The sequence below is a fragment of the Leucoraja erinacea genome, chromosome 21 (assembly GCF_028641065.1).
Source record: "Leucoraja erinacea ecotype New England chromosome 21, Leri_hhj_1, whole genome shotgun sequence".
NCBI classification, from domain to species: domain Eukaryota; kingdom Metazoa; phylum Chordata; class Chondrichthyes; order Rajiformes; family Rajidae; genus Leucoraja; species Leucoraja erinaceus.
Genome location: NC_073397.1, coordinates 17,304,995 through 17,431,823, shown reverse-complemented (window position 1 = coordinate 17,431,823; position 126,829 = coordinate 17,304,995). Strand labels below are relative to the sequence as shown.

General features: G+C 44.7%; 3 protein-coding genes across 10 annotated transcripts; 2 read left to right on the top strand and 1 right to left on the bottom strand.

Annotated features, from left to right (window-relative positions):
* Window positions 1-36,974: 36,974 nt before the first annotated feature.
* Window positions 36,975-46,031, top strand: trib3 (tribbles pseudokinase 3). Its single transcript, XM_055652262.1, has 4 exons — window positions 36,975-37,896; window positions 40,982-41,281; window positions 42,836-43,128; window positions 43,725-46,031. Exons 2-4 carry the CDS (start codon window positions 40,988-40,990, stop codon window positions 44,173-44,175), a joined length of 1,038 nt encoding a protein of 345 aa, XP_055508237.1. The 5' UTR covers window positions 36,975-37,896; window positions 40,982-40,987; the 3' UTR covers window positions 44,176-46,031.
* A 7,131-nt stretch (window positions 46,032-53,162) lies between these two features.
* Window positions 53,163-80,915, top strand: rbck1 (RanBP-type and C3HC4-type zinc finger containing 1). 7 transcript variants are annotated; one of them, XM_055652253.1, is made up of 13 exons: window positions 53,163-53,999; window positions 57,690-57,777; window positions 59,221-59,362; window positions 62,947-63,040; window positions 64,131-64,338; window positions 67,369-67,469; window positions 71,002-71,175; window positions 71,885-72,045; window positions 72,705-72,816; window positions 74,027-74,206; window positions 75,519-75,617; window positions 76,622-76,765; window positions 78,699-80,915. In XM_055652253.1, exons 1-13 carry the CDS (start codon window positions 53,811-53,813, stop codon window positions 78,777-78,779), a joined length of 1,773 nt encoding a protein of 590 aa, XP_055508228.1. In that variant the 5' UTR covers window positions 53,163-53,810; the 3' UTR covers window positions 78,780-80,915. The 7 variants fall into 7 exon arrangements, with proteins under 7 accessions (XP_055508228.1, XP_055508233.1, XP_055508231.1 ...); XM_055652258.1 differs by having other exon boundaries at window positions 53,163-54,028; XM_055652256.1 differs by having other exon boundaries at window positions 53,163-54,032.
* Window positions 80,916-82,256: 1,341 nt separating this feature from the next.
* tbc1d20 (TBC1 domain family, member 20) lies at window positions 82,257-115,811 on the bottom strand. 2 transcript variants are annotated; one of them, XM_055652261.1, is made up of 8 exons: window positions 115,321-115,811; window positions 110,337-110,522; window positions 108,736-108,816; window positions 104,088-104,274; window positions 101,451-101,552; window positions 99,707-99,848; window positions 98,822-99,000; window positions 82,257-85,994 (listed from the first exon to the last, which is right to left on the bottom strand). In XM_055652261.1, the coding sequence occupies exons 1-8, from the start codon at window positions 115,370-115,372 to the stop codon at window positions 85,739-85,741; spliced, it is 1,185 nt and encodes a 394-aa protein (XP_055508236.1). In that variant the 5' UTR covers window positions 115,373-115,811; the 3' UTR covers window positions 82,257-85,738. The 2 variants fall into 2 exon arrangements, with proteins under 2 accessions (XP_055508236.1, XP_055508235.1); XM_055652260.1 differs by lacking the exons at window positions 108,736-108,816; window positions 110,337-110,522; window positions 115,321-115,811 and adding an exon at window positions 108,184-108,322.
* Window positions 115,812-126,829: the final 11,018 nt, after the last annotated feature.

The window sequence follows — 126,829 nt, the reverse complement described above, 5'->3', positions numbered from 1 at the left end:
GAATTATTCTATTCAAACTAGTTCTAAACCTATTTTTATAATTGGCCCTTGGATATCTTCACAGTTAATAAGGAGGTTTCTATTGGCTGAGATTTAGTTTAGTTTAGAGATACAGTGTGGAAACAGGCCTTTCGGCTCACCGAGTCCGCGCCAACCAGCAATCCCCATGTACTAGCGCCATCCTACACACTAGGGGCAATGTCCAACGGCAGTTAACCTACAAACCTGCACGTCTTTGGAATGTGGGAGGAAACCTGAGCACCCGGAGAAAACACACGTGGTCACAGGGAGAACGTACAAATTCCGTACAGCCAGTACCTGTAGTCAGGATCAAAGCCGGGTTTCCAGTGCTGTAAGGCAGCAAATCTGCCGCTCCTCTACTGTGCTGCCCTGCTCTGATGTATTTAATTGAAATTTAATTTAACTGGAACATTTGCCAGGATTTTCCATCCTAATGACTCCTCAATAAGACCTCTTTGAAAACATCCATTTTAAAATTGTGACTAAACTGGGTGATTAATTCTATTCAAGCTAGTTCTAAATTATTTTGGAATCGGCCATTTGATATTTTCACAGGGGGCTTCTATTAGCTAAGGATGGGCCATTACATCTAGCATGAACTAGGGAGTAGCACAGTGGTAGAGCAGCTGCCTCACGGCACTAAAGTAAGGATTCAAACCTGGCCTCAGGTGCTGTTGGTGTGGAGTTTGCGCGTTCTCCCTGTGACTGCATGGGCTTCCTCCGGGTGCTTGGGTTTCCTCCCACATCCCAAAGACGTGCAGGTTTGAAAATGAATTGGCCCTCTGCAAATTGCCCCTAGTGTGTCGGGAGGGGATGTGAAAGTGGGATTACAAAGAACTAGTGTGAACGGGTGATCGATGGTCATGGAGCGGGGGGGATGATTGAGAGACAGATGATCGGACAAAGGCCAAAGATAAATTTAAACAAAACGTGTGGGCAGAAGAGATGAGTTTATCTTGGCATCATGTTCGGCACAGACAATGTGGGTGAAGAATAGTCAGAACCTTTTAACCCCAGCATGGAAATGTCAAAGACTAGAGGACATAGGTTTAAAGTAAGAGGGGCAAAGATGTGCGGAGCAAGTTTTTTACATGAGGAGTGGTGGGTGCCTGGAACTTGTTGCCAGGGGTGGTGGTGGAGGCAGATACTCTAGTGGCGTTATAGATGTCTTTAGATAGGCACATGGATATGCAGGGAATGGAGGGGTGTGCATCACATTCTGGCAGAGGAGATTAGTTTAACTTGGCATCATATGGGCTGACGGGCCTATTCCCGTGCAGTACTGGTCTATAGATTATGTTCTATGTTATAGCACCTCTGCAAAGCATAGCACACAACTTGCTGATGATATGCCTTTTCTACAAACAAAATTGCTACTGCATTTCCTACATTACACTGGTGACTCATTGCCTGTGTTGAAATGCGTTATAAAAATGCAACTTCTTCCTTTCTTTAACACTTCTCCCCAATCTTGGAGCCATTCCCAGCACAGTTAATGCTCAGATTACCCGACGCAGGTACCGAGAGAGTGTATCTGGGTGTCACAGGTCCATGGAAGGCTAAAAGGGAATACCATTAGTAAACTAAAGATGAAGGCTAAGGAAGTTTGGCACGCCTCCAGCAACTCTTACTCATTTCTGTAGCTGCATCACAGTAAGCATGCTATCGGAATGAACCACAGCTTGGTTTGGCAACAGCTCTGCTCGAGACCGCAAGAAATTGCAGAAAATTGTGGACGTAGACCAGTCCATCACACAGACCAGACTCGCCACCATCAACTCCATCTATACTTCAAGCTGCCTCGGGAAGGCAGCCAACATAATTAAGGACCATTTACACCTTGGTCATTCTTTCCTGTCTCTGCAGAAGATACAAAAGTTTACTGGCACATACCACCTGATTCAGGAACAGCTTCTTCCCTGCTGTTATCAGACTGCTGAATGATTGATTCCTTCATTCCTTGACTCCTTGACTCTAATAAGCCAAAGTATACTCCCATTCTTCCAACCTACCTCATTTCAGACCCTGCACTCTTTAAAACAGCACTTTCTCTGTAACTGTAAAGCCAAAAGTTGTAAAACAATATTCTGCATTTTGTTTTCTTTGCACTAACTGTTGTACTTGTGAATGGCTAGATTGTAGTTATGCATAGTATAATTTGTAGGTTGCTGGTTTACACTGAAGATAGACACAAAATGCTGGAGTAACTCAGCGGGTCAAGCAGCATATCTGGAGAAAAAGAATAGGTGACATTTCGGATCATAGGAAGGGTCTCGACATGAAACATCACCTATTCCTTTTCTCCAGCGATGCTGTTTGACCCACTGAGTTACTCCAGCATTTTGTGTGTATGATTTGACTGGATAGCTCACAAACAAAAGTTTTTCACTGTATCTCGGTACATGTAATTGTAATAAACTAACACCAGTATCAATAAATATTAGTACTGTGACTTGTAATGGGCCATGCCCTAACTTCCTTCACACAAAGGGTGGTGGGTGCATGGAATGAGCTGCTGGAGGAGGTAGTTGAGGCAGGTATTATCGCAACGTTAAAGAATCATTTGGACAGGTATGTGGATAGGATGAATTTAGAGGGATATGGGCCAAACGCAGGCAGGTGGGACTTGTGTAGATAGAACATGTTGGTCGACCAAAGGGCCTGTTTCCACCGTGTATGATTCTATGACTGTAACTGACTAGATGGGTCGAAGGGCCTAAGTCCGTGCTGTATCTCTAAAGTCAAAAGTCTAAAGTCTATAAGTCCAAACATAATTTTGTTGCCTGTACAGAACATTTAGAACCAACAGGGTTCTGTGCTCGCAGTCTAACTCCTTTAGAGAGCATTGCCAGGTGCTTTGTAGCTGTGTGTGTAGATGGAAAACAGATGCTAGAAAAACGGGAACCACCTTAACCACCTTATTGTGCCTGAAAGTGCCCCGTCCAATTTCACAATCGGGGTGGATTTCCGCCAGAAACAGGCGGCAAGATTTTAAAATGAGTTTAGTTTAGTTTATTGGCACTCTCATTGTGAACATAATTCATATCTACAGTAGTAAGTACTGTGGGTAACAGATAAGGTCCTGTTCTTGCCACACAGATCCTAAGTCATGCGCAATGCTTTCAGTCTTTCTCCGGTAGTTGGGTGTAGTCCAGGAAATATTCAGTTACAATGTCACTTGTTTTACTGACCTCAGTACTAAAACAGAAACAAGCAGCACAGTAAAGTGTTTACAGCACCAGACCCGGGTCAGCAAAATGACCATACATGATTACAATTGGGCCGTGTTAAAGGAAATAATGTTTACAAGATAAAGTCCAGACCCGGGGCCTAGGTTGCCAAAAATGAAATGAAATGAAAAAATGAAATGAAATGACAATTGGGTCATTGTCCGTGTACAGGAGACAAAGCATTTTTAGCATCTCCCTTGAAAGGGAACACAGGGCGTTAGCGGTGTGCAAGCGCCTGCCGCCAAGTCCAGTAAAGTCCCCAAGACACAACGACAGTATAACTCCAAGATTTGAAGGCCTTCCGGTAAGGAACTCTTAGCCATTGTGCTATCTGAGCCTACCCAATGAGGTAGCTCAGGACCATTCATTAGTTGGTGATTGGATGGTTCAGTTTTCTGACAACAGCTAGGAAGAAACTGTCCCTGAATCTGGAGGTGTGCACTTTCACGTTTCTGTACCTCTTGCGTGTTGGGAGAGGGGTGAAGAGGGAGTGGCCAGGGTTAGACTGGTCCTTGATTAGGCTGGTTGCTTGCTGCGGCAGAGTGAAGTGTAGACTGCAAGTAAGAATTTGATTATTCCATTGTCGGTAGGGATGGAAATCCTTAGTGCAATGAAAGGCAATATGAAGAAGAGTCCTGATCCAAAACATCACCTATTCAATTCAACTTTATTGCCATTGTACAGATACAAGTATAGGTACAACGAAATGCAGTTTAGTGTCTGGTCATAGTCATAGTGCAAGATAGTAGAAGTAGAAAATAAAAATACAGAATAAGCATACAATAGAGTAAAAGAGTACTGGTTAACAATGTGTGGAATGTGGATGGATTAGAAAAAAAAATGGTACATAGGCAAATACTGTATACAAATGGGAGAGACTAAAGATATCTAGCAACGGGACTCCGAGTGCAGCAGTGTAATGGTGTTATTGAAAAAGCTGTTCCTCATCATGCTTGTGCGAGACCTGAGGCTCCTGTACCGTCTCCCTGATGGGAGGAGGGCAAACAGTCCATGGTTAGGGTGGAAGGGGTCCTTGATGATTTTCCTGGCCCGTCTCAGACACCATTTTCGGTGGAGGGCATCCATGGCAGGGAGCGGGGCACCTATGATGTGCTGAGCGGTTTTCACCACCCGTTGTAGTGCCTTCCTGTCAGCTGCGGTGCAACTGCTGTACCATACCGTGAAGCAGGTGGTCAGGATGCTTTTTGATGGTACAGCGGTAAAAGTTGGTCAGGATCTGTGGGGACTGGTGAGCTGTCGATGTTATCCAGCGATACTGCCTGACCTGCTGAGTTACTCCAGCACTTTATGCCTGTCTAACTGTCCATTGAAGTCCATAATTGTGTAGTGTTCAAGAGTCTGATGGTTGTTGGGAAGAAGCCGATGATCTTGAACCTGGAGGTCATGGCTTTCAGACCCCTGTACTTGTGTCCCAATGCTAAGGGTGAAATGAGAGAGTGGCCAGGGTGGTGTGGACCTTTGATGATGTTGGCTGTCTTTTTTTGAGGCAGAGATGATGATGATAATGATGAGCATCAAAAGTACATAATTGGCAGCAAACCATTTTGTGATCCTGCAAGGCGCAGTGGCACAGTGGTAGAGTTGTTGCCTCACAGCGTAGAGACCCTGGTTCGAACCTCTCCTTGGGTGCTGTCTGTACGGAGTATGCACGTTCTCCCTGTGACCGAGCGGGTTTCTTCCGGATTCTCCAGTTTCCCACCACATCCCAAATGTGGTATTATGCAATAATAGTGTAAGGCTGAGCAGAGGGGCACTAGGACCCTGTGTGCCAGAAGCCAGGCTCCAGTAACCGGAGGTGACTGGAACCCAGGGTGTGGGCAGTTAGGGAGTTGCCTGGGCTTGCACACGAGGTTGTTGCAGGCTGCTGTTGTACAGATTAAAGATATACTCTGTTTACGTCGTCGTACGAGCCTTATTACAAGCATAACCCGACACCAAAGATGGCAGGTTTGTAGGTTAATTGACCCTCTGTAAATTGCCCTTAGTGTGTAGGGAGTGGATTAGAAAGTGGGATAATATAGAACTAGTGTGAACGGGTGATCAGTGGTCAGCATGGACTCGTTGGGCCAAAGGACTTGTATCCACACTCTTGTCTCTAAACTAAAACATAAAATGGATGTAAAAGCAAGTCATCCCTTCCCCACCCTGGTCTTCGTACTAGTTTCACTGTCGTCAAGTTCAGTTTCACTCGTTATCACCTACCCCACAGCCAACAATGGACCATTGTGGGCTCCACCTTTCCTAGATCATCATTGCTTTTTGCATATCTTTCATTCATTTGTTCTCTGTATCTCTGTATCTCTCATTTCCCCTTCCCCAGACCCTCAGTCTGAAGAAGGGTCTCCATCAGAAACATTGCCTATTCCTTTTCTCCTGAGATGTTACCTGGCCCACTGAGTTTCTCCAGCTTTTTGTGTCCATCTTCGGTGTAAACCAACATCTGCAGTTCCTTCCCAATCATTTTTCTTGTGGTTCAATAGCCTGTGGAAAGGCATGTGATCCTATTGAAGGACACTGCACGGGCTAGTGATCTTGCAATCACTACTGTGGAATTGCAGAGCCATTTCACAACCTTGCGGCCTCCCGTGACTGCTGAGCAAACAGCTGATGAACTCACTGTCTGGTGAGGTTGGGATTGTGCAAGGAACAACCCACCGACAACAGGGAAAGGTACTGGATATCCACCGATCCCTGCATGCTGTGGGATCGTGGAAGGTCGTAGAGAAGTCAAAGTCATTCCTGAAACAATTCATTGAAACATGGATAAGAAAGGTTTAGAGGGATATGGGTCAAACATGTAGCAAATTAGGAAACGTAGAAACAAGGAACTGCAGATGCTGCTTTACAACAAAAGGCACAAAGTGCTGGAGTAAATCAATGGGTCAGGCAGCATTTAGTTTAGTTTAAGAAGGCACTGCAGATGCTGGAAAATCAGACTGACGAAGGGTTTCGGCCCGAAACGTTGCCTATTTCCTTCGCTCCATAGATGCTGCTGCACCCGCTGAGTTTCTCCAGCTTTTTTGTGTACCTTTAGTTTAGTTTAGGTTAGTTTAGAGATACAGCGCAGAAACAGGCCCTTCAGCCCACCGAGTCCACGCCGACCAGCGATTCCCATACACTAGCACTATCCTACACACACTGAGGACAATTTATAATTTTACCAAGCCAATTAACCTACAAACCTGTTTGTCTTTTGAGTGTGGGAGGAAACCGGAGCACCCTGAGAAAACCCACGTGGTCAAAGGGAGAACGTACAAACTCCATACAGACAGCACCCATAGTCAGGATTGAAACCGGGTCTCTGGCGCTGTAAGGCAACAACCCTATTAGCCATGTCCCACAGTACGAGTTCATTCCAAGAGCTCTCCCGAGTTTAAAAAAAATCAAACTCGTGGTAAGCACGGAGAATGAACGTAGCGGGTACGTCGGAGCTCGGGATCGTCTCTTAGCGGCTCGTAACGCTAACGGCAGGTACTCGGGAAGACTCGCTAATGGCAGGCAAGCACGGGAAGACTCGTGAAGATTTTTCAACCTGTTGAAAAATGTCCACGAGAGCCCCGAGTACCGACGAGTGGCCATTACCATAAATCTCCGAGTTCGAATCAGGGCAAACACGGGAGAGCTCTTGGAATGAACTCATACCGTGGGACAGGGCTTTATCACTGCGCCACCATGCCTGCCCTGGAGAATATGGATAGGTGACATATCCGGTCGAGACCCTTCTCCTTATCGATTCTGACTTTTCAGGTTGGGACCCTTTCAGTCTGAAGAAGGATCCCGACCCGAAATGTCACTTATCCGTGTTCTCCAGAGACTTTGCTTGGCCTGTTGAGTTACTACAGCACTTATGTAGCAAATGAGACTAGATTAGATGGGACACCTTGGTCAGCATGAATGATTTGGGCCAAATGGCCTGTTTCTGTGCTGTATGGCTCTATGGCCAAGCATGTAAGTCTGTACTGCTGACTCTACTGTAAGGGCCGAAGAGCCTGTTTCTGTGCTGTGTGATCAGGGCAGCACAGTGATGCAGTGGTAGAGTTGCTGCCTTACAGCGCCAGAGACCTGGGTTCGATCCTGACTACGGGTGCTGTCTGTACAGACTTTGTACATTCTTCTCGTGCCTGCGTGGGTTTTCTCCGGGCGCTCCGGTTTCCACCCGTACTCCAAAGACGTAAAGGTTTGTACGTTAATTAGCTTCTGTAAATTATAAATTGCCCCTTGTACGGGATCGCTGGCGGGCACGGACCCGGGTCTCTAGCGCTGTGAGGCAGCAACTCTACCCGCTGGGCCACTGTGCCATCCTACTCAAAGATAGAATAATTTTTACCAAGAGCTAGTAACAGGATATGAGATATTCTGTCATCAGGGTAAGAGCCAGCAAACATGGACCATGAGCACATCGCAAGGTGACGCGATCAGTCGTTCTGCTTTGTTTGTGCCTTGAAAATGACACACCGGCATTCAGGTGCTGAACTGAGCTTCTGTGGGCCACACACTCACTCCTTAGTCAGAAGTTGTGTGCCCATATTCCACTGCAGGAAGCTCCAGAATAGCCTTCACGTCCATGGTTACAGTATAAATCTTTAATTTGTTACTAGATTAAAAGACTAGACTTTGTATAAAGAAGTTACCCCTCAGGTTCCTATCAAATCTACCCCCTCCCCCTATTCCTTAAATCCTGCCCCATGAAGCCAACTTCAGTGAAGGATAAAATTACAAGGAAGGGATAGACCTAGAAACACAGGCGGGAATAGAAACATAGAAACATAGAAAATAGGTACAGGAGTAGAGGCCATTCGGCCCTTCGAGCCTGCACCGCCATTCAATATGATCATGGTTGATCATCCAACTCAATATCCTGTACCTGCATTCTCTCCATACCCCCTGATCCCTTTAGCCATGGGCCATGTCTAACTCCCTCTTAAATATAGCCAATGAACTGGCCTCAACTATATTCCGTGGCAGAGAATTCCAGAGATTCACCACTCTCTGTGTGAAAAATGTTTTTCTCATCTCAGTCCTAAAAGATTTCCCCTTTATCCTTAAACTGTGACCCCTTGTTCTGGACTTCCCCAACATCGGGAACAATCTTCCTGCATCTAGCCTGTCCAACCCCTTAAGAATTAAGATAGGTTTCTATAAGATCCCTCCTCAATCTTCTAAATTCTAGCGAGTACAAGCCGAGTCTATCCAGTCTTTCTTCATATGAAAGTCCTGACATCCCAGGAATCAGTCTGGTGAACCTTCTCCGCACTCCCTCTATGGCAAGAATGTCTTTCCTCAGATTTGGAGACCAAAACTGTACACAATACTCCAGGTGTGGTCTCACCAATACCCTGTGCAACTGCAGTAGAACATCCCTGCTCCTTTACTCAAATCCTTTTGCTATGAATGCTAACATACCATTCGCTTTCTTCACTGCCTGCTGCACCTGCATGCCTACTTTCAATGACTGGTGTACCATGACACCCAGGTCTCGTTGCATCTCCCCTTTTCCTAATTGGCCACCATTCAGATAATAGCCTACTTTCCTGTTTTTGCCACCAAAATGGATAACCTCACATTTATCCACATTATACTGCATCTGCCATGCATTTGCCCACTCACCCAGCCTATCCAAGTCATTTGCAGCCTCCTAGCATCCTCCTCACAGCTAACACTGCCCCCCAGCTTCATGTCATCCGCAAACTTGGAGATGTTGCATTCAATTCCCTCATCCAAATCATTAATATATATTGTAAATAGTAGAAACATTTCTACAGATGATTAGGTAAGAATGTATGAAACAGATACAGTGAGGTTCAACATCTTGAGCTTGTTCTTTCAGTCTGTAATCTGGCAGATTCCATAAGTTATTGCGGAAACAAGGAACTGCAGATGCTGGTTGATACACAAATGGACACAAAGTGCTGGAGTAACTCAGCTGGTCAGGCAACATCTCTGGAGAACATGAATATGTGACGTTTGCAGGTGGGCCCCTTCTTCTGAAGACCGAAATGTCACAGCCACGTTCTCCAGAGATGCCGCCTGACCCGTTCAGTTACTCCACCACTTTGTGGCTTTTTGTTTTCTCCTCCCAGCACCGCTGGTCAAAATTGCTCAGTACTTGGTCAGAAGGCTTTCCTGTGCTTGTTTGGGGATTGGCAAACTGATGTGAATCACTATTATGTAACATTATTCCTGAGGAATGACTCTTTGGACATGAAATGCCCGGATTCCACTAGTTCATGCCTGAATCTGTATCTGCAGTGCAGTTGAGAAGGTAATTCAGGGTGGGGGCGAGGCAGGAGAAAATAAGCAAAGGTACCTAAACAACTGTGGGGAGATTTAGACTTCACTTTAGACTTTAGAGATACAGCGCAGAAACAGACCCTTCAGCCCACCAAGTCCACGTTGACCAACGATCACCCCGTACACTAGCACTATCCCACACACTATCCCACACACTATACAATTTTACTGAAGCCAATTAACCTACAAACCTGCACGTCTTTGGAGTATGGGAGGAAACCAGAGCACCCGGAGAAAACCCACGCAGGTCACAGGAGGGAGAACGTACAAACTCCTTACAGACAGCACTCATGATCAGGATCGAGACCTGATCTCGGGCACTGCAAGGCAGCAACTCTACCGCTGCGTTTCTGTGCCGCACTGAAACATATTACGGAATTATGGAATTGGAACATTCCACATGCATCATAAATATATGTGTGGATATATTTGAATTCAATATTTAACTTAGCTGATTCTATCATTCTGAAGGATAGGAAAGAAGTGGTGTCTTAATTATATTAGCAACAACCCTCAGCCTCTACCTCACAATTGATTCATGATATCCGTTCTTGGTGTTGTTAAGGCAACTTTGGCTAAATACTGACATTTCCGAAATTGTGTTTGTTGGTTTCTGAGGCATTAAATGGAAAATGTTCAATCGTGAATGTCAATCCTGGTGACAAGCAGTACTGTATTCAGTGGATGTGAAGAGCATTGTTATTGCTCTTTGTACAGATACTTATAGACAGATCGCATCTAAAACTGTTCATATAAATTCACATTCACTGCATTCACATTCTTCACCACTGCCATCAGGAAGAAGGTACAGGAGCCTGAAAACTGTAACGTCCAGGTTCAGGAACAGCTTCTTCCCTTCAGCCAGCAGGCTTTTAAACACAGCAACAAATAAGCTCTGAACTACGACAGATTAATATTATTTATTTAAGAAGGAACTGCAGACGCTGGAAAATCGAAGGTAGACAAAAATGCTGGAGGAACTCAGCGAGTGAGGCAGCATCTATGGAGCGAAGGAAATAGGCAGCGTTTCGGGCCAAAACCCTTCTATATTTGGTTGTTGTTTTATGTATGTGTATATATACACACTGAACTTTTTTCTCTCGTTTATGTACTATGTTTACATATTCTGTTGTGCTGCAGCAAGTAAGAATCTCATTGTTCTATCTGGGACACATGACAATAAAACACTCTTGACTCAAGTCTCCAGCATCTGCATTTCCTTCTGTTTCCAAAATAAATTCAATCTTGCATTGTCGACCCCGTGAGACGAGTTATATTAACTAATGTAAGTGATACAAAACTTATATAATTTTCATGCTTGAGATTTCAACCGAAGAGATCTACTTTTAACATCTTACTGTGAGAAAAAGCCCTTTCCTGCTACACAGCACTGCTGCTTAAATGTCAAACACCGCATGAGTCAGTGCGGAGAACTGAGATTTCATCATCGTCTCTCTGATGAAATGCGTGTGACTCATTGAGAAACTTGCTGATTCAACGGGTAACACAAAAACGCTGCTTAGTTTCTGTATTATTGCACAGGCTGGTTGCTCACTGCCCGAGCAGATGGTTGTGAATCAGGAATGAGAGTGCCGTAGGAAATGTTTTAAGGTTTACAAAGACCTTCAGTGGAAGGCAAGAGATTTAGTGGAGGAATTGTGGTGGCCAATTTATGTGTAGCAAGCTTCCATGAACATCATGTAATTTGCACTCGTTATGTTGATTTAAGGATATATATTGCAATTTATCACAATAATACCAGAGACCCTTTCACTACTAGTTCAGTTTAGAGTTTAGAGATACAGCACAGAAACAGACCCTTCGGCCCACCGTGTCCATGCCGACCATCGATCACACTAAAACTACCCTCCACATACTAGTGACATAGAAACACAGAAACATAGAAATTAGGTGCAGGAGTAGGTCATTCGGCCCTTCGAGCCTGCACCGCCATTCAATATGATCATAGCTGATCATCCAACTCAGTATCCCGTACCTGCCTTCTCTCCATACCCCCTGATCCCCTTAGCCACAAGGGCCACATCTACAGTAACTCCCTCTTAAATATAGCCAATGAACTGGCCTCAACTACCTTCTGTGGGAGAGAATTCCAGAGATTCACCACTCTATGTGTGAATTTTTTATTTCTCATCTCAGTCCTAAAAGACTTCTCCCTTATCCTTAAACTGTGACCCCTTGTTCTGGACTTCCCCAACATCGGGAACAATCTTCCTGCATCTAGCCTGTCCAACCCCTTAAGAATTTTGTACGTTTCTATAAGATTCCCCCTCAATCTTCTAAATTCTAGCGAGTTCACCTATTACTTTTCTCCAGAGATGCTGTATGTGCCGCTGAGTTACTGCAGCATTTTATGTCTATCTTCAGTGTAAACCAGCATCTGCAGTTCCTTCAGCCCGCCAGGTCCACTCCGACCACTGATCACTCGTTCACACCAGTTCTTTGTTATCCCACTTTCTCACCCACTCCCTACACTCTTGGGGCAATTTTGCAGAGGCCAATAAACTTACAAACCTGCATGCGTTTGGGGTGTGGGAGGAAACAGGAACAGCCAGAGGAAACCCACACAGTCACGGGGAAAACGTGCAAACTCCACACAGACAGCACCCGAGGTCAGGATGGAACCTGGGTCTCTGGCGCTTTGAGGCAGCAGCTCCACCAGCTGCACAAACCCTAAGACGTTGAGTCTAACTTTATGTGTATGTGTGTGTCTCTCACTCATATGCCTTAGACATAGAAGATTCTTATGGATGGATTGAAGGTACATTTGGATTAAACTAATACTTTACACGTGTCGAAAGGAATTAAGAGACAATTACTGTAGGAAATGTGGCGGCTAATTTGTGCATAGCGGGCTCCCATGAACACCATGTTACTTGCACTCATTATATTGGTTCAGGGATGTGTGTCGCCCTGAACTAACTTGTCTGCAATTCATCACAATAGTACCATTTTTTGTACACAATAGTTTTATTACTACTTTAGTTTAGTTTAGTGATACAGTGTGGAAACAGGCCCTTCGACCCACCAAGACTGCGTCGACCAGCAATCACACTAGTTCTATCCTGCACACTAAGCACAATTTACAGAAGCTAATTAACCTACAAACCTGCACGTCTTTGTACTAAATTACACTGAACTAAAAAAGAATGTGGGAGGAAACTGAAGCACCCAGAGGAAACCCATGCGGCCACAGGGAGAACATACAAACTCCGTACAGATAGCACCCGTAGTCAGGATTGAACCCGGGTCTCTGGGATTGAAATGCAGCTCTACCACTGCGCCACTGTACCACCCTATTGGTATTGGAGTTAATAATTCATAGGTTTTTTGGTTATTATAAATTATCTATGTGTATTGTATTTACAGGCCTGTTATGCACAACTAATAAACACCCTTCTCTTGGTCTCTAGACAGAGGGTAATGGTTTTTACCATTCCTCTGAAAAAAAGCTCCTCTGACAGGGCAGCAGCCCCTCTGTCCAACATTGCTCTTGTCTGCCTCTTAAGAGTCTCTGAAATAGCTCCCAAGATCTTCTGAGCAGTGATGGGGGAGGTGCAGGAAAGAACTGCTGTTGCTGTTTTAAACCGAAGATAGACACAAAAAGCTGGAGTAACTCAGCAGGAGAGGCAGCATCTTGGGAGAGAGGAATGGGTGACGTTTCGGTTCGAGACCCTTCTTCAGACTGAAAGTCACGGGAAAGGGATACGAGAGATATAGATGATGATGAAGAGAGATATGGAACAAATATGTGTCAAATATATGGTTGCCGTGGTCTCAGTCTGATGAACGATCTTGACCCGAAGCTTCCACCCATTCCTTCTCTCCGGAGATGCTGCCAGTCCCGCTGAGTTACTCCAACATTTTGTGTTTCTTTAAGGTGCTCAATATCCTTTTCATGCGGGTCTCCTTCCACCTTCTTAAGGGTGATACCGTGACAAGCACAGAACACTGCTGTAAAATGTCATCAGCTTTGAGCTCACATCAGTTTGTGTTCAGCTGCTTGCACAACAGTCACTGTTACTCAGTCTCCATGGGGAGGCTACTGCCAACAATTGCCAGATTTCGCAATGGGCATATGATAGTTTAGCTTGGTTTAAGTTTGAAGAAACACCGTGGCAACAATCCCTTCGCCGCACCAAGTCCATGCCAACCATCGACCGATCACCCGTTCACACTAGTTCTGTTATCCCACTTTCTCATCCACTCCCTACATTTTACAGGTAATTTTACAGAGGGCCCCATTATCCTACAAAGTTGGGATGTTGGAGGAAACCGGAGCACCCGGAGGTGGACGTGCCATCTCCATACACAGACAGCGCCCGACGTCAGGATTGAACCTGTGACTCTGGCACTGTGAGGCATCAGCTTTACTTGACCGGCTGAGCTACTCATACAGGACATGGATCATGTGCATTGCAGAGATGATCTCGTTTGCACGGACATTGTGAATCTGAAGAAGGGTTTCGGCCCAAAACGTTGCCTATTTCCTTCCCTCCTAGATGCTGCTGCACCCGCTGAGTTTCTCCAGCATTTTTGTCTACCCACTCATACACTTTACTATGTTTACATATCTGTTGTGCTGTTACAAGTAAGAATTCTGTTGTTTTGTTGTTGGTACTCATGACAATGAAACTCTTGAATTGTGTAACTTTTTTAGAGTCCTGGTCGCTGCCTTGGCAGTTGAGAAGTTTGGGGGAGTGGGTAGGAAGCCGGGAGAAGAAATTAGGATGAGGCGATGAAACAACAACCAAAACAGTCGAAAATTTACCACTTCATCCAATCTGCGTCGCACCAGAGAAACATTCCTGACAGTTTCTAGAATGTTCCAGTATGTTTCCTCTGCTGTTTTTCTCTCTCCGACAACAGACGAGGATTGCTCAACACACAAGCTCAATGAATAGCATTTGAGAAAATTCAAAGAAAGCAATGTCACAATATGCAGGTTGAGTGAATAACACAACGTTAAGGGCGGATAGTTGTTGCAAAATATGTCAAAGTCTCAGAGTTTAAACTGGCACAAGGCAGAGGGAATAATCTGCATTACACATTAGTCAATACACATTGAGCATCTGAAAGCAATACCATAAGGTTTTTTGAAAGGATCATAGATCATAGAATAGTACAGCACTAGAACTGGTTTTTCTTCGTTACTTTTTGGATATCTTTCATTCATTGTTCTATATTTCCCAATGTCAGTGCAAACAAGATTATCTCTGCAATGCACATGATCCATGTCCTTCCATTCCCTGTATATCCATGTGCCTATCTTAAAGCTTCTTAAATGCCACTATTATATCTGCCTCCACCACCACCCCTGGCAATGTGTTCCAGGTACCCACCACCATCTGTGTAAAAGACTTGCCCTGCCCATTTCTTTTAAACTTTGCCTCTCTCACCTTAAAGTTGTGCCCAAGTAGGGGCATCTAGAAAAAGGGCCATCTCGAGATTCAGGGCCTTTCCACTGACTGGCTACCACGAAACACAGCTTTTCGCTGAACCTCGGTACACGTGCCAATAAACTAAACTAAACTAAACTAAGGATCATTTAATTTTTAATTCGTGTTCTGCTACTAGGGGTTGAATAGGTTTGAGAAACTGTCACATTGGGTATGTTATGCTTTGACACTGTGATGAAACATGTTTGGAAGGGAAACACAGAACACAGCACAAAGATTGACTGAAATATTGACCGATTGAAAGGTACAGCCCTTTGGCCCACCCAGTCCATGTGGACCATCGATCACTTGTTTACACTAGTTCTATGTTATCTCACTTTCGCATTCACTCCCTACACACTAGGGGCAATTTACAAGCCAGATTAACCTACAAACTGGACCACCCGGGCATCTATCATCAAGGATCCCTACCATCCGGGCCCTGCCCTCTTCACGCTGCTACCATTGGGCAGGTGGTACAGAAGCCTGAGGTCCCACACCACCAGATTCAGGCATGGCTACTTTCGTACAACCATCAGGTTCTGGAACAAATGTGCACAACCCAAATCCTACCTCGGCAACGGAACTCCACAGACCACTAACGGGCAGGTGGGACTAGTGTAGATGGGGTATTAGGGGCAGCATGAGCAAGGGCCTGTTTCAGTGCTATGTGACACTATGACTCAGTGACCTCCTACACTACCATGGACCTGTTTTCAAACTGCGTTTTGCACTAATGTCTTGCTTATTCCACAGTCTTGTTCTTTGTCACTATCTTGTGTAATGTAAGCTTTTGTATGTTGTCTTTTTTTGCGATACGGCTGCAAGCAAGATTTTAATTGTGCCTTCACCTCACTGAATTTGTGCAAATGGCAATAAAGTCAACACAAAACGCTGGAGTAACTCAGCGGGTCAGGCAGAATCCCTGGAGAACATGGATAGGTGATGTTCCGGGTCGGGATTCCCTCCTCAGACCCTCCATTAACCAGCAGCTGCAGTTCCTTGTTTCTACGTTTTATCCGCTCCACTGCAAAATCTCCTCAACTTAAGTCTACTTTGAAGAAGTTCTCCTCCTCTAACTAACATCTGAAGTTCCTTGTTGCTGCATTTTGAACAGAATGAGGCTATTTAACATCTCCAGCCTGTCATTCAGTCTTCTGACTCCATTTAATCTTGGGAGTCCCTGTCCCATAAAACCATCAATAGCAACAAATAACCTTTCAGTCTCAGTATTAACATTTTCAATTAATACCCCACCTCCACCCTTCTACTTTTGTAGAAGTTGCTGGTTCTTGGTTTCCACTGCCCTTTGTGACCAGGGGAATTTGTTACTCAACAGCCTTCTTCTCATCGTCAGGTTTTCCCCCCTGTTGGTCTCCCTCAACAGAAGGATAGTTTCTCTTGGCACAATCGAATATGGCTCATTGTGATTGCATCAGTGCTTGGTCAATTGCACTCAGGAGGTTACAGACTCAATTCCGCTTGCAATGACACTGAAGGAGATGGGGAACAATGGGAGGCTACTGCAATTCCCCACAATTATCCACCATCGGCAAAAATGCCATTGCGATGGAGCAAAGGGATGGGAACCATTACCAGGCTATCTAACAGTGAGGAAAGTCTTATTGAAATACCCGTCAAGATGTGTCACGGTAAACCACAAACTTGTGGTTTTTTGAGACAGCGAGTCAAGTACCCAATACTTGGCTAGGGCTTATCGTGAAACAGCATCAAGTGATGACAAAGCATCTTTGCTTTTCAGCGGCATGTCAATATAAGATTGATTTATAATTAGTTGCTCAATGTCTTGTATGGATATGGTGAAAATCTGGCTTCCCCTTTTAAATTACCAACTGGTGTATTTTTCTACTCAATTAGTTTAGTTTGATTTGTTTTAGTTTAGAGATACAGCATGGAAACAAGCCCATCGGCCCATCAAGTCCACACCGACCACCGATCACCCATTCACTCTAGTTCTATTTTCTCATCCTCTCCCTACACACCAGGGACAATTTACAGAGGGCAAATTAACATACAATCCCGCACGTCTTTGGGATGTGGGAGGAAACCGAAGCACCTGGAAGAACCCACACGGTCACGGGAAGAACGTGCAAACTCCACGCAGACAGCATCCGAGGTCAGGAGGGAACCTGGGCCTGGCGCTATGAGGCAGCAGCTCTACCAGCAGCACCACTGTGCTACTCCAGCCCATAGGCTAGGGCACAGTCTGACTCTCCTCTACCTCATTGTGGGCATTGGACTTAGTCTCTGGAACCATTGTGTTACAATGCTGAGAACTATTTTAGGTTTAGATTTAGGTGTGGGTTTAGTTTAGTTTAGTTTAAAGATACAGCATGAAACAGGCCATTTGGCCCATCGAGTCCGCGGTGACCAGCAATCACCCATACATTTTATCCTACACACTGGGATGGGAGATTGTAACGTGGTCCGCCCTGTTTCGACAAATGCAATCAACCTGGCGTGCACAATCAAATAAGATCAAATGGAGTTTAAGAGGGAACTGCAGATGCTGGAGAATCCAAGATCAAATGGAACAAGTTGTCCTGCAACATTAGGCTGTGCACGCCTTACACAAGAAGATCCTACACACTAGGGACAATCGACAAACCTGCACGTCTTCGCAATGTGGGAGGAAACCAGAGCACCCGGAGAAAACCCACGCAGTCATAGGGAGAACGTACAAACTCTGTGCTGACAGCACCCGAGGCCAGGATTGAACCCGGGTTTCTGGCACTGTAAGGCAGCAGCTCTACCACTGCGCCATTGTGCCGCCCTTAAGTTATGTTTAGGTTTCAGTTTATGTTTAGGTTTATTATTCAGTTCTCAAGTTTCCACCCTGTTCCTTTATCGAAGTGACCATTGGTGTACACATGCTGGAAATACCCAGTAAGTCAGGCAGCATCTGAAGAAGGGTCCCAACCCGAAACGTCATCTATTCTTTTTCTCCAGAGATGCTGCCTGACCTGTTGAGTTACTACAGCACTTTGTGTCTATTTTCTGCAGATCCTTCCTACACAGTTAATCTCTGAGTTGTGTTTGGGCACCGAGACCAACAAGAAGCAGCTCAGGCAGAAGCTGGGAAAGGGCTGACCTTGAGCGGGAGGCAGAGCGCTCCCTCAGCGAAACCTCACTCTCTGCGGTCCCGACATCACACGAAACGCGGATCGACTTGCGCAAGGGACGGCGTGACCATGCCTCTGTTTTGTAACTTTCTCCAGAAAGTGGTGAAATCCTCTGAAGCCCGAAACTAGAAGGGTTGTTGAGAAATCAAATGGAAGTCTGCATTTAGTAACCCAGTGTTTCTGTGTGATATTGTGTAACTTGGTCAATTGCACAAGAAATGCTAAATCAGACTGTGGTTTATTTTAAATTAATTTGGCTTCCTCCCAAGTACCAATATGTCTGTTGTCAGTCCTTTTATAGCTCACTGTTGTTCTTGCAAACACCCATTCTCACTCAATTAACATAATTGCCATTTCCATTATAGGTAGCCCCCAATTAGCACCACCTTTTATCAAAGACAAACACAAAGTGTTGGAGTAACTCAGCAGCTCAGGCAGCATCTCTGGAGAAAAAGGATGGGTCTGGGACCCTTCTTCAGACTGAAAGTAGAGGGGAGGGAACTGGAGCTTGGAAAAGGCCAGAATAAAACTGGACTGGCAACAGATGACCAAGGAAGGGTGGAGCCCATAATGGCCCATTGTTGGCTGGGGAAGAGGTGATAACAAAGGATGTGTCATATTGACCCATCTATATCAACTGAGAATTTATGTTCATAAGTCATAGGAGCAGAATTAGGCCATTTGGTCCATCGACTTTACTCCAGCATTCAATCATGGCTGATCTACCTTTCCCTCTCAACCCCATTCTCCAGCCTTCTCCCAATTCCCCCAAAGCAGGATGGTAGATTTGTGATATAAAAGCAGACATGGTGAAAACACTCAGCATCTTCTCTCCTCTCCCTGCAGATGCTGACTGACCAGCTAAGTATAAGTTTCTCACCTTCTGTTTCAGTTCTCCAGCACCTGTGGTTTTATCATTTTCACTGATGGATTATTTCTTTGAGCAAAGATTAGGTTTCAGTTGTATCGATGATAGTCGAACCTCCTCTGGGATCAGCATGCGAAGAGTTGCCACGATCAGGCACCATCTTAATAAACCTTTAATATAGTTGAGTTTAATGATGCAGCGTGGAAACAGGCCCTTCGGCCCACTGAGTATATTTACATTTGTGCAAGGGTTAGAGTGCGCTAAAAAAGAATATCTTACGTCACCTGCTCTGCTTGGAGATTGTAAATAGCTGTCTGGCTCCACGTGAGTTTGCCCGACCTCGCTCTTTCACCGCACGGGAATGTGTGAGTGTGATCACGATGCTGCAAATGCCCCACGGTTGAATGTTGGGTGTCTCTGCTAGACTCTGCCTGTGACGCTGTGGGCCCTTCCTCTCCTTAGCATCGCTGAGATCTCCCACTGGAAACGGGTGTCTGCTGCGGGTCTCAGTGGTGGGGAGAGGGGGGATGCTGGAGGGGGGATGCAGGGGGCAGGGTGGGTTGGGGGACCGAGGGGAGGAAGGACAACAGCAGATGGAAGGTAGTGCAAAACAGTTTTAGTATGCAAGAAAGATTATACTTTCTTGCACACTAAAGGGCCTGTCCCACTTTCACAACCTAATTCACGACCTCTGCCGGGTTTGCCCTTGACTCATACTCGCAGCATGGTCGTCACGAGGTCGTAGGTAGGTTTGTAAGCACAGTACTCAAAGATAATATAATTAACAAATGTAAAAAAGTTCACTAAATTTTAAAAAAATGTGAACTAAAAAATTAATCCAAAGCCCAGAGTGTCTAGTGCAATCAAGGCAGTTTGTAGTTCCAAGTTTAGTTGGAGTTCATCGTGTTTAATAACCTGATCGTTGTAGGGAAGAAGCTGTTCCTGAACCTGGATGTTAGAGTTAGGATGTTAGACTCCTCAACATTTTTCCCAGTGATAGGAGTGAAATGAGAGCGTGGCCAGGGTGTTGTAGGTCTCTGATGATACTGGCTGTCTTTTTGGGGGCAGCAACTCCTGTGGATCCCTTCGTTGGTGGGGAGATCAGTACCCGTGATGCACCGGGTAATGTTCACCACTTTTTGCAAACTGCTTTGTTTCTGTGTACTTGAATCTCCTATCCATGTACTGTTCCATGCACTATGCTTTCTCCCTTCGACTGCATCAGTCTGGGAAAGGTGCCTAAAACTTTGTCTGTCTACCTCCTTCCACAGATACTGCCGGACCCACTGAATCATTCCAGCACTTTGTATTTTAAAGTTCTCAGTTAATGTTCGAACAGAAAACTTCTCCAAAGGTGCAGTGCTCCCCCAGCTCTGTGACCTTGGTCTACACTGTCATCGCATCATGGAGCATGAAAACAGCCCTTGCGGCCCAACTTACTCACGCCGACCAACATGTCCCGTATATGGCTATCTGGACGACACTTCTTCCCACCCTGCCTCCTGTAAGGACTCCATCCCCCACTCCCAATTCCTCCGCCTACGCCACAACTGCTCCCAGGATGAGGCGTTCCACACCAGGGCATCTGAAATGTCCTCATTCTTCACGGAACGGGGACTCCCCTCCTCCACCATAGATGAGGCTCGCACCAGGGTCTCTTCCATACCCCGCAACACTGCTCTCTCTCCCCATCCCCGCACTCGCAACAAGGGCAGAGTCCCCTTAGTCCTCACCTTTCACCCCACCAGCCGTCACATACAACAAATAATCCTACGTCAGTTTCGCCACCTCCAACGTGACCCCACCACTCGCCACATCTTCCCATCTCCCCCAATGTCTGTCTTCCACAAAGACCGCTCCCTCCGCAACTTCCTTGTCAATTCTTCCCTTCCCTCCCGTACCACCCCCTCCCCGGGCACTTTCCGTTGCAACCGCAAGAAATGCAACACCTGTCTCTTTACCTCCTCCCTCGACTCCATTCAAGGACCCAAGCAGTCGTTCCAGGTGCAACAGAGGTTCACCTGTATCTCCTCCAACCTCATCTATTGCATCCGCTGCTCTAGATGTCAGCTGATCTACATCGGTGAGACTAAGCGGAGGTTGAGCAATCGTTTCGCCGAACACCTCCGCTCGGTCCGCAAGAACCTACCTGACCTCCCGGTGGCTCAGCACTTCAACTCCCCCTCCCATTCCCAATCCGACCTCTCTGTCCTGGGTCTCCTCCATTGCCAGAGTGAGCAACACCAGAAACATAGAAACATAGAAACATAGAAATTAGGTGCAGGAGTAGGCCATTCGGCCCTTCGAGCCTGCACCGCCATTCAATATGATCATGGCTGATCATCCAACTCAGTATCCCGTACCTGCCTTCTCTCCATACCCCCTGATCCCCTTAGCCACAAGGGCCACATCTAACTCCCTCTTAAATATAGCCAATGAACTGGCCTCAACTACCCTCTGTGGCAGAGAGTTCCAGAGATTCACCACTCTCTGTGTGAAAAAAAAGTTCTTGTCATCTCGGTTTTAAAGGATTTCCCCCTTATCCTTAAGCTGTGACCCGTTGTCCTGGAAATTGGAGGAACAGCACCTCATATTCCGCTTGGGGAGCCTGCATCCGGCAGGCATGAACATTGAATTCTCCCAATTTTATTAGCCCCCTTGCTGTCTCCTCCTCTTCCTTAGCCCTCGGGCTGTCTCCTCCCATCCCCCAGCCCTAGGGCTCCTCCTCCTCCCTTCTCCCCGCCACCCCCTATCAGTCTGAAGAAGGGTTTTGGTCTGAAACGTTACCTATTTCCTTCGCTCCATAGATGCTGCTGCACCCGCTGAGTTTCTCCAGGATTTTTGTGTCCCGTACATAGTAGTCCCACCTGCCTGAATTTGGCCCATATCCCTCTAAACCTATCCTATTCATGTAGCTGTCTAAATGTTCTAGATTCCCCTACTCTGTGTAAAAGACTGGGTCTACCTGATCTATTCCTCTCATGATCTTGAGCGCCTCTCTATAAGGTCACCCCTCATCCTCCTGCACTCCAAATAATAAAGTCCTAGCCTGCTCAACCTCTCCCTGTAGCCCAGGCCTATAGTCTAGACCAGGGCTTGAACCCTTCATCTCATGACTCAGGGCTGTCTTTGAGCCAGAACCTCATTAAATTGAGATTAGCCAATTAACCACAGCCAGGATTCCCCTGGGAATGATCAGATCTGTCTATAGCTCAGTACTATCAGCAGCATGATCAGGAAACTTCCCTTTATGAGCTGTATTTAATAGGCAAAAGAGCAGATACACAAAAGGAGGAAGGACAGTCACACAGGAGGGAACAACTCTCTCTCTGTCATTATCACTCACACCCTCCTTCCCAAGTCTCGGTCACTTGTAATCTCCCCTCTCATGTTACCAAGTAGACTGGAGCACTGACACATAGTGGGGCAAGACACAAAGCATTGGAGAAACTCAGCGGCTCAGGCAGCTTCGGTGGGGAGAGGTAAACAGATAATATTTCAGGTAAGGACCCCTCTTCAGACTGTAGACCACAAAAAATGGAGTAACTCAGTTGAACAGGCAACATCTCTGGAGAGTAGGAATGCATGACGTTTTGGGTTGAGACCCTTCTTCAGACAAATCCTCAATCCACAGAAAGGGGTGGCACAAGGGCGCAGCAGTAGAATAGCTGCCTTACGGCGCCAGAGACCCGGGTTCGATCCTGACTACAGGAGCTGTCTGTATGGAGTTTGTATGTTCTCCCTGTGACTGTGTGGGCTTCCTCCCACATTCCAACGATGTGCGGGTTTGAGGGTTAATTGGCTTCTGTAAGTTGTCCCTAGTGTAGGATAGTGCTAGTATCTGGGGTGATCGCTGGATGGTGCGAACTCAGTGGGCCAAAGGGCCTGTTTCTGCGCTGTATCTCTAAAGTCTAGTGTACGGGCGGTCGCTGATGGATTGAAGGGCCTGTTTCCAGGCTGTATCTCTGAACTAAATTCAATTGTTCACTTTCTTAAATCAATATTCAATTAATGGCCTATACTGCCAATTAAGAAGATTCAATCCTAAAGAAAGATCAAAACACAAATCGAAGGATCGAGATGAGTCGTATGTGCTGTTAAGGTGGATGAGCCTGTTCGGGAAGGATTTGAACAGAGGGATGACTGAGCCTGATATACAGTGCAGAGGTGTTTCTGTGGTTGCATCAGCTTTGGTTCCTGATGATGTAGGAGTCACCCTGTTTATATTGTGGGAAGCTGCCTTACAATGCTGTGAGCTAGGATATTAAAGCCAATTAGTTCTGCCTGAGCTTCTTGATCCTTTAATATGGCTTGACGTTAATTAATGTTCAGAACAACAATGGGACAGTCATTACAGGTTTGTAGAGGGCAGCAATGCCTTATAAATTCACCAGTTCATAAGTTATAGGAGCGGAATTAGACTATTCAGCCCATCGAGTCTACTCCACCATTCAATCATGGCGAATTTAGCTTTCCCTCCCAACCCCATTCTCCTGCCTTCTCCCCATAACCCCTGTCACCTTTACTAGTCAAGAAGCTGTCAATCTCCCATCACCCATTACTGGCAATTAAATACACAGATTCATCACCCTCTGACTAAAGAAATTCCCCCTCGTCTCCTTTCTATTTATTCTGAGGCTAGGATTTGTTTTATTATTACCACATGTACCGAGATAGAGTGAAAAGCTTTTATTTTGCGTGCTATCCAACATAGTACTACGACAATACTACACCTAAATACAATCAAGCCAAAATCAAGGCCAATAGGTAGAGGGACAGGGAAGATATAGACTGCAGAATATGGAGCTGATGCACTGCAATGCTGAGCATTATATTCTACACTCTGTATCTTACCCTTTGCTCTACCTATTACACTTGTTTGACGATTGTATTTATGTATAGAATTACCTGAATTTGAGTAGATAGTATGCAAAACAAAGCTTTTCACCCTACCTCGGTGCACGTGACAATAATAAACTAAAAGCTAAACCTGATATGGTTTTCAGCATTGTAACGTAACAGTTCCAGAGACAAAGTCCAATGTCCACAATGAGGTAGAGGAGAATCAAACTGTACCCTAGCTTATGGACTGGAGTAGCCCAGTGGTGCAGCTGGTAGAGCAGTTGCTTCACAGCGCCAGAGACCTATCTTTGAACCTGACCTCGGGTGCAGTCTGCGCAGAGTTTGCACGCTCACCCCGTGACCACCCAGGTTTCCTTCGGGTGCTCCAGTTCTCTCCCACACCCAAAGATGTGCAGGTTTGAAGGTCAATTGGCCTCTGTAAATCACATCCATTCCCTACTGTGTTGGGAGTGGATGCCACAGTCGGATAACGTAGAACTAGCATGAACGTGTGATCGATTGTCGGTGTGGACTCGGTGGGCCAAAGGGCTTGTTTCTATGCTGTATCTTTAAGCTTATAGAAGGACCATTCAGAAGTCTGATTACAGAGGAGAAGAAGCTGTTCTTGAGTCTGGTGGTGTGCACTTCCAGCGCTATAGTGGGACTCGCTGTACGTGTCATGACGGGAAAATTGCAGGTATTCTTCATCGGGAAGGAATCTGATGAAGTTCTACGCAGATTTATTGAGGTGTTCAGTCTAAAACTCAGCATGAATGGTGAAGTTATATGGCTTAGACCACAGGTGGAATAACATGAGGTATCCCGAAAAACTGCTGGTAAGAACATCTGTGGAAAGTACTGGCAATGAGGATACATTTCTGAATGGATTTTAACATTAGGACTTTTATTTTATTGGCGCAGAAAAGGTTTAATGGGGGCGGTGGGTTGCAATCTCATACGTTTGGAATTGAGTGGGTTAAGGTAAAAGATTATTTCCTCTGTTTAGTTTAATTAAGTTTAGAGATACAGGGTGGAAATAGGCCCTTTGGCCCACCGAGTCCGTGCCGACCAGCGACCCCCGTACTCTAACGCTGTCCTACGCATTAGGGACAATTTACAATCTTTACCAAAGCCAATTAACCTACAAACTTGTATCTATTTGGGGTGTGGGAGGAAACCGGAGATCCCGGAGAAAACGACAGGGTTGAACGTACAAACTCCGTACGGACTGCAACCGCAGTCAAGATCAAACCCGGGTCTCTGGCGCTATAAGGTTGCAACTCTACTGCTGCTCCAGTGTTTTCTCTGGGTGCTCCGGTTTCATCCCACATTCCAAAGACGTGCGGGTTTGTAGGTGATAAAAAGGAACTGCAGATGCTGGTTTCTCATTCTGAAGAAGGGTCCTCAGCGTGGTGTCGGTGGGCCAAAGGGCCTGTTTCTGTGCTGTAGCTCCAAACTAAACTGAACTAAATCGCAAAACCTTTCTGTTCCTATTTAACAAATAGACCTTACTTCATCGAAAATATTTCCATAGACAAATGCGTACAGTTTGCACTGACAGAGACAACATTTAATATATTTGCAGTCAACAGTTTGAACATTAGTCATATGTTGTGCAATCTCATCTGCATTAGGAAACCACCATTATGTGTAGAGGGCGGTTTGGTGTAGGAGGCATTACACTGGGGTCTTTCCCACAGATCCTTCCAACTTTCCATATGACATACAAGGTGGCCATTTGACCCATTAAGTCCATGCTGCCGCACGGTGCAATCCCTCTCCCCCTCCTCCTCAACTCCCCTACAGACAGGGGGAGTTTGAGTAATTTCGTTCAGTTATGTTTAGAGATACAACATGGAAACCTGCCCTTCAGCCCACCGAGTCCATGCCGACCAACGATCACCTATACACTAGTTCTATCCTACACACTAGGGACAATTCACAGAAGCCAATTAACCTACATACCTGCACGTCTTTAGGATGTGGGAGGAAACAAGGGCACCAGTTTGATGGAAAGTGTAGAACAGGTTTCATCCTGACCACTGGTGCTGTCTGTACAGAGTTTGCATGTTCTTCCTATGATCCCGTGAGTTTTCAGATTCAGATCAGATTCAGATTCAACTTTAATTGTCATTGTGCAGTGTATAGTACAGAGACAGCGAAATGCAGTTTCTCTGGGTGCTCTGGTTTCCTCCCGGTTTGTTTGTTTATTGGCTTGGTAAAATTGACCCCAGTGTGTAGGCTAGTGCTAGTGATTGCTGGTTGGCGCAGACGCAATGGCCCGAAGGTCCTGTTTCCATATTGCATCTCGAAAATAAAAAAATCCAAAGTCACCCAGAGAAAACCCACGCGGTCATAGGATGAACATGCAAACTCCACACAGTGAGCACCCGAGGTCAGGATCAAACCCAGGCTCTGTGAGGCAGCAGCTTTACTGCTGCGCTTCTGTGCTGGCCTCGGTAGGATTGGTGATTTCCTGGCAGTAGTTGATATCGGCCTCAGTGCGTGTCCTTGAGAAAGCTCTTTGTGTTACTGGCACCAGCACATCTCCCTCCATTACCTACTGTACAAAGTGACACTCTGGCACCAATGGTCTCTCCCTCCAATGCAGCCTCTGACTGAGATTCAAACACGTTAACCATAACCATATAACCATATAACAATTACAGCACGGAAACAGGCCATCTCGACCCTACAAGTCCGTGCCGAACAAATTTTTTTTTTTCCCCTTAGTCCCACCTGCCTGCACTCATACCATAACCCTCCATTCCCTTCTCATCCATATGCCTATCCAATTTATTTTTAAATGATACCAATGAACCTGCCTCCACCACTTCCACTGGAAGCTCATTCCACACCGCTACCACTCTCTGAGTAAAGAAGTTCCCCCTCATATTACCCCTAAACTTCTGTCCCTTAATTCTGAAGTCATGTCCTCTTGTTTGGACATTGTAAGGACTACACAGAGAGGGTCTTCCTCACACCCGACCTACAGCCCCTCCAAACCTCCCCACGTCAGCAGTTTCGCGGCCTACCTCTGGATTTTAGATGTTCCACCTGTCTCAGCTCACTAAAGCCTCTACTTCGTCAGAAGCCTGTTGCTGAATACTCCATCCAACCTCCACAGCAAAGAACAGTTGCAAGAGCCACCAATATCTGATCTCTCAACACCTGGTCTGTCAACCCTGCCTTCCATTCAATATGCCCCAGCTTTCATCTCCTCAATTATGTCAGTTCCCCATGGACATCCATTTCCTAGACTTACCCATGTTCTCCAGAGATGCTGCCTGATTCCCTGAGTTACTCCAGCACTATGTGTCCTTCCTTGGTCGAGACCCTTTCTTCAGACCCCAAACGTCGCCTATCCATGTTCTCCAGAGATGCTACCTGACCCGCCGACTTACTCCAGCACTTTGTGTCCTTTTTACAGCAAAGGGTGTCTCAGTTTAAGGTTTCATCCAAGAAACATTGGTGCAGCACAGGGTGGGTTTGTTCACTGCAGTATGCCTTGTGGTTTAGCACCACTAGACCACACACAGCTCCTTCACCATGGAGGGGTTTTTACCGCCCCGCACCAACTTCCCGGCAGCAATCTCCAGCTGCTCCACATCAGGCTGCCTGCCCGTGAAATCCCCCCTGCACAGGAGGGGATGGTGGGAGAGTGGGAAAACCTTCAGGAAGGAAGAGCTGGAATGACAAAGAGAGTTGCTGCAGGCAACAGGAAGGATAACAAGGGGGTTTGGGGAATTTTGCAGGGAATTCAAATTTCCGAAGGTGAACATGGACATTGCATTAGAACAGACAGCATTCACCAATAGACAGCTGAGATTTAATAGAGATAGATTCAATTGAATTGATTGATTGCAAAATGCAGCATCGCAACAGCCCTTCGGCCCATCGAGTCCATGCCAACCATCGATCACCCGTTCACGCTAGTTCCATGTTATCCCACTTTTGCATACACAATGCACCAGGGGCAATTTTACAGAGGGACAATTAACCTGTAAACCCGCTCAACTATGGGATGTGGGAAGCAACTGGTGCAAACCCAGGTGGTCACAGGGAGAATGTGCAAACTCCGCACAGACAGCACCTGAGATCAGGATCGAACACTGGCCTCTGGCACTGTGAAGCGGCAACTCTATCGCTGCGTCAGTGTGGATTATTCTTCATTGGTTGGTAAAGAGAATGAATAGAAGTTCAGCAAGAGCGAGGCATAAATAACCGGTGTATTGACATGTGTTCACAGTAATACGTCTGTGGAATTCTCTGCCTCAGAGGGCGGTGGAGGCAGGCTCTCTGGATGCTTTCAAGAGAGAGCTAGATAGGGCTCTTAAAAATAGCGGAGTCAGGGGATATGGGAAAAAGGCAGGAACGGGATACTGATTGGGGATGATCAGCCATGATCACATTGATTGGCGGCAGTGGCGGACTGGCCAGGGTGTCAGCTTGTCCGATGGCAAGTGGGCCCCTGATGAAGTGGGCCCCCTTTGTCTCCTGGCAACCAATATTTTTAGACCCAGACCACCACTGAATGGCGGTGGTGGCTCGAAGGGCCGAATGGCCTACTCCTGCACCTATTGTCTATTGTAATAGAATATCCCAAGCTAATTTATAAGCGGTTATCAGACAATATCATAGTTGATATTGAACATAGAACATAGAACAGTGCAACACAGGAACAGGCTCTTCAGCCCACAATGGCCATTGCAAGGAGATAAGAGTTGATGCCAAGATCAACTCTTATCTCGTTGCACACAAACCATAGCCCTCCATTCCCTGCCTAACCATGTCCCTGTCCAAACATCTCTTCAATGCCACTATTGTATCGGTCTCCACCACCATCCCCAGCAACGCATTCCAGGCATTCACCACCCTCTGTGTAAAAAAATGTGCCTCGCACATCTCCTTTAAACTCTGCCCCACTCACCTTAAAGCCCATGGCTTCTAGTATTTGAAAAGTTCATAAGCCGTAGGGGCAGAGGTAGGCCATTCGACCCATCGATTCTACTCTGCCATTCAATCATAATTTATCTTTCCCTCTCAAACCCATTCTTCTGCCTTCTCCCCATAACCCCTGACACCCGTACTAAACAAGTATCTGTTAATCTCCACTGTAAAAATACCCAATGACACACAAAATACCCAAGCCTCCACAGCCGGCTTTCCATCCTGGGAAAAAGTTCTGATTGTCTACCCTCTCTATGCCATGAACAGAGGATGAGAACTAAGGTTTGGTTAAAGACGTGGTCTTTAAGAAGCCTCTAGGGAGACAAGGGTTGGAGAGTTTTAAAGAAGAAATTAGATATTCAGCTGTTTCACAACAGGGTCACTAATGGCAAAGCTATTTAGTTCATTGGTTAGAGTTTTGTTTATTGTCATGTACCGATGCTTTTGTTGCGTGCTGACCAGTTAGTGGAATTACTGTATATGATTATTAGTGAGCCACCCACAGTGTACAGATACATGATAAAGGGAATAACGTTCAGTGCAAGATAAAGTCCAATTAGACATAGTCCATGGGTCTCCACTGAGGTAGATAGTAGCTCAGGGCCGTTCTCTACTTGTTGATAGGATGGTTTAGATGCCTCATAACAGCTGGGAAGAAACAGGTTCTGAATCTGGAGGTGTGCGTTTTCACACTTCTGTACCTCTTGCCTGGTGGGAGAGGAGAGAAGAGAAGAGAGAGTGTCCGGGGTGAAACTGAGCCTCGATTATGCTGGTGGCCTTACCGAGGCAGCGTGACGTATGGATGGAGTCAATGGAAGGGAGGTTGCCTTGTGAGATGGCCAGTGTCAAGCAGGATTGCATTAGGGGAAGGCAAAGATTGTCAATGTTGCAAAGATGGGTAAAAACCGCCCTGGGAACAGACAGGAAGAAAAATTCAGCTGAAAGTTGACAACTTGCCAAGAAGTCACAAGGGAACCATAAAGTGCTGCTTGACTTTGCTTCGGCAGAAGGAAATGTTTGACGTAGGTTCTCCGCAATTCATTCAGACCGCAATTTTCCCTGGAAAAATACCCCAGCATTTTTCTCACAGACCTTTGACAATAAATAGCAGGTCTTTGAGAAGGCTCTCTACCATCTGAAGAGTTCCGGGTAGTCTGGCATTTCCTGCCCGATGTCCTTACTCCCCAAATCCTGAAATCCAGTAAGTTCAGCCTTAAATGTATTGCATTGATGTTAAAATTCTAGCTGAGAATAGCCAGGGGTTTTGAGCTCCTTATCGAAGGATACTCAAGGACCACTACCTCCTTTGAAGGCTTAAGGGCCTGTCCCACTTTCACAACCTAATACACAACCTTTTTTACTCGTGGACATTGTCCATCATGTTGAAAAAACGCCCCGACCTACTTGATGCCACGAGTACCTACAACTAGCATCACGACCTGCTACGACCTACCTACGACCTTGTGACGGCCATGCTGTGAGTATGAGTCAAGGGCAAACTCTGCAGAGGTCGTGAATTATGTCGTGAAAGTGGGACAGGCCCTTTAGGAAGTTCGGCATGTCACAACAACTCTCACTAACTTCTACATATGCACAGTAGAAAGCATTTTATCAGGAGGCATCACAGGATGGTTTGGGAAAAGCTCCATCCAAGACGGCAAGAAATTGCAGAGGGTAGTGAACTTAGCCCAGACCATCGCACAAACCAACCTCCCTTCCACTGACTCCATCTGCACTTCACCCTGCAAGACCATTAAAATGATCAAGGACCAGTCTCACCCTAGTCACTCCCTCTTCTCCCCACTTTCTTCAGGCAACAGGTACAGAAGTGTGAAAACGAACACCTCTAGATTCAGGGACAATTTCTTCCCAGGCAACTGAACCATTCTATTACCAACTAGAGAGCGGGCCTGAACTACCATCCACCTCATTGGAGACCCTCAGACTATCTTTTGAACTTTATTGGACTTTATTTAGTGGGAGTGGCGGCGCCTAACGGCAGCGGCTCGACTACAGTCGTCTGTCCTTTTTTATTTTTGTCTTGTTAAATGTATGTCTTTGAGTTAGTTTTTATTATTTTTTTAGCTGTGTATATGTGGGGGGCTGGGGGGGCTGTGGGGGAAACCGTTTAAATCTCTTCCCTGTGCGGGGACCCGACTATTCCCTGTCGGGTCTCGGATGTCGTTGGGCCTAACATCGTGGAGCCGGCGGTGACCTCCGGCCGGGACTAATCTGGGGGCTCCAGTTACAGAGCCTGCGGAACTGACATCGCGGAGCTGGCCAACTTCGGAGCGGGAAGAGCTGTGGTGGCGCGCGGCTGCGACCCGACTTTGGAGTTCGGAGGCACCGGCCGCAGACCCGGTGGACGGGAACATCGGGAGCTCGCAGGTCCCTGGTGGGAGACCGCTTTTCCGAGCTCCGCAACGGCAACTTCTCCCGCTGGAACCGCAGGTTTAAGGACATGGAGCCGGGGCCTAACATCGCCCGGCGCGGCTTAAACGGCCTCAGGACTTACCATCGCCCGCCGGGGGCTTTAACATCGGAGCCCCAGTTCGCCTCGACACTGCAGTTGGACTGCTGGACCACGGGAGAAGGAACAAAGGGAAGAGATAAAGACTTTGCCTTCCATCACAGTGAGGAGATGTTGGAGACTCACTGTGATGGATGTTTATGTAAACTGTGTTAAGTGTGGGTCTTGGATTGTTTTGTAATGTAAAAAACTGTAGAAATGACATTTCGTTCAAACCTAGGTTTGAATGACAATAAATAGCATTCTATTCTATTCTATTCTATTGTATCTTGCACTAAACCTTATAATCTTTATCATGACTATAAACTAAACTAAACTAAATAAACCAAACTAAACTAAGGTTTACCATTAATAGACACAAAATGCTGATGTAACTCAGCGGATCAGGCAGCATTTTTGTAGAAAAGAAATAAGTGACGTTTCTGGTTGAGACCCTTCAGCAGATTGAGAGTTTGGGGAGAGGGAAACTAGAGATATGAAAAGGTGCAAATGAATGATAGGCATGAAAAGACCAAATTGATGCCAGCAATGATGAGCAAGGAAAGGTGAAGCCCACAATGGTCCATTGTTGGCTGTGGAGATGGTGACAGCGAGTGAATGCCAACAGTGAAACTAAGCAGGACAACAGTGAAACTAGTGGGCTGACTAGGGTGGGCGAGGGTCAGTGGGGAAGGGAATGCAAGGGTTACTTGAAGTTAGAGAAATCAATATTCATACCATTGGGTTTTGATTTGCAGGCCCTTTGGCCTACCGAGTCCGCGCTGACCAACGATCCCCATACACTAACTCTCTCCTACACACACACACGCGTTAGGGACAATTTACAATTTTATCGAAACCAGTTAACCTACAAACCTGTACGGCTTTGGAGTGCGGGAGGAAATCGGAGCACCCGGAGAAAACCCACACGGTCCCAGGGAGAGCGTAGAAACTCTGTACAGACAACACCCATAGTCTCTGGCGCTGTAGGCAGCAACTCTACTCTACAGTGCCTATAGAACCTGCAAATTCGAACTCACAGCCAATTAAATGTAATTACTTCTCTAGCCGTTCCTTCTTGTTTCTTCTTCATTTGACCTAAATCTATTTAATCACTGTTTATCTTCATTCCTTTATTTCATCACCTCTATCTGATAAACCTGAGGGAATGAGGAAGCCTCAGCAGTGTGCAATTTTACTGAGACCCCTCTGCACTTTACACAAACATATTGCGTCTTTCCTTCACGAACTGTGTCCGGAATTGACCTTAAGACTCCCTCCGGGGCCAGATTGAGTTTTATTTAGGCTTGGCAGAACTTCCCAGCATTTATGTTTCTATTTATATACCTTTATCAATGTTGTAGATCATTTTCCATTGAGGCATGTTTTCTTCCCATTGTACAACCCCATGGTCCTGACCTGAAACATCGCTCATGCTGCCTGACCCATTGAGTTCCTCCAGCACTTGGTGTTTCATTCCAGATTCCAGCATCTGCAATTCCTTGTGTCATTGCTATCTGATCTTACGGGCACTAACTGACGTCAGGATTCGTGTCATTATGGAATTGTAAACCAGAACTGTAGACTTTAGAGATGCAGCTTGGAAACAGGCCCTTTGGCCCATCGAGTCTGCATCGACCAGCGATCACCCCTTACACTAACACTATCCTATACATGAGGGACAATCTTACAATTTAACCAAAGCTAATTAACCTACAAACCTATTCATCTTTAGAGTGTGGGGAAAAAAACAGAGCATTCAGAGGAAACCCATGCAGTCACGGGGAGAATGTACAAACTCCGTACAGACAGCACCCGTAGTCAGAATCAAACCGGGGTCTCTGATGCTGCGAGCCAGCAACTCTACCACTGTGCCGCCCCAGATGTTTGGAATTCCAATACACTGGCTGACTGAATTCTATTCCAAGGGGCAACCGTGGCTGTCAAGGGAAGTCAAGGACAGTATAAAACTAAAAGAGAAGAGAACATAACTAAGATGAGTGGGAAGCCAGAGGATCGGGAAACTTTTAAAGAACACAAGGTAACTAAAAAGGCAAGATGAAGTACGAAGGTAAGCTAGCCAAGAATATTAAGGAAGATAGTAAAAGCTTCTTTGGGTATGTGAAAAGGAAAAGATTAATTAAGACAAATGTGGGTCCCTTGAAGACAGAAACTGGTGAGTTTATTATGGGGAACAAGGAAATGGCAGATGAGTTGAACAGGTAATTTGGTTCTGTCTTCACGAAGGAAGATACAATCTCCCAAATGTACTAGGGGACAGAAGATCTAGCATGACAGAGGAACTGAAGGAAATACATATTAGTCAGGAAATGGTGTTTGGTAGACTGATGGGACTGAAAGCTGATAAATCCCCAGGGCCTGATGGTCTGCATCCCAGGGTACTCGCGATGGAAGCTCAAGAAATTGTGGAAGCATTGGTGATCATTTTCCACTGCTCTATAGATACTGGATCAGTTCCTGTGCATTGGTGTCTAATGGTATCCCACTTTTTAAGAAAGGAGGGAGAGAGAAAGCAGGGAATTATAGACCAGTTAGCCTGACATCGGTGGTGGGGAAGATGCTGGAGTCAATTATTAAAATGTAATATCGGCGCATTTGGGTAACAGTAACAGGATCGGTCCAAGTCAACATGGATTTACGAAGGGGAAATCTTGCTTAACTAATCTTCTGGAAAATTTTTAGAATGTAACAAGTAAAATGGATAAGGGAGAGCCAGTGGATGTAGTGTATCTGGACTTTCAGAAAGCCTTTGATAAGGTCCCACACAGGAGATTAGTGGGCAAAATTAGAGCACATTGTATTGGGGGTAGGGTATTGACATGGATAGAAAATTGGTTGGCAGCAGGAAACAAAGAGTAGGAATTAACGGGTCCCTTTCAGAATGGCAAGCAGTGGGGTGCCGCAAGTCTCGGTGCAATGACCGCAGCTATTTACAATATCTATTAATGATATAGATGAAGGAATTAAAAGTAATATTAGCAAATTTGCAGTTGACACAAAGCTGGGTGGCGGTGTGAACTGCGAAGAGGATGCAGGGTGACTTGGATAGGTTGGGTGAGCAGGCAGATGCATGGCAGATGCTAGTGGAATCAAGGTATATGGGGAGAAGGCAGGCACGGGTTATTGATTGGGGATGATCAGCCATGATCACAATGAATGGCGGTGCTGGCTCGAAGGGCCGAATGGCCTCCTCCTGCACCTATTTTCTATGTATCTATGTATATAAAATAGAATGAATATAGAATAAGTGTAAGAGAATAAATGTAAGAGACAAAATGCTGGAGTAACTCAGCAGGTCAGGCATCACCTCATGGAGAACATGATTGGTGATGTTTCTGGTCAGGACCCTTCTTCAGGCGCAATTACTGTAGAATTAATATTGACACAACAACAAAGTACCGTTGAACCACTGAACAAGCTACTGCAGATGCTGGAACATTGAGTAAAACACAAAGTACTGGAGTTACTCAGCGGGTCAGGCAGCATCTCTGGAGAACGTGGGTTGGTGACGTTTCAGGACGGGACCCTGGAATCTAAATGGGTGCTTGATGCTTGGGTATGGACTCGATGGGCTGAAGAGCCTGTTGCTGTATCTCTCCTTGAAACTCTTGATTGTGACTCATTGTGGCGACTGGAGTTACATATATAGATTTGGGGCAAAATCGTAGGATTTCACCCCTGTGACGCTTGAGTGAAATTGACATGTGGGAGGAAGGAACTGGTTTAAACCGAAGATGGACACAAAAAGCTGCAGTAACTCAGCGGGACAGGCAGCATCTCTGGAGAATAGGAATAGGTGACGTTTCAGCTAAGACCTAATTGATAGACTTTCACTGAAATCCTGCAACTCTTGTTATTACAAATACAAACGTTATTTCATCAGAAGCATTGAAATTCCTCCAGCCACTAAGGTGGGAATGGAACTCCAGTTTCTGGGTGAAGCACGGGGCTTGAATACCAGTGCGATGACTTCAACACAAAATATCGACTGACACAACTTCTAAATAAAGGTTTCAGTCCGTGGGGCGCAACAGACTTCTCCTGCTTTAAACAAATATGTGCATCAATTTGCTGTTGAAAAAAACTGCATCATTTCAAACATTGCCTTTTAAGTGCAGCCCATTCACGTTCGCCATGGCAACAGTGTTATTTATGATTACAGCTTCACAGACTCCGCCTATTTTGCCCTGTACATTGTTGAGCATGTGAAATCTATGTGTAATGTTGCAATATTATCACTCAGCAGCTTTGAGTAAGTTAGAGATGGTGCAATCACCCAGTGCCTTTGCAAAGCTAGCCTGAAAACATTAATTTTCTGTTTCTCGCGCCCTCCCTTCTCTCTCTTTATTTCCTGAGAATTAATGGAATTTAATACTTTATTGTCACATGTGACAAGGCACAGTGAAATTCTTTGCTTGCATACCCAAGGTATGCAACATATCCAGCACTTTGTGTTTATTTTAACATTTAAAATACATCTGGTACATTAACAGAAATGGTTTAAGGGGTTATGTGTCAGAAGGAACTGCAGATGCTGGTTTACACCATAGTTAAACGCAAAAATACTGGGGTAACTCAGCAGGTCAGGCTGCATCTCTGGAGAAAAGAAATACGTGACGTTTCTGGTCGAGACCCTTCTTCAGAATGGGAGTCAGGGGAGACAGAAACTAGAGAACAAATTAGAGCCAGCACCAACGGACAAAGAGTGCACAATGGTCCATTGTTGGCTGTGGAAGAGATGATAACGAAGGGGTACAAACAGTGAATCTAGCAGGACAACTAGGGTGGGGGAGGGATGGAGAGAGAGGGAATGCAAGTTACTTGATATTAGAGAAGTCAATATTCATGCCGCTGGATTGTAAGTTCCCAAAGCGCAGTTTAGTTTAGTTTAGTTTAGTTTAGTTTATTGTCAAGTGTACCAAGCTACAGTGAAAAGCCTTTTCAATCCTGAACTTGGATGCTGTCTGTATGGAGTTTGCACGTTCTCCCTGTGACCACGTGGGTTTCCTCCAGGTACTCCGGTTTCCTCCTACAAACCAAGCCATGCAGGTTTGTAGGTAAATTGCCTAATTGCCCCTGGTGTGTAAAGAGTGGATGAGAAAGTGGGATAACACAGAACTAATGTGATTGGGTGATCGACAGTTGTCGTGGACTCGGTGGGCCAAAGGGCTGAGGAAGGGTCCCAATCCAAGATGTCATCTATTTATTTTCCTCTAGAGATGCTGCCTGTGCTGCTGAGTTACTCCAGCACTGTGTATATCTTTAGTATAAATCAGCATCTGCAGTTCTTTGTGTAGGAAGAAATGTTAGTTGCCTGGATAGAGTGGATGTGGAGAGGATGTTTCCACTAGTGTGAGAGTCTAGGATCAGAGGTCATAGCTCCCAGAATAAAAGGATGTACCTGTAGAAAAGAGATGAGGAGGAATTACTTTAGTCAGTGGGTGGTGAATCAGTTGAATTAATTGCCACAGACAGCGGTGGAGGCCGAGTCAATGGATATTTTTAAGGCGGAGATTGATAGATTCTTGATTAGTAATGGTGTCAGCGGTTATGGAGAGAAGGCTGGAGAATGGGGTTGAGAGGGAAAGATGAATGGCGGAGTAGACTTGATGGGCTGAATGGCCTAATTCTGTTCCTATAATTTATGAATGTATGAGGTGACATTTCATGTCGGAACCCTTCCTCAGATTGTTTCTTTGCTTCTAAATTAAGCTAGTGGCCATTTAGGAAGGAACTGCAGATGCTGGTTTAAACCGAAGATCGACACAAAAAGCTGGAGTAACTCAGCGGCTCAAGCAGCATCACAGAAGACAAGGAATAGGTGACGTTTCGGGACTCAAGGAGGGTCTAGAGTAGGAGGCGGGTCTTGGTGATCTAAGATCCGCCCGCCCTCTTCTGTTCACCACTGGGAAAGATATTTGAAACAGGGTGTTGTTTTTTTCCAGCCCTTCCCCTGTTGTGTTGCCAATGGGCCCGTGTTGCTCGGCGAGGATGTTGCAATAAGCGAAGCAGCCAACGTCAGCCAGCTCAGACCGAGAGTGAAAGCGCGTAGCTCAGTAATAATTCACCAAGATTACAGTAGCCTCTCATTATAAAGCTGCCCGGCCACTGATCAGTCAGTACCAGCCTCAGATTCACATCGGATTCCCCCCTTTTTTAAACAACCAAAGGACAATTCTACCGACCAGAAACAACTTGCACTTTCCCTACCTTCTCCAATGGAAGTTTTCAACTAAGCTTATCTTTTAATTTAATTTCGAGGAATTACAGAAGAATCATTCATCTGCGGAAAATATTGGGAACTCTCCCTTACAACTGGACATGCCGCCCGTGGTTCAATACCGACCCTAACTTGGGAGGGAATTTCGTTCCACTGTGAGTTTTACACGTGGGGGAAACTCGGAGAAGCAAACGAGAGACAAAGTAATCTACTGGAGAATCGGTGTCCAGGAACTTTTCATACAACAGGGTGGGGAATAAAAGAGAAACGGAAGGATATTGCTTTGTAACACGTCGTTACTATATAACCAGAAGTAGCCAACAGGTAAGTTTCATGAAAGCAACACACTCGTGTAACGACTGCAGTTGCTCTTTTAAAACTCCAGCTCTTTGTCCATGCCAGCGCCGCCGGCTTTGTAAAGTGTTGGGAAACTGTGGAGTGATTGCACAGAGAAATATTTCACCCCTCCCCACCAATACAGAAAGCAGTCCAAATTCGCACTCAAAACATAAACCCCCCCACACCCTCCCCAGTTCCTTCGGTAGCGGTTTTATTCTTCTGGGTTTAGGATTTTTTTTTAAGTTCGATGTTACCACTACACTTCACCCCTCCCTCCCTACCAAACACGTTACAGAAAGCAACCGTTTTAATGCCAGTTAAATTTGCACTGAAATAAAATCTAACCGGCCCCTCCACCCTCCACAGTCCCTTCGATATCGGGTTTATTCTTCTGGGGTTAAGACTCATTTTTAAATAATATTTTGTTATTTCGATGTTGGTGACCGATGCGCGCTTCCCCCTCTTCTTTCGTCCCGTTGTGTCGACTGATTGAGACCAGTTGACTTTTGTTAAGAGGAATGAGGGTTGAGCGGAGTTTTAATGGGGCATTGCCCAATATTTCTTCACCTTCCCTCCGCATGCGTTTGGGATCCGGGAAGTTTGGGATCAGTTTTAGCCGGGGGGGTTGTCCAGAAGATTAAATGAATTAATAAACACGCTCCTTTTCCTTGGAAAAGCTCAGAACAAAGGGAATGAGTTTCCAAAATTGGGCTTCAGTAGGGACATGGAACTCCCAAATAACTTTTTCCGATGGGCAGCGTTCAAATAGCATTCACTAGCATGGGCTTCTTTCCCCTTTTCATGATGGTGCTAAAGTTGGGAGCTGGAATGGTGGAGCATGAGGTAGGGGCCGAGTGGTCTCTCTCTGTTTCTTTTGTTCAAGAGTAGAGGAGCAGCAGTGGTTGAGTTTCCTTCGGGAGGTCATTGCCCCAATTGTCTGTTGGACACGTGCCCCTCCCAGCGTTGGACCCTGGGAAATGGAGTCCGTGACTTTGAGAATGAAGTGCAAGGGCTTGGTTTCCTCCCATGGTCCTAGCTCATGGGCACCCTGCAACCCAGCCCCAGCAATGTTTATTTCTTTGTTTTCAAGTAACCCTTGCATTCCCTCTCGCTCCGTCCCTCCCCCATCCTAGTCATCCGACTCGATTTACTGTGTAGGAAGGAACTACAGATGCTGGTTTACACTAAAGATATAGACACGAAAAGCTGGAGCTGGAGATAGACATTTTGTGTCTACCTTTCATGTTCCTTGCCAGCTGCTTAGTTGTTCACCATAAGACGAGTGAATTTCCCCCAACTTGGGTCAAGTTCTCATCTAAGAACAAAGAACTGCAGATGCTGATTTATACCAAAGATAGACACAAAGTGCTGGAGTAACTCAGAGGGTCAGGCAACATCTCTGGAGAAACAATGATAGGTTAAGAGAGGGTGACATTAGTTGTTCAGTCTTTGATCGTAGACAGGAGCAGAATTAGGCCATTTGGCCCTTTGAGTGTTGCATCATTCAATCATGGCTGATCTATCTTTCCCTCTCAACCCCATATTCCTGCCTTCTCCCCGTAACCTTTGATGCCCTTCCTAAACACGAACGTATCAATCTGCTTTAAAAATAACCAATGACTTGCTCCCCACTGCCATATGTGACAATGAATTCCATAGGTCCACCACCCTCTGACTAAAGAAATTCATCATCATCTTCTTTTTAAAGGGTTATTCTTTTTATTCTGAGCCTGTGCCCTTGGACCCTAGACTCCCCCACTACTGGATAGATATTTTCCGCATCCACTCTATCCAGACCTTTAAGGAGTTTCTCACCGGTGAGGATTGGATTGAGGGGGGGGATTCAGATCTCAATAATCAACAACAAAATGAATAAAAACTAAGGTTATACGGGTGGAATGAAAAGTATTCAGAGTCCTGGGTGTTTAGATTTTTTTTAATTTAGCATTTAGAGATACAGCCCAGAAACAGGTTATTTGGCCCACCGAGTCCACGCTGACCAGTGGTCACCCTGTACACTTGTTCTAACCTACAAACCTGGGAAAATTAACAGAATTAACAGACGCCAATTAACTTACAAAAGCACACATCTTTGGAGTGTGGGAGGAAACTGGAGCACCCGGAGAAAACCCACATGGTCACAGGGAGAATGGAGAAACTATATACAGACAGCATCGAACCCGGGTCTCTGGCGCTGTGAGACAGCAGCTCTACCGCTGTGCTACTGTGCCAATGTTGAGAGGGGGGGGGGGGGGGGGGGTTGAGAGGGAGGAGGGGGTGAAATAATTGGAGGCCCCTCTCAGGAGCATAGTTTGCCTTTACATGGAAACAGTCACCACTTCCTACAATGTATGACAAACCCTGATCTGTTCCTTCAGCAATGAACTAATTTATTTTTTCCATGCTCTGAACCATTTTGGTTGAGTGATCTATGAACAGGGTGTTTGTCGGTGTTACTCATGAATGAGGCATGAGGCATCACTGAGGTTTGATTGGGCCGGGCTGTGACTTGTTACCTGAACTATTGGCTGACTGACTCCTCCTGCAGCGTGATTCACCAGTTCTCTGTTCAGAGGTTATTTAGGGGCGATCGCTGAGTGCCATCCCTTGTGTTTGTCATCAAGGAAGTGAGCTGAAGCTTTGACTCACATTGATGGCAATCTGTAATGCAGCAATTGTGCCGCCCTTGGGTAGAGCTGCAGCCTTACAGCGCCATAGACCTTGGTTCAAACCTGACTACGGGTTTGTATATTCTCCCTGTGACCATGTGGGTTTTCTCCGGGTGTTCTGGTTTCCTCCCACATTCCAAAGACATAGGGTTTTATGTTAATTGGCTACAGTAAGATTGTAAATTATTCCTCATGTGCAGGATGTTAGTTAGTGTACAGAGTGATTGTTGGTCGGCATGGACTCAGTGGGCTGATGGGCTTTTTACCATGCTGTCTGTCTAAAGTCAGCAGACCACCTGAATCACTGAGTTACTCCAGCACTTTGTGTCTTTTTTTTGTAAACCAGCACCTGTGGTTCCTTGTGTCTGACATTTTGTAAAGCTGACTCTCTCTTTCCCCAGATCCCCATGAGTGTGAATACCCAGATGCCTCTCCCTTCACAACATGCTCGGCTGAAGAGGGTAGACTTTGACGACACCGATGACCCCGACTTTCCCAAATGCAAGCGGGTGCGTTTGAGTCAACTCTCCATCCCAGCCTTGTCGCCCTGCCTCGGCTCGCCCTCCCCAACACCCTCCTCCTCCACCACCGATGACAACAATGCGTCACGCATCGGACCCTACCTCCTGCTTAGTCCCACGGAGACTAACAACTCCTACAGAGCCATCCACACTGACACGGAACGGGAATACATCTGCAAGGTACGATGACCATGTTTATGGAGGGAGGGAGGGATCCTCCCGTGCTTTGCAAGTCAGTGGTTTAATTACATATTGATAGTTTAGTTTTAGTCTCAGTCTGAAGAAAGGTCTTGAATCGAAACGTCACCTATTCTTCGTCTCCAGAGATGCTGTCAGACCCGCCGAGTTACTCCAGCATTTTGTATCTATCTGAGTTGAGTGATATAGGGTGAGTCCACACCAACCATCGATCAACCGTTCACACCAGTTCTATGCCCTGCACATTGGGAGCAATTTGCAGAAGCCAATTAGACTACAATCACATACTTCTTTCGGATGCGAGAGGAAACCAGAACACACGGAGGAAACTCAGGCGGTCACAGGGAGAACGTACAGACTCCACACAGACAGCACCCGTAGTCAGGTTCGAACCCGGGTCTCTGGCACTGTGAGGTGACAACTCTACTGCTGCTGTACAGATGCGTGTTCTGCATTCCATCCAGTCAAATCATCCCATTTTTTTCAAAAGGCACAAAGTGCTGGTGTAACTCAGTGGATCAGGCAGCATCTCTGGAGAACATGAATAGGTTGAGTCAGGTGGTGTGCACTTTCAAGCTTCTTTATCTTCTGCCAGGTGGGAACATGGAGACAGAGGAATGACCGGGATGGGATATGTACTTAGGTTGGCTGATTTTCTGGGTTAGTCTGCAGCGTGGATGGAGTCAATGGTGGGGAGCCTGGTCTATGAGGTGGACTGGGCCAGTCAAGATTTAGGTTTCTTATTGTTACATGTACCAATGTACGTGGAAAGCTCTGTTTTGCATACTGTCCATTCATATCAGTTAATACTACAGAGAAATACAATCGTCAAACTCGTACAATAGATACAGAGTGCAGAATATAGTTCTCAGCATTGTAGCGCATCAGTTCCAGAGACAAAGTCCAATGTCCGCAATGGGTTAGAGGTGAATCGGACAGTACCCTACCCTATTGAAGGACTGTTCAGAAGCCTGACAACAGAGGGGAAGAAGCTGTTCCCAAGTCTACTGCAATATAATCAGGTCAAACTCTTGCGCAATAAATGGAGCAAAAGGGAGTGCAGAATATATTTTACAGCATCAGTTCCATTGATGAAGTTCAGTGTCCTTAATGGAGTAGAGGTGAATCGGACAGTACCCTAGTTTATTGAAGGACCACGATACAATCAAGGTAAACTCTAGTACAATGTGGTAGAGGTAAATTGCACAGTACCGTGGTACCTTGTACCAATACACGACAAGCAAGTCAGACAATGCTATACATAAATCCAATCAGACAGTACCCTAACTTATGGAAGAAGGGGAAGATACAGTGTGCAGAATATAGTTCCCAGCATTGTAGTGCTTCAGGTCTGTAGACAGAAACAATGTATAGGGTAGAGGGGAATCGGACTATACTCTGGCACAAGTCTACAATACAATACAAGCTAGCCAAACTCTAGTACAGTAGGTAGAGTGAAGGGGGCGGTTGGAGAGTGCAGGATATGGTTGTGTGTTTAGTGTGGAAACTGAATGTGCCCCCTCCTCACCCCCACAGGTGTTTTCCATGAGGCACTACAATGAGGTGATAGCTCCGTACGCCCGGCTCCCTCCGCACCCCCACGTGGGGCAGCTGGCGGAGGTGATCGCGGGCGAGTGCAAGGCCTACGTGTTCTTCCCCTGCGGCCAGGGCGACATGCACTCCTATGTGCGGGCCTGCAAGCGGGTGCAGGAGGAGGAGGCAGCCGGGCTGTTCCTGCAGATGGTGGAGGCTGTGGCGCATTGTCACGGACACGGCGTGGTGCTGCGCGACCTCAAACTGCGCAGATTTATCTTCACAAACCGCCGCAGGTGAGGCCCCAGGAGGGCGGGTTGAGAGGGGGTGGGGAGAGGAGGGGCGGCAGAGGGTGCAGGGGCGGGGAGAGGAGAGGGTACATGTTTTGCATACTGGCCATTCATATCAGTTAATACTACAGGGGGGGAAGTATAAGATGGAGAGGAGGGGGGGTGGGGGAGAGAGGGTACAGTGGAGGAGGGAGGCAGGGGGGGGGGGGGAGAGAGGGTACGGTGGAGGGGAGAGGGAGAGGGAGAGTGGGGATGGGCCCCGTACACCCTTAGTCTGGCACCATCCTACAGACTCGGGACAATTTACGGAAGCCAATTAACCTCCAAGCCCACATGTCTTTGGAGTGTGGAAAGAAACCGGAGTGCCCGGAAAAATCCCACGCGGTCACAGGGAGAATGTACAAAGTGCAAGCAGCACCCGTGGTCAGGATCAAGCCTGGGTCTCTGGTGCAGTGAGGCAACCAACTCTGTGCCAGAGTGTAGGATAGAACTAATGTGTGGGTGATCAATGGTCAGCATGGATGCAATGGGCCCGTGTCCATGCTGCATCTCTAAACCAAGCCAGTTTTATAATGTTTTTCCCCCCCATCTCTTTACTACAGAAACAAGCTGTGTCTGGAGAACCTGGAGGACTCGTGCCTCCTGAAGGGGGACGATGATTCCTTGATGGACAAGCATGGCTGCCCGGCCTATGTGGGCCCAGAGATCCTCAACAGCAAGCAGTCATACTCGGGGAAGGCAGCAGACGTCTGGAGCCTGGGGGTGATCCTGTACACCATGCTGGTGGGACGCTACCCCTTCCAGGACACCGAGCCCGCAGCACTCTTCACCAAGATCCGCCGCGGACTCTTCACCATCCCCGAGAGCCTGTCGCCCAAAGCCAAGTGCCTCATCCGGTGCCTCCTGCGACGAGAGCCAGCGGACAGACTGACGGCCAGCGAGATCTTGGACCATCCTTGGTTCAAGTCCAACTTCCACCTGTCCTCCAACTCCAACCCGTTGACTGATCAGCTGGTGCCAGATGGTTACACGGACAACCTGAACGATTTGTAGAGAGACATTGAGTTTTATTTTTGTTGTAACAACTGATTAAGAAAGTATTTTAAAAAAGAGTCAGGGTTTTGCCTCGCTTGCCTGCAGATTGGACAAGGATCTTAACCATTCAGACCGTGGAGTGCTCTGAAGCATGCAGTTCTAACCGGGGGTTCTAGGTTACAGCCAGTGATCACAAACCTGACATCTTGTGACGTCCAGTCTCCGTCTCGGAAGAACAAAACGCAGGGAATTGCTTGGACAGGGATGGGCGATCCTTCCAAAACTCAGGCACGCTTTTCCCAAGGGGAGGAAGTCTCTGGACACCGTCCTTTGTGTTGTTAACGGGATTGGCTGGGAGCAACGGATGGTGATGGAAATACTCCCTGTGCAAGGGATGGAGACCAATCACTGAGACCTGACGTAAATCAGTTGCCCGCTGAGCCTTTCTTTGCCCCTTTGATGGGGGCATTGGTTGGTTGGTTCATTGTGCCTTTTCCAGGATTTTTCAAGCCAGGGACCAAAGTCCTTTATTATTCCTGCACTCTGTGAAGAGATTTTGAAGGGGTGGGGGTTGGGCAGCTATGATTTGGGATGTGAAGCTCCCTATTGCAATGATGTGAATTGTCTAAACTGCCCACAATCTGCCCAGATGGTGAACTGGTGGAAGAGAGTTTGCGTTATGTGGCTGTGCAATATTAATGGACATTACTGGTGCTTTTGAGGAACAGAGACCAGATGGACCAGCTTTGCTTGTTGTCATTTCGAGCCGATTACTACTGTGTGCCACACAATTCCAAGAAGCTGAGGCCCAACACTTGATACGATCATATTTACAGCCTCTTCAGTGTTTACAGACCAGAACACAGAGATCTGGAGGCTCCTTCGTTGGTTGGGACTGTTCTAAAATGATTGGACATCAAACCAATACTGTCCTCTTATTTACTTGCCTGCAGAGCACAGTAGTAATTGCCTGTGCTCCTCATAGCACCAGGGACCCCGGTTCGATCCTGGCCTGGTGTGCTGCTATCTGTGTGGAGTTTGCATGTTCTACCTGTGACCGCATGGGTTTCCTCCCATATTCCAAAAGGCGTGTTTTTGTGGCCTCCATAAATTGCCCCTAGTCTGTAGAAAGCGGATGAGAAAGTGGGATAACATGGAAAGAGATTGAAAGGGTGACTGATGGCCGGTGTGGACCCGGTGGGCCAAAGGGCCTGTTTCATGCTGTACCTCTAAACATAAACAAGAACATGCACTACTCTGCTATAGGCTGCCCCTCTCCTTCCATTACAAGGAGCCTTTATTCAAATAATCAGTTACAAAGAACTGGAAAGATGAAAACTGCCCAGCAGTTTGCAAACATCTTTCAATGAATCATCATGTTACAATGTTGTCGTCCTCAACAACAATGCATTCATTCCTTCCCCACCCCACCCCACCCCACCCCACCCACAGCGGTCAGCATTCATGGAAGGCCTGCACAGACACTGCGTGTTCCCTCTCCAGGGACATGTGGGCACGGACACAGACCAGGAAGAGGGGCATCCTGCCCATCCTCAACCAAAGACGCACCCGGGGGGGGGCCAAACACCACGAATGATAGACACAAAATGCTGGAGTAACTCAGCGGGTCAGGCAGCATCTCTGGAGAATGGGAATAGGTGAATATGTCAGAACCCTTCTTCAGGCTGAAAGTAGAGGTGGGGGGGAGGGAGAAATAAACTGAAGGAGAGAAAAAGCCAAGATCAAACCAGGGCCGGCAACAGATGACCTCAGGAAGGGTGGAGCCCATAATGGCCCATTATTGGCTGGGGAAGAATATGGTAACAAGGATGCGAACAGTGGAACTGGTAGGATGACTAGTGGGGGGGGGAGGGGAGGGGGGGGGGGGGGGGGGGGGGGGGGGGGGGGGGAGGGGAGGTAATGGAGGAGTTACTTGAAATTGAAGACGTCGATGTTCATACCGCTGGGTTGTAAATATGAGGTGCCGTGGAGGAGGCCCAGGATAGAAAGGTCAGTATGGGATGGGGAGTTAAAATGTTTGGCTAGAATGATAGGACTGGTTCTTGGGCAGATACTGGTTCTTTTGCAGTTTTTGTACAGAATATTATCTATGACAAGCTGATGTAAATGTTGATAAACTGCTGCACAACACAAACACTACATTTGAAATATTGCCTGTATGTACTGATTGTATAGTTGTCAATTTCAATTAAAAATTGTATTTTTAGTTTTGTGTTCAATCTTGGGTTTTGTGTCAAACAGTCGGGTAGCAGCCAATAGTGGAGATCTTTCAGCTGGTACACAAAAATGCCGGAGAAACTCAGCGGATGCAGCAGCATCTATGGAGCGAAGGAAATAGGCAACGCTTCGAGTCGAAACGTTGCTTATTTCCTTCGCTCCATAGATGCTGCTGCACCCACTGAGTTTCTCCAGTATTTTTGTGTACCTTTGATTTTCCAGCATCTGCAGTTCCTTCTTAAACACGAGATCTTTCAGCTGTTTGGCATCTCTCCATTTGAACAATGATCAGGATCCACAAAAATGAAGGGAATGACAAAACACATTGCTGGCTGACTCATTTTAATTCCACAAAGATCCATGTCAGATACTGTAAATGATGGGTGTAGCAGGAGATGAAATTGTGTCCCATACAGTCAACAGGAAATAAAATCAAGAGACTCGAACAGTCTGTGGTCCACACCTATTTGGCTCGGATACTCCCGACTACACGAACAAGATGCTGGAGTAACTCGGCAGGTCAGGCAGCATCTCTACAGAAAAGGAATAGGTGACGTTAAAGGTCAAGACATTTCCTGAACCCGAAACGTCACCTATTCCTTTTCTCCAGAGATTCTGCCTGACCCACCGAGTTACTCCATTATTTTGTGTCTACGGTGTAAAACCAACATCTGCAGTTCCTTCCTGCGCATGTGGGAGGAAACCAGCGTGTCGGGTAACATCTGTGGAGGGAATTGGACAGACGATGTTTTGGGTTGGGACCTATCTTCACACTGAAGTGTCCCAATTTGAAATGTCATCTGTCCATTCCCTTTACAGATGCCACCTGATCCACCGAGTTCCACCAGCACTTGGAGTCATAAGGCAAGGAAACAGGCCTTTCGGCCCAACTTGTCCATGTTGACCAAGATGCCCCATCTACACTAGTCCCATTTGCTCACGTTTGGCCCACATCCCTCTGAACCTTTTGTATCCATGTACCTGTCCCAAGTGTCTTTTAAATGCTGTTATGGTTCCTTCCTCAACTACCTCCTCTGGCAGCTCCATATGCCCACCACTTTTCGCTCAAGATTGCAGCAACAGCGGTTTTAACATTATCCGTTTACAAATCACTGTAAACTTTCACCATTTAATTAATTCCAATGTTATCAACTCCTCCCCCCACCTCCCGCCCAAAAAAAGCTAATGGTCTTGTGTGTGCTTCCTTGGTCAGATCTGCCACTAGTCCCTCGACCAAAAGCTTTCCTCCTTTTGTTAGTAGGCAAGTAGTAGGTTAGCACAGCACAGTGACACAGCAGTAGAGCTGCTGCCTTACAGCACCAGAGATCAACCCGGGTTCAATCCTGACCACGGGTGCTGTCTGTACAGAGTTTGGACGTTCTCCCTGTGACCCCGTGGGCTTTCTCCGGGTGTTCCGGTTTCCTCCCACACTCCAAAAACGTGCAGGTTTGTAGACAAATTGGCTTGGTAAAATTTTCCCTAGTGTATGTAGCATAGTGCTTATGTGCAGGGATCGCTGGTCGGTGTGGACTTGGTGAGCCAAAGGGCTAATTTCCGCACTGTATCTCTAAACTAAACTAAAGGTAGGTTGGAAGTAAGGAAGGAGGGCTACAGAGAATAAAGACTTCAGTGAATGGACAAAGATCTGGAATATGATGAAGGAAAATGTCCCAATTTGTGATGGAAACAGTAATAAAGTTCTAAATGGCGAGAGATTACACAGGGTTTCTCAATGAATGAGTTACAAGAATGCAGGCTAAAGCCGATCCCCATTGTTACCGGTACACTTGATAAGCACCAATAGATCGATAAGCTAAATTGCATTAATTCCCTTCACAGATGCAGCCTGACCCGCTGAGTTAGACTTAACTAAAGTGACAGCGCTGAAACAGGCCTCTCAGCCCACCGAGTAAACGCCAACCAATAGATTAGCTCTACCCTACACACTAGGAACAATTTGCAATTTTACTGAAACCAATTAACCTACAAACCTGCGTGTCTTTGGAATGTGGGAGGAAACCAGAGCACCCGGAGAGAACCCCACAAGGTCACAGGGAGAACGTACAAATTCCGTACAGTCAGCACCTGTAGTCAGGATCGAATCTGGGTCTCTGGTGGTGAGGCAGCAACTCTACCGGTGCGCCACCATGCCACCCAAGTTCCTCCAGCACTTTGTTTATCACTCAAGATTCCAACATCTGCAGCCTCTTGTGTCTCCAGAGTGAAAAAGGTTTTTTCATGTTGCAGGGAAAGGGAGAAATGAGACAAAGGAAATATCTAGGTAAAGTCAAATGGGGCATGGAGTGAGTGAGCCTTAGACTTGGGGGCTTTGGTTTAGTCTTTTAGCACAAACATTGTTTGTGTGATGTATATATATATATATATATACACTGAAATATATACACTGAATTTATTTTCATTTATTATATTGTTTACAGAGTGCTGTTTACATCTGTAGGAAGAAACTACAGATGCTGGTTTACACCAAAGATAGACAGAAAATGCTGGAGTAACTCAATGGGTCAGGCAACACCTCTGGAGAAAAGGAATAGGTGACGTTTTGTGATGAAATCCACAACCTGAAACATCACCTATTCCTTTTCTCCAGAGATGCTGCCTGACCCATTGAGTTACACCAGAGCTTTGCGTCTATCTACAATGTTTACATATTCTGTTGTGCTGCTGCAAGTAAGAATTTCTGTTTGGGACACATGACAATAAACCCTCTTGACTCCAGCTTTTTGGGTCTATTTTCAGTTTAAACCAGCATCTGCAGTTCCTTCCGACACATATCTTGACTCTTGTATTATCTGTTGTTATTTGGGGTATGGGATGTGACGCAACACCACCACCACCTGGTGGGCGAATACATTACTGCACCAGTTATTCACAAAGTGCTGGAGGAACTCAGCAGGTCAGGCAGCATCTGTGGAGGGAATGGACAATCGACTTTACAGCTACGGTCTTCAAAAATTGGGAATGATATATTATATGATTTTAAATCGAGAGTGTATCATCAGCTGGTAGAATCTGCAGGGAGTTGAGAATGTGGGGAGAATAAAAATGAAGCAGTCTAGTTGCTGCTTCACAGCACCATTTGTAACTATCCTATCCCAGAAGGGCTTCGAATGTGGCACACGATTTTTGGATGGGAACGGTGGAAATAGGCCCTTCAGCCTAATGAAGCTATGCCAACAATCGATCACCCGTTCACGCTAGTTCTATGTTATCTCACTTTCTCATCCACTCCCTCCCTACACACTAGGGGTAATTTACAGAGGGCCATTTAACCAAGAAACCTGCATATCTTTGGAGGAAACCTCACCCGCTGAGTTTCTCCAGCCTTTTTATCTACCTTCAATTTTTCCAGCATCTGCAGTTCTTTCTTAAACAATTTGTCTCCCATCTTTTACTCCGGTTATTGTTATCAAAAAATAGAGCACAGTTTGAAAATGAGAGGTGCAAGATTTAATAGGAACCTGAGAGGTGATTTTATCATTCAGAGGTGGGCATATGGACTGGGCTGCCAGATGTAAAATGGATGGGAGTGATGTAGGAAGGGTAAATCGATGGTTGATAGGTGGCATGGACTTAGTGGGACCAAGGTCCTTGTGGTGTCTCTGTATGACTAAATCAGTTGGATAGAGATATGTTATTATGGGCTTTACCTGTTCAAACTAGTTCTAAGTTATCTCATTTTCTCATCTATAATTTACAGAGGCCAATTAACTTTCAAACCGCACATGTCTTTGGGATGTGTCAGGAAACCAGAGCATCTGGAGAAAACCCACGCGGTCACAGGGTGAACGTGCACACGTGCAGACAGCACCTGAGGTCAGGATTAAACCTGGGTCTCTGGTGCTATGAGACAGTGGCACTACCTGCTGCGCTATTACACCACCCTATATTATCCTCTCACTACAGTGTACAGTGGGAAGGAGAATGGTGCAATGAACCAAAGCGTTAATCACACCATTAATTAAAACCTTTCACCCTGAAAGACCAACCCTTTGTACTATTCCGTCTGTGGCAATGAATTCCACAGATGCATCACCCTCTTGACTAAAGAAATTCCTCCTCATCTCCATTACAAATGTACGTCCTTTTATTCTGAGGCTGTGCACTCTGGTCCCAAACTCTCCCATTAGTGGAATTATCCTCTCTGCAGCCACTCTCTCCAGGCCTTTCACTATTCAGTAAGTTTCAATGAGGTCCCCCATCAACCCTGTAAACTCCAGCGTGTACAGGCCCAGTGCTGTCAAACGCACATCATATATTATACATCATATCCTCCATGGAAGAGTCATGTACTCTGTTCAGAAAGAGCCAGAGCCACTTTTCTCGTAAACCCTGCAGTGGTATAAATAAACAAGATTGCTTCAAAACACTGGTCCCCAGTGAATCTCTGAACCATATACCAATCCAAGCCAAGACGAGTGAACAACAGTGGTAGATCCCATGAGTCTAAAGGTAGCCGCTGTTTGTATACCAGGAAGCCAACATCTGGCACCAGCTTTATTGAAGCTGTATGTCTGTATGTGTCTGTATGTGCTCCAATTTTATCCTGTTGGATCTACTTACCGGTAAATAGAAACCTTCTTTATGTTTAGGTTTACATTAAGGCTTCAGGTCCAGGTTCAGGAACAGCTCTTCCTGCAGCCACCAGGAAATGAAACACTACAACCTCCAAATACGCTCTGAACTACGTAGCCTTGGGGAATTGGATTTGTCTTTTTGCACTATTATTGTTTGTTTGTCTTTATATGGCTCCTTGTGTGTGTGTATATGTATATAAAATGTACATACATATATATATACACATATATACATACACATACATATATATACATGTATACACACACACACACACACACATATATATATATATATATATATACACACACACAAAACAACTCTGTTTCTACTACATAAAATGATAATCTCTTACTCAGTAATAGCAGACAGTCAGACATAACAGATACCCCTCCGCTCCCCCTGGTCCGTTATAACGAGGGTTTACTGTACATGGATACAATTACCAGTAAGTCAAATTCAAGTAGAATAAGTAGAGAAAAGTGTAAGTCAGAGATAGAGATAGGCGGGATAGAGATCTCAGCAAAGTAGCACAACAGTTGGACAAAGAAGGAGATACACTTCATCGCCATATAATCACTGCGTAATGGGGTAACCTGATTTGGCTCGGTATTTATGTCGTTCTAAAGAATTCTTGGGTTTGACAAAGGAATCCAGGCTTATTTCCTTTGTGTTGTCTCTTATCTAAAAGATGATTTCTCATGTAATAAACCTCTGGTATGCCTATTGTATGGCTATTGATCTGAGAGGATTTGATACAGTATTAGTCTCCATTGATGAAAAAGATAAATAATATCATGAGAGGAATAGATTGGGTAAATGCACAGAGTCTCTTGCCCATAGTAGGGGAATCGAGAACCAGAGGGCATAGGTTTAAGGTGTATGGGAGGAGAAAGATTTAATAGGTACCTGAGAGGAAATGTTTTTACACAAAGGGTGGTGGGTGTATGAAACAAGCTACTGGAGGAGGTAGTTGAGACAAGTACTATCGCAACATTTCAGAAATATGTACAGGTACATGGATAGGACGTTTAGAGGGATATGGGCCAAACTCAGGCAGGTGGAACTAGTGTAGATAGGACATGTTGGTCGATGTGGACCAGTTGGGCCGAAAGGCCTGTTTCCTTGCTGTAGGACTAGGGCCCTATGATTAAAACTACAGATGCTGGGAATCACAAAAGCACCCCAGATATTGGCTGTACAAGGGCATGAACTATAGGGAGAAGTTGGACAAGCTAGGAATGTCTTCCTTTGAGTGCAGGAAGATGAGGGATGATCTTATTAGACTTAGACTTAGTTCCTCTCAAACTGTTGAGTGCATTGAGCAGCAAGCTTCCGCCATTCTGTTCGGTTATGTGTGACGTCTTCCACCCTCGATGCGTTTGGGTCCTGGGCTTCCAAATCCTTCTGGAATGTTCGCCTCCACGTGAGTTTTGGTCGGCCTCTTTTCCTTCTTCCGTCAGGTTGCCATGTCATTGCTATCGTAGGTGACTTCTCAAACTCTCTCCATGGCTGCGATAAGTTCCCATTCTGGTACAAGGTCCTGACATTCCAGGCAGCTATTCTCATAGCAGTTTTGGCAGGGAAGATGGTACTCTTTTTCAGGGCACAAGCGTCCCGGAGGCTTTGGACCGAGCCCGTCATACTTGTAGGGGGCGGGCTCCATCTCTCATGCTGGTTTCCAGTATAGTTTATGCTTGCTGTTTCCTTGGTGGCTTTTGAGTTTTACGGGGTAGGGGTGCTAGCCCTACGCCCAACCCTCCTCCTTGTCCGGGCTCGGGACCAGCACTGGCTTGGGATGTTTATAACCAGAAGCGGAGTTAGGTGATCTTATAGAGGTGTATAAAACTGTGAGGGGATAGGAATGCACAGAGTAGGTGTATGAAAAACAAGAGGACACAGACTTAAGGTGAAGGGCGCAAGATTTAGTACAAACCCGATGGGAACCAATTTTATTCAGAGGGTGGTGGGTATATGGAACGAGCTGCCAGAGGAGGTTTGTTGAGGCAGTTTCTATAATGGCATTTGAGACACTTGGACAGGTACAAGGATAGGAAAGGTTTCGAGGGATATGGGCCAAACGCAGACAATGGGACTAGCTCAGATGGGGTATCAGGTCGACATGGACGAATTGGGTCAAAGGGCATTTATGAATCAAAAATGCTACAAATGCTCAGAGGGTCAGTTAGCATCTGTAACAACACCTTTGACACGCTCAACAAAGTTTTCTCAAAGGTACACAAAAAAGCTGGAGAAACTCAGCGGGTGCAGCAGCATCTATGGAGCGAAGGAAATAGGCAATGTTTCGGGCCGAAACTTTCCTTCAGATTGAAGTTCAAATTTTTCTCAATTCAAATTCAAAGTTTTCTCAATCTCTTATTAAGATCACTGAGGAGTAAAATCAGACAAGTTTGAAACAAATGTGAGACCTCAGCCCGTAAGAGTGATTTCAATGACAATTTGCTAATGTTTAGTTTATTGTCACTTATACCAGTGAGTGGAAGACTATACATGATTACAATCGAGCCGTCCACAGTGTACAGATACATGATAAAGGGAATAACGTTTAGTGCAAGATCGAGTCCAGGAAAGTCCGATTAAAGATGGTCCGAGGGTTTCCAATGAACTACTGTAGATGGGAGGTCAGGACTGCTCTCTAGTTGGCGATGGGATGGTTCAGTTGCCTGATAACTGCTGGAAAGAAACTGTCCCTGGATTTCTATCATCTCGTCACGGATTATTGTTAATAGATCTTAACGTAAACAAAACAGTTGGCTAAAGCATATTGATCGAGGAAGCCTGCCACAATTCTAGCTGAGGAAATGCCACATCTGCTAATTCCAAAGCACTTTCCTTTAAACTGGCATCTGTGTGACCTACTAAACAAGGGCCTCTTCTTTAAAAAAAAAACATCTTGCTTCCTGGAAAAGGGTTTGTTTCACTTTTACTATCCAGTCGTGAAAAATTGGTCTTGCCGACTTGACATCAACAACACTCCCCCAATTCCACAGGTGGGTTCATTGGGAATTCTTGTGAGGAAGTAGGTAAAATATGTATTTTTCTTTTCTGAGATTTCCCTGGGTATAAATTTTATGTTTATGACATCTGTTTGATTTGTTTTTTTGGGTGGTAGGAGGGGAAAAAAAAAAGTAATAGGGGCCATTGATTTAAAAGGGCAAGGGGACACAAATGTAATGATGATTAGGTACTATTTCAATTTTTGTTAATTCGGAGCAGTCTCTTTAACACAAAATGTATTCTTAATTATCGGTATGTAAAGGAGAAACTCACTTGGCTAAAAGGCTCAGCTTTTGTATGCCTTTTAAACAGCTTCATAGATTCATCAACTACCCTGTGTTATTGTCAAAGTGTTTTAGTTTTTGTGAACTGCAGGATATGTGACTGATTCAGTTCAACATTTATTCGTACAGTTTTCACTATCATCCGATCTTGGTGGAGGCATTAAAATACTGCAGGTGCTGGAGATTTGTAATAAAAGTGGGACATATGGGAAACACTCAGCAGGTCAGAGAGTCAGGTCAGGAAAGGGAAAGAAAGTTAACACTTAATGGGAATCTGAGGGGCAACTTTTTCACTCTGAGAGTGGTGTGTATATGAAACGAGCTGCCAGAGGGGTTATTGAGGCAGGTACTGTAACACCATTTAAAAGACACTTGGACAGGTACATGGATAGTTTAGTTTAGATATTCAGTGCGGAAACGGGCCCTTTGGCCCACCGAGTCCGCACCAACAAGCAATCCCCGCACACTAACACTATCTTACACACACTAGGGACAATTTACAATTATACCAAGCCAATTAACCTACAAACCTTACGTTTTTGGAGCGTGGGAGGAAATCGGAACTCTTCTGCTGCGTCACCATGCCACCCTGATAGAAAAGGTTTGGAAGGATATGGGCCAAACATGGACAAATGGGATTAGCGTAGGTGGGACATCTTGGTCAGCAGGGAGGAAGGCACTGTTTCCATGCTGTATGATTTTGTGCCTTCAGGTTAAATACCTTGTCAGAACTGGAAAAGTGATAAAGGTTGTGTTAAGGCGTGGGGTCGGGCGTTTCTGTTTCAATTAACGCCTTGGATCCTGCTGGGAAATTTTGGAACGGTTTCAGAACAATCCAGGCACTTAATGGAACAAAAGGAGGTATTTGATATGTTTAGAACTTGGGTCCTAACTGCGTTCACCTGCTGTTATATCTTTAGCTCTACACCCCTCGATAACCCTACTTTCAAAAATATCTCATTGAGTTGGCAAGGCTGCTGTCTCACAGCCCCATATTCGATCCTAACTATTGGTGCTGTCTGTACCAAAGATCCTATAGGTCTGTAAGGAGTTTGCACGTTCTCCCTGTGACTTCGTAGGTTTCCTCCGATGTTCCAGTTTCCTCCCACATTCAAAGATATATAGGATTGTGGGTCTGTTTGTAATCTACTGCCTGACCCACTGAGTTCCTCCAGCACATCACATTTTGCTCAAGATTGCAGCATCTGCAGTTCCTCGAATCTCCATGTAATTGTAGCATATTGTAGCAATGTTTAAATTGCAATGCAGCAAGTGGGTAATTTAGATCTCCGTAGTCAAATATAACTAAAGTTTAGAAGTAAAGGCGATTATAAGCTACTAGGTTGGGTTGTAAAAAAAAATATTTGATTCCTTCCTGGAAATTAAATGTACAATAAAAAAGGACATAAATTGTTGGAGTAACTGGGTGGGTCAGGCATCATATCTCTGTTCTCTAGATACCGCCTGACACGTTGAGTTACTCCAGAACTTTATGTCCTTTTTTGTAAACCAGCATCTGCAGTTCTTTGTTTAATTTAGTTCAGCGATACTATGTGAAAACAGGCCATTCAGCCCACCGAGTCTGCACCAACCAGCGATCACCTGCACACTAGTTCTATCCTATACACTAAAGACAATTAACAGAAGCCAATTAACCTAAAAACTTGTGTAGGAAAGAACTGCAGATGCTGGTTTAAATCGAAGGTAGGCACAAAATACTGGAGTAACTCAGGGGGACAGGCAGCATCTCTGGAGAGAAGGAATGGGTGACGTTTCAGATCGAGACCCTTCTTCAAACCTAAAAATGTTATGTCTTTGGGATGCGGGTGGAAACTGGAGCACCCGGAGAAAGCCTACATGGTCACAGGGAAATGTACAAACTCCGTACAGACAGCACCCGTAGTCAGTATCGAAGCCGGGTCTCTGGCGCTGTAAGGCAGCAGCTTTACCGCAGCATCACTGGGACTATGGTGTTCGGCTAAATTGTATTGTAAATTGTAAAGTATTTCTCTGCATCTCAGCTGCGGGAATAGTTAGGACCTTACAATTGACCTTGATGTGCCCAATAGGGACTCATCAGCCAAACAGAGATACGGGGACAAAGGAGAAGATTTTGTCTTTTGAGCAGTGTGAGAGATAGTGAGAGAATTCGAGGGATGGAAGAAGGATCCTAAGTTACATTATGGGCGCTGGAGATGGAGGTTGGAAGAACTGCAGGGCTACTGAAACCACAGAGGGATTTGAAAATGAGGAAGAAGACAAATTCAATGTGTGGGACAGAGCAGAAAGCCAATGAGGTGGGGATATAGTTTAGTTTAGTTTATTGCCATGTGTACCGAGGTACAGTGAAAAACATTTCCTGCTGCGTACCATCCAGTTAGCAAAAAGACTGTACGTGATTACAATCAAGCCATCCACAGTGTACAGATACAGGATGAGGGAATAATGATTAGTGCAAGATAAAGAGTAGTAAAGTCTGATGAAAGATAGTCCGAGGGTTTCCAATGAGGAGCTCCCGATTATTACAGCTCTAGATACGGATTAATGCAAGCAGACAATTCATCACATCAAAGAAAGGCACAAAGTGCTGGAGTATCTCAACAGATCAGACAGCATCTCTTCAGAACATGGATTGGTGATAATTTGGGTTGGGACCCTTATTCAGCCTGACCTGGCTGAGTTACTCCAGCACTTTGTGTCTTTTTTTTCTTTTCTAAACCAGCATTTGCAGTTCCTTGTGTCATTTCATCCCATTATTTCTTGGGAAGGGAGGGCTGGTTTGATGTGCTCTGGTGCTCCATTCGAGTTGCCTCCATTTTTTGCTTTCCTTCTCATCTCCATCTATGGTACTTCCCCTTCCTTTGAAACTGCTTCCTTTTGTTTTTCAAGCTTCCCCTTTACAACTCAGAACAACAAGTTATATAAAGCAAAAATAAACTGATGATGTTTTAAACCCGTTTCCTTTTGTATACTCTCCTTATCTGCAAGTTTGTGCAAGACATGTCAATGCTTGGGACCCCTGAATGTTGATTTAACCAACACACAAGGCTCTTTACAATTTGCACATCTTGGGTGGCACAGTGCGCAACAGTAGCGCTGCTGCCTTATAGCACCAGATTCAATCCCGACTACGGGTGCTGTCTGTGTGGAGTTTGTACGTTCTCCCAGTGACTGTGTGGGTTTCCTCCGGGTGCTCCAGTTTCCTCCCACATCCTAAAGTTTGAGGGTTAATTGGCTTCTGTACCTTGTCCCCCAATGTGTAGGGAGTGGATGGGAAAGTGGGATATAGAATTAGTGCACAGGTTAGTGCAGAATTAGTGGCCTGTTTCCACACTGTATCTCTAAACCTCGGTCATTCTCCCTTTAGTTATGATATATTTCTCTCTGGTTGTTCCCCAGGGACCTGCCTGCAGTAGTTGGCCTCAAAGGTTGGAGATGGCTGGCAGGATAGTGCAAAGGAATCTGAGCACAGACCTGATAAAAAGAGGTGAGTTTCCCAAATCCCACATCATTTACTGATGGGTGCTGTGGATGCATTGTATTTGCAGTCTGGTGACAGACCGTTTGGATGGGTGGGTTGAGATGAACAAGGGTGAAAGTGGTCTTAACTTGTCTGTAGGAACTGTTCTTTTAATAGGGGTGTGGCACATTGGCGCAGCAGTAGAGTTGCTGCCTTCAGGTACTGTCGCACTTTACCATTTTATGGGCGATGACGGCCGTCAGTGACTGATGCCCGATGTCGCCTGAAAACCGTCAAGTAGTACGACAGGATGTGACACAGCTGCGTCAAGGTACGTCACTCCGCGTCACCATGGGACAGAGCGAGCGTCACCGTGAGTCACCATACGACAGCATCAGACAGTATGCGGCAGCATAGGACAGCGCCCGTGACGTCACAGCCGTCAAGTGGCGTCAATGTACGTCCATCCGTAACATGATACTGCTGGTTGCGTCATCTGGGGTGCGTGACGTCATTTGATGAACCAGCTTCCCTATAAAAGGGGACGCGCCGTGACTCATCTTGACGCACGACGACGTATGTGTGACGCGTGGTGATGCATGGCGACGCAAAAATAAATTAGCATAGGCAATGACCGTGCATCACCATGCGTCAACACGTGTCACCCGTACGTCATCGTGCAAAAGGGCGCACGACATGATAAGGCACGCAGATGTCGCGCACGGATTTTGACCATTCCAAAATCCTGGGGTGGCAGGGAGACACCGCTCATTACCGCGTGTCACTACATGCGTCACCACGCGTCACGCCACGTCACCGGCATGGTGACGCATGATAGAAGAAGACACAAAGTGCTGGAGTCAGGAAGCATCTCTTGAGAAAATGGATAGGTGATGTTTCGGGTCGGGATCCTCCTTCAGATCTTGTCTATGGAACGGGAGCGCTAGAAAGTGAATTAGTTATCTTCCTGTTGCTTTTCCTTGCCAGCCTCCCACCACCCACCCCCCTTGTCTGATGGGGTCATGCAGCCCATCTTGCCCATGCCTCAACATGTCCCACCTGCCAGCGTTTTGCCTATATCACTCTAAACCTTCCCTATGCATGTACCTGTCGAAATGTTTCTTAAATGTTATAATAGCACCTACCTCAACTTCCTACTCCGGCAGCTCGTTCCATATGCCCACCACCCTTTGTGTAAGTAAGTTGCCCTTGGGTTCCTATTATATTTCCCTCCCCTCTCACCCAAATCTATGTCCTCTGGTTCTTGATTCTCCTACTGTGGGGAATCTATTCCTCTCATGATTTTATGCACCTCTATAAGATCACCCCTCACCCTCCTGCACTCCAAGGAATAAAGTCCTAGCCTGCTTAACTCGTAAACCTGGCAACATCCTCGTAAATCTTCTCTGCACCCTTTCCAGCTTGATCAGCAAGATGACTGACCACTGCCCTGTATTATTCTTCCAGCAGAGACTATAGCTCAGGAGCTGAGCAGAGCGATTCAACAGGGAGACAAGGAAACAGCGGTTGAGTGTGCCAGGCTGCTTGCTGAGCAACATCTACCCGTCATCGTCCAACTCAAGAAGTCTGCCTATGGTCAACAAGAAATCAAGTGAGTTGATGATACTTTGTCACCTGTACCAGGCTAGGTCAGTGAAATTCTTTGTTTTTGCATTTTACAAAATACACAAAAGTGTCGCCACAAAAACACCGACAAAGTTACAAAATGTACTCATTCCTGGGAAACTTCATCCCCCCACCACTAATCCCCCTTCCGTTCTGAAATAGCCCTGGACCATTTCCCACCCCCCTTTGTTCCTGTGACCCCACAATGCTGGGCCCTTTAGTTATTCAGAGAGGTGAGACTTCTATTAATGGAACAAACCCATCGAGACTGCCAGAAGACTAGGTTTACTACAGGGGCGGGGGGGGGGGGGGGGGGTAAGGACTCCATCCCCCTAAGAACAATTCCTCCGTCTACGCCGCAACTGCTCCACTTGAATGATGAAAAATGGCAACCAACATGGCAAAATGTCCTCATTCCTATTCACTCAGATTTTTTTCCCCTCCTCCACCATAAAAAAAATTCGCACTGGGTCCCTCGATACCCCGCACAAATGGGTATCTTGTTTCATTCCCATGTTTAAACAAGGGCCGTTCCCCCTGTTCTCACCTTTTAATATTTTATGTTTTATTCGTAATTGTTTACTATATGTCGTGTTGTTGCTTGTGAGCAGAGCACCAAGGCAAATTCCTTGTATGTGTACATACTTGGCCAATAAACATATTAATTCATTAAAAGCACCGTTGAACCATTAAATGAATAAGCCAAAGCAATGGACTTTAGAGGAATTCTTCGAGAACTCTCGGGACATAGGTTCCCCGGGGGGACTTTCCCTTGCAACCCGAGTAGCAACTTATTTTTACCTCCCCCCTCGAAAAGGCTTGCAGTAGGACCCAAGGAACGAGTTGCCAGGTGAAGTAGTTGAGGCAGGTGCTGTCACAATCTCTTTAAGGAACATTTGGGCGCTGTACATAGCATAGGAAAGGTTTAGCAGGGATATATGGGTCAAACACAGCGGAGGTGGGGCGAATCGTAGCCGGACATCTCCGCTGGGTGGACAAGTTAGGCCAAAGGGCCTGTTTCCACGATGTATGACTCATCCACACAACCCCCGGACCATCACCATCTGCAACAAGATGTTTGATCTCCTCCCTGAATAAAGCAGCACCGGCCATCGTTAAACATCACACCGTATGGTTTTGGGGATTGCACCCAACGGTAACATCGAATTAGATGACGTTTTTTAGTCCTGTGCTTGTAGACGATAGTCTTTGGGGAGTCCTCAGATGGTCACTGTTTTCTCACCCCCTCCCCCGATGCCTTCTGGCTACTCCTCCTTTTCCTAAGCCAAAGCCTATCCATCATTTACAAAGCATGAGGCATGAGGTGGAATATTCTCCACTTGCTCGGATGTGTGAAGCTCCAACAACACTCAAGAAGCAGAGTCATAGAATCAAACAGCATGGAAACAGGCCTTTTGGCCCAATTTGCCCAAGCTGACCAACATGCCCCATTTACACAGGTCCCACCAGCCCGTGCTTGGCCCATATCCCTCTAAACCATCCTATCCATGTACCTGTCTAAATGTTTCTTAAACGTGGCAATGGTACCTGCCTCAAATACCTCCTGTGGCATCTTGTGCTGGGCTCCCTACAGTTACCACCAGAGATGTGAAAAACTTTGCCATTAATGGATCCAATTACATAATTCTCCCAGAACCTTTAAACCTAAGGTCTTCTGGTTGGGGGGGGGGGGGGGGGGTAAAAGACTGTGCATAAGAGCTGTGCATTTACCCAATCTATTTAGACTTGATCATTATACACTTTTAACAGACATGGCAACATCCTATAGCTCCAAGGAACTCCTGGTTGCTTTTTGTTCTAAAGAACTGTACTAAAAAAAAATTTCACTGTCTGTCTGTCCATATCAAATGAGTTTTTGTTTCATCTTACCCACATGTTTGGCCAATAAATCAGATGAAGCAACCCAAAAGCAAACCTAATTGCTATCCTGGAGAACTATTTAATTAAGTTCAATCTCTACTAACATCCCTGTAGATAGTTTATCCTCCATTATTTTTCCATTTTTCTTTCAAATGTCGTTAAATTGATTTCCACAGCATTTTCACACTTGTTGCCTTTTCACCTCTGTGTCCACCTATCACTTGCCAGGCTTTCTCCCGTCCCCAACCCGGGTAGGGGGCGCTGTCCTGTATGGGTATGGCTGCCCAGCATGCAGCTGTCCTTTTTTTCAACTCTTCAACTGAGCTAAAGTGTTTTGTTTTTGTAGGTTTAGTCTTTATTATGTGGGGGGGTGGGGGGGGGGGGAAGGGGGAAACTTATTTTCAGGGTCCCTACCTGGCCAGAGAGGCGGCCTTCCTCCGAGCAGCACCTTCGACCCGTCCTCGTGGCCTACCATCGGGGTCTGGAGCGGCGTTTCCTGTCGGGACCGGCCAGAACCTCGGCTTCAGCGGCGGCACAGCGTTGGAGCTCTGTCGCAGAGCGGGCGATGCCTTGCCCGGGTCGCCGCGCTGGAACTCCGGTATGCTGGGACCGCCGATAAAAACATCGCGGAGCTGCGGGTCTGTGGAGCGATCAGCAGCGGGCAACGGCGCTAAACTTTACATCGGGAGCCTGGGATCTCTCGCAGAGATCGTCAGTGGTGGAGCTCCATCCAGCGCGGCCTGTCGGCTTCGGAAGCCACAGTCTCGGTTAAGGAAGCGGCCGTTCCAGGTATCCCAAGCCGCTGAGAGGATTCTCCCGACGCCAGAGCACCATCATCTGGCAAGAAGGGCCTGGAACCTCGGGCCTCCGTAAAGGCGACTGCAGAGGCCTCAATAGGCCCGACTATGTGTGGACATGGTGATGGGGACTGGACTTTGTGCCTTCCCTCATAATGGGGAACCATTGTGCGGGGATGTTTTTATGTTTAAATTTCTTTATTATTGCTATGTTGTGTTCTTTTTAATGTGCTGCAATGGCAATCTGCATTTCACTAAACCAATTGGTGTATGTGACAAATAAAGAACCTTTAAACTCTCTATTCCAGCTTTCTCTACTACAAGCAGCCTGAAGAAAGGTCCCAACCCATACAATTTCTCTTCCCAGGATGCTGCCTGACCCACTAAGTTACTCTACCATTTTGTGTCTTGCACTGTTTTCAGATTGAGAAGTGCACTATAATTCCTGAAGACACCTTACACTAACTGTCAGTCCCTTCCCAGTGCTACAGGTCTACCACCAAATTCCCGGCAACTGGTGGTCTGTAATCCGGACAAAATCCCTCGGAAGTCCCTCCCCCCCTGAAAATGAGGCACCCAGGCCAGGTGAGGTGGCCAATCTCAACCTCATACGGTACTCCTGCGCCGAATCTGGAACTCTGGCCCAGCCGAAGCCAGCAGATTCATTCCCATAGTCGACTTTGCTGGCAGGTGAGGTCGCCCGAAAGGACCTCTGTTGGTCCAGCAAAACGGATAATCCAGAAAGGTTCTGGAACCAATGGTGCTGGAAAATCAGTGGTGGACCTGTACTACCTTCATTGCCATTGTTTTACCTTCACACAACACAACAACTATGCCAAATAATAAATGTCTACTTTCCTGAGGTAATGAATTTGCACCCCTTATGTTGTAGGTTAAGAGTTAGCGTTGAAGATTCGCAGACAACTGGTACAATCATCACAATGAAAGTGTATCCATACATGACCATTGCAACGCTGAAGTCAAAGGTAAGGCGATATGTTCACGTCATAGGAGCAGAATTAGGCCATTCAGCCCATCGAGTCTACTGCCATTCAATCATGGCTGATCTGTCTTTCCCTCTCAACTCCATTCTCCTGCCTTCTCCCCGTACCCTTTGACACCCTTACTAGAGCCTATTAATCTCGGCTTTAAAAATACCCAATGACTTGCCCTCCACATCCATCTGTGGTAATAAATTCCACAAAATCACCACCCTCAGACTAAAGAAATTCCTCCTCATCCCCATTCTAAAGAAACGTCCTTTTATTCTGAGGCTGTGCAAGAAGTTTGTTGCCATAAAATGTAAGGCATGAATCGTGCAGAATAATGGACAAACTGATGAATGACAGGAAGGAGAGCCAACATCCTGCGTGCTAAACAAAGAAAATCCTCAGATCACATCAGCGCCAGAGACATAGAAGCATAGAAATTAGGTGCAGGAGTAGGTCATTCGGCCCTTCGAGCCTGCACCGCCATTCAATATGATCATGGCTGATCATCCAACTCGGTATCCCATACCTGCCTTCTCTCCATACCCCCTGATCCATTTAGCCACAAGGGCCACATCTAACTCCCTTTTAAATATAGCCAATGAACTGGCCTCAACTACATTCTGTGGCAGAGAATTCCAGAGATTCTCCACTCTCTGTGTAAAAAATGTTTTTCTCATCTCGGTCCTAAAATATTTCCCCCTTACCCTTAAACTGTGACCCCTTTGTTCTGGACTTCCACAACATCAGGAACAATCTTCCTGCATCTAGCCTGTCCAACCCCGGATTTGCTCCTGACCTCGGGAGCTGTCTGTGTGGAGTTTGCACGTTTCCCCTGTGACCCCATGGGTTTCCTCCGGGTGCTCCGGTTTCCCCCACATCCCAAAGACGTGTCGGTTTATAGGTTAATTGGTCCTCTGTAAAATTGTCCCCTAGTGTGTAGGGGAGTGGATGAGAGAGTGGAATAACACAGAACCAGTGTGAACGGGCGATCGATAGTAGAGAATGATAGTTGATGGTCGGTAGGAAGTCAATGGGCTGAAGGGCCTGTCTCTCTGACTGTTTCCTCTTTCTGTTGCGGGTAAAGATGTCCAAAGACTACGGTTTCCATCCCAAACTGCAACAGTGGATCATCGCGCAGCGTCTGGGCAAGGACCAAGAGACTCTCTCCTTTCACGGCATCAGGAAAGACGGGGACATGGCCTACGTGTACCTCCTGACAGCCGCGCAGGCCGGCGCTGCACGCAACCCAAGGGCGCAGCTTCAGCCAGACACCAGAGCTCAGATGTCAACTGGTGAGAAACTCTACCCCAAAAATACTGCAGGGACTGTGGGAGGGAATGGTCATAGAGTCATCCAGTTAGAGTGTCTTAGTGAGTCATAGCATCATGGTGTTATAGAATTACAGAGAATCATAAAATGTCATAGTCATTGAATCACACTCATAGAGTGTCATAGAATCAAACTCAGAGAGTCATGGGGTCAGATAGTCATAGTTAAAGAGTCATAAAGTTGTAGATCAAAGTCATAGAGTCTGCAATTGTGTTTGTGCATGTGTGCCTGTGTATCAGTGCTTGTGTAGAGAGTCATAAAGTCAAATCAGAAGTGTCAGTGTTGCAGTTGAACAAAGGGGACAACAAAGGCATGAGAGAGGAACTGGCCGAGGTCAACTGGAAAAAGATTCTAGCAGGAATGACGGTGGAACAGCAATGGCAGGAATGTCTGGGCTCAATCCAGAAGATGCAGGATCATTTCATTCCAAAAAGGACGAAAGATTCTAAGGGGAGTAAGAGGCAACCGTGGCTGACAAGGGAAGTTAGGGATGGAATAAAACTAAAAGAAAAGGCGTATAACATAGCAAAGAGTAGCGGGAAGCCAGAGGATTGGGACACTTTCAAAGGACAACAGAAGGTAACAAAAAGGGCAATACGGGATGAAAAGATGAAGTACAAGGGTAAGCTGGCCAAGAATATAAAGAAGGATAGTAAAAGATTCTTTGGGTATGTTAAGAGAAAAATATTAGTAAAGCCAAATGTGGGTCCCTTGGAGGCAGAGACAGAAATTATTTTGAGCAACAAGGAAATGGCAGAAGAGTTGAACAGGTACTTTGGTTCTGTCTTCACTAAGGAAGACACAAACAATCTCCCTGATATACTAGCGGATAGAGGATCTAGGGAAATAAATTTGCATTAAGCAAGAAATAGTATTGGGTAGACTGATGGGACTGAAGGCTGATAAATCCCCAGAGCCTGATGGTCTGCATCCCAGGGTACTCGAGGAGGTGGCTCCAAAAAATTGTGCTCAGTGGTGATCATTTTCCAATGTTCTATAGATTCAGGATCAGTTCCTGTGGAGGGTAGCTAATGTTATCCCACTTTTCAAGTAAGGAACAAGAGAGAAAACAGGGAATTATAGACCAGTTAGCCTGACAACAGTGGTAGAGAAGGTGCTGGAGTCAATTATTAAAGAAGTAATAACTGCGCATTTGGATAGCAGTAAAAGGGTTGGTCCCAAGTCAGCATGGATTTATGAAGGGAAAATCCTGCTTGACTAATCTTCTGGAATTTTTTGAGGTTCTGATAAGTTAAATGGATGAAGGAGAGCCAGTGGATGTAGTGTATCTGGACTTTCAGAAAGCCTTTGATAAGGTCCCATACAGGAGATTAGTGGACAAAATTAGAGCACATGGTATTGGGGTTAGGGTATTGACATGGATAGAAAATTGGTTGGCAGACAGGAAACAAAGAGTAGGAATAAACGGGTCCTGTCAGAATGGCAGGTAGTGACAAGTAGAGTGCCGCAAGGCTCGTTGCTGGGGCCGCAAATATTTACAATTAAAAGTAACACTAACACTAGCAAATTTCCAGATGACACAAAGCTGGGTGGCAGTGTGAACTACAAAGAGGATGCTAGGACATTGCAGGGTGACTTGGACAGGTTGAGTGAGTGGGCAGATGCATGGCAGATGCAGTATAATGTAGATAAATGTGAGGTTATCCACTTTGGCGGCAAGAACAAGGACGCAGATTATTATCTTAATGGTGTCAGATTAGGAAAAAGGGAAGTGCAACGCGACCTGGGTGTCCTTGTACACCAGTCACTGAAAGTAAACATGCAGGTACAGCAGGCAGTGAAGAAACCTAGTGGCATGTTGGCCTTCATAACAAGAGGATTTGAGTGTAGGAGTAAATAGGTCCTTCTGTCGTTGTACAGGTCCCTTGTGAGACCACATCTGGAGCATTGTGTGCAGTTTTGGTCTCCTAATTTGAGGAAGGACATCCTTGCTATTGAGGCAGTGCAGCGTAGGTTCACGAGGTTAATCCCCGGGATGGCGGGACTGTCATATTAGTAAAGATTGGAAAGACTGGGGTTGTATTCAGTGAAACTTAGAAGGATGAGAGAGGATCATACAGAAACATATACATTTTTAAAAGGACTGAACAAGCTACAGTAGATGCAGGAAAAATGTTCCCAATGTTGGGGCTGATCAGACCAGGGGCCACAGTCCAAGAATAAAGGGGAGACCATTTAAAACTGAGATGAGAAAAAATGTTTTCACCCAGATAGTTGTGAATTTGTGGAATTCTCTGCCACAGAAGGCAGATGAGGCCAATTCACTGGATGAATTTAAAAATGAGTTAGGTAGAGCTCTAGGGGCTAGCGGAATCGAGGGATATTGGGAGAAGGCAGGCACGGGTTACTGATTGTGGACGATCAGCCTTGATCACAATGAATGGCGGTGCTGGCTCGAAGGGCCAAATGGCCTTTTCCTGCACCTATTTATAGAGTCGTAGAGTGTCATAGAGTCTTAGAGAGTCAGGGTCATACAGCGTGGATACATGCCCATTGGCCCAACTTGCCCACAGTGTTGCACTCTTATCCCATTGCACCCCATGTCATACATTTGTGTGGAAGGAAGTTTAATTTAGAGTTACAGCATAGAAACAGGACCTTCAGCCCACTGAGTCCACACTGACCATCGATCACCCATACACTAGTTCTGTTATACCACTTTCACATCCTGCACACTAGGGGCAATTTACAGAAGCCAATTAACCTACAAACCCGCAAGTCTTTGGAATGTGGGAGGAAACCGGAGCAGCCGGAGAAGTCCTACGCAGTCACGGGGAGAATGTACAAACTCCGTACAGACAGCACCCACAGTCAAGATCGAACTCTGGTCTCTGGCGCTGTGTGGCAGCAACTCTATTGCTGCGCCATCGTGCCGACCTTTAATAAAACATTTTGATTCTTGTGCAACTCATGGATTTGAATGGAGAGTGATATTGGAGTGCTAAATCTGTCCATTTTTTACCTCGATTCAGATGAAATAAGAACAAATAATGAAGGTTTCCTTCCTGTTTTGGAACCACGAGGAACTCAACCGCAACTCAACGAAGCAAGGGTTTTGCCAGAAATTCCAAAGGTGAGTCCACACCATTTTGTACGTTCGTATTTGTTTTCTGAGGCAGAGAAGATTGGGAAGGGATGAATGGAACATTGGAAATATCTCTGATAGGGTCAGACCAGGTATATTACAGGAAGGATGTGGAGGCTTTGGAAAGGGTGTAGAGGTTTACCAGAACAACGCCTGGATTAGGTGGTATTAGCTATCAGGAGAGGTTGGGCAGACTTGGATTGTTTTTTTTCCTGGAACGCTGGAGGTTGAGGGGAGACCTGATAGAAGTCTACAAAATCATGAGAGACATAGATAGAGTAGACAGTCAGACCTTTTTCCCAGGATGGAAATATCAAATACTTGAGGGCAGAGCTTTACAGTGATAGGTGCAAAATTTAAAGATGAGAGAGGCATGTTTTTCCACATAGAGGATGTTGAGCGTCCGGAATGCTCTGCTGCGGTGGTGGTGGAGGCACACACAATGGTGGCGTCTGGGAGAACTCTGACCCGGATGTGCAGGGAATGGAGGGATATGGATTGTATGCAGGCAAATGAGCTTCCGTTAATTGAAAATTGTCTTTAAACTTTAGAGATACAGTGCGGAAACAGGCCCTTCGGCCCACTGAGTCCGTGATGATCAGTGATTATCCGTACACTAACACTATCCTACATACCAAGGACAATTTACAATTTTTTTACGAAAGCCAACCTACAAATCCTATACATCTTGGAGTGTAGGAGGAAACCGGAGCATCCAGAGAAAACCACACATTGAGAACGTACAAATTCTGTACAGACATCACCTGTAGTCAGGATTAAACCTGGGGTTCTGGTACTGTTAGGCAGCAACTCTACCTCTGTGAGGAAATATTATACAATAAAATTGCTCAAATGATAAGTTCTTAAGGAACTTGTGTTAAGTTGCAAGAGAAGAGCTTGGAGTTGGGGCTTTCAAAACGAAACATGTCTCCACAAAGAAATAACGAACAAAGAGCACACACAGGAGAACAGATGACTTATCATAACATGGAAATGTTGATCTGAATAGGCATATCTTTATTTATTGCTTTGAAGCAACAATCATGCTGTCAGAAGTTGTATTTGGTTTAGGTTGGCATTTATAAAGGAGGTTGTTAATGGGATCTTTCTCCATGACATGGGCAACATCCTTCTTCTTTTGTGACACACCTTCCGAGCTTGGCTCTGTCATGAAGGGGATTTATGGTAATGGGTTGTAGGAACCAAGGGTAGATACTAGTCTGTGAGATGGTTTGTGCTGTTTAAATGTATTTATGTTGGGATAAGAGATATGGCATAGGTGACGGTTGTGTGACCTTTGCAAAAGGATTTCTTATGTTTATAGAAGACTGAGAATGTAACTCTGTTTTGATCTAAGCCAAACGATTGGGGTTTGCATATAGTAATCTTCAAATTGCTGTGTGGAATGCTATTGATAAGAAGTTGTAAAGAGGCCTTACATTCTTTTCAACCAGAGATAGAAGGGGGAGGTTATAATACAAAATGAAATTAGACCCGAGCTTGGGATGAAGCAATCAAGTGTGACAATTAATGGCCTTTATGTGGCTAGAGTTGGGAATTGTGTGATTAGAAATAACAAAGTCTTTACCACTTTGTAAGAATGGGGCAAAACTCATATTTAATCTTTGTAATCCATAAGTAACTGTATTTTAACTATGTGGTTGTAAGAAAATTAATTGTGAAGTGTATTGTGTTTAATTACGATTGTAAGTATTAGACTTTGTTTAAATCTGAAGTTTTAGAAACAACTTTCTTTTTCAAAAGTGAAAATATGTTTTGTATGTATGTGTTGTGTGATTGCTGTATTATGTGTATATTCTGAGAAGTATTCTCTGAGAGTTTTATATCTGTGGTTTTACTTTATTGAAATAAAATGATTTTGAGCAAAGAGGTTGAAGAAACCACAGGGGAAGAAGGTTGTAAAGGGACCGGAAAAGGGAAAATCATGTGACTATACGTGTTGTCAATCAATGGAAAGGATTTAGTCGATTTGTTAATGCAAATAAGTTAAATGTATGGTAAACCATAATGATTGGTTAATAGTTTGCTACTCCTTTTGTACCATCCTTGTCTTTTAGGTTGCAGGTTGAGTACCGGCTCCCCACAGGGCTGTCTGCTAAGCCCCCTCTTATACTGTCTCTACACCTACGACTGTAGTCCGGCCCACAACAACAACCACATCGTCAAATTTGCTGACGACACTACTGTAGTCGGACTTATTTCAAAGGGAGACGAGGCAGCCTACAGAGAGGAAGTCCTGAAGTTGACAACCTGGTGCTCAGAAAACAATCTGGCTCTGAACACCAGGAAAACAAAAGAGCTCATTGTCGACTTCAGGAGGCGCAGCACCGACTTAGTCCCCCTACACATCAACGGCGAGTGCGTGGAGAGGGTCAACACCTTCCGGTTTCTCGGCGTCCATATCGCTGCTGATATCTCCTGGACAGACAACACGACAGCGGTCATCAAGAAGGCTCAGCAGCGGCTGCACTTCCTGAGGGTCCTCAGGAAGCACAACCTGGACTCTAACCTGCTGCTGACCTTCTACCGCTCGTCCATTGAGAGCCTGCTGACATACTGCATTACAGCATGGTATGGCAGCTGCACCATGGCAGACAGGGAGAGGCTTCAGAGGGTAACTAGGACAGCGCAGAAGATCATTGGTTGCCCTCTCCCCTCCCTGATGGATATCTACACCTCCCGCTGCCTTAGCAGGGCAAAGAATATCATCAAAGACAGCTCCCATCCTGCGTTTGGACTGTTCGACCTGCTGCCCTCTGGAAGGCGCTATAGGTGCATCAAATCCAGGACAAATAGACTCAGGAATAGTTGCTTTCCGGAAATTATAACTACTCTGAATTCACACATGCACTGACTTCACAGCCCAACACCCGGACTTCCATCTGTATATATGTATATAGCGCCGCAGAATTGTGCACCTATCCCCCCCCCCTTCTCCCTTCTGTTTTTGTTTTTCTGTTTCTTGTTTTTTGTACTAAATTATATGTATGCACTGAGTACGAGCAGCTTTTAATTTCATTGTACATGTATAGTGACAATAAATGGCATATCTATATCTATCTTTTACCTATATACTGTGTTACATTTATGCCAAAGTCAGTAGTTCTTTCGACCGGCTCCAGAGTTTCTAACTCTGTGTTGGAAGGTTTAAAGAATTATCCAGCGCTGTCAGAATAAAGAATTGATGTAAGCAGCAATGGTTTGACTCAAGTTTTCTTGAATTAGACTGGCAAAAAAAACTCATTTTAACATCTGCACCACTGTCAAACTCCGTTGTTGTCCCTAATGTGTAGGATAGTGTAATTGTACGGAGTGACCATTGATTCGGGTGGGCCGAAGGCCTGTTTCCACACTGTGTTTCAGGTCTAAAATAAAGATGGATGCAAATTGCTGGAGTAACTTAGCGGGTCAGGCAACATTCCTAGAGAGCATGGATAGGTGTCGTTTCGGGTCAGGACCCTTCCTCTATAGGAATAACCATCTTTTTCCTTCCTGGTAGATTGGCTGGGAGTGTCCAGGATGTACCTATATCAATAAACCGACTCGTCCAGGGTGTGAGATGTGCAGCACGGCAAAACCAGATAACTACCAGATACCCCGCACCTATATACCTGACCAGGAAGAACTGCAGAGGATGAATGAGGAAGATGCAGCCTTTGAGCAATACGAACAAGTAGGTTTGTTTTTAAGAACTGCAACGTCCATTTGGCTTTGAAGATGGACACAAAATACTGCAGTAACTCTGTGGGTCAGGCAGCGTCGGTGGATGGATGGATGGACGGCCGATGTTGGACTGATTGTTGAGGTGTGGGGGAGGCTGGAAAAGGGAGGTTGAGGATGGGATAAAACCTGACAAATGATAGGTGGATACAGGTTACAGGTGAGGATGGGGTTTGATTGGCTGATAGGTGGACAAAAGCCCGAGATGGAGTCCGGGTCAGAACTAATGTAGTTCTCCTTCTCTCTCTGACATGAGTTCTGCGAGACCCTCTCTGACTGCTCCCCCTCTGTGATTCCTGCTGCTCTCCAACCCCGTCCTGATCCAACTATCTGACCGGGGTTAGGCACAAAGTGCTGGAGTAACTCAGCCGGTCAGGCAGCATCTCTGGTGAAAAAAAGTAGGTGATGTTTCGGATCGGAACCCTTCTTCAGACTGAGGCCGAGTCTGAAGAAGGGTTCCGACCAGAAACGTCACCTGTCCATTTTCTCCATTGAGAACTCCGTTGAGTTACTCCAGCATTTTGTGTCAATCTTCAGTATAAACCAGACTCTGCAGTTCCTTCCTACACAAATCAAAAACTGGCATTTGAAGGGATTAGATCGCAGTGGCATGAAGCTAGAGATGAATTCTGTAATACAAGGTGTTAATTTTTGTTTCTTAGTCGATGGTACTCGAGCGAGAACGGAATTACCAACTGATGTTGGAAACAGATGATCAAAACCTGGTATCAGCATCAGAGGAGTTTGAGTGCCCAATCTGTTTAATCACCCTGGACCAACGTGAGGGTGTAACTCTTCGAGAGTGCTTACATATCTTCTGCAAGTAAGACACACCTTTTGTTGCACCGTAATAGCAGAGGGTACTATGGGGAACGTTATTGAACAGTATGGTTACAGGCTTTGGTGTGTACAGTATGACCAGCAGACATGTGGGCAGCACAGTGGTGCAGCAGTAAGAGTTGCTGCCTGCCTTACAGCACCAGAGAGCCGGGTTCAGTCCTTACCATGGATGCTGTCTATATGGAGTTTGTATGTTCTCTCTGTGAACATGTGGGTTTTCTCCGGGGACTCGGATTTCCTCCAACACTCCAAAGACTTCAGGTTTGGAGATTAATTGGCTTCTGTAAATTGTAAAAATTGTCCCCAGTGTGTAGGATGGGGGGGGGGTTAATATCTGGACGGCGTAGACTCGGTCGAACGAAGGGCCTGTTTCCTTGCTGTATGACTCCATGACACAAATATAGGTGCGACTGATGATAGACACAAAATGCTGGAGTTACTCAACGGGTCGGGCTGGAACTCTGGAGAAAAAGGGTGATGTCTCGCGTCGGGACCCTTCGGGTCGAGTTGGGTGCCCTCCTGGTCCAATAAGTTTCCCTCAATGGAAGGACGGTGGGAGGAGGTTGGGGTGGGAAATGAAGCATAAAATGGGTGGTATAAGAAACAGAGTGAATTTTATTGACAACGGATCATCACTTTCAGAGACTGCCTGAAGGGAACAATCCTAACCTGCACAGAAGCAGATGTGGCCTGTCCATTCATAAACGACCTTTACTCTTGCAACAGCAAAATCCTGGAACGTGAGATAAAACACGTGAGTGTTCTTCACATCTGACACTTTGTGCTCTTAGTTTAGTTTAAGAGATATAGCGCAGAAACGGATCATTTGGCCCACCAAGTCAGTGCCGACTGGCGATCCATGTGCATTAGCACTATCCTACAGACTAGGAATAATTTACAATTTTTACTGAAGCCAAATTAACCTACAAATCTGTACGTCTTTGGAGTGTGCGAGGAAACCGGAGCACCCGGGGAAAGCCCACGCGGTCACGGGGAGAATGTACACACAGCACCCGTAGTCAGGATCAAACCAGGGTCTCTGGCCCTGCAAGGCCACAACTCTACCGGTGTGCCACCGTGCATTATTCTGAGAACAACCCAAACATCTCCAACTTGGGTGCAGGGGGTATGTTAACCATTGGTATATTATTGTCTCGTATTTGCTCGCTATCCACTGAAATCATAGTACACACGAGTACAATCAAGCCTTACACAAGTACAACAGGTAGTGCAAAGAGAAAAGTATCAGAGTGAAGAGTATAGCATTAGAACATTATAGCATTGGAGTTACAGAGAATGTGCAGAGAAACAAAATGCAAGCACTGCTGATCTCCCAACCTACCACATTATGGAACTTGCACTTTTAAAACATCTGCACTTTCTCTGTAATTTTTCTATGATTTCGGCTCAGTTTATCTATATCCATTAATACAGCTTGATCTGTAGGCACATCCTATGACTGTGCCAAACATAGAAACATACAAAATAGGTGCAGGAGTAGGCAATTCGGCCCTTCGAGCCTGCACCGCCATTCAACATGATCATGGCTGATCATCCAACTCAGTATCCCGTACCTGCCTTCTCTCCATACCCCCTGATCCCCTTAGCCACAAGGGCCACATCTATCTCCCTCTTAAATATAGCCAATGAACTGGCCTCAACCACATTCTGTGGCAGAGATTTCCAGAGATTCACCACTCTCTGTGTGAACATAATGTTAAGTCACTTTCTTATTTGCCTGCACATAATTTGTACGTCTTTGGAGTGTGGGAGGAAACCAGAGCACCCGTAGGAAACCCACGTGGTCACAGGGAGAGACTGCAAATTCCAGACAGTAGCCGAGGTCAGGATCAAACTCACGTCTCTGGCGCTGTGAGGCAGCAGCTCTACCAGCTACGCCACTGTGTGCCACCCATTAGTATTTACCCCTGTATTAACACTACAATTGATGTGGTCCCTTACAGCTCCTAACAGTGGATGAGTATCGTGGCTACCTGGACAAGAGTTTGGCAATTGCAGAGAACAGCAGTGGGAACAGCTACCACTGCCAGACACCCGACTGCAAGGGTTGGTGCATCTACGAAGATGAGATCAATGACTTTCCTTGCCCCCTCTGTAAGCAGACCAACTGCCTGGTGTGCAAGGTAGGTAGGACTTGCACCAGAGGGCTTTCTGAAAGAAGCCAGAGAAATATTGTAACTCCACAAAAGATCAAGTCACTTGGAAGTCTAAAGCTCAAAACTGATGATTCTTCAGGGAAGAGTCTTAAGGAGACCTGAATCAAAATGTGGATGTGGAGAGGATGTTTTCACGTGGGAAAGTCTAGGACAAGTCTCAGAATAAAAGGATCTACCATTAGAAAGGAGATTAGGAGGAATTTCTTTAACCAGAAGGTGAATCTGTAGAATTCATTGCCACAGATAGCAGTGAGGATAGTTCGCAGGCAAGGTGGGTCAATTAAAACCTTCTAAACTGGCAGTTTTAACTAAGAGTAACTATTAAAACTGTAAGAGTGCGTAGAAACTTCTCACAGAGGATGGTGAATCTCTCAGATTCTCTATTCTGGAAGTTTGCAGATGCTAGTTCATTTAAAGTAGATACAATTTTGAAAGATCAGGGATCAAAGATAGAGGGCTTGAACCTCTATCCTTGTGAGCTGGATGCTTTAAGCCAAGTCATTATTGGTACCGCTATTCAGAATGAAAAGTGTTGGGTAAAGGGGAGATATTAGCATCCAGTACAGCGTAATAAAGTACAATGCACATTGTCATAGAGTTAGAGCCTTACAGCGTGGAAAGAGGCCCTTCGGCCCAACTTGCCCACAACCAACATGTCCCATCTACACTAGTGCCACCCCTCTAAACCTGTCCGATCCATGTACCTGTCCAAATGTTTCTCAAATGTTGTGATAGCACCTGCCTCAGCTACTTCCTCCATCAGCTCGGTCCATACACCCACCACTCTGTGTGAAAGTTACCCCTCAGGTTCCTATTATCTCTTTCTCCCCTCACGTTAAACCTATGTCCACTGGTTTTGGATTTCCCTATTCTGTGCCGCTACCTGATCTATTCCTCTCATGCTTTTGTACACCTCATCCTCCTGCGCTCCAAAGAATCGAGTATTAGCCTGCTCATCCTCTCCCTATAGCTCAGGCCCTCGGGTCCTGGCAACATCCTCATGAATCTTCTCTGCACCCTTTCCGGCTTGACAACATCTTTCCTACAACATGGTACCCAAAACTGAACACAATACTCTAAATGCAGCCTCACCAACGTCTTAAACAACTGCAACATGGCCTCCCAACTTCTCTACTCAATATTCTGACTGATGAAGGCTACTGCCAAAGGCCTTTTTGTGGAATGCAATGTAGAATTAATTACCACAGAACAAATAAAGGCAAAAATGATCAAAACCTATATAATTAAAAACAAATATTGTTTCTCCTCATGTGCACAGGCAATACACGAAGGGATAAACTGCAAGGAATACCAGGACAATCTCAAAATTCAAGCTCAAAATGATGAAGCTGCAAAACAAACTGCTGAGATGCTCAAGGTAAATACATTTATCATCTTCTGATGAAGTGTTACATTAAAGTTTTGGGTCCCCACATTCATTGTACAGGAAGAGTGAAGGGGGAAAACATGTTCTCAAGACCCAAGAAATTGCAGTCTGTCACACGTTATGAGAAGGTACCTGGCTGTGAGTATATTTGGTCTTCCTGCAAAGCAACTCAAGTTCCAATACCATATTAAAATTGCAGATCTAGTTGCATAGGGAATTTATGCTGCCGTTGGGTACTGGTTCCATTTCCTAGAACCTTATCTTCTCTAACAACACAGACAGACTTCCCATCGCCACTGCTTTCCACAGACACCACTCTCTCCGCAACTCCTTAGTTCACTCATCCCTTCCCACCTCGCCTGCCCTCTCCCCGGGTACGTTCCCTTGCAATCTCAAGGGGTGTGACACTTGTCCCTACACTTCCCTCATTTCCATCCAGGGACCCCAGGTGAGACAGAGAGTCACATGCACCTCTCCCAACCCAGTCTACTGTATTTGATGCTCCCAATGTGGCCTCCTTTACACTGGTGAGACCAAGCGTAGACAAGGTAACTGTTTCACCGAACACTTGCGATCAATCCACGAGGTCTTGGTTTAGATTACATTGGGGATACAGCGCGGAAACAGGCCCCTCTGCCTAATGAATCCGCACCAACCAGTGATCCCAGTACACTAGCGCTATCCTTCAAACTAGGGACAATTTACAATTAACCTATATGTCTTTGGAGTGTGGGAGGAAACAGGAGCAATTGGGGAAAACCCACGCCATCACGATACAGACAGCACCCGCAGTCAGGATCGAACCCGGGTCTCTGGTGCTGTAAGGTAGCAACTCCTACCGCTGTGCCACCCTTTTGGCCACTGTACTTTGGACAATTTTTTCCCCCCCAAAACCTTATTCAGAATTAAAAATATATATAATCATCCTTGCCAAGACCCCATGAATTTGGAGTGCACCATTGAATATTCTAATTGTTTGCCCACTTATCTTACAGTCGCTTGTGACTCGGGGAGAGGCCATGCATTGTCCTAAATGCAAGATTGTGGTCCAGAAGAAAGATGGCTGTGACTGGATACGCTGCACCATGTGCAAAGTAGAAATCTGCTGGGTGACCAAGGGACCTCGCTGGGGGCCTCAGGTACGGCTTCAATATTTCTCTTTTACATAAAATGTAGCTACAAACTATTTCAGAAATAATCCATCATGCTACACAACAACCTATTCCTGCTTTTAGAGTCACAGAGTCAAATAGCGTGAAACCAGGCCCTTCATACAACTTGCCCATGCTGACCAACATACCCCTCTAGTCACACCTGCCTGTGTTTGGTCCATATCCTTCTAAAATCTGAAGAAGGGTTCCAACCCGAAACATCACCCAATCTATTCCTCCAGAGCTGCTGTCTGACCCGCTGAGTTACTCCAGCACTTTGTGTCTATCTTCAGGATACACCAGCATCAGCAGTTCTTTCCTACACATTCCTTCTACACCCATCCTATCCATTTTTTCCCAAATGGTTTTTAAACCTTGTGATAATATCTGCTTCAACTTCCTCCTCTAGAAGCTTCTTCCGTAACCCAACCGCCCTTTGTGTAAAAATGTTTCCCCTCCTACTAAATCTTTCCCCCTTTATCTTAAACCCTGCCCCATGAAGCCAACTTCAGTGAAGGATCAAATCAGAATGAACAAAGACATAGAAAAACAAAAGAGAAAAGAGCCTGTCCCACTTAGGCGATTTATTTTAGGCGACTAGGCAGTCACCACACCTTTGTCGGGGTGACGCCTGTATGGTCGTGAGTCGTCTCCTCAGTCGCCCAAAGAGTCGTAGCGTTTTTCTGGTCGCCGCTGGATTTTGAAATGTTTAAAACTTTTCTGCGGCAGTTGGCGACCGTGGACTTGTCGTAGCTTGTCTTCTCCTGATGTAGGTGATGTCGTAGGTCGTCGCCAGGTGATGACGTAGGTTGTCGCCGGTGCCAACTTCGGTGGCGACTACCTACATTAACCGGCGACTGAATTGTCTTCAGTTGTCGCCGACAGGGTCGTAGCTTGTCGCGGGTGGACGTAATTGACTTCGGTTGTCGCCTGTGTGGTTGTAGGTTGTCGTAGGTGGACGTCCTAATGGGTCGCCGGTTGGCGGTAGCTTGCCGTAGCTTGACGTCGACTAAGTGGTAGGTTGTTGCAGACATTGTCATAGACGTTGTCGTAGGGAGGGTCCAGTCGCCGGTTTTTCGGCGACCTGCTACGACTATGACAGTCGCCGGCACTCGCCTAAAAAAAATCACCTAAGTGGGACAGGCCCTAAATGGTGACAGAAGTAGAAAGCGTTCTACAAATGATTTGGTAAGAATGTATGAAACAGATACTGTGCAGCAAGATACAACATCTTGAGCTTGCAATAAGATCCGACAGGTTCTATACCTTATTGTGGAAACAAGGTACTGCAGATGCCGGTTGATATACACTAGAACACAAAGTGCTGGATTAACTTGGGAGATCAGGCAGCATCTCTGGAGAACATAATAGCCAACATTTCAGGTCGAGACCCTTCATCAGAAGAAGGTTCTCGACCAAAAACCTCACCTATCCATGTTCTTTAGAGATACTGCCTGACCTGTTCTGTTACTCCAGCATTTTGCATCCTTTTCCACACCTTCATAATTTCATGTCACAGGAGCAAAATTAGGCCAATCGGCCCATCGACTCTATTCCGCCTTTCAATCATGGCTGATCTATCTTTCTTTCTCAACCCCATTCTCCTGCCTTCTCCCCATAATCTTTGACACCCTTTCTAATCAAGAATCTGCCATTCTCTGCAGTAAAAATACCCAATGACGGCCTCCACAGCCATCTGTGGCAATAAATTCCACAGATTCACCACAGTCTGACTAAAGAAATTCTTCCTCACCTCCTTTATAAAGGTACAGTCTTTTATTCTAAGGCTGTGCCTTCTGGTCCTGGACTCTCCCACTAGTGGAAACATCCTCGCCACATCCACTCTAACCAGGCCTCTCACTATTCAGCCCTATTTATTTTGTTAATGCAATGATTTTATACATTTTCCTGTCTATTTCAGGGGACCGGTGACACCAGTGGAGGATGTCGCTGCCGCCTCAATGGTGCACCATGTCATCCCAGGTGTCAGAACTGCCACTGAAGGACACTCAATTATCTCTGCCTCAATGCAGCAAAGGCCACAGCACAGTACCTTAGACTTACTTTTTCTGGACAAGCTATCCAGAAAACTAAAACTATGATGATCGTCTCCTAACACAGCTGGACACGTGTCTGATTTGAAAGTACCTGTACTGACTTTAAAACTTTGAGGAAAGAAGGGTTTTTTAGTGCTGTAATCACTGTAACTGAGCACTTTCAGAGCACTGTTAGTCATCTCTGTAACTGGCCGAAGCACAATGCTTGTGACTGCGCTGGAATTGGGGCAATGCCCTATTGGGTCGAAGAGACTGCAAGTAAGTTATCGGCCATTGTGTACCAAAGCTGGATGGTTAGCACAATTAATTTGTTACCAAACTTGTGAAAAGCCATCACCACATTCCAGGAGCAGATTGCAAATCACACAAGGAGGTGCAGGATGAAGTACCTTGCCTTAGGCAGCAAGTGTTCTGAACAAAACAAGATGGGACCAATGTAGAGTTAATTCCCAGGCACTAAATCAGTGGCCTCATTTAGACCATTAGCCTAGTTAGGAAATTCAATTACAACCAGTGTGTTGCATAAAAAGCAGATTTAGAAAGAGTCTCATTTCTTTAACTGGGTATAAAAAGGAGGTCCAAGGATGGGAGTTAACATGTGCTTCTGGGGAAAGTCCATGAGGTCTTCCCTAAATAAGCAGAGGAAGGCTTGAAGCCGGGTCTCAGCACATACTTAAAAATGGATTATTAATGTAATTCCCATTCACTTCTCAATGTGTACGTCTGATCTGATAAATTACCTCTGATAAAAGATATAAGATAGACACAAAATGCTGGAGTAACATTGTGGGTCATGCAGCATCTGTGGAGAAAACAAATAGCTTATGTTTCGGGTCAGAACCCTTTGTCAGACCCCGATAAAAAGATCTATCCCCATTCATCTACTGATTTTGGAGACACAAGGACCTGCTGATGCCAGAGTTTTGAGCAAAATACAAAGCGCTGGAGGGATTCCAGAAGAGTCCCAACCCGAAGTGTTGCCAGTCCATTCCATCTACAGATGCTGCCTGGCCTGCTGAGTTCCTCCAGCACTTTTCTTTTGTGTTTACTGGCCTTGCTCAGTTCCTTGGAAAAGGATGCAAAAAGACCTTACAGTTGCTCAAGTGCTTGATTGTTATGGCAGTAGACTTCAGTTACCGCTCCAATATCCAGAATCCAAGATCAGTCAGGTTTAAAACCTCCAATCTACTGAGGCAATTGAATTCAAATAATAAATCTGGAACAAAGAGCAGCACAGTGACGCAACATTTGGGGAGAATTGCTGGTCGGCGTCGACTCGGTGCGCCGAAGGGCCGGCCTGTTTTCACGCTGTATCGAAAGTCTAAAGCCAGTATCAGGAACGGTGACTAGGGAGCTACTGGGCTGTCGTAAAGTCCACTCGCTCAACAATGTGCTACAAGGAGGATATCTGACACCCTTATATGGATGTCCAGGCACGTCAAACTGGATGGCACATAACTGCCCTTTGAAATGACTGAGCAAGCCATTGACTTCAGAGGTGGCCAACGTTCACCCCACTAGCAATGCCAGGATGTGATCAAATAGTTAAGTGGCTGAGCAGGTAAATCCAGTTGGTAACTGAACCCCACCAACCCTTCTGCACAAAACACCTCATTTACTCCTAGTCCTGTCATGACAGAACTTGTGAATTATTATCCAGACATATTAAGCATAAAGGGAGCTTCTGGAAGGAGTCTTAATTTGGTACGGTCATATTCTCTGAGGTGTTTCATTTGTTGAGGTGAGTATAGATGATTAAATATTGCTTATGTAATATATTTTTTTTCCACTGATATGACCGTTCTGATCTGAAAGTTTTAGCCCCCAATGTTCTTGCTGCGATTTATGCCACTTTTACACTTTTAATAAAGTACTTCTAATGTGAGATGCATTTTGTTCTGGACTACGCTCATTGGATTATCTGTTGACACAAGCCCACCTAAGGAAGGCAAATACAATGCTAGATCTCGAGAGGACTAGAATATTAAAAAAAGATGTAATGCTGAGCTTTTATAAGGCACTGGTCAGACCGCATTTGGAGTATTGTGAGCAGTTTTGGGCACCATGTTGGAGGATGTGTTGGCGTTGGAGAGGATGCAAAAGTTTACGAGAATGATCCCAGGAAAGATTGGGTTAACATAGGAGTGTTTGACAGCACTGGGCCTGTATTTGCTGGAGTTAGAAGGATGAGGGGGAGAAATCTCATTGAAACTTACCGAATAGTGAAAGCCATGAGTAAATATGGAGAGGATATTTCCACTAGGGGGAGATTCTAGGACCAGAGGCCATAGACTTGGAATAAAAGTGTGCACCTTTAGAAAGATGAGGAATTTCATTAGTCAGAGCTACAGAAAAGGTTGTTGAGGCCAAGTCAATGAATATTTTTAAGTCAGAGAGTGACAGATTTTTGATTAGAATGGGTGTCAGGGGTTATGGGGAGAAGGCAGGAGATTGGGATCGAGAAGGAAAGATAGACCACCCATGATTAAATGGCGGAGTAGACTTGATGGGCCACATGGCCAAATTCTGCACATGAAGCAAGCATATCAGTGTTAAAACAACTAAATCAGCCAAGTGCAGATTTCTGTGTGCACCTTTCTGTCTGTAGTGCAACTTGACTAAAATGCTACCAATACTAACTCAGCTCCTTTACTCTCCCAGCCCTCGATTACCCATCACAGCTATAAAGACTTACACTTTTTCAGCAGATAAGGTAAGCCTATGGATATACAGGTAGTACATTTACTCTCGTCCAATAATATCAAAAAACGCAGCATCTGTTGAGAGCGTGAGCCAAAAACCTTAAAACTATGGCCTTCTATTCCTTCTATGAGCTAACATGGTGTCTCTTTCTCTCCCCTGGGAGACAGTGGTGCACCATAGTCCACCATTCAATCATGGCTCATCTATCATACTCTCTTGACCCCATTCTTCGACCTTCTCCACGTAACCGTTCGTATCCTGACTACTGGTAATCAACTCTTCTTGATTAGGCTCTGGCAAGTTTTTCTTCCCAATGGACAACAAATGCTCCTTCTCCCTTGTTGCAGTCACTAACTGCAGTGCCTTCTCTGTTGCTCTAGTCAAGACCTGGCCAGTAATTTATATAGCAGCACTCAATGAACCCTCTGCGCCAGAAGTTAGTCACTCACTGTACACGGACAAACAGTATTTAGTATGAACAAAAGGCAAATTATCCAAGGTTCAATTTAGTTAATTCCAAACAAAGTACCTAACTGGGAAGCAATTTACAAACCAAATTTTAATGCTTGAATTTGACTGACAGATCCAAGTAAAATCCATACCTGACTGCAAAGATAAGGTGTAGTCATATTACAAAGATCTGCAAGTTTCGGTGGAGAATTCAAGCCATATGAAAATGGTTTTCCACCAAATGCATAAACAATTCACAATTCACAAACTGATCTCAAAAGGAAAGCTTTATTAGACTTAGTTCCTTATTAAACATTACCAAGGAGCTAATATCATAAACCGTTGCATCCGGTTTCATGGCAGATTGACCAACGGGAGAGGGGGACACCTGCTCAGCTAATGGCTTCTTCTTTGTACTCAACATTTCTACTGCAAAGTAATTCTGCATTAGTGGTTGGTAACGCTTTGTTGAATTAAGAAATACAGACAATAGCACCTTTTTGGAATGCCCAAAGCCCTTTCCAATCAATGAAGAGTCACTGTTGTAATGAGGGGAATGCAAGAGCAGGGTCTGATGAACAGATCTGATAATAATATGATGTTTCTAACCATAAAAAGACACAAAGTGCTGGAATAACTCAGCAGGTCAGGCAGAATCTATGGGGACACCCGAAACGTCACCTATCCATGTTCTCCAGAGATGCTGCTTGACCTACTGAGTTACTCCAGCACTTTGTCATTTTCTTTTGTAAATCTGCATTTGCAGTTCCTTAAATAGTCACAAAGCCCTGCCCCATGAAGCCAACTTCAGTGAAGGATGAAATCTGAAGGAACAAATAGACATAGTAAAACAGATGTTGGCAGAAGTAGAAATAATTCTACAGATGATTAGATAACAATGTATGAAACAGTTACAGTGTAGCAAGATACAACATTTGAGCTTGCTCTGTTCGTCAGAGATCTGGCAGGTTACGTAACAATGCAGAAACCAGGAACTGCAGATGCAGGTTAATACACAAAAAGGTACAAAGTGCTGGAGTAATTCAGCGGGTCGGACAGTATCTTTGGAGAAAATGGGTAGGTGAAGTTTCGGGTCAGAACAGATGCTGCCTGACCCGCTGAATTACTTCAGCATTTTGTGTCTATCTTTGTAAAAAAAAATCTGCAGTCCTATATGTCTCTATGTTTAAAACCATGCTGGTGTTTCGGGGAACCCCGGTTGAGGAACGCTGTCCAAGATGGTCTGTTGTAGACATCTGCAGCAGTCTCGGAGCAGCTCATGACAATAGCTCACCACCACCTTCTCCAGGAACACAGGGATGGGAAACAAACACATTCGAGTCATAGTGACAGCTTGGAAACAGGCCCTTCGGCACAACTTGCCCACACCGGCCAACATGTCCCAGCTACACAGGTTTTGCCAATGGAACCTATACTCCAGGAGAGAAAAATAAAAAGGTTCTTTCCACCCACAAAGGAGAAGACTAGCACCTCAAGAAAGCAGCAGGTTGTAATGTAGATAAGGAAACACCAAGGTCAGAATTCAAGCCCGACAAAAAGTGACAATAAGAATGAGAAGTAAACAGGAAATAAAATCATAATGAGAGTAATAGCTTTTTTAAACATCATTAATTCCACATGTTAATCACATTGGGTACCTTCCCAAAATTAGCGAAATCTTGTAATGGCAAAATGAAAAGGTTTAAAGATTTGTATGTCGCATTTCAAAGCCAACAATATGTCATGAACATAATTCTTTCATACCAAATTCTCAAGCAATATAGTCTCATAAGGGCTAGGGAGACGTCACAAACACTTCCAGTGAGATTAGTGTGCCTACTGTCACCAATATTAAGGCTGCAATATGCTACAGTTAAAATATATTAGCTGCTTGTAATTGAAGTGCATTAATTAAACAGTTGACTTGTAGCCTACATGCCTCTGTCACAATTGTTGAACAGATTCCACTAACAACATTTTAGATTTAATGTTCTGCTGTATATTTACAAAGATAAAATTAAACCAACAGTGATATAAGTGGTATTAAAGTGATGGATTAGCCTGTTTGTTTTTGCCTTTATTTAAAATGATTGTTTGGTTTGTGATACCGGCATGTTCTAGATAGCAGAATAAAAAAAACATCCTGCAGATCGCAGTTGAGGTATCTAGTCAGTGGTGCAGATAAGCATTGCTAAAAAAGCAGGACAATTTGGAGGATTGAATGAGAATTGAATAGTTGAATGAGAAAATTGAGAGAATGTATAACTACCCTGAGATAATGGGGCTCCAGCAGATCACTGGCATGTCATGTTCATCCTCCTTGTGTAATGGCGTGGTCATAGAACCAAAGTCTAGAACTCTGCACAGTATCTCCGCTGCACCAATTTAACACTAGTGCTACCCACATGGAAAGGCCAAGTGAAGAACTGGGCTGGCCATCTGGCCAGTAATCTACCACTAAAAGACATGCATTTTATCTCCAACTACCCATTTATTCCCCCTTTCTTCAAGGTGTTGACACATGCTGTGGAGTGTAGTCAAGTTAATTATGACTAAAGTGATCATTCTTTATCCATGATTGCAGACAGTCCATGATGGTAGGCTAATCAAGGAATAGATTGTAGCACAGCCAAAATGCAATAAAACTAAGCTGCAGAAGCTGATTTATACCAAAGATAGATACAAAATGTTGGAGTAACTTAGCGGGTCACGCAGCATCTCTGAAGAACATGGATAGGTGACCTTTCAGGTCACGACTCTTCTTCAGACTGAGGAAAGGTCCCGCCCGGAAACGTCGCCTATCCATTTTCTCCCAAGATGCTGCCTGACCCACTGAGTTACTCTAGCATTTTGTGTCTATCATTTTGCAACTCGGCCTAACCTGTTTTCCCATTGGAAACAGCGCAGCAGAAAGCGCAAGCCAAATGCCCTCCGCTGCCAACCTGACAAGAGATTTTCAAACTGCAGAAATCTGAAATCAAAATCTGCCATGTTCAGCTCTACATAATACGACTAGAAGCTGCTCTTGCCAGGGGAATGATCATACAACAAGGCATAATTTAACAACTTTCTGAGATGGCACTAGGCCTGCTCTCCTCTAATCTTATGGTACAAACAGAGCTTCTAAACTAATGTTCTACTTGCTGTCTCTACATGTAATTGTGTAACAAGTGGAACAGCTTCACAAGCGTTAAAGATGCAAGACTTCTTGTCATCTGGGTGATGCATGCTGCCGAAATTATTTAATTTTTGCGCATAATCAATGCAATCCTTTCTCTGTTTTACCATATGGTTTTCCAAATGCTCTACATTTTAGTTTATGGAACAGATATTAATTCAGTAATTAACTCAATAATTTGCTCCCTGGAATATCATCTCACATCCATTGCCCCACAATTGCCTCCTTCCCTCAATAACTTAAATAAGATTAGCAATGTGCCATGTTAGAATGAAATGAGATAACCACATTGAGGCAATATATTTTCAACGTCATAGCCCAAGATTTTGAGAGCAAAATTGATATTCTGCAATATATTGCTATGTTAACATTGGTACAATTCTTGCACAAAATGGCAGTCAAAATATAAAATCAGTGTTCAATCTAGTCCTATGCATAAATGAATACATGGAATAAGACACTCCAGTCTTTAGTGATGCACTCGTAACTAAAAGGCAATGACAACTACAAATCACGCCCCTTACCCAGTACATGATTGGGGCTTTGTAAAGTGGCTAAGAACACTTTTCCCTTTCATGGAAATAGTTGCAGTTCAAATTTTGGTGCCCATTCCAATGCACTGTTGACCACTGCATAAGCTGCTGCCCCCAGTGCTACAGTCAGGCCCATCACTGCCAGCTTTATCAACCTCCTGGTCCTCGTTATTGCCACAATAGTACTCGTTGTGGGTGCTGGCTGCACTTGGTCTTTAAATCGCCTTCGAAGCACCGTATCGGGATGTTGCTGAGCCGACACCAGTTCAAAGTCTTTGAAGGTCGAAGCGGCAGTGCTGTGGAAGTAGACAGGAACAAATCCTTAATTATACAAAAACCCATGCAGCATAAAAGTCAACCTATTCAATAAGAAGACAAAGTCAATGTAACAAATAACTCTTGTTAAAAATTTATCCGGGGGGGGGGGGGGGGAGGGGGCAGACAGGTGCAACAAGGCCTCCTGATCTTTGTTGCTCTTCAAAGCTAATGCTAGAAATAGCTGGGCGTATTTCACATACACTAATGAGAAGCAAGCAACCAACATTCACCAAAACTCACGTGGCCATAAAGCACGTGAAGCTTTTGAAAACAAATAACATTCTTGAAAACTAGCTAATGCCCACAGGGAAGAAGAGAAAACAAGGATAAAAGGAAATTCATAGAGATCTTAAATCTGTACGTTTTGTAAAATGCATTTCATGCTTCATATGCAGGTATGCTACCTTGCATATCACAATGGGACCAGGGCAATAGAACTCCCTTAAAAATAATTAAACTCAAAAATCATTCTAATTTTTCAGAATTCATCAAGACTGCCATTAGTTAAATAACTTGTCTTATTTGAATCCGGCAGCTATTTCTTTGTTATTCTGTAAAATAACTATTCTTACAAGCATTTCAGCATGCAAATTGTTCACGTGTCTGTTCTTTTTACATATTCAGCGCCCAATTTGTTACATTTACAGAAATCAATAGCATACACAGGGATACACCGAAACGGGAAAAATAAAACAAAATATGGCAAGGGGAATACAACGCTCTTCGGAAAGAATAACTCAATTTACTGCAGTAATACTTAGGCAATGTAATGCCATGATTAAATTAGAAACTGCTCCAAAATGGCACGAACAATTGCCTCAGTAATCTGATGGTATTTTTCTACTGGTTGAGCACTAATGGTTTGTAGTCCTGGTCCTTGGCTACAGCTACAAAAATACTACCTAGCCAGAAACACCAAAATAATTGACTCCCTTAGACCATGAACTTCTTCAAGCATTGAAGTACTGCAAACTGATCAGATCCCATCCTCCACACTGTATAACATTCCCATCCTAGAATGGGAATTAGCAGGCAACTGAATCATCCTATCACCGTAGGGAGTGGTCCTGAGCTACTATCTACCTCATTGGAGACCCAGGGCTGCTAAGGTAGCGTAGTGACCAGGGGGGGGGGGGGGGGGGGGGGGGGGGGGGGGGGGGGGGGGGGGGAGGGAGGGAGGGAGTTGGCAGCCCTGGAGACCCTTTGATTTAAGTATCTGTATTCTGTGGACTGCTTGATCGTAATCATGTACAGTCTTTCCACTAATAGAAACAAAAAGCTGGAGTAACTCAGTGGGTCGAACACCATCTCTGGAGAAACGGAATAGGAGATGTTTCAGGTTGAAGAAGGGTCTCGACCCAAAACATCACCTAATCCTTTTCTCCAGAGATGCTGTCAGACCCGCTGAGTTTTTGTGTCTGTCTACGGTTTAAACCAACATCTGTAGTTCCTTCCTACACATATTCTTTCCGCTGACTGGTTAGCAAGCAGCAAAAAGCTTTTCACTGTACAGCAGCAAATCTGACAAAGCTCTTGCCTCAGAATGGCCAGGAAACTGCAAATGCCTTACAGTTTATGGTAGCACTGGCAATCAACAATACTGATAGACAGTGGCGGACTGGGTCCAAAAATATTGGTTGCCAGGAGACAAGGGGGGCCCACCCACAACTACAATGCTATCATTTAACAGGGGCCCACTTGCCATCACTTGCTCTCACTTCATCAGGGGTCCACTTGCCATCGGGCAAGCTGACACCCTGGCCAGTCCGCCACTGCTGATAGATACTTGTTATAACCTGCAGATAGCCAGCTGATCAAGACATTGAAGTGATTAGTAACACAATGCTGATTGGTTAAACAGCATCTGCAGTTTATTGATATACACTCAGGCTCCTGTGATCTCTCAAAAAGCCTCAAATTTTAATATTTCTTGTGTTTGTAAAGCATCAGCATCTCCCGATGCTATGACCTATTGTAAACCTGCTGCCTCAGAGCGCCAGGGACCCGGGTATGATCCAGGCCTTGGGTGCTGTCTGCAAGGAGTTTGCAAGTTCTCCCTGTAACCGCATAGGTTTCTTCTGGGTGTTCCGGGTTTCTACCACATCCCAAAGACGAGTGGGTTTGTAGCTCAAATGGCCTCTGTAAATTGGCCCTGGTGTGTAAGGAGTGGATGTGAAAGTGGGATAATATAGAACTAGTGTGAATCAATGGGTGTGAATAGGGCGAACGATGGTTTGGGTTGACTTGGTGGAGCGGCATTTCTGTGCTGTATATTTAAACTGAAAACAAACTTGATACTTATTTATTTCCCTGGTACTTGTGGGATCCTGCTGTGCAAATTGGCTGCCATGTTACTTTGTAACACAGACATCACGACAAACTACTCCACTGGCTGTAAATCTGTACTTCGGTGAAAGTTGCTTCATAAATACAGGTCCTTTCTTTCCCTTGCATAAATAATACAATACAGTAACCCAAGGGAGTCTACACATTTTCCTTTAGCACATGACAGTTTCCTGATCAATTCGTAAATGGCAGCACACCAACATTCCTAGCACCTTGTATTTGGCATCTATTCAGCAAGGGCACAAGGTCAGGGGTAGAAATAGTATCCCATTTATGTCTTTAAAATATTGCAGCATTGCTTTTTATCGTTGCTATATTAAGTTACTGAAGACAATCAGCATAAATCAGTTAAGTAAAGCTTAAAGATTATGCTATTCTCTGCAACCTCATGCAGTTACAAGAAAACTTAAAATGAAAAACACTGTTAGGCCCGATGTAGGGTTCAGCTCAAGGCTTCAACTATCCATTTGCCTTGACTAATGCCAAATGGTTCAATGGTTCTTTATTGGCAGGTATACACAGTAGTGAAATTCTTTTGCACAACCACAAATGCATAGTCGCCACAATTTTGTCATTGTTTAAAAAAGAAAAAACCTAGAAACACAAACAGTCCAAAGTGCAAAGTCCTGTCCACGTGTTGGAAGTCCTGGAACGCCCTGATCCAGGTAAGCTCGACCCGATGTCCCCCTCCTCTGCCGACCGCCTGTGTCCGACCCTGAAGGCATTGGTGGCAATACCCAGATCCCTCTACTACTAGCCAAACTCCTTGCGTCCGTCACAGACAGCGGCTCCCTCCTCGACTCTCCGGTCTTCAGCCTCGGAGTTTCCCCAGCATGTGGCCGTTGGGTCTTCGTTTCAGCAGCGGACGAGCCTTTATTGTTGTTGTTGGACCTTTCGTTTAGTTTACCGATACAGCGTGGAAACAGGCTCTTCGGTCCACCGAGTCTGCGCCGACCAGCGATCCCCACATATTAACACTATCCTACCCACACTAGAGACAATTTACACATACACCTAGCCAATTAACCTACAGACCTGCACGTCTTTGGAGTGTGGGAGGAAACCGAAGATCTTGGAGACAGCCCATGCGGTCATGGAGAGAACGTACAAACAGACAGCACCCGTAGTCGGGTCTCCGGCGCTGTAAGCGCTGTAAGGCAGCAACTCTACTGCTGCGCCACCATGTTGCCCAGCCGGACCTGTCCTTGTCCCTCGTTCTCAGCAGTCATCGTCCAAGCCCATCCTCATTCTTGGCTGTCACTTCAGCCACCAAGCTTGTCATCGTTCTTGGCAGACGCTGTCCGCGTCTGTTCTTGATCGTCTCCGCGCCAGCACGGTTGCACCTGTCCCTCTGACCCGCTGAGTTCCTCAAGCATTTTTTTTTTTTTTTTTAAAATGGCATTTGCAATCTCTTGTGCCTATGCTGTGTAACCCATTTTATTGCATACTTGCAAAATACTGATTCTATTCACTTCCCTTACCATATCTGGTCATTTTGTAAACTCAGAAATTTGTGACAAAGGAGCCACGAAGGCCCTTTGCATCGTGCAGGTTATTCCCCTACTCTTGGCTCATTGTTCACTGATACGGTACCACGCAAGCTCACCCACCATTCTCAAAAAGAAACTCCCTCAACTTCCCCCTAATCCTTTTGCAATTATCTTAATTAAAAAAGGGTCAAGTTATTAGCCTCTCTTAAAGGAAACAAGTCCTTCCTACCATCTCCTAATTTTATGCATCTGGATGAAACAGATTACTTGGAAAGAATCTGACCTGAGCCTAGATAATTTCTACTCATAGCTAATGTTTTCCTTCTGTGGCAATGTCCTATTAAAAATTCTCTGCCATCCTTGTGCCATGATAACCTTGCTGCATTAAATTGAGCAGAGCTGCACGGCTGAAAAATATTTTATTCAATTTAAGTATTATCTTCCTGGTCTTGTATTCTAAAATCTTGAGCAAGACGTACTAAGACAGTCTTCTTAATCATGTGCCACAGTAACCCATTGCTTGTCCCTTCTCTGGTTTGTCCCCCTTATAAGTAATACTTCTCCGGATTACATCCTATTTGCCTGATCTTGCCTACGTGGCCAGCCCCTTGGCAGCGTCCTGATGTCCACAGCTTTCTGCTGCACACCACGAGCCACTTATTATCGTAAACACTGCCCATTTCACATTCCTCGCGCTTGTATGCAAATCAATGACATATCACTGGCACAGCATCCTACTGAACAGCAAAAAGTAATCTTCCAGTTTCTATGACATTAATCTTTGTGGCACATGTCTGAGCCAATTTTGGATCCAACTTGCCACATTTCCTTGGAATCCATGAGCTTATATCAGGCTGGCCCTGTTAAAAGCCACGTTAAAATCAATACAGACCACATTAATTCTACTTAATAAATCCGCATTCTGACTGCACTTAATTAAATCTCCAATTATTTAAATTATGGTTTATGCTCTGCGTCAATTTCTTTTCATAATTTGCCAAGGATTGGTTAAGTTTCCTCTGTCTATTGCCTTTTACTTTCTGAAATAATGGTACCACATTAGCAATGCTCCAGTCCACCAGCATCATGCCAACAAAGAGTGAGGATCATGAAATAATGGTCAGAACCTTCACTTGTCAATGACCTGGGATACATTTTATCCAGATGCGCTCAATTATTAAAATTTGAAGATGACCAAGCACTTTAAAAATTCCTCTTACATCATATCCAGCTTTTAAATTCCTCCTTAATTAAAATGTATTCTGTTCCCCTATGAAGAAAGGCGAGCATTATATCAGAATCTAACTTGCACCATGTGTCCTCTCACACAGGCTACCCTTCTTAACTTCAAACACCTTCATCCCATGTTATTTATCTTCTTATGTAACACATTTGGAATTTCTGCAATTCTACTTACACAGTTCTGCTGGCCCATTAAAAAATTTCTAATCTTGAACAGGTGCCTTTACACCCGGCAGCATGACTTTCAAATGTCTTCTTCAATCACAAAATGCAGGTTCCTTCAAATATCTATTAAAGGCAATTCTACAGCTGGCCATGTCTTAATTTGGCAGGATGTTCCTTAGAGCTTCTACCTTCATCTGGTTAGTTATATTAAATTGGTAACAATCCCGTACACTAGCAATTGTAGAACAAATTCTTAGGTACTAGTAGTAAAGCATAGTAAAACACAGGAACTAGGAAATTATTTGAGTATGTCTATCAAATTATTTGAGTATGTCTATCTTACTATCAAAACATTTTTGATAGTAAGACAGCAAGAACAAAGCCACCAACTGTTCTAAATGGAATTCAGTAATAAACCTTTTTCTGAATGGATGGGTTGTTGAAGAACAGAATCTGGCTAGATCCCAACATTAATGAATGGTTAAGTCTCAGTGTCCAATGAACTGTCCTTCTAACTCAATAGCCCTTTATTTGGTTGGATTCAGCTGAAACTCCTCAAATCTAATACATCAATTTCTTACTCCAAGGCTACCAGCCCAACTGTACAACCTTGCATTACTTTTCTTCACTTAAACACTCCCTTGGTTATTTGCAGTTAGTCATTCCTGACCATGAATTTAATGTCCATCCATAAGTTAGGCTCTTTGGCCTACAACATCTGTGCCTAACATGATGCCAAGTTTAACTGATCTCATCTGCCCATACATAATCCATATCCTTCTATTGCCTACACTTCCACATGCCCATCAAAAAGGCTCTTACAGGTCACTATCAGATCATGTCTCCACCACTACCCCGGGCAATGTGTTTCAAGCCCCTACTGTAAAAATAAATAGCCCCACGCATCTCCATTAAACCGTCTCATTTTATAGTTATGCCCACTACTGTTGAACATCTCCACCTTGGGAAAAGGCTGTGTGTAAATTTACGCTCGGGGAGATTAGTCTATTTATGCCACAGTTTCGCAGTGGTAGAGTTTCTACTTACAGCACCAGAGACCCGAGTTTGATCCTGACTACGGGTGTCGGCTGAACAGAATTTGCATGTTCTCCCTGTGACCAAGTATTCCAGTACATTCCCACATCCCAAAGATGTGCAGGTTTGTACGTTAATTGGCCTCTGTGAATTGTCTCTAGGATGTAGGATAGAACTAGCGTACTGGTAATCACTACTCGGCATGGATTCGGTGGGCCGAAGGGCTTGTTTCCACTAAAGATGGTAATGAGTGCTTCACAAGTTGCTGCCGTCATTGTGGCCACTCCATACCTTCTTGACATGAAAATAAACTAGCTCTTTCATAACCAGTAGAATCAAATCCTGGAATATCTTATCTAATGAGGGATAGTCATGTCTAATAAATTGCTATATTGTCAGATAGGTGACAGTACTCGAACAGCTTGGCTAAAGACACAAGTACTTCCTAAGCACAAGCCTTTCAGACTACAGCTGAGAGGTTGCTATTGCCAGGACTATCATTGTACTGCACCCAGCAGTTTCTGCATACCACATGGAATGAATTGAATTAGCTGAACACTGGCTTCTGTGAGAGCGGGGACATTCAACACTTCAGGAAGAAGTCACAGTGAAAAACATATAAGCCACAAGTAGGCCATTTGACTTCAATTGATTGAGAAAAGTAATATCAATTGAATCACGCAATCATGGCTCTACACGGGCCATTTGGAGCACCATGCTTGTGCCAGTTGTTTGAAAAGGTTATTCAATTAGTCCGCTTCCCTGCCTTTTCCCTATTGCCCTGCAAAATGTTCTAAACATTCATCAATTTTCCATTTGAAAGTTATTACTGAATCAATTTGCAACATGCAGTCAACCCGTGGATTCCAGGGTGTAATAATTAGCAAAGGAAATAAATTCCTATCTTCCACATTGTTCTTTAATTAACTAATTTAAGTCTATCCCTGCTGATTATTGATTCACCTGCTAGCTTAAATTATGTCCTAAAAAACTTTATAATTTTGAATACCTTCAAAATAGCATTTACCCACATGCTTCCAACAACTTTCCCCAGCATAACAGGGCTGTCAACATTGGGTGAGAGTTGAGAGTGAGAAATTGCGAGGGAGCGTTGCGAGGGGGGAGGGGGTGGTGGAGGATGGGAGGAGGGTGTTCAGGGTGTTGGGTTACGGCCCATGTGCCGTAGGTTGCCGAACCCTGTCCTAGATGTTTGGCCTCATTGTGGTCCTCCCCATGTTTTACAACCGATTCACCTGGTTAGTTTTATCTCCGGCTGCTTCATGTTGTTCTTTCCAAGAAAGAAGAGAAGAGAAGATATGCGACGTCACTCACAGCCGCCAACTAACGCGCTTCCACAGACCGCACAGATCGTTGTGATATAGCGCAGAAAGACAAACTGTGCAGGGACTGAAGACAGCATGAGAATTCTGTCATCAGCGTGAGAATTGGCTGAAATGCGTGACTCTCACACTCAAAGCGTGAGAGTTGGCAGCCCTGTCTAAGGCCAGGATGTGACAACAGAGGCACAGGGAGACACATACACACAGGGAGACACACACACAGGGAGGCACACACACAGGGAGGCACACACACACAGGGAGACACACACACACAGGGAGACACACACACACACAGGGAGACACACACACACACAGGGAGACACACACACACACAGGGAGACACACACACACACAGGGAGACACACACACACACAGGGACACACACACACACACACAGAGACACACACACACACACACAGACACAAACGCAGACACACACAGACACACACACACAGGGAGACACACGCACACACACATGGAGACACACAGACGTGCGCACACACACACAGGGAGACACACAGACATGCACGCACACACAGACATGCACACATACCACACACACAGGGAGAGACACACACACACAGGGAGACACACCACAAAGGGAGACACCACCTCAACACCTCCCCCACACACCTTTCCTTCTCCCCCCTCAATCCTCCCCCTCCCTCCTTCTCTTTCCTCCCCTCCCTCTTTCCTCCCTCCTCCCTCTTTTTCCTCACGCTTCCTTTCTCCTTCCCTTCATCCCCTTTCTACATTCCCTCCCCCTGTCTCTCTTTGCCTCCATCCCTCCCTTTTTTTCTTTCTCTCTCTCTCTCTTTCTCCCCTCCCTCTCGTTCCCCGGCCGCCCAATGGGGAGTTTGGCGGGCAAGGTGTAGCGTGGATTGGCGGCGCTGGCACTGCCGTGTGGGTTGAAGGGCAGGAGGGAGGGAGGGAGCGGGGTTGCCGCGGTAGCTGGAAGCGCAGCGCTCACAGACGGCTCACAAAAGCGCTGGCGCCCGCTGCCCGGGACCGACGCGCTTCCCCAATCCGTGCAGATCGCTGTCATGCGGCGCAAACTTGAGACAAACTGTGCAGGGACTGAAGACAGACTGTCAGCGTGAGAATTCTGTCTTCAGTGTGAGAATTGGCTGAAATGTGCGAGTGTCACGCTCAAAGCGTAAGAGTTGGCAGCCCTGAGCATAGCCATCTCTAATCAAGACATCAAATCTGGTGTCTCCAATCTCTCACTATGACTGAAGTCTCACATCCTTGCCACAGTCCACAAAATCACTTCACCTGCTGCTAATTTTTTCTATCAAAACAACAGAAGTCCACATGCTTCCTGACTGATATTTCCCCAATAGAATTGAGGTAGTTGCTTAGAGGTTACTAAATAATCATGCGCAGAAAAAAAGACTGAAGTGAAGTGGACATCACTAAGTTGCTTAAATTTACACTCAAAAATATTATGCTTTCATTTGTTCTGTGCTACCCTCCAATTTAAATAAAACTGTAACAAACATCCAAACTGAAAAATGTTTAATTAATTAAAAAACTCTTACCTTTAGCTTTCCCTGTCTTAATTTGCTGTTAAAACGTAAAGACTGCTGTATTTCTGCCTGTCATTTATTTCGATCATATAAAGCACCAGGTAAACAGTAAAGCACTTTGGTTAGGTTATAGCCTATAGCTCCTCGATCTCACTTTTGCTTCAGATTGGATCTTTACAGCAAAGCCAGAATTCAGAATCTAATTTGTATCATCTGAATATGACAGAGTGGACAATGCATGAAGTTGGTGACAAATTGCCTCGATGCTGTAGCCATGCCGTTCTGTCCTATTGTGGTACGATACTGAAACGGAAATACCCCTCCTTTACAAAGATTTAATTTTGCAAAATAACATATCCATACTTGCTTATCAACTGCAAGCGTAAAAATATTTACTGGGGAATTTAGGATCAAACTACACTGGGGTGCTTTCTGCTTGTGAACATAACCTGCAAGGAAAAGAAGACATCAATAAAGGCTCAGCGTTGAATATTAACTGCACTATCCATTATAATACTATACACACAAAATGAATTTATCTTCATAGATATCTTTCTGCCAGACAATGAAATTATTTTGCTATTTGGTCTCTGCTGGCCATAAGATAACTGAAAGAAGGACAGCTATATTCGATTTACACCATTAGCTAATGTTGAACAATTGGCCATCACTGGTAAAGCCAGCATTTATTTCCCTCGAGAAGGTAGTGGTGGGCAGTCTTTTTGAATCACTTCACCCTTTCTGATGTAGGTACACCCACAGCATATGTGATGGAATACCAGGGCCAGTAACACCATAGAAACAGCCAGGATGGCATGCAACTTGGAGGGGACCAGGTCCTGCTTGGTGGTAGAGATGTTCTCAGAGTAACTGCAAACCAACAACTGCAATGCTTTTGGTAGATGGGATATACGGTGGGTAGCCATTGTGTGTCAGTGGTGGCGGGAATGAATGCTTAGGGTAATTGATGAGTTGCCAATCAAGCAGGTTGCATTGTTCTAAGAGGAGTTGAGCTACACTCATTCAGACAAGTAGAAGGCAGTTGATCATATGCCTGACCTGCTCTTATAGTACTTTTGTAGCTGTTCCAGCCAAGCTTCCAGTTAAAGTCGATTCCCAAGAATGTTACTCAATGGGACAGCTAAAATCAGGAGCAGTGTTAGCATCAAAGCTCCAATTGTAGCTCCGTTTGTTACAAACAAAATCTTCTTTCTCATGAAGTGTTGTTTCTGTGCTGTACAACTCTATTGCTTTTGATTTGTTGGGTCAAATTACTCTTTTGTCATATGACTCTATGATAATAGACACAAGATAAATATTCAAGTGATGATTACTTTACTGACATTCCTTACACACATATTAACTAAAAACAAGAATAAACCTCTCCCCACTAATGACATCCTTGGGATTACCATTGATCAGAAACTCAACTGGCTCAGCCACATAAACATGACAGCTATCAGAGCAGATCAGACATTGGGTATCCTATGGCAAATGTTTAACCTCGACACCCCACACCTTTTTAACCATTACAAGGTGCAGAACTCTTCATTTACCAAAAAAACTCAACACCGTCCAGAATAACTCCATCAACCATTCTACAAATTCATCCTTTCAACCACCAATTCACAATGGCTGCAGTGCATACCATCTACAAAAGACAATTAGTCATCTCGCAACTCTAACTGCATTTCCCAAATTCTCGATCCATGCCAATGTTACCTGCTATACCATGAGCCATTTGCTGTAACAAGTTTTTAAACAGCATTATTAAACAAATTCTAGAAGTCTAAGTATAGTCTATATACCGGCTCCTCTCTATCCACAGCTGGATAGATCCTCTACATTACATGCCAGTTTTAACTAACCATGCTCAACACAAGGAATGACACAGAAATCTTCCCTTGAAATCCTCTAATCTTTATATGTTAGTTAGAAACCATTTCATGGTCTACAAGGGATTACAACAGTGACAATGAAAACTTCTGTAATTCTTCAAATGGTCTGCCTCATCTTGAACTATTTTCATTTGACAAAGTTGACTAACCTACAATTGATTAACCTCAGGTAGCTATCGCAACTCCCATTTACAAATGGGTTTCTTATCTTACTATAGAATTTTACAGGGATGCTTTTAGATTGACTTGGAATTTTGTTTCTTATTCTTGTGATTTACAAAATTAAAAATAATAAAATACATCTAAAGTATGTGAATCTTGATCATTAAAATGCATCGAGATTTCCCCCATCTCTACACAGGGTGGTGACACTGATATACAGATCATGAAGGTTCAATAGACAATAGGTGCAGGAGTAGGCCATTCGGCCATTCGAGCCAGCACCGCCATTCAATGTGATCATGGCTGATCATCCACAATCAGGTTCCAAGTTCGTCTGTCCATCTTTTGGCAACAGAAGAGAAAAGGAAATTAAGTTGAGATTCCCGAAAATACTGCTCATGGGACACATACAAATAGCCTCATTCAAGAGCAGAGGGGGAAAACAATCCAAAGAGGCAGCAACTATTTCATACATATTCAACAAAACCATAGGAAGACCATTAACAGATAATCTGACATTGAGGCACACTCAAAAATGCAATAATGATGGGCAAGAAAAATTTAGAGAGAAATAATGACCACCTAAATTTTGATGCGGACTGATAAAATCCATTCACTGCAAGGATCAAGACAACTGAATGTGGGTACAATATCCCATTACTGAGATAATTTAGTTTCCCCTGATGCTTCCTTGGCCTTTAGCCATCCTTTTCACTTTTCTCATGATATATCAAGAGATTAATGTCAAAGTCAAACGGCACACAAGCTACGGTCTTCTCTCAAAATGCTCCCTCCCATTCTCGTGAAAATAATTTTTAACAATGCCTTCCTTAAGTGGGTTTGACTAGGCAATAAGACTTCCTTGGTAAAGGGGGCGAACTATGGAGTCAACTGCACAATGTCTCTCATTCATCACCATCTTATTCAGCTGGATAACAAACAAAAAGAACAATAGCAAAACCCTACACTGCTGTCAGAAATAGCAAATAATCCAAAACTGAAGACAGTCACACAAGCACTCCTTGTAACTCACAGCACGATATCATGTCCTTGGAGAGAATTGTTTAAAAGTGTACACTGTCATTGATGATGTTCACCAGAGAGCAAGCATTTCGAGAGACGAGATAGCAAATGGGTGCTTGCCTTGAATTGAGAAGTTTGTAGAAGTGGCAATGATTAAAGATGCTGAATCTTATACAAAGACCTTTTTCCAGCAGCAAATCAAAGTAGGTAGCTTCTCTTTGAAGTTCATCCTTTAAATTGCTCCGTCTGGTTGGTTCTTTTGTCGACTGTCTACAGAACAGACGCTTTCCTACAACCGTCAAGTTCTTCAACCGACCTGCACAACCCTAATTCTACCTTGGCAACAGAACAATATGAACCACTCTTATAATACCAGGGGTGTGTTTCTAATTGTGCTTTGCATTAACATGTTTTTTTTGCAATGTATTTTTTATTTTTAGTGTCTTGTAGAACCTATATGTAATTTATGTATAATTATTATTTTTCTATGTGTTGCCCAAGTGTGTGTGCCTATGATGCTGCTGCAAGTATTATACCTGTAGCTCATTGTGCTTGTGCATAGAAACACGATTTACCTTTCCTTCTGGGCAACCTCTCTAGAAAGTTCGGACGGAGGAAACTGGACAAAGAGATCACCAGCACGGCTGATCAGAGTCTCATATGGAAGGTCCTGTGGTATCTGGGACAGCAGATGATGAACAGCAGCCATGTCACATTCACTCTCCAGGACTTCATGCCCTCGGTACAATACAATCTAGAGGAATAAGAAAAACCCATATGGATGACAGCATTTTATTATCGTCCCCAGTACTGAGATATAGTGAAAAGCTGTTTTGTGTGCTAGCTAGGAAAATCATACCATATAGCCATATAAGATAGAGCAAAAGAGAACATAATATAGCTACAGCTGCAGAGAAAGTGCAGTTAAAAACAAATGCAAGGGCCACAGTGAGGTAGACTGGAAGATTGGGAACTCATCCCTAATATAGGAGGTCTGCCCAAGGGCTTGATAATAGCTGGCAAGAAGCTTTGCTTGAATGTGGTAGTACGTGCTTTCAGATTTTGTGTCGTCTACCCAACTAGAAAGGAGGGAAGAGAGAATGTGAGTGGTCTTTGCTACATTGGCTGCTTTCCTGAGGCGGCACAAAGTAAAGATGGAGTTGATGGTGGCGGGGTGGGGGGGAGAGACTGGCTTGTGTCATAGTCCAGGCTGCGTTCATAGATTACGCAGGATTTTACATCTAGCCAACCCTTTGTATGACAACCTGACAATAAAAGCAGGTGATAAATCATCAGGAAAAATGCCAACAGTTTTACCATTCTATGTTAAGCATTCAATACTTTTGGTATTCACAAATTTAACTGTTCAATTCAAATACTCCCAATTCAGCTGAGATTGAGCAAATTATTTCTCTCTTGTATCTAAACAAATAAGGAAGGAGGGAGAAAAATGCACTTACCACTGCAGCAAAATAGATTGGCATTAGCGGATGACACGCCAGGAAGAAGTCGTATAACCGAACTACGTGCCGGAAATCTGAAAGCACGTGACCAAACCAAGTTATTAGCCAGCTCAAGGCAAAAATAGTACCAACTTCAGCTCTACAAAATAAAAGAGTAGGGAATAGAAAAGTCTTTAGTGCAAGTAAACATAATTTAGAGTTGCTTATCATTAATTTAGGACTTAATATCTTTGTGAGAATATGAAGCTTCTTCCATTTCAAAGATGTTTAAGTGATTCTGTAGTGGTCAAAATTGGGCAGTGCTGCCTAAGTAAAACTCATTAATTTCGAAATACAACATTACAAGAAAGCAATTATCTTAATTATATGTGCTTCACATATTGTTTTACTTAAATATCGAAAAATGATTGAAGTCATTACATTCAGGTTTCCGTTACTTGTGATTGCTAGCAGTTAATCCATTTTTCAAAGAAACATTAAGAATCAAAGATTTTATGTTCCTAAAAAACACTGTAGTCAACATCATCTATTCCATCAAATTGTTCTCTATCAATGATAAAACCAAGTTCATTGATATGATCTGTTCATTTCTCTGGCAAATTTACATTGATTGGTATTGAAAGAGCCAATAGCTGGTTACTATGTTTTGGGTCTAAAGGCGAGTATTCAAATTAGAGAACTCCCAATTTAGGGTTGGGTTTATTATTATTACATGTACAGTGAGGCTTTGTTTTGCATGCTGTCCAAACAGCTAAGAAACATTCAGTTCAAATTCAAGTACAATAGATAGAGCAAAGGGGAATTCTCCCATTGCCAAGAGCTTTTTATTTTTTTCAAGAACAAGCTTAGCATGTAGGCACAATTTACATGGATGTTGGATTATTGAAAAGATTTGGTCAACTGTACAGCCAATGAAAAGTATATTTGAACAGAGTCTGCCAAATCCACAGCATGTAGGCAAATTAGATTTCATATTTTTGCAACTATTGTCTAGACAGAATCTACATATGGGAAATAAAGCATGGTGAGTCCATATGTCAGATAACATTTGCAGGGGTTCCCCATAGCTTAACCATGGTGTAAAGCTGTTGTCCCACTTAGGCGATTTTTTCGGTGACTAGGCTGTCGCCACATGGTCGCGGGGTGAAGCCTATATGGTCATGAGTAGTCTCCTCAAGTTGCCTAAAGAGTCGTAACGTTTGTCTGGTCACCGCTGGATTTTGAAACGTTCAAAACTTTTTGGCGACTGTGGGCTTGACGTAGCTTGGCTTTTCTCCTGTCGTAGGTTGTTGCCAGGATGACGCAGTTTGGACCAGATGATGTTGGTTGTCGCCAAGTGCTGACTTTGATGAATTCCATTGGTGACCGCCTACGTCAACCTACGCCAACCGGCGACAGGTACCGGCGACTGAATTGTCTTCTGTTGTCGCTGACAGGATTGTTACTTGTCGCGGGTGGACGTAGGTTGACTTTGGTTATCGTAGGTTGTCGCCTGTGTGGTCGTAGGTTGTCGTAGGCGTGGTCCTAGTTGGACGTCCTAATGGGTCGCCGGTTGTCGGTAGCTTGCTGTAGCTTGACGTCGACTCGGTGGTAGGTTGTTGTAGCTTGTCCTAGACGTTGTCGTGGGGGGGGGGTCCAGTCGCCACCTTTTTCGGCGACCTGCTACGACTGTGACAGTTGCCAAAAAAAATGCCTAAGTGGGACAGGCCCTTAATGAATCAAACCACATTCACACACTCACCTTTGCATGAAATCATGGACTTCTGGGTTAACCTTCTCTATTATTGGCATAAGGTAATTTAAAATGTGTTTTGTGTTGTCCATGGTTGGGTCCATAAAATCCCTATAAACAAAAATAGTGCTCAACTTATAATATGGCTAAACATTATTAACTATTAACAAACACATTCATTTGTTAAAATGACTTATTTTTAAAGAATGCACAAATCATGCACTTGAAGATAAAACTACTACACTAGTCATTTGACAGATCAAGAGAAAAATTGAGAAAAATCAATTCAAAGATTGGAATCCAACTTGACGAATTTTGATTATTCATATGTATAATCTAAATCCATCGATTTAGATTCCAGTCATTTAACATTGATTTATCTGGAGGTTTTTTTGTGTATAACAATCCATAAATTTCATGTCACAGAACAACTATTCAAAAAAAAATAGCAATACCATAAAACTCAAAAGATGTACCTACCCTCTCTGAACCTTTTCTATTTCGTCCCCCCCCCCCCCCCAACACCCACCATTCCACTGACAGAGACAATAAAATACCATCGTCTGTGTTATTTATTTAATGGATATGCATGCATGACCAGTCTTCAGTGTGAACACCAGATTCCTGCAACGAGAGCTGATGTTTCTGTTCACTGTAACCCGTCAGTTAGCATGTTCCCCGTAGCTTATCCTGCATGTTTAATGTACAGTATCCAGCTGAACCAAGAAATAACAATGGTAAAAAAAAAAGACAAAGTGCTGGGGTAACTCCGTGGTCAGGCAGCATCCATGGAGAAGCTGCCTGAAATAGGGCCGCAACCCAAAACGTCCCCTGTCCATGTTCTCCAGAGATGGTGCTTGCCTCATTGATTGTGTCTTTTTTTGTATGCCAGTTTCTTGTTTCTATGTCATAATAGAAGCTCCTTATCCTTCAAACAAACATAGGGATACACTACACTTTATGAAAGACATTTGAAGTGATGTGCCCCAACCGCATTTTGCAATACAAATTGTGGTTTATACTAAGCATTAGTCCCTTTTCAACATGTTCTCCAAACCAACCTCTAGGCCATGTTTGGGACAGTCATCAAACTGCGTCTAACTGGTTTCTTCAGTTAACTGGTAGACATTCATTTTCTACCAAATGAATGTTTATATGTTCCAAGCCTCCATGTGTTCAGTGCTTTTTAATCTAGTGATGAACACAAGTCCTATGCTGAAAAACTTTCATCAAGAATAATCCTCACAGGTGAGCAAATGCAGACCACTCTCCGTTACCAGACCCCAATCACACGCCTCATGGTACGGACCCAATCCCAGCCGCACACTCAGCCCACAGTACCGACTAAAGAGCAAGCCAGAGCCTAAAACATTGAGATTTGCAAAAAATTGTTTGCAAATATAAACAAAATGCCTCAGCAGAGGATGAATGATTAAATTAGGCTTAGTGGATTATTTATAATCCGTTCAAGACAATTGCAAGATTAGAGATATAAAATCATTAAGCCATCTTTCTAGTTATAGACACAAAGAAGGTAATGAAGAGTTGGCAGCCAATTACAAATACCCCACATTAATAGTCAATAGTCTATTTATTTGTCATTTGGACCCCTGGAGGTCCAAATGAAATGCCGTTTCTGCAGCCATACAGTACACACAAATAGACCCCAGACACAACACAATTACATTTTACATAAACATCCATCACATAGCTGTGATGGAAGGCCAAAAAAACTTATCTCTCCACTGCACTCTCCCCCCCCCGATGTCAGAGTCAAAGTCATAGCCCCCGGCTGGCGATGGCGATTGTCCCGCGGCCATTAAAGCCACGCCGGGTGATGCAAGGTCGCACACCGGGTCTTGGTGTTGGAGCCCCCGGTGTGCGCTCGCAATGTCCCGCGGCCATTCCAGCCGCGCGGGGCAGTGGTGCTAGGCCCCGCTCCAGGAGCTCTTTGACCCCGCAACTCGGGCGGGAGAAGTCGCCGTTGCAGGAGCCCCGAAAAGCGGTCTCTCTCCAGGGACCCGCGGGCTCCCGGTGCCGCCGTCCACAGACCCGCAGCAGCAGCCTCCCAATCTCCGGCGGTCGGGCAGCAGCAGCAGCGGCAGCGCTCCTCCACCGCTCCACCCGCTCTGGTCTCGGCCAGCTCCGCGACGGTGAGGTGAGTCGGCACCAGAGTCCCCGGCTTCTTCCTGTTGGAGGCCGCTCCTCGTTGCGGCCTCAACGACAACCGAGACCCGACAAGAAAAGGTCGGGTCTCCGGTGCAGGGAGAGATTTAAAAGTTTCCCCCCCCCTCCCCCCCACCCCACCCCCGCCCCCCACACACACACACCCCAACATAAAATAACAAAAACTACATTAAAACACAGACAAAAAAATAATAAAAAACGCGCGGACAGGCTGCAGAGGCCGCTGCTGACCAGAGTCGCGCCGCTAAATAATGCAATTTAGAACAGAAACGGCTAGAATAAGGAATGGAAAGCAAAAGAAAACTACAATACAGAAAGGAAAGCTAAAGAATCAGTGAAGGGAATGAAGGCTGTTCTGGAAGAAGCAGCTGTTTCCTGGCAGATGAACATTGTCTCTAAATCGAGTGGAATACGTAGAAAAGTTGACACTACTTTTAAAAACAGTTATGTACCAAGTACCTGAGATGATGTGTAGAAAGTTTTTCCACTAGAGCTGTTGCCATTCTCTCACCAACAACCAAAAGGAAGGTGACCACTATGTCATGGTAACCCTGGTAATAATGAAGCTGGGGATGTTTCTTTAGAACCTCCAAGATACTGTCAATCAGCTCTTCTTGCAGTGCCTCTCGCTCTGCGTCCGGCATTCCTACAAATCATTGGTGATCATAAATCATTAAATAGTTGACAAAAATGTACAAAAATCGCACTATTTTTCCAAGTGCCCCCTCTCGAGAGCAAATTAACCAAAACAATGATACCTCCCACTTAAATCTAGTAGAAAGGCCAAAATGAATTCAAACTTCAACAATGTTCAGAACTCCTACTTTTTTGAAAGCTAATCCCTCCACAAAAGTTTGCATCATTGATGATTGCGCACTTCCATTAACCACAGGTTGAAACTGTCTGGGTCTAGTGACACCCATGGTGTGGTATAGTGTGCAAGTTAATGCTTTTGTTGTTGATAGTTACCCTCTTCCATTAACCACAGGTTGAAATACCCCGTGTGCGGATGTGGCGTCGAAGGACGAGAAGCCGAAACAAAGAAGTTGAAGCCAAATAACCGAACGGAAACCAAGCCGAAAAGCCAAATAACTGATAGTGTACAAAGCCAAAAAGCCAACTAACCGAAAGGGCGGGACGCCTAAAAGCCAACTTACTGAAAGGGTGGGAAGCCTAAAAGTTAGCTAACCCAAAGGGTGGGACACCTAAAAGCCAACTCACCGAAAGGTCGCTGTGCCGAAAAGCCAACTAACCAAAAGGCCGTGTCGCCTAGAAGCCAACTCACCGAAAGGCCGCTGTGCCGAAAAGCCAAATAACGGACATGACGGGCGGGACGTCAGCGATTGGTCCAGACCCCCACGTCCATCACATCACTGACCGGAGCAGACGGGGGGGGGGGGTAATTTTCCCACACAAGACAGTCCTGGGCTGGAGAGTGACTGGGCACTCTGAACTCAAGCACCAAGTTGTAAATGGTCGAAGGAGCACATCCCTCGGGACAGCCCCCACTCTCCCACGGCCGCCATCCGCCTCGTTTCCCCCATGCAGCCGCACTGTGACAGGCTGTGGGTCGGCAGCACACACACACACACACACGGGGCCGAGTGGAGCAGAGTTGGGGACAGTCTGGTCCTTCCGCCCACGCAGAATCACTGACCGCGATGCACCGCCACCAAACCCCAAACCCCACACCAGGGTGATTCACCCCCCCCCCGACCCCAGTACCCCGACCCACACACGGGGTGATTCACCCCCCGACACCCACACCAGGTGATTCACCCCCGGCCGCAGGAACAGACGACGGCCCGGGGCATTGGCAGCCATAGTAAATCGCTTTTAAAACATGGGGGGGGCGGGGGTAGGGACACACAAATTCCCAGGCGGTCCAATGACAAGTGTGCATGACAACGAACAATTTTATCACCTCCAACTCCGACCCCCCCCCCGCATTTCATTTATTGTTTAAACACAGTAATACCGTCTGGTTGCCTGTGTAACGCACACAACAAGCTCCCACGCACAAAACACCACATAATCTGTAATCCGTTTATACCGAAGACGGACACAAAAAGCTGGAGTAACTCAGTGGAACAAGCAGCATTTCTGAAGAGAAGGAATGGGTGACGTTTTGGGTCGAGACCATTCTTCAGACGTAAAGACTGAGTCTGAAGGGTCTCGGCCCAAAATGCCACCCATTCCTTCTCTCCAGAGATGCTGCCTGTCCCACTGCATCACTCCAGCATTTTGTGTCTATCTTTGGTGTGACAGTTGTCTTATTTCATCGGCTTCATGTATTGCGCGCATGGAGAGACGCTAGAGGTTTACATTCCACTTGCATCTATTTATCCAAGTGTGCTCTTAATGAAATCTCACACCTTTGCGAGGGAGGGATGGAATTGATGTAAGCACCGGCTAAAGCAAAGGCATAGTTAGGACAGGGAAATAATCCCACAACTTCCATGTGAAATATCAGCACCTCCAACAATCAAGGCACCATGAAACTAGCTGCCGCAAGCCCTTCCCACAGGCATATATCCTAACTATGCCTTTGCTTTAACCGGTGGTTACATCAATTCCATCCTTCATCTCAGGCCATACAGCCCAACTTAAAAATGATACCTCATGGACATTACGTTTATGATCTGAAGTAATTCAAACAGTTCTCTGCAGTGTTTAAGAAAGAACTGCAGATGCTGGTAAAATCGAAGGTAGACACAAAATGCTGGAGAAACTCAGCGGGTGAGGCAGCATCTCTGGAGAGAAGGAATTTGGGTCGAAACGTCGCCAATTCCTTCTGAAGAAGAGTCTCGACCAGAAATGTCGCCAATTCCTTCTCTCCATTGATGCTGCGTCACCTGCTGAGTTTCTCCAGCATTTTGTGTCCAGTTCTCTGCAGTGGTTGCTAATAGTAATCTTTTGTATGAATGGACAGACTTAATTTCTTTGGACTTTAAAGGTACAGCACAGAAACATGCCTTTTGGCCCACTGAGTCTTGCACCAACAAGCAATCATCCCATACATTAGCACTATCCTACATACTAGGAACAATTTATAATTTTACCATAGCAATTAACCTACAAACATGTATGTCTATGGAGTGTGGGAGAAAACTGGAGCACCCGGAGATAAGTTTCCCAACCTCGGCACAAACTAACAGCAACAGTCATAACTCCGATCTAACAGAAGTATTTGCAGACACCACCACATATTGCAGTATACCAGATAGGTTGGTGATTATGCAACCTCACCCAACCAAAAAAAATCAATTCATCATCTAGAAGGAAACAATTAAGTCCTTAAAAGTCGTGATGAAAAGCAAGGAAAGGACTATTCTCTCTATTCTAAAGATACTCCGCAGTAGTTAGCTCCTTACCACAACCAAAATAACCATCGCAATTATATAGCACTTAGTCTCCCCAACCACAAGGTCACAGCTGTCATTTCTGGCAGTCTCCCCTCCACAGCCTCCAACCTGATAGTTCCCATATCTAGTTCCTACATTAGATCCACAAACAGGACCGCCCTGGAAAGCCCAGTGTTTCAGCCTGCTCTTGCCCCACTGATCTCAACTGCTCATACCCCAACTCTACCTTGTCCCTCTCATGTCCAGTCCTGTCTCACCTATACCTAGGACATCTCACACAAACTCTCCACCAGGTAAACAAACTCTAATTTATTGAGTCCCACTGCAGGGATCTTTACCACAGATGTCTCAGGGTCTTATGAGACTTCACCTATATTGCATCAGGAAGGTCTCCAATGCCCTGGTTTCTTCCCAGAAGAGAGAAGAATGCAAGACATTTCCCCATACTAATTCCTGGGATGTCATGTATATAAAACTAAGATATACGGGATACTGGTTGGATGATCAGCCATTTAGGAGATTGAATGGGGTGCAGGCTCGATGCAGGGCCGAATGGGCCCTACTCCTGCAGGAACATCCAATTTCTTCCCAGATAAGCGGGCAATCCTTTAAAACCGAGATGAGAAGACTTTTTTAGGGTAATAGAGTGGTTTTCTCGGAACTCTCTGGACAAAAGTACAGGAAATGTGCAGATAAATAAGAGATGGTCTTGGCATCATGTTTGACAGAGACATTATGTGCCAAAGGGTCTGTTCCTGTGCAATACTGTTCTATGTTCTCTCCCTCCACCGGACAATTTGTCCCTCTTCTGGACAAAACTTGTTCTCACCCTCAACAACTCTCCTTTTGATCCCTCTCCTTTCATCAAATCAAAGGTGTAGCCATGGGCACTCACACGGGGCCCTGCTATGCCTGCATGTTTCTTGGCCAAGTTCAATACTCTTTGTTCTAAACGTACTGCGACACTGTTCCCCAACTTCTTCTCCGTTAAGTCAATGATGCATTGTGGCTGCCTCCTGCAAGTGGAGAATCTTTACAATATTCGATTAAAGTTTATTCCCCATCTCCATGCAAATTAATATTGGTGCTTTATTGTATTACTGAAACTAAGGATCCTAAGTACACAACCCAAGGTGTGAATAGTCCCTGTTTCCAACATGATAACTGGATTTCTCTACAACACGTCTTACCGGGTGGAAAGCGCCGTAATGATCGCTGCACATCAAGTCGCACCTGTTGATGGTCTTTGTTGTTCTCTCGGAGTTCTGGTCCTGTTGCAAAGGTCAAGTATTTACTATTAAATTCATGTTGCATAATTAACAGCAGCCATGTAGAATTTCTATACTACAAGCTACAATTTACCTCTTACAAAAACATGTTGAACTCAAAACAACCATTTGATCCCTAATTCCTTTCATCAAACAAAGGTGTAGCCATGGGCACTCACACAAGGCCCTGCTATGCCTGCATGTTTCTTGGCCAAGTTCAATACTCTTTGTTCTAAACGTACTGCGACACTGTTCCCCAACTTCTTCTCCGTTAAGTCAATGATGCATTGTGGCTGCCTCCTGCAAGTGGAGAATCTTTACAATATTCGATTAAAGTTTATTCCCCATCTCCATGCAAATTAATATTGGTGCTTTATTATATTACTGAAACTAAGGATCGTAAGTACACAACCCAAGGTGCGAATAGTCCCTGTTTCCAACATGATAACTGGATTTCTCTACAACACGTCTTACCGGGTGGAAAGCGCCGTAATGATCGCTGCACATCAAGTCGCACCTGTTGATGGTCTTTGTTGTTCTCTCGGAGTTCTGGTCCTGTTGCAAAGGTCAAGTATTTACTATTAAATTCATGTTGCATAATTAACAGCAGCCATGTAGAATTTCTATACTACGCTACAATCTACCTAGTACAAACAACATATTGAACTCAAAACAACCATATTCCATAATTCGGACATTTTACATGCTGTTATTAATTCCTGATCAAGCAATTTGATTTTTAGAGCTATGAAATTAACATCTAATGAAGTGCAATGCTTGGTTCAGCTTCTCATATCAGGGTGGCATGGTGGTGCAGCGGTAGAGTTACTGCCTTACAGCGCCAGAGATCTGGGTTCAATCCTGATTACAGGTGCTGTCTTGCTCAGAATTTATACATTCTCCCCGTGACTGCGTGGGTTTTCTCCGAGAGCTTTGGTTTCCTCTCACATTGCAAAGGTTTGTAAGTTAATGGAAAGTAGGTATGGAATTAATTGGCTTTGATAAAAATTGAAAATTGTGTAGGATAGTGCTAGTGCATGGGAGGTTCACTGGTTCGCATGGCCTTGGTGGGCTGAAGGGCCTGTTTCCATGCCATATTGCTAACTAAACTGAATCAGAGGATTATTCGGCTCAAAGAAAAAGACATCCCTCAATATTTAGAGCATTGCACTGTTGGGAGGGCCTTCACTCTGAACAAGATGTAAATCCAAGACTCCGCCACCCTTTCAAATAGATATGAAATATCGATAGTATTATTTGTTGGTGAAAAACAACAACAATTAGTGCTGCTACACCGAGTTAGATAAAGGGGCCAAGTGTAATATATGAAAGATATATGCTGCAGAATGTAGTTAGGTATGAGAGCAAGGAGAGAGTATAAGAAAGGATTGCAATGTAATTAGAGAAAGGCAGAGCGAGAAGATAGTAGATGTGGTACAGTACAGATATATGGAGGTTACATACTTTGGAAGAAACACATATTAATTCCCACCAGTCTATCATTACAAAACAATTTGGGTTTATGAAAAGCTCAATGTTTGCAAGGAGATCTAGCAATTACGAAGGCAAATTATATTAAAATGGAATTCAGGGTGGGGTTGGTGATTGTGAAAGAGCGAGTACACTTTACTGCAAAAATCTACAAGAGGCCACACTTGAAGTTGGTCATTTTGGACAAAGGTGAGAAGATTGTTTTTCAATCAGTGGGTTAGGAATCTTAAACAGTCTCTACCCAAATAAAGCGTGCTCAGTGGCAAAATATATTATACGGGAAAATAATACGAGTTTTGATCACCAAATGAATCTTGGGTTAAATAGGACCAGGGCGGAAATGGAGTTGAGATCTTGAATCAGCTATGATGTAATTAAATGTTGGAATAGGTTCAAGAGGCCACATGGGCATTCCTGCTCTTTTTCTGAAACTCTCAAAATTGAAGTGAATAGTGACTTTGTGAAGCACAAATTTTTCCATGGTGCCTCAACTTCAAACCTACATCATCATTAATCTTTCTGATCTTTAATGCAGCTCAACCGTGCTTTTCTGTACTGAAACAAATACTCTGAACGAGGATTACCTGGTTTAGGCCGCAGATCACACGTATTCACATTAAGGAGCTTTGGCCATACTTTGCAGCGGATTTCATCTGTCAGAAGACCACCTTCACTGATTGCCATTCTCCTCAAAGCAGCCACATCCACCGGAGACCTGTTTAAGGCTTGGAGAATTTCTGCAGTCTTTTTCTTTTTCTTTGATTCATTATCTAATGGGGAAATATAAATTAAAACACAAAATCAATCTCTTTTTTCCTAGTTTGTGCATCTATTCCAACATCCAATTTCCCTTGAAAATAAGACCCCCGGTAGGTTAGTTCATAATTCCACCAGTTGTACAAAACCAGACACTCTTAAAAGGTTCTGATCAACCCCCGAGCATTTCTTTTTAAACAAAAGAAAAGTCCACAAATACTGAGCATGTTTGATGTATATCTAAGTATCCTGACCCAAAATGACAGCTCTCACGGAAAACATTAAAGGATCTTATTTGCAAGTTAAATTTACTCTGCCAGCTTACAAGTAAAAGGCCTCCATAAATATTCCATGTTATTTGAAAAAAGCGTATATATTAAGTTAAACCAACCCCAGCATCGCCACATCTAACCAAGGACTAGAAAAGGTAATTAGCACTGGAAGGATAGAAAAAAAAATCTACTGCAAAACAAGTTTTGGGTAAGATTACTTTTTTGTTTTACTGTATTTGTATATGCTGAGCTTGTAAAAAGCAGCCTTTACAGCCTGCACCTAGATCAGCTCCCTCCTCACCAACATCATAAACCACCTCCATTATTCCTCAAGCTCCAGAGAATATGAGACATTGAGATTGTGAAGGATGAAAATATATATTTTTAAAATCTTGCTCTTATACTTCCCTATCACTGAAACTTCCGCCAGCCCAGTGAATCATTAAATGCAGATCACGTCAACAAATAGCCTGTTCACCCAAACCACAAACTTCTGGGCCTAGCACAATAATGGAATCACAAGAAAGCTCATCAATGCCGCTATATCCTCAGAGGTTTGAGGAGATTCCGCAGGTCGGCAAAAACTCAGTTTAACTTCTATAAGTGTAAGTTCAAGGGCATACAAACTGTTTTTTATCATGGCCTGGTTTGGTAACTCGAATGCTCAAGAATGAAGAAGGTTGCAGAAAGTGGTGGACTTTGCCTGGTCCATTACAGGTACTGAGCTCCCCACCATCAAAAGGATCTACAGTAAGCTCTGCCTGAAGGCAAAAACAGTTGTAGCAAAGGCATACACCTTGCCGAGCAAGCTCACATCTCGCTGTTACCTTCGGGAGGAAGGCACAAGAGCCCAAGATCCATTACCTCCAGGTTCAAGATTAATTTTGTCTAATCAACCAGTCACACTCTTGAACCACTGTACAATTTTACCTCAGCATCAAACTACTTTGGACTTTGTACAAGGCTGCACAACATTCTTTGGCTTGTAGCATTATGGTCTACTTACCTAGTAAACCTGAGGTAGACACAAATGCTGGAGTAACTCAGCAGGACAGGCAGCATCTCTGGAGAGAAGGAATGGGTGACGTTTCGGGTCAAGACCCTTCTTCAGTCTGAGAATGTATTGTATTATTCTTTATCGTCTATTTATTTGTTGTTTTGTTACATTAATGAGTCTGTAAAGCTACAGCAAGAATTTATTTGTTCTGTTCTAGGTTCATACGACAATTAAATACTCTTGCACGTGTCAGTTCAGTCAGTCTTGCTCACTTCCCAAGTGGTTTCTTAATTTTTCCAAATAGTACCATGTTTTCTATTCTAAATTAATTTGTGAACTCTACAATCTACCAATCTTAAAATGCATTTTCTTCATTCTTTTAGATAAACAAACGCAAGATGATGTTTATTATCATTTGAGCCCCAGTGAGACTCAAACGAAATGTTGTTTCCACAGCCATACAAACAAAGAAGCGTCGTGACCTAAAACACCATCTGTCCATTTCTTTCCACAGATCATCGAGTTTATCCAGCAGTCTTTTTGCTCAAGATTCCAGCATCCGCAGCCTCTCATGACTCCACTTGAATTTGATGTTTTGTGGTTAAAAGCCTTGGATGTTTGATGCTTGGTACATTTTTGGCATGCAGTGTTTATTTTTATTCAAAACCCTTAATCTTCTCTTCTTATTGAAGGGCAATTGGCCACAACTTTGTGTGCCTCTTTTAGTTGTCAACCCTTGTGATTGTGCGAACCCTTGGGATTTTTGGAATAGTGCACAACCACATATAATATTTAAAACACTAGGGACCTGGCTGAAATGATGCAGTGACAACAACTCCTTCTCACATACCACGCAAGTAAAACAAGGTGGTTAACAAATCATCTTCTCAATCTTCTAAGTCCGTAGAGGCATTGACGAGATTTCTTTGTGATTGCATTAATATGCTGGGCCCAGGACAGATCTTCACAGATATGCATGCCTAGGAACATAATGCTGTGCCTCTCTCCACAGAACATCTTCATAGATCCCCACCATCCCGCTCCTGCAGTCAACAATTAGCTCCTTAGTCTCACTAATGTTGAAAGCAAGAATGTTGTTCTGGTACCATTCAAATCTCCCTCCTGCAGATTGACTCATCATTACCTGTTATTCATCCAACAACGGTGGTATCATTGGTAAAGTGAAAGTTGGCTTTGGAGCTGGGTCTGGCTACATAGTCATGCATACAGAGAGAGTAAAGAAGGAAACCGAGTATAGAGCCTTGAGGGGGTCCAGTGTTGATTGTTAGAGGAGGAAGCGTTGTTGCCAAATTCATATTGATTGTGATCCGCAGATGAGATTACATTGATACCGATTACAATTATATTATTCATACTGATTGTGATTACAATTGGACCAAAAGTGCAGTGGGGATGCAGGTACCTTCAGTCAGGTGGGAACAGGACATTTCTACATGCCTTCTCTTGCATCGTCCCTCCTCTTCTCCTCCACCCCGCCCCCCCCCCCCCTTCTCCTCCTCCCCCCCCCCCTCTTCTCCTCCTCCACCCCCTCCTCCACCCCCTCCTTCACCCCCCCCCCCCCCCCCCCCCCCCCCCACACACACAGAGCAGAGCTGCAAAGATCAGGGGGACTGGTGGAGCAATGGATAGCTGGAAGCACTGAGCAGACTCGCTCACTGACTGAGTCAGTGAGGCCTGCTGGCAACCGCTCCCACCCAATGCCTATTTCCTGTTACAGCTGTTTCGGTGATCCTCTCCCATTTATTATTGCTTGTAATTTCCAACTTGCGTACAGTGTAGGTTATGAACAATTCCCCGTCATAACCTAGGGACTTTCAGTCCAGTGCTGTGGGGAAATATCTCACTTGGGAAGCTAGCGCCAAACCATTTACCTAGCTGTCAATGCCAGCAGCTGTCCACATTCTCAGTGGCTATTCTGACGCTCAGCACCACAACCCCAGAAACTACATTTAACTTGAGACAGGAAACAATTAAGAGGAAACCAGAAAATAAGCGAGCAAGCTGTGATTTCACACTCTAAAGCAATTTGATACAATCTGAGTAGCAGACTAAGCATCCGAATAGAAACAAAATTTAAAACAAGGAACAAAAAAGCTACTGTTCGACAAAGGCATTTGCACTCCAGTTGTCAAACCAAACAAATATTGCAATTCAGAACGGAATCCCTTGGTATATCCATTTTGCTGTACTGATCACTACACTGCTATTAGTTAACATCTTAGCACTTCACAATTCCTGCGCAGTGACTTTAGTTGGGAAGACACTATTTCACTCTGTTCCTTTACAATCAACCCTCCACCGTTAAAGCAAACATAAAAGATTTTTACCAATGTAAAAACAAAATCAATTGGCCTGATTCTCCAAGACTATTCATCTCCCACACATTGACGAACCTGACCGAAAGCTTACAAAGGGAGTTTCTTATTTGAATTATGTGCCCAAACAAAATGAACTTACTGAAGAACAAAAATAACCAGTGATGTACACATAGACAGTGTGATGCCAAGTCATTTAAATATCAAGCACCACTGTGGTCGCTCTAACTACTTTGGTTCTTTGCAATCGTGGTCTAGTTTAGTTGTAATAACTGATTATTGTATACATTGTTGTCCTTATGTCTAATGCGCCTATAAAGCTGTAACGAGTGAGCACCTCAATGCTCTGGTTCATATGTAATATAAACACTCTTGAACCCGAATTCTCTCACCTTGCATATCACCCAATCCCTGAAGGAGTATCTCCTCCTATTCATTAATCCCACGTTGCAAAATACACCCGTTATGAACGGTGGAATGAATCAACTGAAATTACATTCTTCGTTAATTTGGAGTGTTATACATTAGAGAGATATCTACCCATTCCTAACCATTTATTTACTTCCTCTTCCCCATTTAGAATAGTGAACTGTGACTATTCAAAGTGACTATGATAATAAGATCACAATTTTGAAAAGTCAAAATGCACTACTTTGGGTGAAAATAGGAAAGACGAAGAGAAAAATAGACAGGAATTGTAGTAGGTTTCCAAAACAACTGGCCCTTGCGGTTTGCACACTACACAACAAAATAAAGATTGCAAAAAAAATATGCAAAGCACAAACACTAAAAAGTTTTGAACTATTTTCCAAAAAACTTTGAGCTGTTGAGACGAATCGACATCAGCTGTCTCCCCTTCCGTCTCCCACCCCGACACTAACAGTGAGCACAACCTAACTTGCTGCTTCACATGCCCCGCCCCTTCCCCGCATCACCATTGGCCCGCTTCCGCCGGCCGCCCTCTCTCATTGGCGTAGCGGGTCGTCCATCACAGCCGGGACCCCACATCAAGCTTGGTTGACCGGATGCCAACAGAAATCTTCCTCCTCGTCAACTGAGGGAAAACAAAATCACCCCAAAAAACACTACAGTATGAAACAAAACGTCGAGTTTAACGACACGCGGAGCTGCGGGTACAGTTGTACTGATTAATATGAGACGTTTTGACTAACTGAAGCCACCAATTCTTTTTTTTAAGCTTACCGACCTTGTTTACCGATGCCGTTTATCGAGGTGCTTCGAGATTTCTTCAGATACATTGGCGCAGCTGACTGCGGGGCATCTTAGACGCGGTCTGAGGCGGCGTGGTGGGGGTTTAAAAGGGCCGAGGCGGCGCCATGTCGGCGATCCGGTGGATTTCGGTTCCGTTGATTTTGTTTTGAGTGGAAAAAAAATCCGCGCGCGCCCCTCACGCACGACGCACGCGCGCGGCGTGTGCGTCACCGCGCCATGGCAACTGGAGCGTCACTGAGGGGAGGGACGGGGCTCGTTGCGTCACCACGCTGCTCAACAAAGCGACGTGCGCGCCGCCGTTTAAAGGGGCGCACCTCCTACCAAAGATCCCACCCCCTTAATTCAATTCAATTCAATTCAACTTTATTGTCATTGCACAAATACGAGTATAGGTACAACGAAATGCAGTTTAGCGTCTGGTCATAGTGCAAGATAGTAGAAGTAAAAATAAAAAATACAAAATACAAATAAAAATACTGGTTAACAATGTGTGGATTGTGGATGAATTAAACTGGTACATAGGCAAATAACTGTATACCAAATGGGAGAGTCTAAAGATAGCTAGCAACGGGACTCAGAGTTCAGCAGTGTAATGGTGTTATTGAAAAAGCTGTTCCTCAGCCTGCTTGTGCGAGATCTGAGGCTCCTGTACCGCCTCCCTGATGGGAGGAGGGCAAACAGTCCATGGTTAGGGTGAGAGGGGTCCTTGATGATTTTCCCGGCCCGTCTCAGACACCGTTTTCGGTAGAGGGCATCCATAGCAGGGAGCGGGGCACCTATGATGTGCTGAGCGGTTTTCACCACCCGTTGCAGTGCCTTCCTGTCAGCCGCGGTGCAGCTGCTTTACCATACCGTGAAGCAGGTGGTCAGGATGCTTTCGATGGTACAGCGGTAGAAGTTGGACAGGATCTGGGGGGACAGGTGAGCTTTCTTAAGCCTCCTCAGAAAGTAAAGGCGCTACTGCGCCTTTTTGATCAATTTGGTGGTATTGAGGGACCAGGACAGATCCTCTGAGATGTGTACCCCGAGGAATTTGTTGGACACGCGCTCCACCTCAGTCCCGTTTATGTGGATGGGGGTATGTCTGCCACCTCTGGTCTTCCTGAAGTCAACAATGATTTCCTTTGTCTTCTTAGAGTTGAGGACGAGGTTATTGTTGGCACACCAGGCTGCCAGGAAACGGCGGCTATCCATGTTCCCCAGAGATGCCAAGTTACTCAAGAAAGCACAACACGTCTTTCTTTTTGTAAACCAGCATCTGCAGTTCCTTTCGGCACACCTTTTCTCCACAGATGCTGCCTGGCCTGCTGAGTTACTCCAACACTGTGCCTTTTTTTTGTAGTAAACTAGCACCTGCAGTTCCATTCCACATTTTCTCCAGAAATGCTGCCTGACCTACTGACTTACTCCAGCACTTTCTTTTTTTTTGCAAACCAACATGATATTCTTGATTCTGAATAGCAACAATATCAGAATCTTGATATTCTACGACAATATAATTCTTGTAGATGATATGGAGAAAGCAGGAACTGCAGATTCAGGTTTACAATAAAAAGACACAAAAGCATACCTGCAGTTACATTGCACATTTTGTCTCCCTATTTGAAAGCCTTTACAGCACCCTCAACCAACCTCTTGCATTACAGTACCATAGAGTTTTATCTCCCCCAGTTCTGTTTTTTCACTAATGACTTTTTCTTTGCTCAATTTTCTTGTGGAATATCTGGTAGACACAAGATGCTGGAGTAACTTAGCAGGCCATGCAGCATCTCTGGCGAGAAAGAATGGGTGACGTTTTTGGTTGAGACCCTTCACACTGTATCATTTTAGATATACAGCATTGAAACAGACCCTTCGGCCCACCAACTCCATGCGACCGCCTTTCCCATCCACTCTATACACGTTAGGGGCGATTTACAGAGTGCCAATTAATCTGCAAATCCACACGTCTTTTGGATGTGTGAGGAAACCAGAGCACCCGTAGGGAACCTGCAGCCACAGGGAAAATGTGCAAACTCCACACAGGCAGCTCTCAAGGTCAGGATCAAACCTCGGAATTTGGGACTGTGAGGTAACAGCTCCACCTACTGTGCAACTATATGTCACCCTGACTAGGTCAGTTTGTTTTAATGTGCAATACACAAAGTTCTGAAGTAAATACCTGTTGCTGCCTGATTCGTGGGTTCCTTCAGCACTTTGTGTTTTGCTTTAGATTCCAGCATCTTTTCCTTGCATTCCATCTTTTGTTTTTATGTGCCCTCTAAGTCTGAACTTGTGTGGCCACTGCAAGCAAGATTTTCATTGTGCCTGTGCATATGACAATAAACTTGATTCTCCCTTTTGTTTCTCTAAATTATGTGCTTTTCTTTCTCCCTCAAGCTCTGGCCCTGTTGCGTGCATGAAACCTATGGCAGCTCTTCATACTTTTGTTCCAATTCTGATCAAAGTCTCTGACCAAAAGCCCTTTTCTTCTCTCCACAGACATATCCACGCTTTTGGCATTTTCCGTACTGCTTTAGTTCTGATGTTTTTCACCCACATTTCATTATACTTTTATCTGCAGGAATTGTGTGCAGTTCTGATCACCCAGCTATAGAAAGGATGTAATTAAGCTGGAAAGGGTGCAGAAAAGATTCACCAGGATGTTACTAGGTACTGTCATAGTCATAGCAGGTCGCCGAAAAAACACCGACAACGTACGTCATCCTGGCAACAATCTACGACAGCAACTATGTCGGGAGAAGTCAAGCAACATTGAAAATTTAGCAACACAACCAGAAAGACGCTACGACTTTTTGCGCGACTGAGTAGACTTCTCCCGGCGACCACCAGCGAACATGTGGCGACAAACAAATCACCTGTAGTTGCCTAAAAAAAATCACCTAAATGGGACAGGCCCATAAAGCATTAACATGCCCCAGCCAAAATTACAAATGCCATCCTCTTTTTTGAAGGTAGACAAAAATGCTGAAGAAACTCAGCGGGTGAGGCAGCATCTATGGAGCGAAGGAATAGGCGATGTTTCGGGTCGAGACCCGTTTTTGAACTTCTCTTCAGCCTTGGACTCAACCCTATCTTTCTCTATTGTTTATAGACACAAAATGCTGGAGTAACTCAGCAGGATAGGCAGTATCTCTGGAGAGAAGGAATGGGTGATGTTTCGGGTCGAGACCTTTCTTCAGACTGGAGGGTCTCAACCTGAAATGTCACCCATTCCTACTCTCCAGAGATGCCTCTCCCGCTGGGGTACTCCAGCATGTTGTGTATCTTTGGTATAAACCAGCATCTGCAGTTCCTTTCTATATATTCCTCCATTGTTCCTTATGGTCCAAAGGACTCAGAATTATACTGCAAGGTAACCAGATGCTTAGTTTCCGTGCAAAGCACCTACCCCCCACCAGGCACGAAACATCAATACCCAGCTTCTCCAGAGATGCTGCCTGACCCACTGAGTTACTCCTGCACTCTGTGTCCTTTAAGGGCATGTCCCACTTGCCGATTTTTTCGGTGACTGCGGGATCGTTGGCTGACGTATCAGATCACCGATAAATTCACGGCGTGATGATGTATGACGCGCAGTGTTTTATCCAAGTGTGCAACATTTTTTTGTCGCCGCTGGATTTTGAAATGCTATACATTTTTAGCGACACTGATATGATGCCAGCAGCCAGGCACCGAAAAAAATTGCCAAGTGGAACAGGCCCTTAAATGTAAACCAGCATCTGGTGTTCCTTATTTTGATAATTTATTTCTTCCGTTCCCCCTGATGCTGCTCAACCTGGTGAGTTCCTGAAGCAGATTGTTGCTCCATTTCAATGTTGCCCCATTTTATTCTCCTTAGTTTCCCTCCAGATGTAACCATTCACCTACATACTGGAAGCAATTTCCAACCTACCCATTTTTGGGACTGCCCACACTTTGTTCCTCACTTCCCCCTTGCTTTTCACTGCATCTCTGTCCATGTGACAATAATAAACCTGAACCTTAACCAGGATTGATTGCTGCTATTTATTACTGCACTTTATTTACTTGCAATGTATTCAGATTTTGCTCACCTCGTTTGCTTTTAAGGGCATGTCCCACTTGCGATAGGCGGCGCGACTCACGTCAGCAGCGGCCTCTGCAGCCCGTCCGCGTTTTTATTATTTTTGTCTATGTTTTTATGTAGTTTTTGTTATTTTTTGTTGGGGTGTGTGTGTGTGGGGGGGTGTGGGAGGGAGGGGGTAACTTTTAAATCTCTCCCTGCACGGGAGACCCGACCTTTTCTTTGTCGGGTCTCCGTTGTCGTTGGGGCTGCAATGTGGAGCGGCCTCCAACAGAAGACCGGGGACTCTGGTGCCGACTCACCTCGTCGCGGAGCTGGCCGAGTCCAGAGCGGGTGGAGCGGTGGTGGAGCGCTGCTGCGGCCCGACCTCCGGGGATTCGGAGGCTGCAACTGCGGGTTTGGTGGACGGCGGCACCGGGAGCCCGCGGGTCCCTGGAGGGAGACCGCTTTTCAGGGCTCCTGCAACGGCGACTTCTCCCGCCCGAGTTGCGGGGTTGAAGAGCTCCTGGAGCGGGGCCTGACATCACCGCCCCGCGCGGCTTGGAATGGCTGCGGGACTCTGCGAGCGCACGCCGGGGGCTTTAACACCAAGACCCGGTGTGCGACCTCGCACCACCCGGCGTGGCTTTAATGGCCGCGGGACAATCGCCATCGCCAGCCGGGGGGTTTGACTTTGACTCTGACATGGGGGGGGGGGGGGGAGAGTGCAGTGGAGAGAAGTTTTTTTGGCCTTCCATCACAGCGATGTGATGGATGTTTATGTAAAATGTAAATTATGTTGTGTCTTGGGTCTATTTGTTTGTAATGTATGGCTGTAGAAACGGCATTTCGTTTGGACCTCAAGGGGTCCAAATGACAATTAAATTGAATTGAATTGAATTGCTGCTCCGCATTGCCGTGGAAACTGCTCAAGGTCAAGATTCGAAATAATCATCTTAAATAAAAGCTGACCGATTTTTGAAAGATCTTTCTGCACGAACGTAGTGAAAAATAGTTGGCAATGAATAATCTCTGCAATAATTTATTTGGCAATACTTTTGTTACTGCCTCTGCATTATGTTGTCAACATTATTAATGTCAGCTGAGCTGCCCAAATATGCACTTTCTTGGGTCTGTTATTTGGCAACTTGTTTCCTCAGGGCCAGGTGCAAACATCAACAGGGACATTTTCATTTGTTTCACCAATACTGTTTTAGTGCTGCTGATTGGGCAATGAAAGAATGAAGCCAATTACAGTTCACCTCTGACCCTCACAATCCTGTTCTACATTTCAAAAGGAGGCACAATCAAAATTTCCATCATTAAATTGCAAACTCTCAAGGCTTAAAATAGCCATTTTGTTTGGACTAAGACAAAGTTTCCCATGCAAGACAAACACATTACAACATGCTTAACTGTTGCCAGGACTTGATTGCTTGAGCTATAGGAAGAGGTTGGGCAGGGTAGGACTTTATCCCTTAAGAGTATGTGAGCATGAGGTGTGATCTTACAGAGGCGAAGAGGATCATAAGATAGTAGATGCACAGAATTTTACCTAAAGTAGGCAAATCAAAAACTAGGTGCAAGTTGAGAGCAGAAAGATTTAATAGGACCCTTGAGGGGCAATTTTTTCAGAGCATGGTGAGCATATAGATCGAGCTACCAGAAGAGGTAGTTAAGGCAGGTACCAATCCAATCGGAGAAAAATTCCAGTATAGATTAGCTACTATTTCACCCCTTGAGCACTTTTGATATTGTCACGGTCTAAGCATCTTGTTAGTGCATCTGACATAAAATCAACGGTACATTGAACATTTCAACATATGGTGCCAGCCACCTTAATTTTATTTTGCTCTTAAACTCAGCTTTGATGGGGTACACTGCTGCTAGGGGTGGACACGTCAACTCAATGCGGCAATGTCACAGGCATTGCCTTTCAGACAAAATGTTAACACAAATTTAATACGCCCGCTCCATATTTAAGTGGAAACAAGTGCCCCGAAACGAACAAGCAAAATCCAAAACAAAAAGTGCTGGAGAAACTCAGTAAGGCAGCAGCTGAGGGGGTATTGTACAGGCTATGTCAAGTCGAGATCCTTCAACAGTAAGAGGTCCTTCACATAACAATGTTTTTGAAGTATTCCTTGGTGCCAGTGTGAGGTCACGTACAAACTGGAGGAACAGCACTTTATACTCCTCTTCAGTAACTTACAACCTAATGGTATGAACATTGAATTCTCCAATTTTAAGTAATCTCTAACAACGCCCTCCCGTGCCCCTGGACTCACACCGATTTCTCCCCCGTCCTACATTTCTTCCTCTACCATCACAATTTGCAACTCTTCAGTGTTACATACCATCTGCTTTAACCACTGGCCTTTGTTCCAACCATCGATCAAAAAAAACCTTGACTGTGTCCACACATTAACTGCCACACTTTGTCCTGTCTCGCTCCCCCCCCCCCCCCCCCCCCCCCCCCCCCCCCCCCCCCCCTCCATCTGAGATAGGGTCCTGACCCAAAACCTCACCATCCAGAGATGCTGCCTGACCCACTGTCACACATTTCCAATAATCATGCATCATGAAAGGCCATTCAGTCCAAACCGCATGCCAACTAAGATGCCCCATTTAAGTAAGTTCTATTTCACCATGTTTGGCCCATATCCCTCTTAAACATTTCCTGTCCATGTACCTGTCCAAATGTATTTTAAATGCTGTTATAATGCCTGCCTCAATTACCTCCTTTGGCAGCTCATCCAAATACCCACCACTCTCAGTGAAAAAGTTGCCCCTCTTGCCTTGAACTGGTTCCCGATTCCCCTACTATGGGCAAAAGGCTGTGTGCATACGCCCTATTTATTTCTCATGCTTTTATACGCCCTACTAGACTTTCTTCTCAAGAATGTTTTATGTATTCATTCATCAGTGGGTATTAGTGGGGTGCATCTAATGTCATATTTCACCAAAGATTCCACAAATACCAATATCTGAAGGTCTAATTAAGTTTTTAGGCAGTTGATGGAGCTTTTATTACACCATTTGAGCCTTTGGAGTCCTTCTGGTTATGGTACTTCCCTAGTGCAATTAGGTGAGAAGAATTGCATGAGGGAAAGTAATTGGATTAATTCACACCCTAGTATTTTACCCAAGTTAGGTCAAGAGAAAGTAGTTGAGCCAGATACTATAACAGTATTTAAAAGACACTTGGATAGGAAAGGTTCAAGAGTTATGAACCAAACATGATTTGTTTATTTGGGGGCATCTTGGTTTAGCATGGACGAGTTGGGCCGAAGGGCCTGTTTTCATACTCTATTAATCGGTAGCTTTAAGTTCCAAGAACAATGATAGATTTTCAAGTCAGGGGGGTTTTGCGATTTGTGGGGGAGCCCACGGGTGTTTTTCTTTCTATTAATTTTTCATTTGCTCATTGTGATGGTGGAGGCAGCAGGTCTGGCAGTTGTTAGATAAAACTGGACAAGCAACATTTTTTTGTTGATGACACAGAGAGCAGCCACAGAACACCGGTAGTGATGGGTTTTATATATTTTCAGTAATAGTTAAGATGCTAGTCAAGGGGTTGCTTGCTGAAGCGGTGCTCATGCAGGCTAGGGATTGTACACACGCCACAGACCTGCCTTGTCTGGTGGAAAGGCCTTGACGGGAGGTGGTTAATTATTCACCAGAGCATACCTAAACTCTGAGCTGCTCTTGCAGTCAGGGTATTTGTAGCTGGCCAGTCGTGACTCTAGCCTTTAGTAACCCCAGGATGTTATGTTATGCTATCACTGCTTGGCTCAGTTTGCTTGTAAATATTCTACACTTCTGTCCCAAGTTACTGATACAACTGCCAGCAAAAAGAGCCCATTGACAATTTATTTGCAAAAACTCCCAAGACTTCACTTTGTTGAGGTAGATTATTTTCCTGATGTGCGTGTGTCAGCCATCCAGCGCAGCAGTTAAGAAGATACAAATACATCAATTTTTAGGCTAAAGATAGGGAACATAGATAGCTCAGTTCCTAATCACTAATGGCATTTGGTGATAGCAACAAGTGTCCACATTAATGACTCCATCCAAGAACACCTTTCTCTAACCTATCCTGACCAAGTTGATGCTTTTTGAGGGATTGTATCGAGACATAAAATAGGAGTTCAAATAACAAAAAAAAATTACTTAACCATAGGTAGCATATCTCTAAATCATTTAAAACAGTCTGGTTAATTCATTTTGGAATCCATCAACTTACATGCAATATAGGTGAATACATCCAATACATAAAATTGATGTATTTTCTACAGCAGTTCTGATTCTATAAAATCAACTTTTTAACCACAAATGTATCCAAAAATATCTCATTACGACATTAGGAATATTCATAGGTTCTAGGAACAGAATTATGCCATTCTGCCCATCAAGTCTACTCCACCATTTAATCATGGCTGATCTATCTCTCCCTCCTAATCCCATTCTCCTGCCTTCTCCCCAAAACCCGACACCCATACTAATCAAGAACGTTCAATTATCATGGCAATGATGTAACATGTATGCACAACTGAGGAGAATATGAAAATCATTGGCACAAAAATAAATATTTTACTAGTTGGTAATGCTTTTCCTAGAGCTATAGTATGACGATTAACTATTTAAAAATATTGACCATGTTAGTTAATTAATTAGTCCTTTGTATAACTACACGTAGTATAACTGCAGGTAGATTTCAGAAACCTGTTCCATTGAGCAATATAATAGCAATAGCTACTACTTTGGGACAAGCTTTAGCAATACCCATGGGGTTATTGCCCATGTAAGTGTAATATCTAGCATGTCCCTAATTTAACATTTTTGCAAATGTTACTTTCTCTAGGTACAAGATTAGCATTGTATAATTAGCATTTTTTGGCTGGCTTTACTCTATTCTAGCGCTTAACCATAGGACATTAATGTTTGCAAGTTGGACATCAAGTTTTTAAACCAATTGATAGACGTCAGAACTCTTGCAGGTGACAAGCTGTTGAAATTCCCACCTCTAAAACCCAATGTGTGCCAAGGATGATACATCTAGTTTCTTTCATACACCAAAACAAAACCCTCTCGTCGTCTGACACCACCTCCAAACATTCAGACTAACTTAAATGCATTTATGAAGGGAAATCTACATGAAAGGAGCTGTGGTCCCAAGGTCAGTTTTAACAAAAGCAAGTGTGGCCCCACAGTGGCTATCAACAGTTGAGAAAGAAATATAGGGATCTGCTTCAAACATCAAACCCAACCAGTAAACAGGAAGAGTTGTCAAGTGCTTTATTTGAATTGGAAGAGCCCAGAGAATGATAGGGCAGAATTCAAAGGCAAGTGTCCCAACGTTATATGGAATACAGAAAATATTATTTTACATTTTGGAAAGACAACTCATTTTTCTTGATATAGAAACAAGGAACCACAGATGCTGGTTTAGACAAAAGGACACAAAGTACCAGGGTAGCTTAGCAGGTCAGGGTTATTTTTGATGCTGCCTGACCCACTGAGTTACTCCAGCACTTTGCGTGCTTTTATGTAAACCAGCATCTGCAGTTCCTTGTATCTACATTTTGACTGCCCCACTACAAAATCTCAATGTACGCCTACTTTGAAGGGTCCTGACCCCAAAATATCACCTATCCATGTGATAGGAGCAGAATTAGGCCATTCAAGTCTACTCCACCATTTAATCATGGTTGATCTATCTCTCCCTTCTGCACCCATTCTCCTGCCTTCTCCCCATAACCCCCGACACCCGTACTAATCAATCCATGTTCTCTAAATAGAGCCTGACCTGCTGAGTTATTCCAGCACTTTCTTTCTGATATCAATTAGACACTGCTGCAAAAGCATAGTGTGACGTATTAGAATATTTATTGGTGTTTGGGTACAGTAGCACTACTGCACAGTGAACAAGTACCTGTATATTTATAATGGCATTGTACCATATTTCGACCCAGAAACTAATAGAGTATGGGTGACTGACACAAAGTCAGGTAAAAATGAGCACTCAAACACTGGATGAACCATAATCATCTTATATACACACACACATAATCCAGTCTATTTAAAAGAGACATGAATGCGGTATCCAAGAGGTGCACCATCTGTGCTAAATCTCCCAAGCCATAGTAAAAAGGACATTATGGTTTTGAATGCACCCTTTTCCACAGTGTTGTGGCTGTAAATGCTTTTTCACAAAATTAATCTAGATGCCATCTAAATCCTTTGTGCCTGCTATTCAAGTTCATAAAAATGCTGTTTGGAAAGAAAAATAGGAGGAATTTCTGTCCCAGACATTGACATGACAGGCCACCTGTTAGGCTTCTTGTATTTGTATTCATTCAACATCTGCAGGGAAGTACAAGAATAAAAGTTCACACTGCATGGCACAAATTTCATGTTTTCCCTCTTGCACATATTCAGCTTTACAAGAATAGAACTACAACCGGTTTTCTTTTATATTCCCAGCCTATTAAAAACAGGTAACTTCTACCAGTGATTTTTCTTGTATTTCTGAACAGATTAGGTTAATCCAGCAGCACTGTAAAATATTGGCTTTTAACTTTAAAATTCTAATTATGATGCAAGAGGTGTTGAAGGACAAAAGTTTTCCAACACAAGGCAAATTACAGATGCAGGTAACATTGCAATTCTGAAATGAATGGCAGAAGTCCAACTAAGATGCGCTATTGCTGCAAACCAGTCTTCCGTCTATTCAGTTGCTGGTTAATATGGGAAAGCGCAAGTCAATCAGAAAGTATATCTTCAAGCAGTATTTCATTTGCTATCTACAGTGCATAAAACTGTATACAAATAAATCTACATAATAAAGTTAAACCTTATGTTCAGCAGCCTGATGAAACAATATTGTTATAAATGCTTCTTTCATCCGAATAGTGTAGCAAAGTCCCATTGAGTTGATCTTCTTGGACAGCTTCTGCGAGGCTTTGCTCAAAATGGGCCAACATCCTATCCAGCATGATTACAATCCATGTCCTTTAGTCAACCTGTCGATGTCTAACAGCCAGGCACTTGCCAAACAGTGCAGTGATGAAAAGTCTGAAGTTCATGGTCCACTGAAAGTGCCTGCACACACCCCAGGGAGATTAAAACAAATTAAAGACAATCACTCTTAATATAAATGCAACAGATTCAGACTTTAAAAAATAATTTCAATTTTTATCCAGTTCACTTTACTTGGAATTAATGGTTACAAATTCTGACTGTAATTAAACAACCAGCTGTCCACCCCAACCCCCGGGTTGATATGATCGAGTTATAGGAAGAGCCACAGGACTATATTGGTATTTGTTGTCACAATAAAGTGATTCATTATTGCATTGTCTAGATTTTCAGTATGTTCAGGGCATCGTGAAAGCCCCAGTATACGACTATTTAAGAATATTTGAAACTGATCCAACTTTTACTAAGTTTGAGCATG

Excerpts from the sequence above, each read along its gene's own strand:
- tbc1d20 (XM_055652261.1), bottom strand. The coding sequence starts at position 115,372 with ATGTATCTGAAGAAATCTCGAAGCACCTCGATAAACGGCATCGGTAAA. Across the intron at positions 104,275-108,735 it reads ATTACGGCGCTTTCCACCCG|GAATGCCGGACGCAGAGCGA; the intron begins GTAAGACGTGTT and ends AATGATTTGTAG. Across the intron at positions 85,995-98,821 it reads GAGGTTGCCCAGAAGGAAAG|CACTGCCGCTTCGACCTTCA; the intron begins GTAAATCGTGTT and ends CTACTTCCACAG.
- rbck1 (XM_055652252.1), top strand. The coding sequence starts at position 53,811 with ATGCCACATCTGCTAATTCCAAAGCACTTTCCTTTAAACTGGCATCTG. Across the intron at positions 57,778-59,217 it reads CACAGACCTGATAAAAAGAG|CAGAGACTATAGCTCAGGAG; the intron begins GTGAGTTTCCCA and ends TTATTCTTCCAG. Across the intron at positions 75,618-76,621 it reads AAACTGCTGAGATGCTCAAG|TCGCTTGTGACTCGGGGAGA; the intron begins GTAAATACATTT and ends CTTATCTTACAG.
- trib3 (XM_055652262.1), top strand. The coding sequence starts at position 40,988 with ATGAGTGTGAATACCCAGATGCCTCTCCCTTCACAACATGCTCGGCTG. Across the intron at positions 41,282-42,835 it reads AACGGGAATACATCTGCAAG|GTGTTTTCCATGAGGCACTA; the intron begins GTACGATGACCA and ends TCACCCCCACAG. Across the intron at positions 43,129-43,724 it reads ATCTTCACAAACCGCCGCAG|AAACAAGCTGTGTCTGGAGA; the intron begins GTGAGGCCCCAG and ends TCTTTACTACAG.